This window comes from Microcebus murinus, unplaced genomic scaffold (assembly GCF_040939455.1).
Source record: "Microcebus murinus isolate Inina unplaced genomic scaffold, M.murinus_Inina_mat1.0 scaf002_hap2_Mmur4.0, whole genome shotgun sequence".
NCBI lineage: Eukaryota > Metazoa > Chordata > Mammalia > Primates > Cheirogaleidae > Microcebus > Microcebus murinus.
The window spans coordinates 1,102,263-1,216,922 of record NW_027438948.1 but is presented as its reverse complement, the minus strand read 5'-3'; the positions used below and the strand labels follow the sequence as shown (position 1 = coordinate 1,216,922).

Here is a 114,660-nt window from a genome sequence, read left to right as displayed (position 1 = left end):
AGATCCACACTGAGCCCTCACTGCCCGTGACCCGTGGGTGAGTAGACACAGCCAGATCCACACTGAGCTCTCACTGCTCGTCTCCCGTGAGTGAGTGGAGACAGCCAGATCCACACTGAGCCCTCACTGCCCGTCACCCGTGGGTGAGTAGACACAGACAGATCCACACTGAGCCCTCACTGCCTGTCTCCCGTGGGTGAGTGGACACAGACAGATCCGCAATGCGCACTGCCTGCCCGTATGCCGTGGGTGAGTGGACACAGCCAGATCCGCACTGCGCCCTGCCGGCCCATCTGCCGTTGATGAGTGGACACAGCCAGATCCGCAATGCGCACTGCCTGCCTGTCTGCTGTGGGTGAGTGGACAGAGCCAGATCCGCACTGCGCCCTGCTTACCCGTCTGCTGTGGGTCAGTGGACATAGCCAGATCCACACAGCACCCTCTGTGCCCGTCTCCCGTGGGTGAGTGGACACAGCCAGATCCACACTGCGCCTTGCCTGCCGGTCTGCCGTGGGTGAGTGGACACAGCCTGATCCGCACTGCGCCTTGCCTGCCCGTCTGCTGTGGGTCAGTGGACATAGCCAGATCCACACAGCACCCTCTCTGCCCGTCTCCCGTGGGTGAGTGGACACAGCCAGATCCGCACTGCGCCATGCCTACCCGTCTGCCGTGGGTCAGTGGACATAGCCAGATCCACACAGCACCCTCTCTGCCCGTCTCCTGTGGGTGAGTGGACACAGCCAGATCCACACTGCACCTTGCCTGGCCGTCTGCCGTGGGTGAGTGGACACAGCCAGATCCGCACTGCGCCCTTCCCGCCCGTCTGCCTTGGGTCAGTGGACATAGCCAGATCCGTACTGCGCCCTGCCTACCCGTCTGCCGTGGGTCAGTGGACATAGCCAGATCCACACAGCACCCTCTCTGCCCGTCTCCCGTGAGTGAGTGGACACAGCCAGATCCACACTGCGCCTTGCCTACCCGTCTGCCGTGGGTGAGTGGACACAGCCAGATCCGCACTGCGCCCTGCCTGCCCGTCTGCCGTGGGTCAGTGGACATAGCCAGATCCACACAGCACCCTCTCTGCCCGTCTCCCGTGGGTGAGTGGACACAGCCAGATCCGCACTGCGCCTTGCCTGCCCATCTCCCGTGGATGAGTGGACTCAGCGAGATCCGCACTGCGCCCTGCCTGACCGTCTGCCGTGGGTGAGTGGACACAGCCAGATGCGCACTGCGCCCTGCCTGCCCGTCTGCCGTGGGTCAGTGGACATACCCAGATCCACAGAGCACCCTCTCTGCCGGTCTCCCGTGGGTGAGTGGACACAGCCAGATCCACACTGCGCCTTGCCTGCCCTTCTCCCTTGGGTGAGTGGACACATCCAGATCCAAACTGCGCCCTGCCTGCCCGTCTCCCGTGGGTGAGTGGACACAGCCAGATCCGCACTGCGCCCTGCCTGCCAGTCTGCAGTGGGTGAGTGGACACAGCCAGATCCGCACTGCGCCCTGCCTGACCGTCTGCCGTGGGTGAGTGGACACAGCCAGATCCGCACTGCGCCCTGCCTGACCGTCTGCCGTGGGTGAGTGGACACAGCCAGATCCCCACTGCGCCCTGCCTGCCCGTCTGCCGTGGGTCCGTGGACACAGCTATATTCACACAGCACCCTCTCTGCCCGTCTCCCGTGGGTGAGTGGACATAGCCAGATCCACACTGCTCACTCACTGCCCGTCTCCCATGGGAGTGTGAACACAGCCAATTCCACACTGTGCCCTGCCTGCTTGTCACCCGTGGATGAGTGGACACAGCCAGATCCACACTGTGCACTCACTGTCCGTCTCCCGTGAGTGAGTAGACACAGCCAGATCCACACTGAGCCCTCACTGCCCGTGACCCGTGGGTGAGTAGACACAGCCAGATCCACACTGAGCTCTCACTGCTCGTCTCCCGTGAGTGAGTGGATAGGGCCAGATCCACACTGAGCCCTCACTGCCCGTCACCCGTGGGTGAGTAGACACAGACAGATCCACACTGAGCCCTCACTGCCCGTCTCCCGTGGGTGAGTGGACACAGACAGATCCGCAATGCGCACTGCCTGCCCGTATGCCGTGGGTGAGTGGACACAGCCAGATCCGCACTGCGCCCTGCCGGCCCATCTGCCGTTGATGAGTGGACACAGCCAGATCCGCAATGCGCACTGCCTGCCTGTCTGCTGTGGGTGAGTGGACAGAGCCAGATCCGCACTGCGCCCTGCTTACCCGTCTGCTGTGGGTCAGTGGACATAGCCAGATCCACACAGCACCCTCTCTGCCCGTCTCCCGTGGGTGAGTGGACACAGCCAGATCCACACTGCGCCTTGCCTGCCGGTCTGCCGTGGGTGAGTGGACACAGCCAGATCCGCACTGCGCCTTACCTGCCCGTCTGCTGTGGGTCAGTGGACATAGCCAGATCCACACAGCACCCGCTCTGCCCGTCTCCCGTGGGTGAGTGGACACAGCCAGATCCGCACTGCGCCATGCCTACCCGTCTGCCGTGGGTCAGTGGACATAGGCAGATACACACAGCACCCTCTCTGCCCATCTGCCGTGGGTGAGCGGACACAGCCAGATTCACACTGAGCTCTCACTGCTCGTCTCCCGTGGGTGAGTGGACACAGACAGATCCGCACTCCGCCCTGCCTGCCCGTCTGCCGTGGGTCAGTGGACATAGCCAGATCCACACAGCACCCTCTCTGCCCGTCTCCCGTGGGTGAGTGGACACAGCCAGATCCACACTGCGCCTTGCCTACCCGTCTGCCGTGGGTGGGTGGACACAGCCAGATCCGCAATGCGCCCTGCCTGCCCGTCTGCTGTGGGTGAGTGGACACAGCCAGATCCACACTGCGCCTTGCCAGCCCGCCTCCCGTGGGTGAGTGGACACAGCCAGATCCGCACAGCGCCCTGCCTGCCCGTCTCCCGTGGGTGAGTGGAAACAGCCAGATCCGCACTGCACCCTGCCTGCCCGTCTCCCGTGGGTTACTGGACACAGCCAGATCCTCACTGCACCTTGCCTGCCCATCTCCCATGGGTGAGTGGTCACAGCCAGATCCGCACTGCGCCCTGACTGACCGTCTGCCGTGGGTGAGTGGACACAGCCAGATCCGCACTGCGCCCTGCCTGCCCGTTTGCCGTGGGTCAGTGGACATAGCCAGATCCACACAGCATTCTTTCTATCCGTCTCCTTTGGGTGAGTGGACACAGCCAGATCCACACTGCGCCTTGCCTGCCCTTCTCCCTTGGGTGAGTGGACACATCCAGATCCAAACTGCGCCCTGCCTGCCCGTCTCCCGTGGGTGAGTGGACACAGCCAGATCCGCACTGCGCCCTGCCTGCCAGTCTGCAGTGGGTGAGTGGACACAGCCAGATCCGCACTGCGCCCTGCCTGACCGTCTGCCGTGGGTGAGTGGACACAGCCAGATCCGCACTGCGCCCTGCCTGACCGTCTGCCGTGGGTGAGTGGACACAGCCAGATCCCCACTGCGCCCTGCCTGCCCGTCTGCCGTGGGTCCGTGGACACAGCTATATTCACAAATCACCCTCTCTGCCCGTCTCCCGTGGGTGAGTGGACATAGCCAGATCCACACTGCTCACTCACTGCCCGTCTCCCATGGGAGTGTGAACACAGCCAATTCCACACTGTGCCCTGCCTGCTTGTCACCCGTGGATGAGTGGACACAGCCAGATCCACACTGTGCACTCACTGTCCGTCTCCCGTGAGTGAGTAGACACAGCCAGATCCACACTGAGCCCTCACTGCCCGTGACCCGTGGGTCAGTAGACACAGCGAGATCCACACTGAGCTCTCACTGCTCGTCTCCCGTGAGTGAGTGGATACAGCCAGATCCACACTGAGCCCTCACTGCCCGTCACCCGTGGGTGAGTAGACACAGACAGATCCACACTGAGCCCTCACTGCCCGTCTCCCGTGGGTGAGTGGACACAGACAGATCCGCAATGCGCACTGCCTGTCCGTATGCCGTGGGTGAGTGGACACAGCCAGATCCGCACTGCGCCCTGCCGGCCCATCTGCCGTTGATGAGTGGACACAGCCAGATCCGCAATGCGCACTGCCTGCCTGTCTGCTGTGGGTGAGTGGACAGAGCCAGATCCGCACTGCGCCCTGCTTACCCGTCTGCTGTGGGTCAGTGGACATAGCCAGATCCACACAGCACCCTCTGTGCCCGTCTCCCGTGGGTGAGTGGACACAGCCAGATCCACACTGCGCCTTGCCTCCCGGTCTGCCGTGGGTGAGTGGACACAGCCTGATCCGCACTGCGCCTTGCCTGCCCGTCTGCTGTGGGTCAGTGGACATAGCCAGATCCACACAGCACCCTATCTGCCCGTCTCCCTTGGGTGAGTGGACACAGCCAGATCCGCACTGCGCCATGCCTACCCGTCTGCCGTGGGTCAGTGGACATAGGCAGATCCACACAGCACCCTCTCTGCCCATCTGCCGTGGGTGAGCGGACACAGCCAAATTCACACTGAGCTCTCACTGCTCGTCTCCCGTGGGTGAGTGGACACAGACAGATCCGCACTGCGCCCTGCCTGCCCGTCTGCCGTGGGTCAGTGGACATAGCCAGATCCACACAGCACCCTCTCTGCCCGTCTCCCGTGGGTGAGTGGACACAGCCAGATCCACACTGCGCCTTGCCTGCCCGCCTCCCGTGGGTGAGTGGACACAGCCAGATCCACACTGCGCCCTGCCTGCCCGTCTCCCGTGTGTGAGTGGACACAGCCAGGTCCGCACTGCGCCCTGCCTTCCCGTCTCCCGTGGGTGAGTGGACACAGCCAGATCCGCAGTGCACCCTACCTGCTTGTCTCCCGTGGGTGAGTGGACACAGCCAGATCCGCACTGCGCCTTGCTTGCCCATCTCCCGTGGATGAGTGGACACAGCCAGATCCACACTGCGCCTTGCCTACCCGTCTGCCGTGGGTGAGTGGACACAGCCAGATCCGCACTGCGCCCTGCCTGCCCGTCTGCCGTGGGTCAGTGGACATAGCCAGATCCACACAGCACCCTCTCTGCCCGTCTCCCGTGGGTGAGTGGACACAGCCAGATCCACACTGCGCCTTGCCTGCCCGCCTCCCGTGGGTGAGTGGACACAGCCAGATCCACACTGCGCCCTGCCTGCCCGTCTCCCGTGTGTGAGTGGACACAGCCAGGTCCGCACTGCGCCCTGCCTTCCCGTCTCCCGTGGGTGAGTGGACACAGCCAGATCCGCAGTGCACCCTACCTGCTTGTCTCCCGTGGGTGAGTGGACACAGCCAGATCCGCACTGCGCCTTGCTTGCCCATCTCCCGTGGATGAGTGGACACAGCCAGATCCGCACTGCGCCCTGCCTGACCGTCTGCCGTGGGTGAGTGGACACAGCCAGATGCGCACTGCGCCCTGCCTGACCGTCTGCCGTGGGTGAGTGGACACAGCCAGATGCGCACTGCGCCCTGCCTGCCCATCTGCCGTCGGTCAGTGGACATACCCAGATCCACACAGCACCCTCTCTGCCCTTCTCCTGTGGGTGAGTGGACACATCCAGATCCAAACTGCGCCCTGCCTGCCCGTCTCCCGTGGGTGAGTGGACACAGCCAGATCCGCACTGCGCCCTGCCTGCCAGTCTGCAGTGGGTGAGTGGACACAGCCAGGTCCGCACTGCGCCCTGCCTGACCGTCTGCCGTGGGTGAGTGGACACAGCCAGATCCGCACTGCGCCCTGCCTGCCCGTCTCCCGTGGGTGAGTGGAAACAGCCAGATCCGCACTGCCCCCTGCCTGCCCGTCTCCCGTGGGTTAGTGGACACAGCCAGATCCGCACTGCACCTTGCCTGCCCATCTCCCGTGGGTGAGTGGTCACAGCCAGATCCGCACTGCGCCCTGACTGACCGTCTCCCATTGGTGAGTGGACACAGCCAGATCCGCACTGCGCCCTGCCTGCCCGTTTGCCGTGGGTCAGTGGACATAGCCAGATCCACACTGTGCCTTGCCTGGCCATCTCCCGTGGGTGAGTGGACATAGCCAGATCCACACTGCGCACTCACTGCCGGTCTCCCGTGGGAATGTGGACACAGCCAAATCCAAACTGTTCCCTGCCTGCCCCTCACCCGTGGATGAGTGGACACAGCCAGATCCACACTGTGCACTCACTGCCCGTCTCCCGTGAGTGAGTGGATACAGCCAGATCCACACTGAGCCCTCACTGCCCGTCTCCCGTGAGTGAGTGGACACAGCCAGATCCACACTGAGCTCTCACTGCTCGTCTCCCGTGAGTGAGTGGACACAGCCAGATCCACACTGAGCCCTCACTGCCCGTCCCCGGTGGGTGAGTGGACACACACAGATCCACACTGCACCCTCACTGCCCATCTACCCCGGGTGTGTGGAAACAGCCAGATCCGCACTGCGCCCTGCCTGCCCGTTTGCCGTGGGTCAGTGGACATAGCCAGATCCACACAGCACCCTCTCTGCCCGTCTCCCGTGGGTGAGTGTATACAGCTAGATCCACACTGCGCCCTGCCTGCCGGTCTCCCGTGGGTGAGTGGACTCAGCCAGATCCGCACTGTGCCCTGCCTGCCCGTCTGCCGTGGGTGAGTGGACACAGCCAGATCCGCACTGCGCCCTGCCTGCCCATCTGCCGTGGGTCAGTGGACATAGCCAGATCCACACAGCACCCTCTCTGCCCATCTCCTGTGGGTGAGTGGACACAGCCAGATCCACACTGCGCCTTGCCTGGCCGTCTGCCGTGGGTGAGTGGACACAGCCAGGTGCGCACTGCGCCCTGCCCGCCCGTCTGCCTTGGGTCAGTGGACATAGCCAGATGCACACAGCACCCTCTCTGCCCGTCTGCCATGGGTGAGCGGACACAGCCAGATCCACACTGAGCTCTCACTGCTCGTCTCCCGTGAGTGAGTGGATACATCCAGATCCACACTGAGACCTCACTGCCCGTCTCTTGTGGGTGAGTGGACACAGACATATCCGCACTGAGCCCTGCCTGCCCGTGTGCCGTTGGTGAGTGGACACAGCCAGATCCGCACTGCGCCCTGCCTGCCCGTCTGCCGTGGGTCTGTGGACATAGCCAGATACACACAGCACACTCTCTGCCCGTCTCCCGAGGGTGAGTGGACACAGCCAGATACACACAGCACCCTCTCTGCACGTCTCCCATCGGTGAGTTGACACAGCCAGATCCGCACTGCGCCCTGCATGACCGTCTGCCGTGGGTGAGTGGACACAGCCAGATCCGCACTGCGCCCTGCCTGCCCGTCTGCCGTGGGTCAGTGGACATAGCCAGATCAACACAGCACACTCTCTGCCCGTCTCCCGTGGGTGAGTGGACACAGCCAGATCCACACTGCGCCTTGCCTACCCGTCTCCCGTGGGTGAGTGGACACAGCCAGATCCACAGTGCACCCTGCATGCCCGTCTCCCGTGGGTGAGTGGACACAGCCAGATCCGCACTGCGCCTTGCCTGCCGGTCTCCCGTGGGTGAGTCGACATAGCCAGATCCGCACTGCGCCCTTCCAGCCCGTCTGCCGTGTGTGAGTGGACACAGCCAGTTCCGCACTGCGCCCTGCCTGACCGTCTGCCGTGGGTGAGTGGACACAGCCAGATCCGCACTGCGCCCTGCCTGCCCGTCTGCCGTGGGTCAGTGGATATAGCCAGATCCACATAGCACCCTCTCTGCCCGTCTCCCGTGGGTGAGTGGACACAGCCAGATCCACACTGCGCCTTGCCTGCCCTTCTCCCGTGGGTGAGTGGACACAGCCAGATCCAAACTGCGCCCTGCCTGCCCGTCTCCCGTGCGTGAGTGGACACAGCCAGATCCGCACTGCGCCCTGCCTGCCAGTCTGCCGTGGGTGAGTGGACACAGCCAGATCCGCACTGCGCCTTGCCAGCCCGTCTCCCGTGGGTGAGTGGACACATCCAGATCCGCACTGCACCTTGCCTGCCCATCTCCCGTTGGTGAGTGGTCACAGCCAGATCCCCACTGCGCCCTGACTGACCGTCTGCCGTGGGTGAGTGGACACAGCCAGATCCGCACTGCGCCCTGCCTGCCCGTCTGCCGCGGGTCAGTGGACATAGCCAGATCCACACAGCATTCTCTATATCCGTCTCCTTTGGTTGAGTGGACACAGCCAGATCCACACTGTGCCTTGCCTGGCCATCTCCCGTGGGTGAGTGGACATAGCCAGATCCACACTGCGCACTCACTGCCGGTCTCCCGTGGGAATGTGGACACAGCCAAATCCAAACTGTTTCCTGCCTGCCCCTCACCCGTGGATGAGTGGATACAGCCAGATCCACACTGTGCACTCACTGCCCGTCTCCCGTGAGTGAGTGGATACAGCCAGATCCACACTGAGCCCTCACTGCCCGTCTCCCGTGAGTGAGTGGACACAGCCAGATCCACACTGAGCTCTCACTGCTCGTCTCCCGTGAGTGAGTGGTCACAGCCAGATCCACACTGAGCCCTCACTGCCCGTCCCCGGTGGGTGAGTGGACACAGACAGATCCACACTGCACCCTCACTGCCCGTCTACACCGGGTGTGTGGAAACAGCCAGATCCGCACTGCGCCCTGCCTGCCCGCTTGCCGTGGGTCAGTGGACATAGCCAGATCCACACAGCATTCTCTATATCCGTCTCCTTTGGGTGAGTGGACACAGCCAGATCCACACTGTGCCTTGCCTGGCTATCTCCCGTGGGTGAGTGGACATAGCCAGATCCACACAGCATTCTCTATATCCGTCTCCTTTGGGTGAGTGGACACAGCCAGATCCGCACTGCGCCCTGCCTGCCCATCTCCCGTGGGTGAGTGACACAGCCAGATCCACACTGCACCCTGCCTGCCCGTCTCCCATGGGTGAGTGGACACAGACAGATCCACACTGCGCCTTGCTTGCCCGTCTCCCGTGGGTGAGTGGACACAGCCAGATCCGCAATGCGCCCTACCTGCCCGTCTGCCGTGGCTGAGTGGACACAGCCGGATCCGCACTGCGCCCTGCTTGCCCGTCTGCCGTGGGTCTGTGGACATAGCAAGATCCACACAGCACCCTCACTGCCGTCTCCCATGGGTGAGTGGACACAGCCAGACCCACACTGTGCCCTCACTGCCCGTCTCCCATTGGTGAGTGGACACAGCCAGATCCGCACTGCGCCCTGCCTGCCCGTCTGCCGTGGGTCAGTGGATACAGCCAGATCCACACAGCACCCTCTCTGCCCGTCTCCCGTGGGTGAGTGGACACAGCCAGATCCACACTGTGCCTTTCCTGCCCGTCTCCCGTGGGTGAGTTTACACAGCCAGATCCGCACTGCGCCCTGCCTGCCCATCTCCCGTGGGTAGTGGACACAGCCAGATGCGCACAGGCCCTGCCTGCCCGTCTGCCGTGGGTGAGTGGACACAGCCAGATCCGCACTGCGCCCTGCCTGCCCGTCTGCCGTGGGTCAGTGGACACAGCCAGATCCACACAGCACCCTCTCTGCCCGTCTCCCGTGGGTGAGTGGACACAGCCAGATCCACACTGTGCCTTTCCTGCCCGTCTCCCGTGGGTGAGTTTACACAGCCAGATCCGCACTGCGCCCTGCCTGCCCATCTCCCGTGGGTAGTGGACACAGCCAGATGCGCACAGGCCCTGCCTGCCCGTCTGCCGTGGGTCAGTGGACACAGCCAGATCCGCACTGCGCCCTGCCTGCCCGTCTGCCGTGAGTCAGTGGACATAGCCAGATCCACACAACACCCTCTCTGCCTGTCTCCCGTGGGTGAGGGGACACAGCCAGATCAGCACTGCGCCCTGCCTGCCCGTCTGCCGTGGGTGAGTGGACACTGCCAGATCCGCACTGCACCTTGCCTGCCCGTCTCCCGTGGGTGAGTGGACACATCCAGATCCGCACTGCGCCCTGCATGACCATCTGCCGTGGGTCAGTGGACATAGCCAGATCCGTACTGCGCCCTGCCTACCCGTCTGCCGTGGGTGAGTGGACACAGCCAGATGCGCACTGCGCCCTGCCTGCCCGTCTGCCGTGGGTCAGTGGACATAGCCAGATCCACACAGCACCCTCTCTGCCCGTCTCCCGTGGGTGAGTGGACACAGCCAGATCCACACTGCGCCTTGCCTACCCGTCTGCCGTGGGTGAGTGGACACAGCCAGATCCGCACTGCGCCCTGCCTGCCCGTCTGCCGTGGGTCAGTGGACATAGCCAGATCCACAAGGCACCCTCTCTGCCCGTCTCCCGTGGGTGAGTGGACACAGCCAGATCCACACTGCGCCTTGCCTACCCGTCTGCCATGGGTGAGTGGACACAGCCAGATCCACACTGCGCCCTGCCTGACCGTCTGCCTTGGGTGAGTGGACATAGCCAGATCCGTACTGCGCCCTGCCTGCCCGTCTGCCGTGGGTCAGTGGACATAGCCAGATCCACACAGCACCCTCTCTGCCCGTCTCCCGTTGGTGAGTGGACACAGCCAGATCTACACTGCGCCTTGCCTGCCCGTCTCCCCTGGGTGAGTGGACACAGCCAGATCCGCACTGCGCCTTGCCTGCCCGTCTCCCGTGGGTGAGTGGACACAGTCAGATCCGCACTGCGCCCTGCCTGCCTGTCTGCCGTGAGTGATTGGACAATCCAGATCTGCACTGCGCCCTGCCTGCCCGTCTGCCGTGGGTCAGAGGACATAGCCAGATACACAGCACCCTCTCTGCCCGTCTCCCGTGGGTGAGTGGACACAGCCAGATCCATACTGCGCCTTGCTTGCCCGCCTCCCGTGGGTGAGTGGACACAGCCAGATCCGCACTGCGCCCTGCCTGCCCTTCTCCCGTGTGTGAGTGGACACAGCCAGATCCGCACTGCGCCCTGCCTGCCCGTCTGCCGTGGGTGAGTGGACACAGCCAGATCCGCACTGCGCCCTGCCTGCCCGTCTGCCGTGGGTCAGTGGACATAGCCAGATCCACACAGCACCCTCTCTGTCATCTCCCGTGGGTGAGTGGACACAGCCAGATCCACACTGCGCCCTGCCTGCACGTCTGCCGTGGGTCAGTGGACATAGCCAGATCCGCACTGCACCCAGCCTGCCCGTCTCCCATGGGTGAGTGGACACAGTCAGATCCGCACTGCGCCCTGCCTGCCTGTCTCTCGTGGGTGAGTGGACACAGCCAGATCCGCACTGCGCCTTGCCTGCCCGTCTGCCGTGGGTCAGTAACATAGCCAGATCCACACAGCACTCTCTCTGCCCGTCTCCCATGGGTGAGTGGACACAGCCAGATCCGCACTGCGCCATGCCTGCCCGTCTGACGTGGGTCAGTGGATATGGCCAGATCCACACAGCACCCTCTCTGCCCGTCTGCCATGGGTGAGCGGACACAGCCAGATCCACACTGAGCTCTCACTGCTCGTCTCCCGTGAGTGAGTGGATACAGCCAGATCCACACTGAGCCCTCACTGCCCGTCTCTTGTGGGTGAGTGGACACAGACAGATCCGCACTGTGCCTTGCCTGGCCATCTCCCGTGGGTGAGTGGACATAGCCAGATCCACACTGCGCACTCACTGCCGGTCTCCCGTGGGAATGTGGACACAGCCAAATCCAAACAGTTCCCTGCTTGCCCCTCACCCGTGGATGAGTGGACACAGCCAGATCCACATTGAGCCCTCACTGCCCGTCTCCCGTGAGTGAGTGGACACAGACAGATCTGCACTGCGCCCTGCCTGCCCGTCTCCCGTGGGTGAGTGGAAACAGCCAGATCCGCACTGCGCCCTGCCTGCCCGTTTGCCGTGGGTCAGTGGACATAGCCAGATCCACACAGCACCCTCTCTGCCCGTCTCCCGTGGGTGAGTGTATACAGCTAGATCCACACTGCGCCCTGCCTGCCGGTCTCCCGTGGGTGAGTGGACTCAGCCAGATCCGCACTGTGCCCTGCCTGCCCGTCTGCCGTGGGTGAGTGGACACAGCCAGATCCGCACTGCGCCCTGCCTGCCCATCTGCCGTGGGTCAGTGGACATAGCCAGATCCACACAGCACCCTCTCTGCCCATCTCCTGTGGGTGAGTGGACACAGCCAGATCCACACTGCGCCTTGCCTGGCCGTCTGCCGTGGGTGAGTGGACACAGCCAGGTGCGCACTGCGCCCTGCCCGCCCGTCTGCCTTGGGTCAGTGGACATAGCCAGATGCACACAGCACCCTCTCTGCCCGTCTGCCATGGGTGAGCGGACACAGCCAGATCCACACTGAGCTCTCACTGCTCGTCTCCCGTGAGTGAGTGGATACATCCAGATCCACACTGAGACCTCACTGCCCGTCTCTTGTGGGTGAGTGGACACAGACATATCCGCACTGAGCCCTGCCTGCCCGTGTGCCGTTGGTGAGTGGACACAGCCAGATCCGCACTGCGCCCTGCCTGCCCGTCTGCCGTGGGTCTGTGGACATAGCCAGATCCACACAGCACACTCTCTGCCCGTCTCCCGAGGGTGAGTGGACACAGCCAGATACACACAGCACCCTCTCTGCACGTCTCCCATCGGTGAGTTGACACAGCCAGATCCGCACTGCGCCCTGCATGACCGTCTGCCGTGGGTGAGTGGACACAGCCAGATCCGCACTGCGCCCTGCCTGCCCGTCTGCCGTGGGTCAGTGGACATAGCCAGATCAACACAGCACACTCTCTGCCCGTCTCCCGTGGGTGAGTGGACACAGCCAGATCCACACTGCGCCTTGCCTACCCGTCTCCCGTGGGTGAGTGGACACAGCCAGATCCACAGTGCACCCTGCATGCCCGTCTCCCGTGGGTGAGTGGACACAGCCAGATCCGCACTGCGCCTTGCCTGCCGGTCTCCCGTGGGTGAGTCGACATAGCCAGATCCGCACTGCGCCCTTCCAGCCCGTCTGCCGTGTGTGAGTGGACACAGCCAGATCCGCACTGCGCCCTGCCTGACCGTCTGCCGTGGGTGAGTGGACACAGCCAGATCCGCACTGCGCCCTGCCTGCCCGTCTGCCGTGGGTCAGTGGACATAGCCAGATCCACATAGCACCCTCTCTGCCCGTCTCCCGTGGGTGAGTGGACACAGCCAGATCCACACTGCGCCTTGCCTGCCCTTCTCCCGTGGGTGAGTGGACACAGCCAGATCCAAACTGCGCCCTGCCTGCCCGTCTCCCGTGCGTGAGTGGACACAGCCAGATCCGCACTGCGCCCTGCCTGCCAGTCTGCCGTGGGTGAGTGGACACAGCCAGATCCGCACTGCGCCTTGCCAGCCCGTCTCCCGTGGGTGAGTGGACACATCCAGATCCGCACTGCACCTTGCCTGCCCATCTCCCGTTGGTGAGTGGTCACAGCCAGATCCCCACTGCGCCCTGACTGACCGTCTGCCGTGGGTGAGTGGACACAGCCAGATCCGCACTGCGCCCTGCCTGCCCGTCTGCCGCGGGTCAGTGGACATAGCCAGATCCACACAGCATTCTCTATATCCGTCTCCTTTGGTTGAGTGGACACAGCCAGATCCACACTGTGCCTTGCCTGGCCATCTCCCGTGGGTGAGTGGACATAGCCAGATCCACACTGCGCACTCACTGCCGGTCTCCCGTGGGAATGTGGACACAGCCAAATCCAAACTGTTTCCTGCCTGCCCCTCACCCGTGGATGAGTGGATACAGCCAGATCCACACTGTGCACTCACTGCCCGTCTCCCGTGAGTGAGTGGATACAGCCAGATCCACACTGAGCCCTCACTGCCCGTCTCCCGTGAGTGAGTGGACACAGCCAGATCCACACTGAGCTCTCACTGCTCGTCTCCCGTGAGTGAGTGGTCACAGCCAGATCCACACTGAGCCCTCACTGCCCGTCCCCGGTGGGTGAGTGGACACAGACAGATCCACACTGCACCCTCACTGCCCGTCTACACCGGGTGTGTGGAAACAGCCAGATCCGCACTGCGCCCTGCCTGCCCGCTTGCCGTGGGTCAGTGGACATAGCCAGATCCACACAGCATTCTCTATATCCGTCTCCTTTGGGTGAGTGGACACAGCCAGATCCACACTGTGCCTTGCCTGGCTATCTCCCGTGGGTGAGTGGACATAGCCAGATCCACACAGCATTCTCTATATCCGTCTCCTTTGGGTGAGTGGACACAGCCAGATCCGCACTGCGCCCTGCCTGCCCATCTCCCGTGGGTGAGTGACACAGCCAGATCCACACTGCACCCTGCCTGCCCGTCTCCCATGGGTGAGTGGACACAGACAGATCCACACTGCGCCTTGCTTGCCCGTCTCCCGTGGGTGAGTGGACACAGCCAGATCCGCAATGCGCCCTACCTGCCCGTCTGCCGTGGCTGAGTGGACACAGCCGGATCCGCACTGCGCCCTGCTTGCCCGTCTGCCGTGGGTCTGTGGACATAGCAAGATCCACACAGCACCCTCACTGCCGTCTCCCATGGGTGAGTGGACACAGCCAGACCCACACTGTGCCCTCACTGCCCGTCTCCCATTGGTGAGTGGACACAGCCAGATCCGCACTGCGCCCTGCCTGCCCGTCTGCCGTGGGTCAGTGGATACAGCCAGATCCACACAGCACCCTCTCTGCCCGTCTCCCGTGGGTGAGTGGACACAGCCAGATCCACACTGTGCCTTTCCTGCCCGTCTCCCGTGGGTGAGTTTACACAGCCAGATCCGCACTGCGCCCTGCCTGCCCATCTCCCGTGGGTAGTGGACACAGCCAGATGCGCACAGGCCCTGCCTGCCCGTCTGCCGTGGGTGAGTGGACACAGCCAGATCCGCACTGCGCCCTGCCTGCCCGTCTGCCGTGGGTCAGTGGACACAGCCAGATCCACACAGCACCCTCTCTGCCCGTCTCCCGTGGGTGAGTGGACACAGCCAGATCCACACTGTGCCTTTCCTGCCCGTCTCCCGTGGGTGAGTTTACACAGCCAGATCCGCACTGCGCCCTGCCTGCCCATCTCCCGTGGGTAGTGGACACAGCCAGATGCGCACAGGCCCTGCCTGCCCGTCTGCCGTGGGTCAGTGGACACAGCCAGATCCGCACTGCGCCCTGCCTGCCCGTCTGCCGTGAGTCAGTGGACATAGCCAGATCCACACAACACCCTCTCTGCCTGTCTCCCGTGGGTGAGGGGACACAGCCAGATCAGCACTGCGCCCTGCCTGCCCGTCTGCCGTGGGTGAGTGGACACTGCCAGATCCGCACTGCACCTTGCCTGCCCGTCTCCCGTGGGTGAGTGGACACATCCAGATCCGCACTGCGCCCTGCATGACCATCTGCCGTGGGTCAGTGGACATAGCCAGATCCGTACTGCGCCCTGCCTACCCGTCTGCCGTGGGTGAGTGGACACAGCCAGATGCGCACTGCGCCCTGCCTGCCCGTCTGCCGTGGGTCAGTGGACATAGCCAGATCCACACAGCACCCTCTCTGCCCGTCTCCCGTGGGTGAGTGGACACAGCCAGATCCACACTGCGCCTTGCCTACCCGTCTGCCGTGGGTGAGTGGACACAGCCAGATCCGCACTGCGCCCTGCCTGCCCGTCTGCCGTGGGTCAGTGGACATAGCCAGATCCACAAGGCACCCTCTCTGCCCGTCTCCCGTGGGTGAGTGGACACAGCCAGATCCACACTGCGCCTTGCCTACCCGTCTGCCATGGGTGAGTGGACACAGCCAGATCCACACTGCGCCCTGCCTGACCGTCTGCCTTGGGTGAGTGGACATAGCCAGATCCGTACTGCGCCCTGCCTGCCCGTCTGCCGTGGGTCAGTGGACATAGCCAGATCCACACAGCACCCTCTCTGCCCGTCTCCCGTTGGTGAGTGGACACAGCCAGATCTACACTGCGCCTTGCCTGCCCGTCTCCCCTGGGTGAGTGGACACAGCCAGATCCGCACTGCGCCTTGCCTGCCCGTCTCCCGTGGGTGAGTGGACACAGTCAGATCCGCACTGCGCCCTGCCTGCCTGTCTGCCGTGAGTGATTGGACAATCCAGATCTGCACTGCGCCCTGCCTGCCCGTCTGCCGTGGGTCAGAGGACATAGCCAGATACACAGCACCCTCTCTGCCCGTCTCCCGTGGGTGAGTGGACACAGCCAGATCCATACTGCGCCTTGCTTGCCCGCCTCCCGTGGGTGAGTGGACACAGCCAGATCCGCACTGCGCCCTGCCTGCCCTTCTCCCGTGTGTGAGTGGACACAGCCAGATCCGCACTGCGCCCTGCCTGCCCGTCTGCCGTGGGTGAGTGGACACAGCCAGATCCGCACTGCGCCCTGCCTGCCCGTCTGCCGTGGGTCAGTGGACATAGCCAGATCCACACAGCACCCTCTCTGTCATCTCCCGTGGGTGAGTGGACACAGCCAGATCCACACTGCGCCCTGCCTGCACGTCTGCCGTGGGTCAGTGGACATAGCCAGATCCGCACTGCACCCAGCCTGCCCGTCTCCCATGGGTGAGTGGACACAGTCAGATCCGCACTGCGCCCTGCCTGCCTGTCTCTCGTGGGTGAGTGGACACAGCCAGATCCGCACTGCGCCTTGCCTGCCCGTCTGCCGTGGGTCAGTAACATAGCCAGATCCACACAGCACTCTCTCTGCCCGTCTCCCATGGGTGAGTGGACACAGCCAGATCCGCACTGCGCCATGCCTGCCCGTCTGACGTGGGTCAGTGGATATGGCCAGATCCACACAGCACCCTCTCTGCCCGTCTGCCATGGGTGAGCGGACACAGCCAGATCCACACTGAGCTCTCACTGCTCGTCTCCCGTGAGTGAGTGGATACAGCCAGATCCACACTGAGCCCTCACTGCCCGTCTCTTGTGGGTGAGTGGACACAGACAGATCCGCACTGTGCCTTGCCTGGCCATCTCCCGTGGGTGAGTGGACATAGCCAGATCCACACTGCGCACTCACTGCCGGTCTCCCGTGGGAATGTGGACACAGCCAAATCCAAACAGTTCCCTGCTTGCCCCTCACCCGTGGATGAGTGGACACAGCCAGATCCACATTGAGCCCTCACTGCCCGTCTCCCGTGAGTGAGTGGACACAGACAGATCTGCACTGCGCCCTGCCTGCCCGTCTCCCGTGGGTGAGTGGAAACAGCCAGATCCGCACTGCGCCCTGCCTGCCCGTTTGCCGTGGGTCAGTGGACATAGCCAGATCCACACAGCACCCTCTCTGCCCGTCTCCCGTGGGTGAGTGTATACAGCTAGATCCACACTGCGCCCTGCCTGCCGGTCTCCCGTGGGTGAGTGGACTCAGCCAGATCCGCACTGTGCCCTGCCTGCCCGTCTGCCGTGGGTGAGTGGACACAGCCAGATCCGCACTGCGCCCTGCCTGCCCATCTGCCGTGGGTCAGTGGACATAGCCAGATCCACACAGCACCCTCTCTGCCCATCTCCTGTGGGTGAGTGGACACAGCCAGATCCACACTGCGCCTTGCCTGGCCGTCTGCCGTGGGTGAGTGGACACAGCCAGGTGCGCACTGCGCCCTGCCCGCCCGTCTGCCTTGGGTCAGTGGACATAGCCAGATGCACACAGCACCCTCTCTGCCCGTCTGCCATGGGTGAGCGGACACAGCCAGATCCACACTGAGCTCTCACTGCTCGTCTCCCGTGAGTGAGTGGATACATCCAGATCCACACTGAGACCTCACTGCCCGTCTCTTGTGGGTGAGTGGACACAGACATATCCGCACTGAGCCCTGCCTGCCCGTGTGCCGTTGGTGAGTGGACACAGCCAGATCCGCACTGCGCCCTGCCTGCCCGTCTGCCGTGGGTCTGTGGACATAGCCAGATCCACACAGCACACTCTCTGCCCGTCTCCCGAGGGTGAGTGGACACAGCCAGATACACACAGCACCCTCTCTGCACGTCTCCCATCGGTGAGTTGACACAGCCAGATCCGCACTGCGCCCTGCATGACCGTCTGCCGTGGGTGAGTGGACACAGCCAGATCCGCACTGCGCCCTGCCTGCCCGTCTGCCGTGGGTCAGTGGACATAGCCAGATCAACACAGCACACTCTCTGCCCGTCTCCCGTGGGTGAGTGGACACAGCCAGATCCACACTGCGCCTTGCCTACCCGTCTCCCGTGGGTGAGTGGACACAGCCAGATCCACAGTGCACCCTGCATGCCCGTCTCCCGTGGGTGAGTGGACACAGCCAGATCCGCACTGCGCCTTGCCTGCCGGTCTCCCGTGGGTGAGTCGACATAGCCAGATCCGCACTGCGCCCTTCCAGCCCGTCTGCCGTGTGTGGTCGCTAAGTGGCCTGCGGGGGACGTGCCCCCACTGTGGGGCGGGCGCCCAGCCTGGTGTCTTCTCTGAGGCCCCGTGGCTGCTTTTCCCCCCCCCCCGCAAGGGGAGAGCCGCGGAGGTGGGGACCGCCTCCTCGTGGGGACGTACACCCAGCTCTCCACGTCGGATTCCGGGGCTCTCTGTCCTGCCAGAAGGCCCAGCTGGCCTGCGGGTCCTTAGAGTGGCAAAAACATCCGAAAACTGAGATTGAGGGTCCGGTGGTTGTCTGCACTTTTGTGCTGGGCACCCCAGGGAGGCCCGGGGGCTGGCTGGACAACGCGGTCTGCTGGGCGGGGGGGGGGTTTGGAGGAGCAACTGATGCCCTTTGCACTTTGGGTAGCAAGTGTCTGAGGTGTCTCTGAGCCCTGCGCCATGTCGGGGGTGGGGGTGGGAGGTCGGGGGGGGGGTGGAGGAGCAGGAGGAGGAGGAGGAGGAGGAGGTGGGAAGGGCCGTGGCCTGCAGTCGTGTTCCCGGGGTGGCTTCTTCCACAGGCTGCTTGGCCTGGGCTCCCTGCACCTGGGCCTTTGGAGGACTGGCCCTGTGCTTGCCAACGCTTCCCCTGCAGGGACCCAGAGCTGGGAGGTTGCATCTCTCAGCCCTGGGTCGGGCAGAGCCCCAGCGGGCCATGCCCACAACCTCTCTCAGCACGGGTCCCCCAGAAGGCTCCTTTGGGACCAGGATTCTCTTGCGGGTGACTCTTTAAGGTCTGGCCCCTGGATGGAGGGGCACCAGGAGTAGAGGAGCAGGAAGGGGAAGGGGGTGGCCGTGCGAGGGGACACTTTCAGGCCAAGTCCCAGCTTCAGCCTGATCCTCCTGGGAACCCCGGGGTGTACGTCACACCTCCTGGTTGTCCCGCTCTGAGACAAGGAGCCGGGCTTCGCATTCCCCCAGCAGCCAGTCGTGGGCTGAGGACACCTGGGGCGTTGGGAACTCCCTGGCTTCTCCTTGGCTTAACATCTGGAGCTGCTTGTGAATCGTGCCGCCACACACACCCGAGTGCAGGTGTCTTCTGCACAGACTGCGGGCCTCGCTCTTCTGAATGCCGCTAGCTCGCCACCCACCCACGGGTGAACCTGGTCAGGGTACTTTCTCTCGGGGGCAGACTCTGATCCTGGCGGGCTACCGGTGTCTCTGTTTGCTCGTTTCTTTCTTCCATTTCGGGAAAGGCTTCCTTACTGGGTGTGGAAATCTCCTATGCCTTTCCTCGCCTATTCTGTCAGCTTTAAAATTCTCTTTCAGTTGCCACCCTCACAGATGGATTAGGAAACTCTTTCCGGTGCACTCATTAGTGAAATGACCTCAATGAAGCTGGAATCCAATATCTAATCGCCGATTTTTAGCGAGTCCACACGCCAGGGTGGTCGGGGTCCAATGCAGCCCCGGCCAGGCCCAGGCCCCTTGGACTGGGCCACAGGAGGACACAGAGGAGGGTCCCGGCCCCCACGGTCGCGTTGCCGGCAGTTCTCCAAGGGCTTGGGCGTTTTCCAGAGGTAGGAGATGGAGGGGACTGATTTCTTCAGCGCCCCACTAACCACGCCACCCCACCCATGGGACACATCCCTAGAGAGAGAGAGAGACGCCCCATACACTCGCTCCCCTCCCCCATGCGCTGTGCCCCAGCCCGGGCCCGGGGGAATAGGCGGCAGCCCACCCACAGGGTGGGGGGCGCAGCTGAAAGGGGTTGTCAGGGAGGGCGGCCCCTGCCTGGGGTCAAAGGGCGGGCGACCCGCGCGTGCGCAATCGGCGGCGGCGGCGGCGGCGGCGGCGGCGGCGGCGGCGGCGGCGGCAGGGGCGGCCACGAGCTGGGGGTGGGCCAGGCGAGGAGAGGAAGGGGGCTGGAAGGTCTCCACCTTGGCGAGTCCAGCCGTGGAGGCGCATCTTGTGTGAGTGTGAGTGAGTGAGTGTGAGTGTGAGTGTGTGTGTGTGTGTGTGTGTATAGAGAGACAGCCCCCCACCCCGGCCCGCCGCTCCCTGCCCGCCCCGCCCCACCCCGCCTGTCACCCCCGTCCCTCGGAGCCCGCCGGACCCGGCCGGTGAACTCAACAGGCCCGCCCGGTGCGGGTCAGCGCCGGCGCGGGGCCTGGGGCGGGAGGAGGCGGCGGGGAAGCGCAGAGAGGCTCGGCTTCTTGAGCGGGGCAGGGGCGCCCTCCGCCGTCTAGGGCCACACCACCCTGAACGCGCCCGATCTCGTCTGGTCTCAGAAGCTAAGCAGGGTCGGGCCTGGTTAGTACTTGGATGGGAGACCGCCTGGGAATACCGGGTGCCGTAGGCTTCTTTTTTTTTTTTTTTTTTTTTTGTTTTGCCTCTTGTTCTGTCCCCTCTCTGGGAGCGAGGCGGCGGCCCGGGGCGGGGGTCACCCCCACCCTCAGCGCCCGCCGCGGTGCCTGGCGCCCCAGCCCGCACCGTGGGGCCTCCTCTTGTCCCAAGCCGCGACACCGCCGTCACGCGGCAGCATGCGTGGCTTCTGGACTGTCAGGTCTCAGACCAAAGGTCTGCTCTGTGGGAACCGACACGCTGGAGGAAACCTTGAGAGTCTGAGAGGGGAGGGAGTTCCAGAAGAAGGCCAGGATGTCATTTTGAGGGAGTATGTGACCAGAACTCGTCCCGTTGCTTTTGGGGTTCTATGGGCTACACGTAGGAATCTTTGGTGGTGGCACCTGATGTTGGGGGATCCGGAGTCACACCCAGACCTGCCCCACAGGCCTCCTTTTACTTTTCTCTTCGGATTCATTATGTTTAAAAAGTGTCTCTTATCTCTATGATTGCATTTTCTTTTCTCTCTCTTTTCAAGCAGATGATGGGAGTCCAAGTATTAAGGTGACATGTGTTGCCCGTGCCCCCCTCCCCCCTGTGTTCTTATTCATTAACCTCTGATGTTGTTCCAGCGTATTGTGGGGGTACCAATGTTAAGGTCGGGTACGTTGCCCTCTCCCAGCCTCCCCCCTCGGGTCAGAGCCTCAAGTGCGCCCATCCCCCAGTCGGTGCGCACCCACCCCATTCCTAATGGAGGTGTATGCCCATCCCCTCCCCCCACCCGCCCGACACCCACCCGATGAAGGTGATTCCTCTGTGTCCACTTGGGTGTCCGTCGGTTCGTACCCATTTGCTGGTGAGCGCGAGCACGTGGTGCTCGTGTGTCCATTCTTGGGCTACCTGGCTTACTGGAACGGGTTCCAGCTCTGGCCAGGAGAACCACGAGAGGTGCCCTCTCACCGCTGCTCCTCCTAGCTGAATAGCACTCCGTGGTGTCCACGCGCCACATTTCATTTACGCACTGGTGGGTCGATGGGCACTCGGGTCGCTTCCAGGTCTTTGCGATTGTGACTTGTGCCCTGACTCTAACCCTAACCCTTACCCAGCCCCGTCTCCTCCTCGGCCCCTGCCTGAATGACTCCTTCCCGCCCGGCCTGTCACCTGTCACCGTCCTCTGCCCCTGCCTGACACGCTCCTCCCCGCCCGGGCCGTCACCGTCCTCGGCCCCTGCCTGACGGGGCTCCTCCGTCGCCTGGGCCTTCCAAGGGCTTGGTGTGGACGCTGGTTCCAGGACGCCCTCCCAGGAACCCGGTAGCAGGGCGGCCGCAGCGTCTCGCGCCACCCAACCGTCCGCCGGCCGGCGGCCGTCGCTAAGTGGCCTGCGGGGGACGTGCCCCCACTGTGGGGCGGGCGCCCAGCCTGGTGTCTTCTCTGAGGCCCCGTGGCTGCTTTTCCCCCCCCCCCGCAAGGGGAGAGCCGCGGAGGTGGGGACCGCCTCCTCGTGGGGACGTACACCCAGCTCTCCACGTCGGATTCCGGGGCTCTCTGTCCTGCCAGAAGGCCCAGCTGGCCTGCGGGTCCTTAGAGTGGCAAAAACATCCGAAAACTGAGATTGAGGGTCCGGTGGTTGTCTGCACTTTTGTGCTGGGCACCCCAGGGAGGCCCGGGGGCTGGCTGGACAACGCGGTCTGCTGGGCGGGGGGGGGGTTTGGAGGAGCAACTGATGCCCTTTGCACTTTGGGTAGCAAGTGTCTGAGGTGTCTCTGAGCCCTGCGCCATGTCGGGGGTGGGGGTGGGAGGTCGGGGGGGGGGTGGAGGAGCAGGAGGAGGAGGAGGAGGAGGAGGTGGGAAGGGCCGTGGCCTGCAGTCGTGTTCCCGGGGTGGCTTCTTCCACAGGCTGCTTGGCCTGGGCTCCCTGCACCTGGGCCTTTGGAGGACTGGCCCTGTGCTTGCCAACGCTTCCCCTGCAGGGACCCAGAGCTGGGAGGTTGCATCTCTCAGCCCTGGGTCGGGCAGAGCCCCAGCGGGCCATGCCCACAACCTCTCTCAGCACGGGTCCCCCAGAAGGCTCCTTTGGGACCAGGATTCTCTTGCGGGTGACTCTTTAAGGTCTGGCCCCTGGATGGAGGGGCACCAGGAGTAGAGGAGCAGGAAGGGGAAGGGGGTGGCCGTGCGAGGGGACACTTTCAGGCCAAGTCCCAGCTTCAGCCTGATCCTCCTGGGAACCCCGGGGTGTACGTCACACCTCCTGGTTGTCCCGCTCTGAGACAAGGAGCCGGGCTTCGCATTCCCCCAGCAGCCAGTCGTGGGCTGAGGACACCTGGGGCGTTGGGAACTCCCTGGCTTCTCCTTGGCTTAACATCTGGAGCTGCTTGTGAATCGTGCCGCCACACACACCCGAGTGCAGGTGTCTTCTGCACAGACTGCGGGCCTCGCTCTTCTGAATGCCGCTAGCTCGCCACCCACCCACGGGTGAACCTGGTCAGGGTACTTTCTCTCGGGGGCAGACTCTGATCCTGGCGGGCTACCGGTGTCTCTGTTTGCTCGTTTCTTTCTTCCATTTCGGGAAAGGCTTCCTTACTGGGTGTGGAAATCTCCTATGCCTTTCCTCGCCTATTCTGTCAGCTTTAAAATTCTCTTTCAGTTGCCACCCTCACAGATGGATTAGGAAACTCTTTCCGGTGCACTCATTAGTGAAATGACCTCAATGAAGCTGGAATCCAATATCTAATCGCCGATTTTTAGCGAGTCCACACGCCAGGGTGGTCGGGGTCCAATGCAGCCCCGGCCAGGCCCAGGCCCCTTGGACTGGGCCACAGGAGGACACAGAGGAGGGTCCCGGCCCCCACGGTCGCGTTGCCGGCAGTTCTCCAAGGGCTTGGGCGTTTTCCAGAGGTAGGAGATGGAGGGGACTGATTTCTTCAGCGCCCCACTAACCACGCCACCCCACCCATGGGACACATCCCTAGAGAGACAGAGAGACGCCCCATACACTCGCTCCCCTCCCCCATGCGCTGTGCCCCAGCCCGGGCCCGGGGGAATAGGCGGCAGCCCACCCACAGGGTGGGGGGCGCAGCTGAAAGGGGTTGTCGGGGAGGGCGGCCCCTGCCTGGGGTCAAAGGGCGGGCGACCCGCGCGTGCGCAATCGGCGGGGGCGGCCACGAGCTGGGGGTGGGCCAGGCGAGGAGAGGAAGGGGGCTGGAAGGTCTCCACCTTGGCGAGTCCAGCCGTGGAGGCGCATCTTGTGTGAGTGTGAGTGTGTGTGTGTGTGTGTGTGTGTGTGTGTGTGTGTGTATAGAGAGACAGCCCCCCACCCCGGCCCGCCGCTCCCTGCCCGCCCCGCCCCACCCCGCCTGTCACCCCCGTCCCTCGGAGCCCGCCGGACCCGGCCGGTGAACTCAACAGGCCCGCCCGGTGCGGGTCAGCGCCGGCGCGGGGCCTGGGGCGGGAGGAGGCGGCGGGGAAGCGCAGAGAGGCTCGGCTTCTTGAGCGGGGCAGGGGCGCCCTCCGCCGTCTAGGGCCACACCACCCTGAACGCGCCCGATCTCGTCTGGTCTCAGAAGCTAAGCAGGGTCGGGCCTGGTTAGTACTTGGATGGGAGACCGCCTGGGAATACCGGGTGCCGTAGGCTTCTTTTTTTTTTTTTTTTTTTTTTTTGTTTTGCCTCTTGTTCTGTCCCCTCTCTGGGAGCGAGGCGGCGGCCCGGGGCGGGGGTCACCCCCACCCTCAGCGCCCGCCGCGGTGCCTGGCGCCCCAGCCCGCACCGTGGGGCCTCCTCTTGTCCCAAGCCGCGACACCGCCGTCACGCGGCAGCATGCGTGGCTTCTGGACTGTCAGGTCTCAGACCAAAGGTCTGCTCTGTGGGAACCGACACGCTGGAGGAAACCTTGAGAGTCTGAGAGGGGAGGGAGTTCCAGAAGAAGGCCAGGATGTCATTTTGAGGGAGTATGTGACCAGAACTCGTCCCGTTGCTTTTGGGGTTCTATGGGCTACACGTAGGAATCTTTGGTGGTGGCACCTGATGTTGGGGGATCCGGAGTCACACCCAGACCTGCCCCACAGGCCTCCTTTTACTTTTCTCTTCGGATTCATTATGTTTAAAAAGTGTCTCTTATCTCTATGATTGCATTTTCTTTTCTCTCTCTTTTCAAGCAGATGATGGGAGTCCAAGTATTAAGGTGACATGTGTTGCCCGTGCCCCCCTCCCCCCTGTGTTCTTATTCATTAACCTCTGATGTTGTTCCAGCGTATTGTGGGGGTACCAATGTTAAGGTCGGGTACGTTGCCCTCTCCCAGCCTCCCCCCTCGGGTCAGAGCCTCAAGTGCGCCCATCCCCCAGTCGGTGCGCACCCACCCCATTCCTAATGGAGGTGTATGCCCATCCCCTCCCCCCACCCGCCCGACACCCACCCGATGAAGGTGATTCCTCTGTGTCCACTTGGGTGTCCGTCGGTTCGTACCCATTTGCTGGTGAGCGCGAGCACGTGGTGCTCGTGTGTCCATTCTTGGGCTACCTGGCTTACTGGAACGGGTTCCAGCTCTGGCCAGGAGAACCACGAGAGGTGCCCTCTCACCGCTGCTCCTCCTAGCTGAATAGCACTCCGTGGTGTCCACGCGCCACATTTCATTTACGCACTGGTGGGTCGATGGGCACTCGGGTCGCTTCCAGGTCTTTGCGATTGTGACTTGTGCCCTGACTCTAACCCTAACCCTTACCCAGCCCCGTCTCCTCCTCGGCCCCTGCCTGAATGACTCCTTCCCGCCCGGCCTGTCACCTGTCACCGTCCTCTGCCCCTGCCTGACACGCTCCTCCCCGCCCGGGCCGTCACCGTCCTCGGCCCCTGCCTGACGGGGCTCCTCCGTCGCCTGGGCCTTCCAAGGGCTTGGTGTGGACGCTGGTTCCAGGACGCCCTCCCAGGAACCCGGTAGCAGGGCGGCCGCAGCGTCTCGCGCCACCCAACCGTCCGCCGGCCGGCGGCCGTCGCTAAGTGGCCTGCGGGGGACGTGCCCCCACTGTGGGGCGGGCGCCCAGCCTGGTGTCTTCTCTGAGGCCCCGTGGCTGCTTTTCCCCCCCCCCGCAAGGGGAGAGCCGCGGAGGTGGGGACCGCCTCCTCGTGGGGACGTACACCCAGCTCTCCACGTCGGATTCCGGGGCTCTCTGTCCTGCCAGAAGGCCCAGCTGGCCTGCGGGTCCTTAGAGTGGCAAAAACATCCGAAAACTGAGATTGAGGGTCCGGTGGTTGTCTGCACTTTTGTGCTGGGCACCCCAGGGAGGCCCGGGGGCTGGCTGGACAACGCGGTCTGCTGGGCGGGGGGGGGGTTTGGAGGAGCAACTGATGCCCTTTGCACTTTGGGTAGCAAGTGTCTGAGGTGTCTCTGAGCCCTGCGCCATGTCGGGGGTGGGGGTGGGAGGTCGGGGGGGGGGTGGAGGAGCAGGAGGAGGAGGAGGAGGAGGAGGTGGGAAGGGCCGTGGCCTGCAGTCGTGTTCCCGGGGTGGCTTCTTCCACAGGCTGCTTGGCCTGGGCTCCCTGCACCTGGGCCTTTGGAGGACTGGCCCTGTGCTTGCCAACGCTTCCCCTGCAGGGACCCAGAGCTGGGAGGTTGCATCTCTCAGCCCTGGGTCGGGCAGAGCCCCAGCGGGCCATGCCCACAACCTCTCTCAGCACGGGTCCCCCAGAAGGCTCCTTTGGGACCAGGATTCTCTTGCGGGTGACTCTTTAAGGTCTGGCCCCTGGATGGAGGGGCACCAGGAGTAGAGGAGCAGGAAGGGGAAGGGGGTGGCCGTGCGAGGGGACACTTTCAGGCCAAGTCCCAGCTTCAGCCTGATCCTCCTGGGAACCCCGGGGTGTACGTCACACCTCCTGGTTGTCCCGCTCTGAGACAAGGAGCCGGGCTTCGCATTCCCCCAGCAGCCAGTCGTGGGCTGAGGACACCTGGGGCGTTGGGAACTCCCTGGCTTCTCCTTGGCTTAACATCTGGAGCTGCTTGTGAATCGTGCCGCCACACACACCCGAGTGCAGGTGTCTTCTGCACAGACTGCGGGCCTCGCTCTTCTGAATGCCGCTAGCTCGCCACCCACCCACGGGTGAACCTGGTCAGGGTACTTTCTCTCGGGGGCAGACTCTGATCCTGGCGGGCTACCGGTGTCTCTGTTTGCTCGTTTCTTTCTTCCATTTCGGGAAAGGCTTCCTTACTGGGTGTGGAAATCTCCTATGCCTTTCCTCGCCTATTCTGTCAGCTTTAAAATTCTCTTTCAGTTGCCACCCTCACAGATGGATTAGGAAACTCTTTCCGGTGCACTCATTAGTGAAATGACCTCAATGAAGCTGGAATCCAATATCTAATCGCCGATTTTTAGCGAGTCCACACGCCAGGGTGGTCGGGGTCCAATGCAGCCCCGGCCAGGCCCAGGCCCCTTGGACTGGGCCACAGGAGGACACAGAGGAGGGTCCCGGCCCCCACGGTCGCGTTGCCGGCAGTTCTCCAAGGGCTTGGGCGTTTTCCAGAGGTAGGAGATGGAGGGGACTGATTTCTTCAGCGCCCCACTAACCACGCCACCCCACCCATGGGACACATCCCTAGAGAGACAGAGAGACGCCCCATACACTCGCTCCCCTCCCCCATGCGCTGTGCCCCAGCCCGGGCCCGGGGGAATAGGCGGCAGCCCACCCACAGGGTGGGGGGCGCAGCTGAAAGGGGTTGTCGGGGAGGGCGGCCCCTGCCTGGGGTCAAAGGGCGGGCGACCCGCGCGTGCGCAATCGGCGGCGGCGGCGGCGGCGGCGGCGGCGGCGGCGACGGCGGGGGCGGCCACGAGCTGGGGGTGGGCCAGGCGAGGAGAGGAAGGGGGCTGGAAGGTCTCCACCTTGGCGAGTCCAGCCGTGGAGGCGCATCTTGTGTGAGTGTGAGTGAGTGAGTGTGAGTGTGAGTGTGTGTGTGTGTGTGTGTGTATAGAGAGACAGCCCCCCACCCCGGCCCGCCGCTCCCTGCCCGCCCCGCCCCACCCCACCTGTCACCCCCGTCCCTCGGAGCCCGCCGGACCCGGCCGGTGAACTCAACAGGCCCGCCCGGTGCGGGTCAGCGCCGGCGCGGGGCCTGGGGCGGGAGGAGGCGGCGGGGAAGCGCAGAGAGGCTCGGCTTCTTGAGCGGGGCAGGGGCGCCCTCCGCCGTCTAGGGCCACACCACCCTGAACGCGCCCGATCTCGTCTGGTCTCAGAAGCTAAGCAGGGTCGGGCCTGGTTAGTACTTGGATGGGAGACCGCCTGGGAATACCGGGTGCCGTAGGCTTCTTTTTTTTTTTTTTTTTTTTTTTTTGTTTTGCCTCTTGTTCTGTCCCCTCTCTGGGAGCGAGGCGGCGGCCCGGGGCGGGGGTCACCCCCACCCTCAGCGCCCGCCGCGGTGCCTGGCGCCCCAGCCCGCACCGTGGGGCCTCCTCTTGTCCCAAGCCGCGACACCGCCGTCACGCGGCAGCATGCGTGGCTTCTGGACTGTCAGGTCTCAGACCAAAGGTCTGCTCTGTGGGAACCGACACGCTGGAGGAAACCTTGAGAGTCTGAGAGGGGAGGGAGTTCCAGAAGAAGGCCAGGATGTCATTTTCAGGGAGTATGTGACCAGAACTCGTCCCGTTGCTTTTGGGGTTCTATGGGCTACACGTAGGAATCTTTGGTGGTGGCACCTGATGTTGGGGGATCCGGAGTCACACCCAGACCTGCCCCACAGGCCTCCTTTTACTTTTCTCTTCGGATTCATTATGTTTAAAAAGTGTCTCTTATCTCTATGATTGCATTTTCTTTTCTCTCTCTTTTCAAGCAGATGATGGGAGTCCAAGTATTAAGGTGACATGTGTTGCCCGTGCCCCCCTCCCCCCTGTGTTCTTATTCATTAACCTCTGATGTTGTTCCAGCGTATTGTGGGGGTACCAATGTTAAGGTCGGGTACGTTGCCCTCTCCCAGCCTCCCCCCTCGGGTCAGAGCCTCAAGTGCGCCCATCCCCCAGTCGGTGCGCACCCACCCCATTCCTAATGGAGGTGTATGCCCATCCCCTCCCCCCACCCGCCCGACACCCACCCGATGAAGGTGATTCCTCTGTGTCCACTTGGGTGTCCGTCGGTTCGTACCCATTTGCTGGTGAGCGCGAGCACGTGGTGCTCGTGTGTCCATTCTTGGGCTACCTGGCTTACTGGAACGGGTTCCAGCTCTGGCCAGGAGAACCACGAGAGGTGCCCTCTCACCGCTGCTCCTCCTAGCTGAATAGCACTCCGTGGTGTCCACGCGCCACATTTCATTTACGCACTGGTGGGTCGATGGGCACTCGGGTCGCTTCCAGGTCTTTGCGATTGTGACTTGTGCCCTGACTCTAACCCTAACCCTTACCCAGCCCCGTCTCCTCCTCGGCCCCTGCCTGAATGACTCCTTCCCGCCCGGCCTGTCACCTGTCACCGTCCTCTGCCCCTGCCTGACACGCTCCTCCCCGCCCGGGCCGTCACCGTCCTCGGCCCCTGCCTGACGGGGCTCCTCCGTCGCCTGGGCCTTCCAAGGGCTTGGTGTGGACGCTGGTTCCAGGACGCCCTCCCAGGAACCCGGTAGCAGGGCGGCCGCAGCGTCTCGCGCCACCCAACCGTCCGCCGGCCGGCGGCCGTCGCTAAGTGGCCTGCGGGGGACGTGCCCCCACTGTGGGGCGGGCGCCCAGCCTGGTGTCTTCTCTGAGGCCCCGTGGCTGCTTTTCCCCCCCCCCGCAAGGGGAGAGCCGCGGAGGTGGGGACCGCCTCCTCGTGGGGACGTACACCCAGCTCTCCACGTCGGATTCCGGGGCTCTCTGTCCTGCCAGAAGGCCCAGCTGGCCTGCGGGTCCTTAGAGTGGCAAAAACATCCGAAAACTGAGATTGAGGGTCCGGTGGTTGTCTGCACTTTTGTGCTGGGCACCCCAGGGAGGCCCGGGGGCTGGCTGGACAACGCGGTCTGCTGGGCGGGGGGGGGGGTTTGGAGGAGCAACTGATGCCCTTTGCACTTTGGGTAGCAAGTGTCTGAGGTGTCTCTGAGCCCTGCGCCATGTCGGGGGTGGGGGTGGGAGGTCGGGGGGGGGTGGAGGAGCAGGAGGAGGAGGAGGAGGAGGAGGTGGGAAGGGCCGTGGCCTGCAGTCGTGTTCCCGGGGTGGCTTCTTCCACAGGCTGCTTGGCCTGGGCTCCCTGCACCTGGGCCTTTGGAGGACTGGCCCTGTGCTTGCCAACGCTTCCCCTGCAGGGACCCAGAGCTGGGAGGTTGCATCTCTCAGCCCTGGGTCGGGCAGAGCCCCAGCGGGCCATGCCCACAACCTCTCTCAGCACGGGTCCCCCAGAAGGCTCCTTTGGGACCAGGATTCTCTTGCGGGTGACTCTTTAAGGTCTGGCCCCTGGATGGAGGGGCACCAGGAGTAGAGGAGCAGGAAGGGGAAGGGGGTGGCCGTGCGAGGGGACACTTTCAGGCCAAGTCCCAGCTTCAGCCTGATCCTCCTGGGAACCCCGGGGTGTACGTCACACCTCCTGGTTGTCCCGCTCTGAGACAAGGAGCCGGGCTTCGCATTCCCCCAGCAGCCAGTCGTGGGCTGAGGACACCTGGGGCGTTGGGAACTCCCTGGCTTCTCCTTGGCTTAACATCTGGAGCTGCTTGTGAATCGTGCCGCCACACACACCCGAGTGCAGGTGTCTTCTGCACAGACTGCGGGCCTCGCTCTTCTGAATGCCGCTAGCTCGCCACCCACCCACGGGTGAACCTGGTCAGGGTACTTTCTCTCGGGGGCAGACTCTGATCCTGGCGGGCTACCGGTGTCTCTGTTTGCTCGTTTCTTTCTTCCATTTCGGGAAAGGCTTCCTTACTGGGTGTGGAAATCTCCTATGCCTTTCCTCGCCTATTCTGTCAGCTTTAAAATTCTCTTTCAGTTGCCACCCTCACAGATGGATTAGGAAACTCTTTCCGGTGCACTCATTAGTGAAATGACCTCAATGAAGCTGGAATCCAATATCTAATCGCCGATTTTTAGCGAGTCCACACGCCAGGGTGGTCGGGGTCCAATGCAGCCCCGGCCAGGCCCAGGCCCCTTGGACTGGGCCACAGGAGGACACAGAGGAGGGTCCCGGCCCCCACGGTCGCGTTGCCGGCAGTTCTCCAAGGGCTTGGGCGTTTTCCAGAGGTAGGAGATGGAGGGGACTGATTTCTTCAGCGCCCCACTAACCACGCCACCCCACCCATGGGACACATCCCTAGAGAGACAGAGAGACGCCCCATACACTCGCTCCCCTCCCCCATGCGCTGTGCCCCAGCCCGGGCCCGGGGGAATAGGCGGCAGCCCACCCACAGGGTGGGGGGCGCAGCTGAAAGGGGTTGTCGGGGAGGGCGGCCCCTGCCTGGGGTCAAAGGGCGGGCGACCCGCGCGTGCGCAATCGGCGGCGGCGGCGGCGGCGGCGGCGGCGGGGGCGGCCACGAGCTGGGGGTGGGCCAGGCGAGGAGAGGAAGGGGGCTGGAAGGTCTCCACCTTGGCGAGTCCAGCCGTGGAGGCGCATCTTGTGTGAGTGTGAGTGAGTGAGTGTGAGTGTGAGTGTGTGTGTGTGTGTGTGTGTATAGAGAGACAGCCCCCCACCCCGGCCCGCCGCTCCCTGCCCGCCCCGCCCCACCCCGCCTGTCACCCCCGTCCCTCGGAGCCCGCCGGACCCGGCCGGTGAACTCAACAGGCCCGCCCGGTGCGGGTCAGCGCCGGCGCGGGGCCTGGGGCGGGAGGAGGCGGCGGGGAAGCGCAGAGAGGCTCGGCTTCTTGAGCGGGGCAGGGGCGCCCTCCGCCGTCTAGGGCCACACCACCCTGAACGCGCCCGATCTCGTCTGGTCTCAGAAGCTAAGCAGGGTCGGGCCTGGTTAGTACTTGGATGGGAGACCGCCTGGGAATACCGGGTGCCGTAGGCTTCTTTTTTTTTTTTTTGTTTTGCCTCTTGTTCTGTCCCCTCTCTGGGAGCGAGGCGGCGGCCCGGGGCGGGGGTCACCCCCACCCTCAGCGCCCGCCGCGGTGCCTGGCGCCCCAGCCCGCACCGTGGGGCCTCCTCTTGTCCCAAGCCGCGACACCGCCGTCACGCGGCAGCATGCGTGGCTTCTGGACTGTCAGGTCTCAGACCAAAGGTCTGCTCTGTGGGAACCGACACGCTGGAGGAAACCTTGAGAGTCTGAGAGGGGAGGGAGTTCCAGAAGAAGGCCAGGATGTCATTTTGAGGGAGTATGTGACCAGAACTCGTCCCGTTGCTTTTGGGGTTCTATGGGCTACACGTAGGAATCTTTGGTGGTGGCACCTGATGTTGGGGGATCCGGAGTCACACCCAGACCTGCCCCACAGGCCTCCTTTTACTTTTCTCTTCGGATTCATTATGTTTAAAAAGTGTCTCTTATCTCTATGATTGCATTTTCTTTTCTCTCTCTTTTCAAGCAGATGATGGGAGTCCAAGTATTAAGGTGACATGTGTTGCCCGTGCCCCCCTCCCCCCTGTGTTCTTATTCATTAACCTCTGATGTTGTTCCAGCGTATTGTGGGGGTACCAATGTTAAGGTCGGGTACGTTGCCCTCTCCCAGCCTCCCCCCTCGGGTCAGAGCCTCAAGTGCGCCCATCCCCCAGTCGGTGCGCACCCACCCCATTCCTAATGGAGGTGTATGCCCATCCCCTCCCCCCACCCGCCCGACACCCACCCGATGAAGGTGATTCCTCTGTGTCCACTTGGGTGTCCGTCGGTTCGTACCCATTTGCTGGTGAGCGCGAGCACGTGGTGCTCGTGTGTCCATTCTTGGGCTACCTGGCTTACTGGAACGGGTTCCAGCTCTGGCCAGGAGAACCACGAGAGGTGCCCTCTCACCGCTGCTCCTCCTAGCTGAATAGCACTCCGTGGTGTCCACGCGCCACATTTCATTTACGCACTGGTGGGTCGATGGGCACTCGGGTCGCTTCCAGGTCTTTGCGATTGTGACTTGTGCCCTGACTCTAACCCTAACCCTTACCCAGCCCCGTCTCCTCCTCGGCCCCTGCCTGAATGACTCCTTCCCGCCCGGCCTGTCACCTGTCACCGTCCTCTGCCCCTGCCTGACACGCTCCTCCCCGCCCGGGCCGTCACCGTCCTCGGCCCCTGCCTGACGGGGCTCCTCCGTCGCCTGGGCCTTCCAAGGGCTTGGTGTGGACGCTGGTTCCAGGACGCCCTCCCAGGAACCCGGTAGCAGGGCGGCCGCAGCGTCTCGCGCCACCCAACCGTCCGCCGGCCGGCGGCCGTCGCTAAGTGGCCTGCGGGGGACGTGCCCCCACTGTGGGGCGGGCGCCCAGCCTGGTGTCTTCTCTGAGGCCCCGTGGCTGCTTTTCCCCCCCCCCGCAAGGGGAGAGCCGCGGAGGTGGGGACCGCCTCCTCGTGGGGACGTACACCCAGCTCTCCACGTCGGATTCCGGGGCTCTCTGTCCTGCCAGAAGGCCCAGCTGGCCTGCGGGTCCTTAGAGTGGCAAAAACATCCGAAAACTGAGATTGAGGGTCCGGTGGTTGTCTGCACTTTTGTGCTGGGCACCCCAGGGAGGCCCGGGGGCTGGCTGGACAACGCGGTCTGCTGGGCGGGGGGGGGGTTTGGAGGAGCAACTGATGCCCTTTGCACTTTGGGTAGCAAGTGTCTGAGGTGTCTCTGAGCCCTGCGCCATGTCGGGGGTGGGGGTGGGAGGTCGGGGGGGGGGTGGAGGAGCAGGAGGAGGAGGAGGAGGAGGAGGTGGGAAGGGCCGTGGCCTGCAGTCGTGTTCCCGGGGTGGCTTCTTCCACAGGCTGCTTGGCCTGGGCTCCCTGCACCTGGGCCTTTGGAGGACTGGCCCTGTGCTTGCCAACGCTTCCCCTGCAGGGACCCAGAGCTGGGAGGTTGCATCTCTCAGCCCTGGGTCGGGCAGAGCCCCAGCGGGCCATGCCCACAACCTCTCTCAGCACGGGTCCCCCAGAAGGCTCCTTTGGGACCAGGATTCTCTTGCGGGTGACTCTTTAAGGTCTGGCCCCTGGATGGAGGGGCACCAGGAGTAGAGGAGCAGGAAGGGGAAGGGGGTGGCCGTGCGAGGGGACACTTTCAGGCCAAGTCCCAGCTTCAGCCTGATCCTCCTGGGAACCCCGGGGTGTACGTCACACCTCCTGGTTGTCCCGCTCTGAGACAAGGAGCCGGGCTTCGCATTCCCCCAGCAGCCAGTCGTGGGCTGAGGACACCTGGGGCGTTGGGAACTCCCTGGCTTCTCCTTGGCTTAACATCTGGAGCTGCTTGTGAATCGTGCCGCCACACACACCCGAGTGCAGGTGTCTTCTGCACAGACTGCGGGCCTCGCTCTTCTGAATGCCGCTAGCTCGCCACCCACCCACGGGTGAACCTGGTCAGGGTACTTTCTCTCGGGGGCAGACTCTGATCCTGGCGGGCTACCGGTGTCTCTGTTTGCTCGTTTCTTTCTTCCATTTCGGGAAAGGCTTCCTTACTGGGTGTGGAAATCTCCTATGCCTTTCCTCGCCTATTCTGTCAGCTTTAAAATTCTCTTTCAGTTGCCACCCTCACAGATGGATTAGGAAACTCTTTCCGGTGCACTCATTAGTGAAATGACCTCAATGAAGCTGGAATCCAATATCTAATCGCCGATTTTTAGCGAGTCCACACGCCAGGGTGGTCGGGGTCCAATGCAGCCCCGGCCAGGCCCAGGCCCCTTGGACTGGGCCACAGGAGGACACAGAGGAGGGTCCCGGCCCCCACGGTCGCGTTGCCGGCAGTTCTCCAAGGGCTTGGGCGTTTTCCAGAGGTAGGAGATGGAGGGGACTGATTTCTTCAGCGCCCCACTAACCACGCCACCCCACCCATGGGACACATCCCTAGAGAGACAGAGAGACGCCCCATACACTCGCTCCCCTCCCCCATGCGCTGTGCCCCAGCCCGGGCCCGGGGGAATAGGCGGCAGCCCACCCACAGGGTGGGGGGCGCAGCTGAAAGGGGTTGTCGGGGAGGGCGGCCCCTGCCTGGGGTCAAAGGGCGGGCGACCCGCGCGTGCGCAATCGGCGGCGGCGGCGGCGGCGGCGGCGGCGGCGGCGGCGACGGCGGGGGCGGCCACGAGCTGGGGGTGGGCCAGGCGAGGAGAGGAAGGGGGCTGGAAGGTCTCCACCTTGGCGAGTCCAGCCGTGGAGGCGCATCTTGTGTGAGTGTGAGTGAGTGAGTGTGAGTGTGAGTGTGTGTGTGTGTGTGTGTGTATAGAGAGACAGCCCCCCACCCCGGCCCGCCGCTCCCTGCCCGCCCCGCCCCACCCCACCTGTCACCCCCGTCCCTCGGAGCCCGCCGGACCCGGCCGGTGAACTCAACAGGCCCGCCCGGTGCGGGTCAGCGCCGGCGCGGGGCCTGGGGCGGGAGGAGGCGGCGGGGAAGCGCAGAGAGGCTCGGCTTCTTGAGCGGGGCAGGGGCGCCCTCCGCCGTCTAGGGCCACACCACCCTGAACGCGCCCGATCTCGTCTGGTCTCAGAAGCTAAGCAGGGTCGGGCCTGGTTAGTACTTGGATGGGAGACCGCCTGGGAATACCGGGTGCCGTAGGCTTCTTTTTTTTTTTTTTTTTTTTTTTTTGTTTTGCCTCTTGTTCTGTCCCCTCTCTGGGAGCGAGGCGGCGGCCCGGGGCGGGGGTCACCCCCACCCTCAGCGCCCGCCGCGGTGCCTGGCGCCCCAGCCCGCACCGTGGGGCCTCCTCTTGTCCCAAGCCGCGACACCGCCGTCACGCGGCAGCATGCGTGGCTTCTGGACTGTCAGGTCTCAGACCAAAGGTCTGCTCTGTGGGAACCGACACGCTGGAGGAAACCTTGAGAGTCTGAGAGGGGAGGGAGTTCCAGAAGAAGGCCAGGATGTCATTTTGAGGGAGTATGTGACCAGAACTCGTCCCGTTGCTTTTGGGGTTCTATGGGCTACACGTAGGAATCTTTGGTGGTGGCACCTGATGTTGGGGGATCCGGAGTCACACCCAGACCTGCCCCACAGGCCTCCTTTTACTTTTCTCTTCGGATTCATTATGTTTAAAAAGTGTCTCTTATCTCTATGATTGCATTTTCTTTTCTCTCTCTTTTCAAGCAGATGATGGGAGTCCAAGTATTAAGGTGACATGTGTTGCCCGTGCCCCCCTCCCCCCTGTGTTCTTATTCATTAACCTCTGATGTTGTTCCAGCGTATTGTGGGGGTACCAATGTTAAGGTCGGGTACGTTGCCCTCTCCCAGCCTCCCCCCTCGGGTCAGAGCCTCAAGTGCGCCCATCCCCCAGTCGGTGCGCACCCACCCCATTCCTAATGGAGGTGTATGCCCATCCCCTCCCCCCACCCGCCCGACACCCACCCGATGAAGGTGATTCCTCTGTGTCCACTTGGGTGTCCGTCGGTTCGTACCCATTTGCTGGTGAGCGCGAGCACGTGGTGCTCGTGTGTCCATTCTTGGGCTACCTGGCTTACTGGAACGGGTTCCAGCTCTGGCCAGGAGAACCACGAGAGGTGCCCTCTCACCGCTGCTCCTCCTAGCTGAATAGCACTCCGTGGTGTCCACGCGCCACATTTCATTTACGCACTGGTGGGTCGATGGGCACTCGGGTCGCTTCCAGGTCTTTGCGATTGTGACTTGTGCCCTGACTCTAACCCTAACCCTTACCCAGCCCCGTCTCCTCCTCGGCCCCTGCCTGAATGACTCCTTCCCGCCCGGCCTGTCACCTGTCACCGTCCTCTGCCCCTGCCTGACACGCTCCTCCCCGCCCGGGCCGTCACCGTCCTCGGCCCCTGCCTGACGGGGCTCCTCCGTCGCCTGGGCCTTCCAAGGGCTTGGTGTGGACGCTGGTTCCAGGACGCCCTCCCAGGAACCCGGTAGCAGGGCGGCCGCAGCGTCTCGCGCCACCCAACCGTCCGCCGGCCGGCGGCCGTCGCTAAGTGGCCTGCGGGGGACGTGCCCCCACTGTGGGGCGGGCGCCCAGCCTGGTGTCTTCTCTGAGGCCCCGTGGCTGCTTTTCCCCCCCCCCGCAAGGGGAGAGCCGCGGAGGTGGGGACCGCCTCCTCGTGGGGACGTACACCCAGCTCTCCACGTCGGATTCCGGGGCTCTCTGTCCTGCCAGAAGGCCCAGCTGGCCTGCGGGTCCTTAGAGTGGCAAAAACATCCGAAAACTGAGATTGAGGGTCCGGTGGTTGTCTGCACTTTTGTGCTGGGCACCCCAGGGAGGCCCGGGGGCTGGCTGGACAACGCGGTCTGCTGGGCGGGGGGGGGGTTTGGAGGAGCAACTGATGCCCTTTGCACTTTGGGTAGCAAGTGTCTGAGGTGTCTCTGAGCCCTGCGCCATGTCGGGGGTGGGGGTGGGAGGTCGGGGGGGGGGTGGAGGAGCAGGAGGAGGAGGAGGAGGAGGAGGTGGGAAGGGCCGTGGCCTGCAGTCGTGTTCCCGGGGTGGCTTCTTCCACAGGCTGCTTGGCCTGGGCTCCCTGCACCTGGGCCTTTGGAGGACTGGCCCTGTGCTTGCCAACGCTTCCCCTGCAGGGACCCAGAGCTGGGAGGTTGCATCTCTCAGCCCTGGGTCGGGCAGAGCCCCAGCGGGCCATGCCCACAACCTCTCTCAGCACGGGTCCCCCAGAAGGCTCCTTTGGGACCAGGATTCTCTTGCGGGTGACTCTTTAAGGTCTGGCCCCTGGATGGAGGGGCACCAGGAGTAGAGGAGCAGGAAGGGGAAGGGGGTGGCCGTGCGAGGGGACACTTTCAGGCCAAGTCCCAGCTTCAGCCTGATCCTCCTGGGAACCCCGGGGTGTACGTCACACCTCCTGGTTGTCCCGCTCTGAGACAAGGAGCCGGGCTTCGCATTCCCCCAGCAGCCAGTCGTGGGCTGAGGACACCTGGGGCGTTGGGAACTCCCTGGCTTCTCCTTGGCTTAACATCTGGAGCTGCTTGTGAATCGTGCCGCCACACACACCCGAGTGCAGGTGTCTTCTGCACAGACTGCGGGCCTCGCTCTTCTGAATGCCGCTAGCTCGCCACCCACCCACGGGTGAACCTGGTCAGGGTACTTTCTCTCGGGGGCAGACTCTGATCCTGGCGGGCTACCGGTGTCTCTGTTTGCTCGTTTCTTTCTTCCATTTCGGGAAAGGCTTCCTTACTGGGTGTGGAAATCTCCTATGCCTTTCCTCGCCTATTCTGTCAGCTTTAAAATTCTCTTTCAGTTGCCACCCTCACAGATGGATTAGGAAACTCTTTCCGGTGCACTCATTAGTGAAATGACCTCAATGAAGCTGGAATCCAATATCTAATCGCCGATTTTTAGCGAGTCCACACGCCAGGGTGGTCGGGGTCCAATGCAGCCCCGGCCAGGCCCAGGCCCCTTGGACTGGGCCACAGGAGGACACAGAGGAGGGTCCCGGCCCCCACGGTCGCGTTGCCGGCAGTTCTCCAAGGGCTTGGGCGTTTTCCAGAGGTAGGAGATGGAGGGGACTGATTTCTTCAGCGCCCCACTAACCACGCCACCCCACCCATGGGACACATCCCTAGAGAGACAGAGAGACGCCCCATACACTCGCTCCCCTCCCCCATGCGCTGTGCCCCAGCCCGGGCCCGGGGGAATAGGCGGCAGCCCACCCACAGGGTGGGGGGCGCAGCTGAAAGGGGTTGTCGGGGAGGGCGGCCCCTGCCTGGGGTCAAAGGGCGGGCGACCCGCGCGTGCGCAATCGGCGGCGGCGGCGGCGGCGGCGGCGGCGGCGGCGGCGGCGACGGCGGGGGCGGCCACGAGCTGGGGGTGGGCCAGGCGAGGAGAGGAAGGGGGCTGGAAGGTCTCCACCTTGGCGAGTCCAGCCGTGGAGGCGCATCTTGTGTGAGTGTGAGTGAGTGAGTGTGAGTGTGAGTGTGTGTGTGTGTGTGTGTGTATAGAGAGACAGCCCCCCACCCCGGCCCGCCGCTCCCTGCCCGCCCCGCCCCACCCCACCTGTCACCCCCGTCCCTCGGAGCCCGCCGGACCCGGCCGGTGAACTCAACAGGCCCGCCCGGTGCGGGTCAGCGCCGGCGCGGGGCCTGGGGCGGGAGGAGGCGGCGGGGAAGCGCAGAGAGGCTCGGCTTCTTGAGCGGGGCAGGGGCGCCCTCCGCCGTCTAGGGCCACACCACCCTGAACGCGCCCGATCTCGTCTGGTCTCAGAAGCTAAGCAGGGTCGGGCCTGGTTAGTACTTGGATGGGAGACCGCCTGGGAATACCGGGTGCCGTAGGCTTCTTTTTTTTTTTTTTTTTTTTTTTTTGTTTTGCCTCTTGTTCTGTCCCCTCTCTGGGAGCGAGGCGGCGGCCCGGGGCGGGGGTCACCCCCACCCTCAGCGCCCGCCGCGGTGCCTGGCGCCCCAGCCCGCACCGTGGGGCCTCCTCTTGTCCCAAGCCGCGACACCGCCGTCACGCGGCAGCATGCGTGGCTTCTGGACTGTCAGGTCTCAGACCAAAGGTCTGCTCTGTGGGAACCGACACGCTGGAGGAAACCTTGAGAGTCTGAGAGGGGAGGGAGTTCCAGAAGAAGGCCAGGATGTCATTTTGAGGGAGTATGTGACCAGAACTCGTCCCGTTGCTTTTGGGGTTCTATGGGCTACACGTAGGAATCTTTGGTGGTGGCACCTGATGTTGGGGGATCCGGAGTCACACCCAGACCTGCCCCACAGGCCTCCTTTTACTTTTCTCTTCGGATTCATTATGTTTAAAAAGTGTCTCTTATCTCTATGATTGCATTTTCTTTTCTCTCTCTTTTCAAGCAGATGATGGGAGTCCAAGTATTAAGGTGACATGTGTTGCCCGTGCCCCCCTCCCCCCTGTGTTCTTATTCATTAACCTCTGATGTTGTTCCAGCGTATTGTGGGGGTACCAATGTTAAGGTCGGGTACGTTGCCCTCTCCCAGCCTCCCCCCTCGGGTCAGAGCCTCAAGTGCGCCCATCCCCCAGTCGGTGCGCACCCACCCCATTCCTAATGGAGGTGTATGCCCATCCCCTCCCCCCACCCGCCCGACACCCACCCGATGAAGGTGATTCCTCTGTGTCCACTTGGGTGTCCGTCGGTTCGTACCCATTTGCTGGTGAGCGCGAGCACGTGGTGCTCGTGTGTCCATTCTTGGGCTACCTGGCTTACTGGAACGGGTTCCAGCTCTGGCCAGGAGAACCACGAGAGGTGCCCTCTCACCGCTGCTCCTCCTAGCTGAATAGCACTCCGTGGTGTCCACGCGCCACATTTCATTTACGCACTGGTGGGTCGATGGGCACTCGGGTCGCTTCCAGGTCTTTGCGATTGTGACTTGTGCCCTGACTCTAACCCTAACCCTTACCCAGCCCCGTCTCCTCCTCGGCCCCTGCCTGAATGACTCCTTCCCGCCCGGCCTGTCACCTGTCACCGTCCTCTGCCCCTGCCTGACACGCTCCTCCCCGCCCGGGCCGTCACCGTCCTCGGCCCCTGCCTGACGGGGCTCCTCCGTCGCCTGGGCCTTCCAAGGGCTTGGTGTGGACGCTGGTTCCAGGACGCCCTCCCAGGAACCCGGTAGCAGGGCGGCCGCAGCGTCTCGCGCCACCCAACCGTCCGCCGGCCGGCGGCCGTCGCTAAGTGGCCTGCGGGGGACGTGCCCCCACTGTGGGGCGGGCGCCCAGCCTGGTGTCTTCTCTGAGGCCCCGTGGCTGCTTTTCCCCCCCCCCGCAAGGGGAGAGCCGCGGAGGTGGGGACCGCCTCCTCGTGGGGACGTACACCCAGCTCTCCACGTCGGATTCCGGGGCTCTCTGTCCTGCCAGAAGGCCCAGCTGGCCTGCGGGTCCTTAGAGTGGCAAAAACATCCGAAAACTGAGATTGAGGGTCCGGTGGTTGTCTGCACTTTTGTGCTGGGCACCCCAGGGAGGCCCGGGGGCTGGCTGGACAACGCGGTCTGCTGGGCGGGGGGGGGGTTTGGAGGAGCAACTGATGCCCTTTGCACTTTGGGTAGCAAGTGTCTGAGGTGTCTCTGAGCCCTGCGCCATGTCGGGGGTGGGGGTGGGAGGTCGGGGGGGGGGTGGAGGAGCAGGAGGAGGAGGAGGAGGAGGAGGTGGGAAGGGCCGTGGCCTGCAGTCGTGTTCCCGGGGTGGCTTCTTCCACAGGCTGCTTGGCCTGGGCTCCCTGCACCTGGGCCTTTGGAGGACTGGCCCTGTGCTTGCCAACGCTTCCCCTGCAGGGACCCAGAGCTGGGAGGTTGCATCTCTCAGCCCTGGGTCGGGCAGAGCCCCAGCGGGCCATGCCCACAACCTCTCTCAGCACGGGTCCCCCAGAAGGCTCCTTTGGGACCAGGATTCTCTTGCGGGTGACTCTTTAAGGTCTGGCCCCTGGATGGAGGGGCACCAGGAGTAGAGGAGCAGGAAGGGGAAGGGGGTGGCCGTGCGAGGGGACACTTTCAGGCCAAGTCCCAGCTTCAGCCTGATCCTCCTGGGAACCCCGGGGTGTACGTCACACCTCCTGGTTGTCCCGCTCTGAGACAAGGAGCCGGGCTTCGCATTCCCCCAGCAGCCAGTCGTGGGCTGAGGACACCTGGGGCGTTGGGAACTCCCTGGCTTCTCCTTGGCTTAACATCTGGAGCTGCTTGTGAATCGTGCCGCCACACACACCCGAGTGCAGGTGTCTTCTGCACAGACTGCGGGCCTCGCTCTTCTGAATGCCGCTAGCTCGCCACCCACCCACGGGTGAACCTGGTCAGGGTACTTTCTCTCGGGGGCAGACTCTGATCCTGGCGGGCTACCGGTGTCTCTGTTTGCTCGTTTCTTTCTTCCATTTCGGGAAAGGCTTCCTTACTGGGTGTGGAAATCTCCTATGCCTTTCCTCGCCTATTCTGTCAGCTTTAAAATTCTCTTTCAGTTGCCACCCTCACAGATGGATTAGGAAACTCTTTCCGGTGCACTCATTAGTGAAATGACCTCAATGAAGCTGGAATCCAATATCTAATCGCCGATTTTTAGCGAGTCCACACGCCAGGGTGGTCGGGGTCCAATGCAGCCCCGGCCAGGCCCAGGCCCCTTGGACTGGGCCACAGGAGGACACAGAGGAGGGTCCCGGCCCCCACGGTCGCGTTGCCGGCAGTTCTCCAAGGGCTTGGGCGTTTTCCAGAGGTAGGAGATGGAGGGGACTGATTTCTTCAGCGCCCCACTAACCACGCCACCCCACCCATGGGACACATCCCTAGAGAGACAGAGAGACGCCCCATACACTCGCTCCCCTCCCCCATGCGCTGTGCCCCAGCCCGGGCCCGGGGGAATAGGCGGCAGCCCACCCACAGGGTGGGGGGCGCAGCTGAAAGGGGTTGTCGGGGAGGGCGGCCCCTGCCTGGGGTCAAAGGGCGGGCGACCCGCGCGTGTGCAATCGGCGGCGGCGGCGGCGGCGGCGGCGGCGGGGGCGGCCACGAGCTGGGGGTGGGCCAGGCGAGGAGAGGAAGGGGGCTGGAAGGTCTCCACCTTGGCGAGTCCAGCCGTGGAGGCGCATCTTGTGTGAGTGTGAGTGAGTGAGTGTGAGTGTGAGTGTGTGTGTGTGTGTGTGTGTATAGAGAGACAGCCCCCCACCCCGGCCCGCCGCTCCCTGCCCGCCCCGCCCCACCCCACCTGTCACCCCCGTCCCTCGGAGCCCGCCGGACCCGGCCGGTGAACTCAACAGGCCCGCCCGGTGCGGGTCAGCGCCGGCGCGGGGCCTGGGGCGGGAGGAGGCGGCGGGGAAGCGCAGAGAGGCTCGGCTTCTTGAGCGGGGCAGGGGCGCCCTCCGCCGTCTAGGGCCACACCACCCTGAACGCGCCCGATCTCGTCTGGTCTCAGAAGCTAAGCAGGGTCGGGCCTGGTTAGTACTTGGATGGGAGACCGCCTGGGAATACCGGGTGCCGTAGGCTTCTTTTTTTTTTTTTTTTTTTTTTTTTGTTTTGCCTCTTGTTCTGTCCCCTCTCTGGGAGCGAGGCGGCGGCCCGGGGCGGGGGTCACCCCCACCCTCAGCGCCCGCCGCGGTGCCTGGCGCCCCAGCCCGCACCGTGGGGCCTCCTCTTGTCCCAAGCCGCGACACCGCCGTCACGCGGCAGCATGCGTGGCTTCTGGACTGTCAGGTCTCAGACCAAAGGTCTGCTCTGTGGGAACCGACACGCTGGAGGAAACCTTGAGAGTCTGAGAGGGGAGGGAGTTCCAGAAGAAGGCCAGGATGTCATTTTGAGGGAGTATGTGACCAGAACTCGTCCCGTTGCTTTTGGGGTTCTATGGGCTACACGTAGGAATCTTTGGTGGTGGCACCTGATGTTGGGGGATCCGGAGTCACACCCAGACCTGCCCCACAGGCCTCCTTTTACTTTTCTCTTCGGATTCATTATGTTTAAAAAGTGTCTCTTATCTCTATGATTGCATTTTCTTTTCTCTCTCTTTTCAAGCAGATGATGGGAGTCCAAGTATTAAGGTGACATGTGTTGCCCGTGCCCCCCTCCCCCCTGTGTTCTTATTCATTAACCTCTGATGTTGTTCCAGCGTATTGTGGGGGTACCAATGTTAAGGTCGGGTACGTTGCCCTCTCCCAGCCTCCCCCCTCGGGTCAGAGCCTCAAGTGCGCCCATCCCCCAGTCGGTGCGCACCCACCCCATTCCTAATGGAGGTGTATGCCCATCCCCTCCCCCCACCCGCCCGACACCCACCCGATGAAGGTGATTCCTCTGTGTCCACTTGGGTGTCCGTCGGTTCGTACCCATTTGCTGGTGAGCGCGAGCACGTGGTGCTCGTGTGTCCATTCTTGGGCTACCTGGCTTACTGGAACGGGTTCCAGCTCTGGCCAGGAGAACCACGAGAGGTGCCCTCTCACCGCTGCTCCTCCTAGCTGAATAGCACTCCGTGGTGTCCACGCGCCACATTTCATTTACGCACTGGTGGGTCGATGGGCACTCGGGTCGCTTCCAGGTCTTTGCGATTGTGACTTGTGCCCTGACTCTAACCCTAACCCTTACCCAGCCCCGTCTCCTCCTCGGCCCCTGCCTGAATGACTCCTTCCCGCCCGGCCTGTCACCTGTCACCGTCCTCTGCCCCTGCCTGACACGCTCCTCCCCGCCCGGGCCGTCACCGTCCTCGGCCCCTGCCTGACGGGGCTCCTCCGTCGCCTGGGCCTTCCAAGGGCTTGGTGTGGACGCTGGTTCCAGGACGCCCTCCCAGGAACCCGGTAGCAGGGCGGCCGCAGCGTCTCGCGCCACCCAACCGTCCGCCGGCCGGCGGCCGTCGCTAAGTGGCCTGCGGGGGACGTGCCCCCACTGTGGGGCGGGCGCCCAGCCTGGTGTCTTCTCTGAGGCCCCGTGGCTGCTTTTCCCCCCCCCCGCAAGGGGAGAGCCGCGGAGGTGGGGACCGCCTCCTCGTGGGGACGTACACCCAGCTCTCCACGTCGGATTCCGGGGCTCTCTGTCCTGCCAGAAGGCCCAGCTGGCCTGCGGGTCCTTAGAGTGGCAAAAACATCCGAAAACTGAGATTGAGGGTCCGGTGGTTGTCTGCACTTTTGTGCTGGGCACCCCAGGGAGGCCCGGGGGCTGGCTGGACAACGCGGTCTGCTGGGCGGGGGGGGGGGTTTGGAGGAGCAACTGATGCCCTTTGCACTTTGGGTAGCAAGTGTCTGAGGTGTCTCTGAGCCCTGCGCCATGTCGGGGGTGGGGGTGGGAGGTCGGGGGTGGGTGGAGGAGCAGGAGGAGGAGGAGGAGGAGGAGGTGGGAAGGGCCGTGGCCTGCAGTCGTGTTCCCGGGGTGGCTTCTTCCACAGGCTGCTTGGCCTGGGCTCCCTGCACCTGGGCCTTTGGAGGACTGGCCCTGTGCTTGCCAACGCTTCCCCTGCAGGGACCCAGAGCTGGGAGGTTGCATCTCTCAGCCCTGGGTCGGGCAGAGCCCCAGCGGGCCATGCCCACAACCTCTCTCAGCACGGGTCCCCCAGAAGGCTCCTTTGGGACCAGGATTCTCTTGCGGGTGACTCTTTAAGGTCTGGCCCCTGGATGGAGGGGCACCAGGAGTAGAGGAGCAGGAAGGGGAAGGGGGTGGCCGTGCGAGGGGACACTTTCAGGCCAAGTCCCAGCTTCAGCCTGATCCTCCTGGGAACCCCGGGGTGTACGTCACACCTCCTGGTTGTCCCGCTCTGAGACAAGGAGCCGGGCTTCGCATTCCCCCAGCAGCCAGTCGTGGGCTGAGGACACCTGGGGCGTTGGGAACTCCCTGGCTTCTCCTTGGCTTAACATCTGGAGCTGCTTGTGAATCGTGCCGCCACACACACCCGAGTGCAGGTGTCTTCTGCACAGACTGCGGGCCTCGCTCTTCTGAATGCCGCTAGCTCGCCACCCACCCACGGGTGAACCTGGTCAGGGTACTTTCTCTCGGGGGCAGACTCTGATCCTGGCGGGCTACCGGTGTCTCTGTTTGCTCGTTTCTTTCTTCCATTTCGGGAAAGGCTTCCTTACTGGGTGTGGAAATCTCCTATGCCTTTCCTCGCCTATTCTGTCAGCTTTAAAATTCTCTTTCAGTTGCCACCCTCACAGATGGATTAGGAAACTCTTTCCGGTGCACTCATTAGTGAAATGACCTCAATGAAGCTGGAATCCAATATCTAATCGCCGATTTTTAGCGAGTCCACACGCCAGGGTGGTCGGGGTCCAATGCAGCCCCGGCCAGGCCCAGGCCCCTTGGACTGGGCCACAGGAGGACACAGAGGAGGGTCCCGGCCCCCACGGTCGCGTTGCCGGCAGTTCTCCAAGGGCTTGGGCGTTTTCCAGAGGTAGGAGATGGAGGGGACTGATTTCTTCAGCGCCCCACTAACCACGCCACCCCACCCATGGGACACATCCCTAGAGAGACAGAGAGACGCCCCATACACTCGCTCCCCTCCCCCATGCGCTGTGCCCCAGCCCGGGCCCGGGGGAATAGGCGGCAGCCCACCCACAGGGTGGGGGGCGCAGCTGAAAGGGGTTGTCGGGGAGGGCGGCCCCTGCCTGGGGTCAAAGGGCGGGCGACCCGCGCGTGCGCAATCGGCGGGGGCGGCCACGAGCTGGGGGTGGGCCAGGCGAGGAGAGGAAGGGGGCTGGAAGGTCTCCACCTTGGCGAGTCCAGCCGTGGAGGCGCATCTTGTGTGAGTGTGAGTGTGTGTGTGTGTGTGTGTGTGTGTGTGTGTGTGTGTATAGAGAGACAGCCCCCCACCCCGGCCCGCCGCTCCCTGCCCGCCCCGCCCCACCCCGCCTGTCACCCCCGTCCCTCGGAGCCCGCCGGACCCGGCCGGTGAACTCAACAGGCCCGCCCGGTGCGGGTCAGCGCCGGCGCGGGGCCTGGGGCGGGAGGAGGCGGCGGGGAAGCGCAGAGAGGCTCGGCTTCTTGAGCGGGGCAGGGGCGCCCTCCGCCGTCTAGGGCCACACCACCCTGAACGCGCCCGATCTCGTCTGGTCTCAGAAGCTAAGCAGGGTCGGGCCTGGTTAGTACTTGGATGGGAGACCGCCTGGGAATACCGGGTGCCGTAGGCTTCTTTTTTTTTTTTTTTTTTTTTTTTGTTTTGCCTCTTGTTCTGTCCCCTCTCTGGGAGCGAGGCGGCGGCCCGGGGCGGGGGTCACCCCCACCCTCAGCGCCCGCCGCGGTGCCTGGCGCCCCAGCCCGCACCGTGGGGCCTCCTCTTGTCCCAAGCCGCGACACCGCCGTCACGCGGCAGCATGCGTGGCTTCTGGACTGTCAGGTCTCAGACCAAAGGTCTGCTCTGTGGGAACCGACACGCTGGAGGAAACCTTGAGAGTCTGAGAGGGGAGGGAGTTCCAGAAGAAGGCCAGGATGTCATTTTGAGGGAGTATGTGACCAGAACTCGTCCCGTTGCTTTTGGGGTTCTATGGGCTACACGTAGGAATCTTTGGTGGTGGCACCTGATGTTGGGGGATCCGGAGTCACACCCAGACCTGCCCCACAGGCCTCCTTTTACTTTTCTCTTCGGATTCATTATGTTTAAAAAGTGTCTCTTATCTCTATGATTGCATTTTCTTTTCTCTCTCTTTTCAAGCAGATGATGGGAGTCCAAGTATTAAGGTGACATGTGTTGCCCGTGCCCCCCTCCCCCCTGTGTTCTTATTCATTAACCTCTGATGTTGTTCCAGCGTATTGTGGGGGTACCAATGTTAAGGTCGGGTACGTTGCCCTCTCCCAGCCTCCCCCCTCGGGTCAGAGCCTCAAGTGCGCCCATCCCCCAGTCGGTGCGCACCCACCCCATTCCTAATGGAGGTGTATGCCCATCCCCTCCCCCCACCCGCCCGACACCCACCCGATGAAGGTGATTCCTCTGTGTCCACTTGGGTGTCCGTCGGTTCGTACCCATTTGCTGGTGAGCGCGAGCACGTGGTGCTCGTGTGTCCATTCTTGGGCTACCTGGCTTACTGGAACGGGTTCCAGCTCTGGCCAGGAGAACCACGAGAGGTGCCCTCTCACCGCTGCTCCTCCTAGCTGAATAGCACTCCGTGGTGTCCACGCGCCACATTTCATTTACGCACTGGTGGGTCGATGGGCACTCGGGTCGCTTCCAGGTCTTTGCGATTGTGACTTGTGCCCTGACTCTAACCCTAACCCTTACCCAGCCCCGTCTCCTCCTCGGCCCCTGCCTGAATGACTCCTTCCCGCCCGGCCTGTCACCTGTCACCGTCCTCTGCCCCTGCCTGACACGCTCCTCCCCGCCCGGGCCGTCACCGTCCTCGGCCCCTGCCTGACGGGGCTCCTCCGTCGCCTGGGCCTTCCAAGGGCTTGGTGTGGACGCTGGTTCCAGGACGCCCTCCCAGGAACCCGGTAGCAGGGCGGCCGCAGCGTCTCGCGCCACCCAACCGTCCGCCGGCCGGCGGCCGTCGCTAAGTGGCCTGCGGGGGACGTGCCCCCACTGTGGGGCGGGCGCCCAGCCTGGTGTCTTCTCTGAGGCCCCGTGGCTGCTTTTCCCCCCCCCCGCAAGGGGAGAGCCGCGGAGGTGGGGACCGCCTCCTCGTGGGGACGTACACCCAGCTCTCCACGTCGGATTCCGGGGCTCTCTGTCCTGCCAGAAGGCCCAGCTGGCCTGCGGGTCCTTAGAGTGGCAAAAACATCCGAAAACTGAGATTGAGGGTCCGGTGGTTGTCTGCACTTTTGTGCTGGGCACCCCAGGGAGGCCCGGGGGCTGGCTGGACAACGCGGTCTGCTGGGCGGGGGGGGGGTTTGGAGGAGCAACTGATGCCCTTTGCACTTTGGGTAGCAAGTGTCTGAGGTGTCTCTGAGCCCTGGGCCATGTCGGGGGTGGGGGTGGGAGGTCGGGGGGGGGTGGAGGAGCAGGAGGAGGAGGAGGAGGAGGAGGTGGGAAGGGCCGTGGCCTGCAGTCGTGTTCCCGGGGTGGCTTCTTCCACAGGCTGCTTGGCCTGGGCTCCCTGCACCTGGGCCTTTGGAGGACTGGCCCTGTGCTTGCCAACGCTTCCCCTGCAGGGACCCAGAGCTGGGAGGTTGCATCTCTCAGCCCTGGGTCGGGCAGAGCCCCAGCGGGCCATGCCCACAACCTCTCTCAGCACGGGTCCCCCAGAAGGCTCCTTTGGGACCAGGATTCTCTTGCGGGTGACTCTTTAAGGTCTGGCCCCTGGATGGAGGGGCACCAGGAGTAGAGGAGCAGGAAGGGGAAGGGGGTGGCCGTGCGAGGGGACACTTTCAGGCCAAGTCCCAGCTTCAGCCTGATCCTCCTGGGAACCCCGGGGTGTACGTCACACCTCCTGGTTGTCCCGCTCTGAGACAAGGAGCCGGGCTTCGCATTCCCCCAGCAGCCAGTCGTGGGCTGAGGACACCTGGGGCGTTGGGAACTCCCTGGCTTCTCCTTGGCTTAACATCTGGAGCTGCTTGTGAATCGTGCCGCCACACACACCCGAGTGCAGGTGTCTTCTGCACAGACTGCGGGCCTCGCTCTTCTGAATGCCGCTAGCTCGCCACCCACCCACGGGTGAACCTGGTCAGGGTACTTTCTCTCGGGGGCAGACTCTGATCCTGGCGGGCTACCGGTGTCTCTGTTTGCTCGTTTCTTTCTTCCATTTCGGGAAAGGCTTCCTTACTGGGTGTGGAAATCTCCTATGCCTTTCCTCGCCTATTCTGTCAGCTTTAAAATTCTCTTTCAGTTGCCACCCTCACAGATGGATTAGGAAACTCTTTCCGGTGCACTCATTAGTGAAATGACCTCAATGAAGCTGGAATCCAATATCTAATCGCCGATTTTTAGCGAGTCCACACGCCAGGGTGGTCGGGGTCCAATGCAGCCCCGGCCAGGCCCAGGCCCCTTGGACTGGGCCACAGGAGGACACAGAGGAGGGTCCCGGCCCCCACGGTCGCGTTGCCGGCAGTTCTCCAAGGGCTTGGGCGTTTTCCAGAGGTAGGAGATGGAGGGGACTGATTTCTTCAGCGCCCCACTAACCACGCCACCCCACCCATGGGACACATCCCTAGAGAGACAGAGAGACGCCCCATACACTCGCTCCCCTCCCCCATGCGCTGTGCCCCAGCCCGGGCCCGGGGGAATAGGCGGCAGCCCACCCACAGGGTGGGGGGCGCAGCTGAAAGGGGTTGTCGGGGAGGGCGGCCCCTGCCTGGGGTCAAAGGGCGGGCGACCCGCGCGTGCGCAATCGGCGGCGGCGGCGGCGGCGGCGGCGGCGGCGGCGGCGGCGGCGGCGGCGGCGGGGGCGGCCACGAGCTGGGGGTGGGCCAGGCGAGGAGAGGAAGGGGGCTGGAAGGTCTCCACCTTGGCGAGTCCAGCCGTGGAGGCGCATCTTGTGTGAGTGTGAGTGAGTGAGTGTGAGTGTGAGTGTGTGTGTGTGTGTGTGTGTATAGAGAGACAGCCCCCCACCCCGGCCCGCCGCTCCCTGCCCGCCCCGCCCCACCCCGCCTGTCACCCCCGTCCCTCGGAGCCCGCCGGACCCGGCCGGTGAACTCAACAGGCCCGCCCGGTGCGGGTCAGCGCCGGCGCGGGGCCTGGGGCGGGAGGAGGCGGCGGGGAAGCGCAGAGAGGCTCGGCTTCTTGAGCGGGGCAGGGGCGCCCTCCGCTGTCTAGGGCCACACCACCCTGAACGCGCCCGATCTCGTCTGGTCTCAGAAGCTAAGCAGGGTCGGGCCTGGTTAGTACTTGGATGGGAGACCGCCTGGGAATACCGGGTGCCGTAGGCTTCTTTTTTTTTTTTTTTTTTTTTTTTTGTTTTGCCTCTTGTTCTGTCCCCTCTCTGGGAGCGAGGCGGCGGCCCGGGGCGGGGGTCACCCCCACCCTCAGCGCCCGCCGCGGTGCCTGGCGCCCCAGCCCGCACCGTGGGGCCTCCTCTTGTCCCAAGCCGCGACACCGCCGTCACGCGGCAGCATGCGTGGCTTCTGGACTGTCAGGTCTCAGACCAAAGGTCTGCTCTGTGGGAACCGACACGCTGGAGGAAACCTTGAGAGTCTGAGAGGGGAGGGAGTTCCAGAAGAAGGCCAGGATGTCATTTTGAGGGAGTATGTGACCAGAACTCGTCCCGTTGCTTTTGGGGTTCTATGGGCTACACGTAGGAATCTTTGGTGGTGGCACCTGATGTTGGGGGATCCGGAGTCACACCCAGACCTGCCCCACAGGCCTCCTTTTACTTTTCTCTTCGGATTCATTATGTTTAAAAAGTGTCTCTTATCTCTATGATTGCATTTTCTTTTCTCTCTCTTTTCAAGCAGATGATGGGAGTCCAAGTATTAAGGTGACATGTGTTGCCCGTGCCCCCCTCCCCCCTGTGTTCTTATTCATTAACCTCTGATGTTGTTCCAGCGTATTGTGGGGGTACCAATGTTAAGGTCGGGTACGTTGCCCTCTCCCAGCCTCCCCCCTCGGGTCAGAGCCTCAAGTGCGCCCATCCCCCAGTCGGTGCGCACCCACCCCATTCCTAATGGAGGTGTATGCCCATCCCCTCCCCCCACCCGCCCGACACCCACCCGATGAAGGTGATTCCTCTGTGTCCACTTGGGTGTCCGTCGGTTCGTACCCATTTGCTGGTGAGCGCGAGCACGTGGTGCTCGTGTGTCCATTCTTGGGCTACCTGGCTTACTGGAACGGGTTCCAGCTCTGGCCAGGAGAACCACGAGAGGTGCCCTCTCACCGCTGCTCCTCCTAGCTGAATAGCACTCCGTGGTGTCCACGCGCCACATTTCATTTACGCACTGGTGGGTCGATGGGCACTCGGGTCGCTTCCAGGTCTTTGCGATTGTGACTTGTGCCCTGACTCTAACCCTAACCCTTACCCAGCCCCGTCTCCTCCTCGGCCCCTGCCTGAATGACTCCTTCCCGCCCGGCCTGTCACCTGTCACCGTCCTCTGCCCCTGCCTGACACGCTCCTCCCCGCCCGGGCCGTCACCGTCCTCGGCCCCTGCCTGACGGGGCTCCTCCGTCGCCTGGGCCTTCCAAGGGCTTGGTGTGGACGCTGGTTCCAGGACGCCCTCCCAGGAACCCGGTAGCAGGGCGGCCGCAGCGTCTCGCGCCACCCAACCGTCCGCCGGCCGGCGGCCGTCGCTAAGTGGCCTGCGGGGGACGTGCCCCCACTGTGGGGCGGGCGCCCAGCCTGGTGTCTTCTCTGAGGCCCCGTGGCTGCTTTTCCCCCCCCCCGCAAGGGGAGAGCCGCGGAGGTGGGGACCGCCTCCTCGTGGGGACGTACACCCAGCTCTCCACGTCGGATTCCGGGGCTCTCTGTCCTGCCAGAAGGCCCAGCTGGCCTGCGGGTCCTTAGAGTGGCAAAAACATCCGAAAACTGAGATTGAGGGTCCGGTGGTTGTCTGCACTTTTGTGCTGGGCACCCCAGGGAGGCCCGGGGGCTGGCTGGACAACGCGGTCTGCTGGGCGGGGGGGGGGGTTTGGAGGAGCAACTGATGCCCTTTGCACTTTGGGTAGCAAGTGTCTGAGGTGTCTCTGAGCCCTGCGCCATGTCGGGGGTGGGGGTGGGAGGTCGGGGGTGGGTGGAGGAGCAGGAGGAGGAGGAGGAGGAGGAGGTGGGAAGGGCCGTGGCCTGCAGTCGTGTTCCCGGGGTGGCTTCTTCCACAGGCTGCTTGGCCTGGGCTCCCTGCACCTGGGCCTTTGGAGGACTGGCCCTGTGCTTGCCAACGCTTCCCCTGCAGGGACCCAGAGCTGGGAGGTTGCATCTCTCAGCCCTGGGTCGGGCAGAGCCCCAGCGGGCCATGCCCACAACCTCTCTCAGCACGGGTCCCCCAGAAGGCTCCTTTGGGACCAGGATTCTCTTGCGGGTGACTCTTTAAGGTCTGGCCCCTGGATGGAGGGGCACCAGGAGTAGAGGAGCAGGAAGGGGAAGGGGGTGGCCGTGCGAGGGGACACTTTCAGGCCAAGTCCCAGCTTCAGCCTGATCCTCCTGGGAACCCCGGGGTGTACGTCACACCTCCTGGTTGTCCCGCTCTGAGACAAGGAGCCGGGCTTCGCATTCCCCCAGCAGCCAGTCGTGGGCTGAGGACACCTGGGGCGTTGGGAACTCCCTGGCTTCTCCTTGGCTTAACATCTGGAGCTGCTTGTGAATCGTGCCGCCACACACACCCGAGTGCAGGTGTCTTCTGCACAGACTGCGGGCCTCGCTCTTCTGAATGCCGCTAGCTCGCCACCCACCCACGGGTGAACCTGGTCAGGGTACTTTCTCTCGGGGGCAGACTCTGATCCTGGCGGGCTACCGGTGTCTCTGTTTGCTCGTTTCTTTCTTCCATTTCGGGAAAGGCTTCCTTACTGGGTGTGGAAATCTCCTATGCCTTTCCTCGCCTATTCTGTCAGCTTTAAAATTCTCTTTCAGTTGCCACCCTCACAGATGGATTAGGAAACTCTTTCCGGTGCACTCATTAGTGAAATGACCTCAATGAAGCTGGAATCCAATATCTAATCGCCGATTTTTAGCGAGTCCACACGCCAGGGTGGTCGGGGTCCAATGCAGCCCCGGCCAGGCCCAGGCCCCTTGGACTGGGCCACAGGAGGACACAGAGGAGGGTCCCGGCCCCCACGGTCGCGTTGCCGGCAGTTCTCCAAGGGCTTGGGCGTTTTCCAGAGGTAGGAGATGGAGGGGACTGATTTCTTCAGCGCCCCACTAACCACGCCACCCCACCCATGGGACACATCCCTAGAGAGACAGAGAGACGCCCCATACACTCGCTCCCCTCCCCCATGCGCTGTGCCCCAGCCCGGGCCCGGGGGAATAGGCGGCAGCCCACCCACAGGGTGGGGGGCGCAGCTGAAAGGGGTTGTCGGGGAGGGCGGCCCCTGCCTGGGGTCAAAGGGCGGGCGACCCGCGCGTGCGCAATCGGCGGCGGCGGCGGCGGCGGCGGCGGCGGCGGCGGCGGCGGCGGCGGCGGCGGGGGCGGCCACGAGCTGGGGGTGGGCCAGGCGAGGAGAGGAAGGGGGCTGGAAGGTCTCCACCTTGGCGAGTCCAGCCGTGGAGGCGCATCTTGTGTGAGTGTGAGTGAGTGAGTGTGAGTGTGAGTGTGTGTGTGTGTGTGTGTGTATAGAGAGACAGCCCCCCACCCCGGCCCGCCGCTCCCTGCCCGCCCCGCCCCACCCCGCCTGTCACCCCCGTCCCTCGGAGCCCGCCGGACCCGGCCGGTGAACTCAACAGGCCCGCCCGGTGCGGGTCAGCGCCGGCGCGGGGCCTGGGGCGGGAGGAGGCGGCGGGGAAGCGCAGAGAGGCTCGGCTTCTTGAGCGGGGCAGGGGCGCCCTCCGCTGTCTAGGGCCACACCACCCTGAACGCGCCCGATCTCGTCTGGTCTCAGAAGCTAAGCAGGGTCGGGCCTGGTTAGTACTTGGATGGGAGACCGCCTGGGAATACCGGGTGCCGTAGGCTTCTTTTTTTTTTTTTTTTTTTTTTTTTGTTTTGCCTCTTGTTCTGTCCCCTCTCTGGGAGCGAGGCGGCGGCCCGGGGCGGGGGTCACCCCCACCCTCAGCGCCCGCCGCGGTGCCTGGCGCCCCAGCCCGCACCGTGGGGCCTCCTCTTGTCCCAAGCCGCGACACCGCCGTCACGCGGCAGCATGCGTGGCTTCTGGACTGTCAGGTCTCAGACCAAAGGTCTGCTCTGTGGGAACCGACACGCTGGAGGAAACCTTGAGAGTCTGAGAGGGGAGGGAGTTCCAGAAGAAGGCCAGGATGTCATTTTCAGGGAGTATGTGACCAGAACTCGTCCCGTTGCTTTTGGGGTTCTATGGGCTACACGTAGGAATCTTTGGTGGTGGCACCTGATGTTGGGGGATCCGGAGTCACACCCAGACCTGCCCCACAGGCCTCCTTTTACTTTTCTCTTCGGATTCATTATGTTTAAAAAGTGTCTCTTATCTCTATGATTGCATTTTCTTTTCTCTCTCTTTTCAAGCAGATGATGGGAGTCCAAGTATTAAGGTGACATGTGTTGCCCGTGCCCCCCTCCCCCCTGTGTTCTTATTCATTAACCTCTGATGTTGTTCCAGCGTATTGTGGGGGTACCAATGTTAAGGTCGGGTACGTTGCCCTCTCCCAGCCTCCCCCCTCGGGTCAGAGCCTCAAGTGCGCCCATCCCCCAGTCGGTGCGCACCCACCCCATTCCTAATGGAGGTGTATGCCCATCCCCTCCCCCCACCCGCCCGACACCCACCCGATGAAGGTGATTCCTCTGTGTCCACTTGGGTGTCCGTCGGTTCGTACCCATTTGCTGGTGAGCGCGAGCACGTGGTGCTCGTGTGTCCATTCTTGGGCTACCTGGCTTACTGGAACGGGTTCCAGCTCTGGCCAGGAGAACCACGAGAGGTGCCCTCTCACCGCTGCTCCTCCTAGCTGAATAGCACTCCGTGGTGTCCACGCGCCACATTTCATTTACGCACTGGTGGGTCGATGGGCACTCGGGTCGCTTCCAGGTCTTTGCGATTGTGACTTGTGCCCTGACTCTAACCCTAACCCTTACCCAGCCCCGTCTCCTCCTCGGCCCCTGCCTGACTGACTCCTTCCCGCCCGGCCTGTCACCTGTCACCGTCCTCTGCCCCTGCCTGACACGCTCCTCCCCGCCCGGGCCGTCACCGTCCTCGGCCCCTGCCTGACGGGGCTCCTCCGTCGCCTGGGCCTTCCAAGGGCTTGGTGTGGACGCTGGTTCCAGGACGCCCTCCCAGGAACCCGGTAGCAGGGCGGCCGCAGCGTCTCGCGCCACCCAACCGTCCGCCGGCCGGCGGCCGTCGCTAAGTGGCCTGCGGGGGACGTGCCCCCACTGTGGGGCGGGCGCCCAGCCTGGTGTCTTCTCTGAGGCCCCGTGGCTGCTTTTCCCCCCCCCCGCAAGGGGAGAGCCGCGGAGGTGGGGACCGCCTCCTCGTGGGGACGTACACCCAGCTCTCCACGTCGGATTCCGGGGCTCTCTGTCCTGCCAGAAGGCCCAGCTGGCCTGCGGGTCCTTAGAGTGGCAAAAACATCCGAAAACTGAGATTGAGGGTCCGGTGGTTGTCTGCACTTTTGTGCTGGGCACCCCAGGGAGGCCCGGGGGCTGGCTGGACAATGCGGTCTGCTGGGCGGGGGGGGGGGTTTGGAGGAGCAACTGATGCCCTTTGCACTTTGGGTAGCAAGTGTCTGAGGTGTCTCTGAGCCCTGCGCCATGTCGGGGGTGGGGGTGGGAGGTCGGGGGGGGGGTGGAGGAGCAGGAGGAGGAGGAGGAGGAGGAGGTGGGAAGGGCCGTGGCCTGCAGTCGTGTTCCCGGGGTGGCTTCTTCCACAGGCTGCTTGGCCTGGGCTCCCTGCACCTGGGCCTTTGGAGGACTGGCCCTGTGCTTGCCAACGCTTCCCCTGCAGGGACCCAGAGCTGGGAGGTTGCATCTCTCAGCCCTGGGTCGGGCAGAGCCCCAGCGGGCCATGCCCACAACCTCTCTCAGCACGGGTCCCCCAGAAGGCTCCTTTGGGACCAGGATTCTCTTGCGGGTGACTCTTTAAGGTCTGGCCCCTGGATGGAGGGGCACCAGGAGTAGAGGAGCAGGAAGGGGAAGGGGGTGGCCGTGCGAGGGGACACTTTCAGGCCAAGTCCCAGCTTCAGCCTGATCCTCCTGGGAACCCCGGGGTGTACGTCACACCTCCTGGTTGTCCCGCTCTGAGACAAGGAGCCGGGCTTCGCATTCCCCCAGCAGCCAGTCGTGGGCTGAGGACACCTGGGGCGTTGGGAACTCCCTGGCTTCTCCTTGGCTTAACATCTGGAGCTGCTTGTGAATCGTGCCGCCACACACACCCGAGTGCAGGTGTCTTCTGCACAGACTGCGGGCCTCGCTCTTCTGAATGCCGCTAGCTCGCCACCCACCCACGGGTGAACCTGGTCAGGGTACTTTCTCTCGGGGGCAGACTCTGATCCTGGCGGGCTACCGGTGTCTCTGTTTGCTCGTTTCTTTCTTCCATTTCGGGAAAGGCTTCCTTACTGGGTGTGGAAATCTCCTATGCCTTTCCTCGCCTATTCTGTCAGCTTTAAAATTCTCTTTCAGTTGCCACCCTCACAGATGGATTAGGAAACTCTTTCCGGTGCACTCATTAGTGAAATGACCTCAATGAAGCTGGAATCCAATATCTAATCGCCGATTTTTAGCGAGTCCACACGCCAGGGTGGTCGGGGTCCAATGCAGCCCCGGCCAGGCCCAGGCCCCTTGGACTGGGCCACAGGAGGACACAGAGGAGGGTCCCGGCCCCCACGGTCGCGTTGCCGGCAGTTCTCCAAGGGCTTGGGCGTTTTCCAGAGGTAGGAGATGGAGGGGACTGATTTCTTCAGCGCCCCACTAACCACGCCACCCCACCCATGGGACACATCCCTAGAGAGACAGAGAGACGCCCCATACACTCGCTCCCCTCCCCCATGCGCTGTGCCCCAGCCCGGGCCCGGGGGAATAGGCGGCAGCCCACCCACAGGGTGGGGGGCGCAGCTGAAAGGGGTTGTCGGGGAGGGCGGCCCCTGCCTGGGGTCAAAGGGCGGGCGACCCGCGCGTGCGCAATCGGCGGCGGCGGCGGCGGCGGCGGCGGCGGCGGCGGCGGCGGCGGCGGCGGCGGCGGGGGCGGCCACGAGCTGGGGGTGGGCCAGGCGAGGAGAGGAAGGGGGCTGGAAGGTCTCCACCTTGGCGAGTCCAGCCGTGGAGGCGCATCTTGTGTGAGTGTGAGTGAGTGAGTGTGAGTGTGAGTGTGTGTGTGTGTGTGTGTGTATAGAGAGACAGCCCCCCACCCCGGCCCGCCGCTCCCTGCCCGCCCCGCCCCACCCCGCCTGTCACCCCCGTCCCTCGGAGCCCGCCGGACCCGGCCGGTGAACTCAACAGGCCCGCCCGGTGCGGGTCAGCGCCGGCGCGGGGCCTGGGGCGGGAGGAGGCGGCGGGGAAGCGCAGAGAGGCTCGGCTTCTTGAGCGGGGCAGGGGCGCCCTCCGCTGTCTAGGGCCACACCACCCTGAACGCGCCCGATCTCGTCTGGTCTCAGAAGCTAAGCAGGGTCGGGCCTGGTTAGTACTTGGATGGGAGACCGCCTGGGAATACCGGGTGCCGTAGGCTTCTTTTTTTTTTTTTTTTTTTTTTTTTGTTTTGCCTCTTGTTCTGTCCCCTCTCTGGGAGCGAGGCGGCGGCCCGGGGCGGGGGTCACCCCCACCCTCAGCGCCCGCCGCGGTGCCTGGCGCCCCAGCCCGCACCGTGGGGCCTCCTCTTGTCCCAAGCCGCGACACCGCCGTCACGCGGCAGCATGCGTGGCTTCTGGACTGTCAGGTCTCAGACCAAAGGTCTGCTCTGTGGGAACCGACACGCTGGAGGAAACCTTGAGAGTCTGAGAGGGGAGGGAGTTCCAGAAGAAGGCCAGGATGTCATTTTCAGGGAGTATGTGACCAGAACTCGTCCCGTTGCTTTTGGGGTTCTATGGGCTACACGTAGGAATCTTTGGTGGTGGCACCTGATGTTGGGGGATCCGGAGTCACACCCAGACCTGCCCCACAGGCCTCCTTTTACTTTTCTCTTCGGATTCATTATGTTTAAAAAGTGTCTCTTATCTCTATGATTGCATTTTCTTTTCTCTCTCTTTTCAAGCAGATGATGGGAGTCCAAGTATTAAGGTGACATGTGTTGCCCGTGCCCCCCTCCCCCCTGTGTTCTTATTCATTAACCTCTGATGTTGTTCCAGCGTATTGTGGGGGTACCAATGTTAAGGTCGGGTACGTTGCCCTCTCCCAGCCTCCCCCCTCGGGTCAGAGCCTCAAGTGCGCCCATCCCCCAGTCGGTGCGCACCCACCCCATTCCTAATGGAGGTGTATGCCCATCCCCTCCCCCCACCCGCCCGACACCCACCCGATGAAGGTGATTCCTCTGTGTCCACTTGGGTGTCCGTCGGTTCGTACCCATTTGCTGGTGAGCGCGAGCACGTGGTGCTCGTGTGTCCATTCTTGGGCTACCTGGCTTACTGGAACGGGTTCCAGCTCTGGCCAGGAGAACCACGAGAGGTGCCCTCTCACCGCTGCTCCTCCTAGCTGAATAGCACTCCGTGGTGTCCACGCGCCACATTTCATTTACGCACTGGTGGGTCGATGGGCACTCGGGTCGCTTCCAGGTCTTTGCGATTGTGACTTGTGCCCTGACTCTAACCCTAACCCTTACCCAGCCCCGTCTCCTCCTCGGCCCCTGCCTGACTGACTCCTTCCCGCCCGGCCTGTCACCTGTCACCGTCCTCTGCCCCTGCCTGACACGCTCCTCCCCGCCCGGGCCGTCACCGTCCTCGGCCCCTGCCTGACGGGGCTCCTCCGTCGCCTGGGCCTTCCAAGGGCTTGGTGTGGACGCTGGTTCCAGGACGCCCTCCCAGGAACCCGGTAGCAGGGCGGCCGCAGCGTCTCGCGCCACCCAACCGTCCGCCGGCCGGCGGCCGTCGCTAAGTGGCCTGCGGGGGACGTGCCCCCACTGTGGGGCGGGCGCCCAGCCTGGTGTCTTCTCTGAGGCCCCGTGGCTGCTTTTCCCCCCCCCCGCAAGGGGAGAGCCGCGGAGGTGGGGACCGCCTCCTCGTCGGGACGTACACCCAGCTCTCCACGTCGGATTCCGGGGCTCTCTGTCCTGCCAGAAGGCCCAGCTGGCCTGCGGGTCCTTAGAGTGGCAAAAACATCCGAAAACTGAGATTGAGGGTCCGGTGGTTGTCTGCACTTTTGTGCTGGGCACCCCAGGGAGGCCCGGGGGCTGGCTGGACAATGCGGTCTGCTGGGCGGGGGGGGGGGTTTGGAGGAGCAACTGATGCCCTTTGCACTTTGGGTAGCAAGTGTCTGAGGTGTCTCTGAGCCCTGCGCCATGTCGGGGGTGGGGGTGGGAGGTCGGGGGGGGGGTGGAGGAGCAGGAGGAGGAGGAGGAGGAGGAGGTGGGAAGGGCCGTGGCCTGCAGTCGTGTTCCCGGGGTGGCTTCTTCCACAGGCTGCTTGGCCTGGGCTCCCTGCACCTGGGCCTTTGGAGGACTGGCCCTGTGCTTGCCAACGCTTCCCCTGCAGGGACCCAGAGCTGGGAGGTTGCATCTCTCAGCCCTGGGTCGGGCAGAGCCCCAGCGGGCCATGCCCACAACCTCTCTCAGCACGGGTCCCCCAGAAGGCTCCTTTGGGACCAGGATTCTCTTGCGGGTGACTCTTTAAGGTCTGGCCCCTGGATGGAGGGGCACCAGGAGTAGAGGAGCAGGAAGGGGAAGGGGGTGGCCGTGCGAGGGGACACTTTCAGGCCAAGTCCCAGCTTCAGCCTGATCCTCCTGGGAACCCCGGGGTGTACGTCACACCTCCTGGTTGTCCCGCTCTGAGACAAGGAGCCGGGCTTCGCATTCCCCCAGCAGCCAGTCGTGGGCTGAGGACACCTGGGGCGTTGGGAACTCCCTGGCTTCTCCTTGGCTTAACATCTGGAGCTGCTTGTGAATCGTGCCGCCACACACACCCGAGTGCAGGTGTCTTCTGCACAGACTGCGGGCCTCGCTCTTCTGAATGCCGCTAGCTCGCCACCCACCCACGGGTGAACCTGGTCAGGGTACTTTCTCTCGGGGGCAGACTCTGATCCTGGCGGGCTACCGGTGTCTCTGTTTGCTCGTTTCTTTCTTCCATTTCGGGAAAGGCTTCCTTACTGGGTGTGGAAATCTCCTATGCCTTTCCTCGCCTATTCTGTCAGCTTTAAAATTCTCTTTCAGTTGCCACCCTCACAGATGGATTAGGAAACTCTTTCCGGTGCACTCATTAGTGAAATGACCTCAATGAAGCTGGAATCCAATATCTAATCGCCGATTTTTAGCGAGTCCACACGCCAGGGTGGTCGGGGTCCAATGCAGCCCCGGCCAGGCCCAGGCCCCTTGGACTGGGCCACAGGAGGACACAGAGGAGGGTCCCGGCCCCCACGGTCGCGTTGCCGGCAGTTCTCCAAGGGCTTGGGCGTTTTCCAGAGGTAGGAGATGGAGGGGACTGATTTCTTCAGCGCCCCACTAACCACGCCACCCCACCCATGGGACACATCCCTAGAGAGAGAGAGAGACGCCCCATACACTCGCTCCCCTCCCCCATGCGCTGTGCCCCAGCCCGGGCCCGGGGGAATAGGCGGCAGCCCACCCACAGGGTGGGGGGCGCAGCTGAAAGGGGTTGTCGGGGAGGGCGGCCCCTGCCTGGGGTCAAAGGGCGGGCGACCCGCGCGTGCGCAATCGGCGGCGGCGGCGGCGGCGGCGGCGGCGGCCACGAGCTGGGGGTGGGCCAGGCGAGGAGAGGAAGGGGGCTGGAAGGTCTCCACCTTGGCGAGTCCAGCCGTGGAGGCGCATCTTGTGTGAGTGTGAGTGAGTGAGTGTGAGTGTGAGTGTGTGTGTGTGTGTGTGTGTGTATAGAGAGACAGCCCCCCACCCCGGCCCGCCGCTCCCTGCCCGCCCCGCCCCACCCCGCCTGTCACCCCCGTCCCTCGGAGCCCGCCGGACCCGGCCGGTGAACTCAACAGGCCCGCCCGGTGCGGGTCAGCGCCGGCGCGGGGCCTGGGGCGGGAGGAGGCGGCGGGGAAGCGCAGAGAGGCTCGGCTTCTTGAGCGGGGCAGGGGCGCCCTCCGCCGTCTAGGGCCACACCACCCTGAACGCGCCCGATCTCGTCTGGTCTCAGAAGCTAAGCAGGGTCGGGCCTGGTTAGTACTTGGATGGGAGACCGCCTGGGAATACCGGGTGCCGTAGGCTTCTTTTTTTTTTTTTTTTTTTTTTTTTGTTTTGCCTCTTGTTCTGTCCCCTCTCTGGGAGCGAGGCGGCGGCCCGGGGCGGGGGTCACCCCCACCCTCAGCGCCCGCCGCGGTGCCTGGCGCCCCAGCCCGCACCGTGGGGCCTCCTCTTGTCCCAAGCCGCGACACCGCCGTCACGCGGCAGCATGCGTGGCTTCTGGACTGTCAGGTCTCAGACCAAAGGTCTGCTCTGTGGGAACCGACACGCTGGAGGAAACCTTGAGAGTCTGAGAGGGGAGGGAGTTCCAGAAGAAGGCCAGGATGTCATTTTCAGGGAGTATGTGACCAGAACTCGTCCCGTTGCTTTTGGGGTTCTATGGGCTACACGTAGGAATCTTTGGTGGTGGCACCTGATGTTGGGGGATCCGGAGTCACACCCAGACCTGCCCCACAGGCCTCCTTTTACTTTTCTCTTCGGATTCATTATGTTTAAAAAGTGTCTCTTATCTCTATGATTGCATTTTCTTTTCTCTCTCTTTTCAAGCAGATGATGGGAGTCCAAGTATTAAGGTGACATGTGTTGCCCGTGCCCCCCTCCCCCCTGTGTTCTTATTCATTAACCTCTGATGTTGTTCCAGCGTATTGTGGGGGTACCAATGTTAAGGTCGGGTACGTTGCCCTCTCCCAGCCTCCCCCCTCGGGTCAGAGCCTCAAGTGCGCCCATCCCCCAGTCGGTGCGCACCCACCCCATTCCTAATGGAGGTGTATGCCCATCCCCTCCCCCCACCCGCCCGACACCCACCCGATGAAGGTGATTCCTCTGTGTCCACTTGGGTGTCCGTCGGTTCGTACCCATTTGCTGGTGAGCGCGAGCACGTGGTGCTCGTGTGTCCATTCTTGGGCTACCTGGCTTACTGGAACGGGTTCCAGCTCTGGCCAGGAGAACCACGAGAGGTGCCCTCTCACCGCTGCTCCTCCTAGCTGAATAGCACTCCGTGGTGTCCACGCGCCACATTTCATTTACGCACTGGTGGGTCGATGGGCACTCGGGTCGCTTCCAGGTCTTTGCGATTGTGACTTGTGCCCTGACTCTAACCCTAACCCTTACCCAGCCCCGTCTCCTCCTCGGCCCCTGCCTGAATGACTCCTTCCCGCCCGGCCTGTCACCTGTCACCGTCCTCTGCCCCTGCCTGACACGCTCCTCCCCGCCCGGGCCGTCACCGTCCTCGGCCCCTGCCTGACGGGGCTCCTCCGTCGCCTGGGCCTTCCAAGGGCTTGGTGTGGACGCTGGTTCCAGGACGCCCTCCCAGGAACCCGGTAGCAGGGCGGCCGCAGCGTCTCGCGCCACCCAACCGTCCGCCGGCCGGCGGCCGTCGCTAAGTGGCCTGCGGGGGACGTGCCCCCACTGTGGGGCGGGCGCCCAGCCTGGTGTCTTCTCTGAGGCCCCGTGGCTGCTTTTCCCCCCCCCCGCAAGGGGAGAGCCGCGGAGGTGGGGACCGCCTCCTCGTGGGGACGTACACCCAGCTCTCCACGTCGGATTCCGGGGCTCTCTGTCCTGCCAGAAGGCCCAGCTGGCCTGCGGGTCCTTAGAGTGGCAAAAACATCCGAAAACTGAGATTGAGGGTCCGGTGGTTGTCTGCACTTTTGTGCTGGGCACCCCAGGGAGGCCCGGGGGCTGGCTGGACAACGCGGTCTGCTGGGCGGGGGGGGGGTTTGGAGGAGCAACTGATGCCCTTTGCACTTTGGGTAGCAAGTGTCTGAGGTGTCTCTGAGCCCTGCGCCATGTCGGGGGTGGGGGTGGGAGGTCGGGGGGGGGTGGAGGAGCAGGAGGAGGAGGAGGAGGAGGAGGTGGGAAGGGCCGTGGCCTGCAGTCGTGTTCCCGGGGTGGCTTCTTCCACAGGCTGCTTGGCCTGGGCTCCCTGCACCTGGGCCTTTGGAGGACTGGCCCTGTGCTTGCCAACGCTTCCCCTGCAGGGACCCAGAGCTGGGAGGTTGCATCTCTCAGCCCTGGGTCGGGCAGAGCCCCAGCGGGCCATGCCCACAACCTCTCTCAGCACGGGTCCCCTAGAAGGCTCCTTTGGGACCAGGATTCTCTTGCGGGTGACTCTTTAAGGTCTGGCCCCTGGATGGAGGGGCACCAGGAGTAGAGGAGCAGGAAGGGGAAGGGGGTGGCCGTGCGAGGGGACACTTTCAGGCCAAGTCCCAGCTTCAGCCTGATCCTCCTGGGAACCCCGGGGTGTACGTCACACCTCCTGGTTGTCCCGCTCTGAGACAAGGAGCCGGGCTTCGCATTCCCCCAGCAGCCAGTCGTGGGCTGAGGACACCTGGGGCGTTGGGAACTCCCTGGCTTCTCCTTGGCTTAACATCTGGAGCTGCTTGTGAATCGTGCCGCCACACACACCCGAGTGCAGGTGTCTTCTGCACAGACTGCGGGCCTCGCTCTTCTGAATGCCGCTAGCTCGCCACCCACCCACGGGTGAACCTGGTCAGGGTACTTTCTCTCGGGGGCAGACTCTGATCCTGGCGGGCTACCGGTGTCTCTGTTTGCTCGTTTCTTTCTTCCATTTCGGGAAAGGCTTCCTTACTGGGTGTGGAAATCTCCTATGCCTTTCCTCGCCTATTCTGTCAGCTTTAAAATTCTCTTTCAGTTGCCACCCTCACAGATGGATTAGGAAACTCTTTCCGGTGCACTCATTAGTGAAATGACCTCAATGAAGCTGGAATCCAATATCTAATCGCCGATTTTTAGCGAGTCCACACGCCAGGGTGGTCGGGGTCCAATGCAGCCCCGGCCAGGCCCAGGCCCCTTGGACTGGGCCACAGGAGGACACAGAGGAGGGTCCCGGCCCCCACGGTCGCGTTGCCGGCAGTTCTCCAAGGGCTTGGGCGTTTTCCAGAGGTAGGAGATGGAGGGGACTGATTTCTTCAGCGCCCCACTAACCACGCCACCCCACCCATGGGACACATCCCTAGAGAGAGAGAGAGACGCCCCATACACTCGCTCCCCTCCCCCATGCGCTGTGCCCCAGCCCGGGCCCGGGGGAATAGGCGGCAGCCCACCCACAGGGTGGGGGGCGCAGCTGAAAGGGGTTGTCGGGGAGGGCGGCCCCTGCCTGGGGTCAAAGGGCGGGCGACCCGCGCGTGCGCAATCGGCGGCGGCGGCGGCGGCGGCGGCGGCGGCGGCGGGGGCGGCCACGAGCTGGGGGTGGGCCAGGCGAGGAGAGGAAGGGGGCTGGAAGGTCTCCACCTTGGCGAGTCCAGCCGTGGAGGCGCATCTTGTGTGAGTGTGAGTGAGTGAGTGTGAGTGTGAGTGTGTGTGTGTGTGTGTGTGTGTATAGAGAGACAGCCCCCCACCCCGGCCCGCCGCTCCCTGCCCGCCCCGCCCCACCCCGCCTGTCACCCCCGTCCCTCGGAGCCCGCCGGACCCGGCCGGTGAACTCAACAGGCCCGCCCGGTGCGGGTCAGCGCCGGCGCGGGGCCTGGGGCGGGAGGAGGCGGCGGGGAAGCGCAGAGAGGCTCGGCTTCTTGAGCGGGGCAGGGGCGCCCTCCGCCGTCTAGGGCCACACCACCCTGAACGCGCCCGATCTCGTCTGGTCTCAGAAGCTAAGCAGGGTCGGGCCTGGTTAGTACTTGGATGGGAGACCGCCTGGGAATACCGGGTGCCGTAGGCTTCTTTTTTTTTTTTTTTTTTTTTTTTTGTTTTGCCTCTTGTTCTGTCCCCTCTCTGGGAGCGAGGCGGCGGCCCGGGGCGGGGGTCACCCCCACCCTCAGCGCCCGCCGCGGTGCCTGGCGCCCCAGCCCGCACCGTGGGGCCTCCTCTTGTCCCAAGCCGCGACACCGCCGTCACGCGGCAGCATGCGTGGCTTCTGGACTGTCAGGTCTCAGACCAAAGGTCTGCTCTGTGGGAACCGACACGCTGGAGGAAACCTTGAGAGTCTGAGAGGGGAGGGAGTTCCAGAAGAAGGCCAGGATGTCATTTTGAGGGAGTATGTGACCAGAACTCGTCCCGTTGCTTTTGGGGTTCTATGGGCTACACGTAGGAATCTTTGGTGGTGGCACCTGATGTTGGGGGATCCGGAGTCACACCCAGACCTGCCCCACAGGCCTCCTTTTACTTTTCTCTTCGGATTCATTATGTTTAAAAAGTGTCTCTTATCTCTATGATTGCATTTTCTTTTCTCTCTCTTTTCAAGCAGATGATGGGAGTCCAAGTATTAAGGTGACATGTGTTGCCCGTGCCCCCCTCCCCCCTGTGTTCTTATTCATTAACCTCTGATGTTGTTCCAGCGTATTGTGGGGGTACCAATGTTAAGGTCGGGTACGTTGCCCTCTCCCAGCCTCCCCCCTCGGGTCAGAGCCTCAAGTGCGCCCATCCCCCAGTCGGTGCGCACCCACCCCATTCCTAATGGAGGTGTATGCCCATCCCCTCCCCCCACCCGCCCGACACCCACCCGATGAAGGTGATTCCTCTGTGTCCACTTGGGTGTCCGTCGGTTCGTACCCATTTGCTGGTGAGCGCGAGCACGTGGTGCTCGTGTGTCCATTCTTGGGCTACCTGGCTTACTGGAACGGGTTCCAGCTCTGGCCAGGAGAACCACGAGAGGTGCCCTCTCACCGCTGCTCCTCCTAGCTGAATAGCACTCCGTGGTGTCCACGCGCCACATTTCATTTACGCACTGGTGGGTCGATGGGCACTCGGGTCGCTTCCAGGTCTTTGCGATTGTGACTTGTGCCCTGACTCTAACCCTAACCCTTACCCAGCCCCGTCTCCTCCTCGGCCCCTGCCTGAATGACTCCTTCCCGCCCGGCCTGTCACCTGTCACCGTCCTCTGCCCCTGCCTGACACGCTCCTCCCCGCCCGGGCCGTCACCGTCCTCGGCCCCTGCCTGACGGGGCTCCTCCGTCGCCTGGGCCTTCCAAGGGCTTGGTGTGGACGCTGGTTCCAGGACGCCCTCCCAGGAACCCGGTAGCAGGGCGGCCGCAGCGTCTCGCGCCACCCAACCGTCCGCCGGCCGGCGGCCGTCGCTAAGTGGCCTGCGGGGGACGTGCCCCCACTGTGGGGCGGGCGCCCAGCCTGGTGTCTTCTCTGAGGCCCCGTGGCTGCTTTTCCCCCCCCCCGCAAGGGGAGAGCCGCGGAGGTGGGGACCGCCTCCTCGTGGGGACGTACACCCAGCTCTCCACGTCGGATTCCGGGGCTCTCTGTCCTGCCAGAAGGCCCAGCTGGCCTGCGGGTCCTTAGAGTGGCAAAAACATCCGAAAACTGAGATTGAGGGTCCGGTGGTTGTCTGCACTTTTGTGCTGGGCACCCCAGGGAGGCCCGGGGGCTGGCTGGACAACGCGGTCTGCTGGGCGGGGGGGGGGTTTGGAGGAGCAACTGATGCCCTTTGCACTTTGGGTAGCAAGTGTCTGAGGTGTCTCTGAGCCCTGCGCCATGTCGGGGGTGGGGGTGGGAGGTCGGGGGGGGGTGGAGGAGCAGGAGGAGGAGGAGGAGGAGGAGGTGGGAAGGGCCGTGGCCTGCAGTCGTGTTCCCGGGGTGGCTTCTTCCACAGGCTGCTTGGCCTGGGCTCCCTGCACCTGGGCCTTTGGAGGACTGGCCCTGTGCTTGCCAACGCTTCCCCTGCAGGGACCCAGAGCTGGGAGGTTGCATCTCTCAGCCCTGGGTCGGGCAGAGCCCCAGCGGGCCATGCCCACAACCTCTCTCAGCACGGGTCCCCCAGAAGGCTCCTTTGGGACCAGGATTCTCTTGCGGGTGACTCTTTAAGGTCTGGCCCCTGGATGGAGGGGCACCAGGAGTAGAGGAGCAGGAAGGGGAAGGGGGTGGCCGTGCGAGGGGACACTTTCAGGCCAAGTCCCAGCTTCAGCCTGATCCTCCTGGGAACCCCGGGGTGTACGTCACACCTCCTGGTTGTCCCGCTCTGAGACAAGGAGCCGGGCTTCGCATTCCCCCAGCAGCCAGTCGTGGGCTGAGGACACCTGGGGCGTTGGGAACTCCCTGGCTTCTCCTTGGCTTAACATCTGGAGCTGCTTGTGAATCGTGCCGCCACACACACCCGAGTGCAGGTGTCTTCTGCACAGACTGCGGGCCTCGCTCTTCTGAATGCCGCTAGCTCGCCACCCACCCACGGGTGAACCTGGTCAGGGTACTTTCTCTCGGGGGCAGACTCTGATCCTGGCGGGCTACCGGTGTCTCTGTTTGCTCGTTTCTTTCTTCCATTTCGGGAAAGGCTTCCTTACTGGGTGTGGAAATCTCCTATGCCTTTCCTCGCCTATTCTGTCAGCTTTAAAATTCTCTTTCAGTTGCCACCCTCACAGATGGATTAGGAAACTCTTTCCGGTGCACTCATTAGTGAAATGACCTCAATGAAGCTGGAATCCAATATCTAATCGCCGATTTTTAGCGAGTCCACACGCCAGGGTGGTCGGGGTCCAATGCAGCCCCGGCCAGGCCCAGGCCCCTTGGACTGGGCCACAGGAGGACACAGAGGAGGGTCCCGGCCCCCACGGTCGCGTTGCCGGCAGTTCTCCAAGGGCTTGGGCGTTTTCCAGAGGTAGGAGATGGAGGGGACTGATTTCTTCAGCGCCCCACTAACCACGCCACCCCACCCATGGGACACATCCCTAGAGAGACAGAGAGACGCCCCATACACTCGCTCCCCTCCCCCATGCGCTGTGCCCCAGCCCGGGCCCGGGGGAATAGGCGGCAGCCCACCCACAGGGTGGGGGGCGCAGCTGAAAGGGGTTGTCGGGGAGGGCGGCCCCTGCCTGGGGTCAAAGGGCGGGCGACCCGCGCGTGCGCAATCGGCGGCGGCGGCGGCGGCGGCGGCGGCGGCGGCGGCGGCGGCGGCGGCGGCGGCGGCGGCGGCGGCGGCGGCGGCGGGGGCGGCCACGAGCTGGGGGTGGGCCAGGCGAGGAGAGGAAGGGGGCTGGAAGGTCTCCACCTTGGCGAGTCCAGCCGTGGAGGCGCATCTTGTGTGAGTGTGAGTGAGTGAGTGTGAGTGTGAGTGTGTGTGTGTGTGTGTGTATAGAGAGACAGCCCCCCACCCCGGCCCGCCGCTCCCTGCCCGCCCCGCCCCACCCCGCCTGTCACCCCCGTCCCTCGGAGCCCGCCGGACCCGGCCGGTGAACTCAACAGGCCCGCCCGGTGCGGGTCAGCGCCGGCGCGGGGCCTGGGGCGGGAGGAGGCGGCGGGGAAGCGCAGAGAGGCTCGGCTTCTTGAGCGGGGCAGGGGCGCCCTCCGCCGTCTAGGGCCACACCACCCTGAACGCGCCCGATCTCGTCTGGTCTCAGAAGCTAAGCAGGGTCGGGCCTGGTTAGTACTTGGATGGGAGACCGCCTGGGAATACCGGGTGCCGTAGGCTTCTTTTTTTTTTTTTTTTTTTTTTTTTGTTTTGCCTCTTGTTCTGTCCCCTCTCTGGGAGCGAGGCGGCGGCCCGGGGCGGGGGTCACCCCCACCCTCAGCGCCCGCCGCGGTGCCTGGCGCCCCAGCCCGCACCGTGGGGCCTCCTCTTGTCCCAAGCCGCGACACCGCCGTCACGCGGCAGCATGCGTGGCTTCTGGACTGTCAGGTCTCAGACCAAAGGTCTGCTCTGTGGGAACCGACACGCTGGAGGAAACCTTGAGAGTCTGAGAGGGGAGGGAGTTCCAGAAGAAGGCCAGGATGTCATTTTGAGGGAGTATGTGACCAGAACTCGTCCCGTTGCTTTTGGGGTTCTATGGGCTACACGTAGGAATCTTTGGTGGTGGCACCTGATGTTGGGGGATCCGGAGTCACACCCAGACCTGCCCCACAGGCCTCCTTTTACTTTTCTCTTCGGATTCATTATGTTTAAAAAGTGTCTCTTATCTCTATGATTGCATTTTCTTTTCTCTCTCTTTTCAAGCAGATGATGGGAGTCCAAGTATTAAGGTGACATGTGTTGCCCGTGCCCCCCTCCCCCCTGTGTTCTTATTCATTAACCTCTGATGTTGTTCCAGCGTATTGTGGGGGTACCAATGTTAAGGTCGGGTACGTTGCCCTCTCCCAGCCTCCCCCCTCGGGTCAGAGCCTCAAGTGCGCCCATCCCCCAGTCGGTGCGCACCCACCCCATTCCTAATGGAGGTGTATGCCCATCCCCTCCCCCCACCCGCCCGACACCCACCCGATGAAGGTGATTCCTCTGTGTCCACTTGGGTGTCCGTCGGTTCGTACCCATTTGCTGGTGAGCGCGAGCACGTGGTGCTCGTGTGTCCATTCTTGGGCTACCTGGCTTACTGGAACGGGTTCCAGCTCTGGCCAGGAGAACCACGAGAGGTGCCCTCTCACCGCTGCTCCTCCTAGCTGAATAGCACTCCGTGGTGTCCACGCGCCACATTTCATTTACGCACTGGTGGGTCGATGGGCACTCGGGTCGCTTCCAGGTCTTTGCGATTGTGACTTGTGCCCTGACTCTAACCCTAACCCTTACCCAGCCCCGTCTCCTCCTCGGCCCCTGCCTGAATGACTCCTTCCCGCCCGGCCTGTCACCTGTCACCGTCCTCTGCCCCTGCCTGACACGCTCCTCCCCGCCCGGGCCGTCACCGTCCTCGGCCCCTGCCTGACGGGGCTCCTCCGTCGCCTGGGCCTTCCAAGGGCTTGGTGTGGACGCTGGTTCCAGGACGCCCTCCCAGGAACCCGGTAGCAGGGCGGCCGCAGCGTCTCGCGCCACCCAACCGTCCGCCGGCCGGCGGCCGTCGCTAAGTGGCCTGCGGGGGACGTGCCCCCACTGTGGGGCGGGCGCCCAGCCTGGTGTCTTCTCTGAGGCCCCGTGGCTGCTTTTCCCCCCCCCCGCAAGGGGAGAGCCGCGGAGGTGGGGACCGCCTCCTCGTGGGGACGTACACCCAGCTCTCCACGTCGGATTCCGGGGCTCTCTGTCCTGCCAGAAGGCCCAGCTGGCCTGCGGGTCCTTAGAGTGGCAAAAACATCCGAAAACTGAGATTGAGGGTCCGGTGGTTGTCTGCACTTTTGTGCTGGGCACCCCAGGGAGGCCCGGGGGCTGGCTGGACAACGCGGTCTGCTGGGCGGGGGGGGGGGTTTGGAGGAGCAACTGATGCCCTTTGCACTTTGGGTAGCAAGTGTCTGAGGTGTCTCTGAGCCCTGCGCCATGTCGGGGGTGGGGGTGGGAGGTCGGGGGGGGGTGGAGGAGCAGGAGGAGGAGGAGGTGGGAAGGGCCGTGGCCTGCAGTCGTGTTCCCGGGGTGGCTTCTTCCACAGGCTGCTTGGCCTGGGCTCCCTGCACCTGGGCCTTTGGAGGACTGGCCCTGTGCTTGCCAACGCTTCCCCTGCAGGGACCCAGAGCTGGGAGGTTGCATCTCTCAGCCCTGGGTCGGGCAGAGCCCCAGCGGGCCATGCCCACAACCTCTCTCAGCACGGGTCCCCCAGAAGGCTCCTTTGGGACCAGGATTCTCTTGCGGGTGACTCTTTAAGGTCTGGCCCCTGGATGGAGGGGCACCAGGAGTAGAGGAGCAGGAAGGGGAAGGGGGTGGCCGTGCGAGGGGACACTTTCAGGCCAAGTCCCAGCTTCAGCCTGATCCTCCTGGGAACCCCGGGGTGTACGTCACACCTCCTGGTTGTCCCGCTCTGAGACAAGGAGCCGGGCTTCGCATTCCCCCAGCAGCCAGTCGTGGGCTGAGGACACCTGGGGCGTTGGGAACTCCCTGGCTTCTCCTTGGCTTAACATCTGGAGCTGCTTGTGAATCGTGCCGCCACACACACCCGAGTGCAGGTGTCTTCTGCACAGACTGCGGGCCTCGCTCTTCTGAATGCCGCTAGCTCGCCACCCACCCACGGGTGAACCTGGTCAGGGTACTTTCTCTCGGGGGCAGACTCTGATCCTGGCGGGCTACCGGTGTCTCTGTTTGCTCGTTTCTTTCTTCCATTTCGGGAAAGGCTTCCTTACTGGGTGTGGAAATCTCCTATGCCTTTCCTCGCCTATTCTGTCAGCTTTAAAATTCTCTTTCAGTTGCCACCCTCACAGATGGATTAGGAAACTCTTTCCGGTGCACTCATTAGTGAAATGACCTCAATGAAGCTGGAATCCAATATCTAATCGCCGATTTTTAGCGAGTCCACACGCCAGGGTGGTCGGGGTCCAATGCAGCCCCGGCCAGGCCCAGGCCCCTTGGACTGGGCCACAGGAGGACACAGAGGAGGGTCCCGGCCCCCACGGTCGCGTTGCCGGCAGTTCTCCAAGGGCTTGGGCGTTTTCCAGAGGTAGGAGATGGAGGGGACTGATTTCTTCAGCGCCCCACTAACCACGCCACCCCACCCATGGGACACATCCCTAGAGAGACAGAGAGACGCCCCATACACTCGCTCCCCTCCCCCATGCGCTGTGCCCCAGCCCGGGCCCGGGGGAATAGGCGGCAGCCCACCCACAGGGTGGGGGGCGCAGCTGAAAGGGGTTGTCGGGGAGGGCGGCCCCTGCCTGGGGTCAAAGGGCGGGCGACCCGCGCGTGCGCAATCGGCGGCGGCGGCGGCGGCGGCGGCGGCGGCGGCGGCGGCGGCGGCGGCGGCGGCGGCGGCGGCGGCGGCGGCGGGGGCGGCCACGAGCTGGGGGTGGGCCAGGCGAGGAGAGGAAGGGGGCTGGAAGGTCTCCACCTTGGCGAGTCCAGCCGTGGAGGCGCATCTTGTGTGAGTGTGAGTGAGTGAGTGTGAGTGTGAGTGTGTGTGTGTGTGTGTGTATAGAGAGACAGCCCCCCACCCCGGCCCGCCGCTCCCTGCCCGCCCCGCCCCACCCCGCCTGTCACCCCCGTCCCTCGGAGCCCGCCGGACCCGGCCGGTGAACTCAACAGGCCCGCCCGGTGCGGGTCAGCGCCGGCGCGGGGCCTGGGGCGGGAGGAGGCGGCGGGGAAGCGCAGAGAGGCTCGGCTTCTTGAGCGGGGCAGGGGCGCCCTCCGCCGTCTAGGGCCACACCACCCTGAACGCGCCCGATCTCGTCTGGTCTCAGAAGCTAAGCAGGGTCGGGCCTGGTTAGTACTTGGATGGGAGACCGCCTGGGAATACCGGGTGCCGTAGGCTTCTTTTTTTTTTTTTTTTTTTTTTTTTGTTTTGCCTCTTGTTCTGTCCCCTCTCTGGGAGCGAGGCGGCGGCCCGGGGCGGGGGTCACCCCCACCCTCAGCGCCCGCCGCGGTGCCTGGCGCCCCAGCCCGCACCGTGGGGCCTCCTCTTGTCCCAAGCCGCGACACCGCCGTCACGCGGCAGCATGCGTGGCTTCTGGACTGTCAGGTCTCAGACCAAAGGTCTGCTCTGTGGGAACCGACACGCTGGAGGAAACCTTGAGAGTCTGAGAGGGGAGGGAGTTCCAGAAGAAGGCCAGGATGTCATTTTGAGGGAGTATGTGACCAGAACTCGTCCCGTTGCTTTTGGGGTTCTATGGGCTACACGTAGGAATCTTTGGTGGTGGCACCTGATGTTGGGGGATCCGGAGTCACACCCAGACCTGCCCCACAGGCCTCCTTTTACTTTTCTCTTCGGATTCATTATGTTTAAAAAGTGTCTCTTATCTCTATGATTGCATTTTCTTTTCTCTCTCTTTTCAAGCAGATGATGGGAGTCCAAGTATTAAGGTGACATGTGTTGCCCGTGCCCCCCTCCCCCCTGTGTTCTTATTCATTAACCTCTGATGTTGTTCCAGCGTATTGTGGGGGTACCAATGTTAAGGTCGGGTACGTTGCCCTCTCCCAGCCTCCCCCCTCGGGTCAGAGCCTCAAGTGCGCCCATCCCCCAGTCGGTGCGCACCCACCCCATTCCTAATGGAGGTGTATGCCCATCCCCTCCCCCCACCCGCCCGACACCCACCCGATGAAGGTGATTCCTCTGTGTCCACTTGGGTGTCCGTCGGTTCGTACCCATTTGCTGGTGAGCGCGAGCACGTGGTGCTCGTGTGTCCATTCTTGGGCTACCTGGCTTACTGGAACGGGTTCCAGCTCTGGCCAGGAGAACCACGAGAGGTGCCCTCTCACCGCTGCTCCTCCTAGCTGAATAGCACTCCGTGGTGTCCACGCGCCACATTTCATTTACGCACTGGTGGGTCGATGGGCACTCGGGTCGCTTCCAGGTCTTTGCGATTGTGACTTGTGCCCTGACTCTAACCCTAACCCTTACCCAGCCCCGTCTCCTCCTCGGCCCCTGCCTGAATGACTCCTTCCCGCCCGGCCTGTCACCTGTCACCGTCCTCTGCCCCTGCCTGACACGCTCCTCCCCGCCCGGGCCGTCACCGTCCTCGGCCCCTGCCTGACGGGGCTCCTCCGTCGCCTGGGCCTTCCAAGGGCTTGGTGTGGACGCTGGTTCCAGGACGCCCTCCCAGGAACCCGGTAGCAGGGCGGCCGCAGCGTCTCGCGCCACCCAACCGTCCGCCGGCCGGCGGCCGTCGCTAAGTGGCCTGCGGGGGACGTGCCCCCACTGTGGGGCGGGCGCCCAGCCTGGTGTCTTCTCTGAGGCCCCGTGGCTGCTTTTCCCCCCCCCCGCAAGGGGAGAGCCGCGGAGGTGGGGACCGCCTCCTCGTGGGGACGTACACCCAGCTCTCCACGTCGGATTCCGGGGCTCTCTGTCCTGCCAGAAGGCCCAGCTGGCCTGCGGGTCCTTAGAGTGGCAAAAACATCCGAAAACTGAGATTGAGGGTCCGGTGGTTGTCTGCACTTTTGTGCTGGGCACCCCAGGGAGGCCCGGGGGCTGGCTGGACAACGCGGTCTGCTGGGCGGGGGGGGGGGTTTGGAGGAGCAACTGATGCCCTTTGCACTTTGGGTAGCAAGTGTCTGAGGTGTCTCTGAGCCCTGCGCCATGTCGGGGGTGGGGGTGGGAGGTCGGGGGGGGGTGGAGGAGCAGGAGGAGGAGGAGGTGGGAAGGGCCGTGGCCTGCAGTCGTGTTCCCGGGGTGGCTTCTTCCACAGGCTGCTTGGCCTGGGCTCCCTGCACCTGGGCCTTTGGAGGACTGGCCCTGTGCTTGCCAACGCTTCCCCTGCAGGGACCCAGAGCTGGGAGGTTGCATCTCTCAGCCCTGGGTCGGGCAGAGCCCCAGCGGGCCATGCCCACAACCTCTCTCAGCACGGGTCCCCCAGAAGGCTCCTTTGGGACCAGGATTCTCTTGCGGGTGACTCTTTAAGGTCTGGCCCCTGGATGGAGGGGCACCAGGAGTAGAGGAGCAGGAAGGGGAAGGGGGTGGCCGTGCGAGGGGACACTTTCAGGCCAAGTCCCAGCTTCAGCCTGATCCTCCTGGGAACCCCGGGGTGTACGTCACACCTCCTGGTTGTCCCGCTCTGAGACAAGGAGCCGGGCTTCGCATTCCCCCAGCAGCCAGTCGTGGGCTGAGGACACCTGGGGCGTTGGGAACTCCCTGGCTTCTCCTTGGCTTAACATCTGGAGCTGCTTGTGAATCGTGCCGCCACACACACCCGAGTGCAGGTGTCTTCTGCACAGACTGCGGGCCTCGCTCTTCTGAATGCCGCTAGCTCGCCACCCACCCACGGGTGAACCTGGTCAGGGTACTTTCTCTCGGGGGCAGACTCTGATCCTGGCGGGCTACCGGTGTCTCTGTTTGCTCGTTTCTTTCTTCCATTTCGGGAAAGGCTTCCTTACTGGGTGTGGAAATCTCCTATGCCTTTCCTCGCCTATTCTGTCAGCTTTAAAATTCTCTTTCAGTTGCCACCCTCACAGATGGATTAGGAAACTCTTTCCGGTGCACTCATTAGTGAAATGACCTCAATGAAGCTGGAATCCAATATCTAATCGCCGATTTTTAGCGAGTCCACACGCCAGGGTGGTCGGGGTCCAATGCAGCCCCGGCCAGGCCCAGGCCCCTTGGACTGGGCCACAGGAGGACACAGAGGAGGGTCCCGGCCCCCACGGTCGCGTTGCCGGCAGTTCTCCAAGGGCTTGGGCGTTTTCCAGAGGTAGGAGATGGAGGGGACTGATTTCTTCAGCGCCCCACTAACCACGCCACCCCACCCATGGGACACATCCCTAGAGAGAGAGAGAGACGCCCCATACACTCGCTCCCCTCCCCCATGCGCTGTGCCCCAGCCTGGGCCCGGGGGAATAGGCGGCAGCCCACCCACAGGGTGGGGGGCGCAGCTGAAAGGGGTTGTCGGGGAGGGCGGCCCCTGCCTGGGGTCAAAGGGCGGGCGACCCGCGCGTGCGCAATCGGCGGCGGCGGCGGCGGCGGCGGCGGCGGGGGCGGCCACGAGCTGGGGGTGGGCCAGGCGAGGAGAGGAAGGGGGCTGGAAGGTCTCCACCTTGGCGAGTCCAGCCGTGGAGGCGCATCTTGTGTGAGTGTGAGTGAGTGAGTGTGAGTGTGAGTGTGTGTGTGTGTGTGTGTGTATAGAGAGACAGCCCCCCACCCCGGCCCGCCGCTCCCTGCCCGCCCCGCCCCACCCCGCCTGTCACCCCCGTCCCTCGGAGCCCGCCGGACCCGGCCGGTGAACTCAACAGGCCCGCCCGGTGCGGGTCAGCGCCGGCGCGGGGCCTGGGGCGGGAGGAGGCGGCGGGGAAGCGCAGAGAGGCTCGGCTTCTTGAGCGGGGCAGGGGCGCCCTCCGCCGTCTAGGGCCACACCACCCTGAACGCGCCCGATCTCGTCTGGTCTCAGAAGCTAAGCAGGGTCGGGCCTGGTTAGTACTTGGATGGGAGACCGCCTGGGAATACCGGGTGCCGTAGGCTTCTTTTTTTTTTTTTTTTTTTTTTTTTGTTTTGCCTCTTGTTCTGTCCCCTCTCTGGGAGCGAGGCGGCGGCCCGGGGCGGGGGTCACCCCCACCCTCAGCGCCCGCCGCGGTGCCTGGCGCCCCAGCCCGCACCGTGGGGCCTCCTCTTGTCCCAAGCCGCGACACCGCCGTCACGCGGCAGCATGCGTGGCTTCTGGACTGTCAGGTCTCAGACCAAAGGTCTGCTCTGTGGGAACCGACACGCTGGAGGAAACCTTGAGAGTCTGAGAGGGGAGGGAGTTCCAGAAGAAGGCCAGGATGTCATTTTCAGGGAGTATGTGACCAGAACTCGTCCCGTTGCTTTTGGGGTTCTATGGGCTACACGTAGGAATCTTTGGTGGTGGCACCTGATGTTGGGGGATCCGGAGTCACACCCAGACCTGCCCCACAGGCCTCCTTTTACTTTTCTCTTCGGATTCATTATGTTTAAAAAGTGTCTCTTATCTCTATGATTGCATTTTCTTTTCTCTCTCTTTTCAAGCAGATGATGGGAGTCCAAGTATTAAGGTGACATGTGTTGCCCGTGCCCCCCTCCCCCCTGTGTTCTTATTCATTAACCTCTGATGTTGTTCCAGCGTATTGTGGGGGTACCAATGTTAAGGTCGGGTACGTTGCCCTCTCCCAGCCTCCCCCCTCGGGTCAGAGCCTCAAGTGCGCCCATCCCCCAGTCGGTGCGCACCCACCCCATTCCTAATGGAGGTGTATGCCCATCCCCTCCCCCCACCCGCCCGACACCCACCCGATGAAGGTGATTCCTCTGTGTCCACTTGGGTGTCCGTCGGTTCGTACCCATTTGCTGGTGAGCGCGAGCACGTGGTGCTCGTGTGTCCATTCTTGGGCTACCTGGCTTACTGGAACGGGTTCCAGCTCTGGCCAGGAGAACCACGAGAGGTGCCCTCTCACCGCTGCTCCTCCTAGCTGAATAGCACTCCGTGGTGTCCACGCGCCACATTTCATTTACGCACTGGTGGGTCGATGGGCACTCGGGTCGCTTCCAGGTCTTTGCGATTGTGACTTGTGCCCTGACTCTAACCCTAACCCTTACCCAGCCCCGTCTCCTCCTCGGCCCCTGCCTGAATGACTCCTTCCCGCCCGGCCTGTCACCTGTCACCGTCCTCTGCCCCTGCCTGACACGCTCCTCCCCGCCCGGGCCGTCACCGTCCTCGGCCCCTGCCTGACGGGGCTCCTCCGTCGCCTGGGCCTTCCAAGGGCTTGGTGTGGACGCTGGTTCCAGGACGCCCTCCCAGGAACCCGGTAGCAGGGCGGCCGCAGCGTCTCGCGCCACCCAACCGTCCGCCGGCCGGCGGCCGTCGCTAAGTGGCCTGCGGGGGACGTGCCCCCACTGTGGGGCGGGCGCCCAGCCTGGTGTCTTCTCTGAGGCCCCGTGGCTGCTTTTCCCCCCCCCTGCAAGGGGAGAGCCGCGGAGGTGGGGACCGCCTCCTCGTGGGGACGTACACCCAGCTCTCCACGTCGGATTCCGGGGCTCTCTGTCCTGCCAGAAGGCCCAGCTGGCCTGCGGGTCCTTAGAGTGGCAAAAACATCCGAAAACTGAGATTGAGGGTCCGGTGGTTGTCTGCACTTTTGTGCTGGGCACCCCAGGGAGGCCCGGGGGCTGGCTGGACAACGCGGTCTGCTGGGGGGGGGGGTTTGGAGGAGCAACTGATGCCCTTTGCACTTTGGGTAGCAAGTGTCTGAGGTGTCTCTGAGCCCTGCGCCATGTCGGGGGTGGGGGTGGGAGGTCGGGGGGGGGGTGGAGGAGCAGGAGGAGGAGGAGGAGGAGGAGGTGGGAAGGGCCGTGGCCTGCAGTCGTGTTCCCGGGGTGGCTTCTTCCACAGGCTGCTTGGCCTGGGCTCCCTGCACCTGGGCCTTTGGAGGACTGGCCCTGTGCTTGCCAACGCTTCCCCTGCAGGGACCCAGAGCTGGGAGGTTGCATCTCTCAGCCCTGGGTCGGGCAGAGCCCCAGCGGGCCATGCCCACAACCTCTCTCAGCACGGGTCCCCCAGAAGGCTCCTTTGGGACCAGGATTCTCTTGCGGGTGACTCTTTAAGGTCTGGCCCCTGGATGGAGGGGCACCAGGAGTAGAGGAGCAGGAAGGGGAAGGGGGTGGCCGTGCGAGGGGACACTTTCAGGCCAAGTCCCAGCTTCAGCCTGATCCTCCTGGGAACCCCGGGGTGTACGTCACACCTCCTGGTTGTCCCGCTCTGAGACAAGGAGCCGGGCTTCGCATTCCCCCAGCAGCCAGTCGTGGGCTGAGGACACCTGGGGCGTTGGGAACTCCCTGGCTTCTCCTTGGCTTAACATCTGGAGCTGCTTGTGAATCGTGCCGCCACACACACCCGAGTGCAGGTGTCTTCTGCACAGACTGCGGGCCTCGCTCTTCTGAATGCCGCTAGCTCGCCACCCACCCACGGGTGAACCTGGTCAGGGTACTTTCTCTCGGGGGCAGACTCTGATCCTGGCGGGCTACCGGTGTCTCTGTTTGCTCGTTTCTTTCTTCCATTTCGGGAAAGGCTTCCTTACTGGGTGTGGAAATCTCCTATGCCTTTCCTCGCCTATTCTGTCAGCTTTAAAATTCTCTTTCAGTTGCCACCCTCACAGATGGATTAGGAAACTCTTTCCGGTGCACTCATTAGTGAAATGACCTCAATGAAGCTGGAATCCAATATCTAATCGCCGATTTTTAGCGAGTCCACACGCCAGGGTGGTCGGGGTCCAATGCAGCCCCGGCCAGGCCCAGGCCCCTTGGACTGGGCCACAGGAGGACACAGAGGAGGGTCCCGGCCCCCACGGTCGCGTTGCCGGCAGTTCTCCAAGGGCTTGGGCGTTTTCCAGAGGTAGGAGATGGAGGGGACTGATTTCTTCAGCGCCCCACTAACCACGCCACCCCACCCATGGGACACATCCCTAGAGAGACAGAGAGACGCCCCATACACTCGCTCCCCTCCCCCATGCGCTGTGCCCCAGCCCGGGCCCGGGGGAATAGGCGGCAGCCCACCCACAGGGTGGGGGGCGCAGCTGAAAGGGGTTGTCGGGGAGGGCGGCCCCTGCCTGGGGTCAAAGGGCGGGCGACCCGCGCGTGCGCAATCGGCGGCGGCGGCGGCGGCGGCGGCGGCGGCGGCGGCGGCGGCGGCGGCGGCGGCGGGGGCGGCCACGAGCTGGGGGTGGGCCAGGCGAGGAGAGGAAGGGGGCTGGAAGGTCTCCACCTTGGCGAGTCCAGCCGTGGAGGCGCATCTTGTGTGAGTGTGAGTGTGTGTGTGTGTGTGTGTGTGTGTGTGTGTGTGTGTATAGAGAGACAGCCCCCCACCCCGGCCCGCCGCTCCCTGCCCGCCCCGCCCCACCCCGCCTGTCACCCCCGTCCCTCGGAGCCCGCCGGACCCGGCCGGTGAACTCAACAGGCCCGCCCGGTGCGGGTCAGCGCCGGCGCGGGGCCTGGGGCGGGAGGAGGCGGCGGGGAAGCGCAGAGAGGCTCGGCTTCTTGAGCGGGGCAGGGGCGCCCTCCGCCGTCTAGGGCCACACCACCCTGAACGCGCCCGATCTCGTCTGGTCTCAGAAGCTAAGCAGGGTCGGGCCTGGTTAGTACTTGGATGGGAGACCGCCTGGGAATACCGGGTGCCGTAGGCTTCTTTTTTTTTTTTTTTTTTTTTTTTGTTTTGCCTCTTGTTCTGTCCCCTCTCTGGGAGCGAGGCGGCGGCCCGGGGCGGGGGTCACCCCCACCCTCAGCGCCCGCCGCGGTGCCTGGCGCCCCAGCCCGCACCGTGGGGCCTCCTCTTGTCCCAAGCCGCGACACCGCCGTCACGCGGCAGCATGCGTGGCTTCTGGACTGTCAGGTCTCAGACCAAAGGTCTGCTCTGTGGGAACCGACACGCTGGAGGAAACCTTGAGAGTCTGAGAGGGGAGGGAGTTCCAGAAGAAGGCCAGGATGTCATTTTGAGGGAGTATGTGACCAGAACTCGTCCCGTTGCTTTTGGGGTTCTATGGGCTACACGTAGGAATCTTTGGTGGTGGCACCTGATGTTGGGGGATCCGGAGTCACACCCAGACCTGCCCCACAGGCCTCCTTTTACTTTTCTCTTCGGATTCATTATGTTTAAAAAGTGTCTCTTATCTCTATGATTGCATTTTCTTTTCTCTCTCTTTTCAAGCAGATGATGGGAGTCCAAGTATTAAGGTGACATGTGTTGCCCGTGCCCCCCTCCCCCCTGTGTTCTTATTCATTAACCTCTGATGTTGTTCCAGCGTATTGTGGGGGTACCAATGTTAAGGTCGGGTACGTTGCCCTCTCCCAGCCTCCCCCCTCGGGTCAGAGCCTCAAGTGCGCCCATCCCCCAGTCGGTGCGCACCCACCCCATTCCTAATGGAGGTGTATGCCCATCCCCTCCCCCCACCCGCCCGACACCCACCCGATGAAGGTGATTCCTCTGTGTCCACTTGGGTGTCCGTCGGTTCGTACCCATTTGCTGGTGAGCGCGAGCACGTGGTGCTCGTGTGTCCATTCTTGGGCTACCTGGCTTACTGGAACGGGTTCCAGCTCTGGCCAGGAGAACCACGAGAGGTGCCCTCTCACCGCTGCTCCTCCTAGCTGAATAGCACTCCGTGGTGTCCACGCGCCACATTTCATTTACGCACTGGTGGGTCGATGGGCACTCGGGTCGCTTCCAGGTCTTTGCGATTGTGACTTGTGCCCTGACTCTAACCCTAACCCTTACCCAGCCCCGTCTCCTCCTCGGCCCCTGCCTGAATGACTCCTTCCCGCCCGGCCTGTCACCTGTCACCGTCCTCTGCCCCTGCCTGACACGCTCCTCCCCGCCCGGGCCGTCACCGTCCTCGGCCCCTGCCTGACGGGGCTCCTCCGTCGCCTGGGCCTTCCAAGGGCTTGGTGTGGACGCTGGTTCCAGGACGCCCTCCCAGGAACCCGGTAGCAGGGCGGCCGCAGCGTCTCGCGCCACCCAACCGTCCGCCGGCCGGCGGCCGTCGCTAAGTGGCCTGCGGGGGACGTGCCCCCACTGTGGGGCGGGCGCCCAGCCTGGTGTCTTCTCTGAGGCCCCGTGGCTGCTTTTCCCCCCCCCCGCAAGGGGAGAGCCGCGGAGGTGGGGACCGCCTCCTCGTGGGGACGTACACCCAGCTCTCCACGTCGGATTCCGGGGCTCTCTGTCCTGCCAGAAGGCCCAGCTGGCCTGCGGGTCCTTAGAGTGGCAAAAACATCCGAAAACTGAGATTGAGGGTCCGGTGGTTGTCTGCACTTTTGTGCTGGGCACCCCAGGGAGGCCCGGGGGCTGGCTGGACAACGCGGTCTGCTGGGCGGGGGGGGGGTTTGGAGGAGCAACTGATGCCCTTTGCACTTTGGGTAGCAAGTGTCTGAGGTGTCTCTGAGCCCTGCGCCATGTCGGGGGTGGGGGTGGGAGGTCGGGGGGGGGGTGGAGGAGCAGGAGGAGGAGGAGGAGGAGGAGGTGGGAAGGGCCGTGGCCTGCAGTCGTGTTCCCGGGGTGGCTTCTTCCACAGGCTGCTTGGCCTGGGCTCCCTGCACCTGGGCCTTTGGAGGACTGGCCCTGTGCTTGCCAACGCTTCCCCTGCAGGGACCCAGAGCTGGGAGGTTGCATCTCTCAGCCCTGGGTCGGGCAGAGCCCCAGCGGGCCATGCCCACAACCTCTCTCAGCACGGGTCCCCCAGAAGGCTCCTTTGGGACCAGGATTCTCTTGCGGGTGACTCTTTAAGGTCTGGCCCCTGGATGGAGGGGCACCAGGAGTAGAGGAGCAGGAAGGGGAAGGGGGTGGCCGTGCGAGGGGACACTTTCAGGCCAAGTCCCAGCTTCAGCCTGATCCTCCTGGGAACCCCGGGGTGTACGTCACACCTCCTGGTTGTCCCGCTCTGAGACAAGGAGCCGGGCTTCGCATTCCCCCAGCAGCCAGTCGTGGGCTGAGGACACCTGGGGCGTTGGGAACTCCCTGGCTTCTCCTTGGCTTAACATCTGGAGCTGCTTGTGAATCGTGCCGCCACACACACCCGAGTGCAGGTGTCTTCTGCACAGACTGCGGGCCTCGCTCTTCTGAATGCCGCTAGCTCGCCACCCACCCACGGGTGAACCTGGTCAGGGTACTTTCTCTCGGGGGCAGACTCTGATCCTGGCGGGCTACCGGTGTCTCTGTTTGCTCGTTTCTTTCTTCCATTTCGGGAAAGGCTTCCTTACTGGGTGTGGAAATCTCCTATGCCTTTCCTCGCCTATTCTGTCAGCTTTAAAATTCTCTTTCAGTTGCCACCCTCACAGATGGATTAGGAAACTCTTTCCGGTGCACTCATTAGTGAAATGACCTCAATGAAGCTGGAATCCAATATCTAATCGCCGATTTTTAGCGAGTCCACACGCCAGGGTGGTCGGGGTCCAATGCAGCCCCGGCCAGGCCCAGGCCCCTTGGACTGGGCCACAGGAGGACACAGAGGAGGGTCCCGGCCCCCACGGTCGCGTTGCCGGCAGTTCTCCAAGGGCTTGGGCGTTTTCCAGAGGTAGGAGATGGAGGGGACTGATTTCTTCAGCGCCCCACTAACCACGCCACCCCACCCATGGGACACATCCCTAGAGAGACAGAGAGACGCCCCATACACTCGCTCCCCTCCCCCATGCGCTGTGCCCCAGCCCGGGCCCGGGGGAATAGGCGGCAGCCCACCCACAGGGTGGGGGGCGCAGCTGAAAGGGGTTGTCGGGGAGGGCGGCCCCTGCCTGGGGTCAAAGGGCGGGCGACCCGCGCGTGCGCAATCGGCGGCGGCGGCGGCGGCGGCGGCGGCGGCGGCGGCGGCGGCGGGGGCGGCCACGAGCTGGGGGTGGGCCAGGCGAGGAGAGGAAGGGGGCTGGAAGGTCTCCACCTTGGCGAGTCCAGCCGTGGAGGCGCATCTTGTGTGAGTGTGAGTGAGTGAGTGTGAGTGTGAGTGTGTGTGTGTGTGTGTGTGTATAGAGAGACAGCCCCCCACCCCGGCCCGCCGCTCCCTGCCCGCCCCGCCCCACCCCACCTGTCACCCCCGTCCCTCGGAGCCCGCCGGACCCGGCCGGTGAACTCAACAGGCCCGCCCGGTGCGGGTCAGCGCCGGCGCGGGGCCTGGGGCGGGAGGAGGCGGCGGGGAAGCGCAGAGAGGCTCGGCTTCTTGAGCGGGGCAGGGGCGCCCTCCGCCGTCTAGGGCCACACCACCCTGAACGCGCCCGATCTCGTCTGGTCTCAGAAGCTAAGCAGGGTCGGGCCTGGTTAGTACTTGGATGGGAGACCGCCTGGGAATACCGGGTGCCGTAGGCTTCTTTTTTTTTTTTTTTTTTTTTTTTTGTTTTGCCTCTTGTTCTGTCCCCTCTCTGGGAGCGAGGCGGCGGCCCGGGGCGGGGGTCACCCCCACCCTCAGCGCCCGCCGCGGTGCCTGGCGCCCCAGCCCGCACTGTGGGGCCTCCTCTTGTCCCAAGCCGCGACACCGCCGTCACGCGGCAGCATGCGTGGCTTCTGGACTGTCAGGTCTCAGACCAAAGGTCTGCTCTGTGGGAACCGACACGCTGGAGGAAACCTTGAGAGTCTGAGAGGGGAGGGAGTTCCAGAAGAAGGCCAGGATGTCATTTTCAGGGAGTATGTGACCAGAACTCGTCCCGTTGCTTTTGGGGTTCTATGGGCTACACGTAGGAATCTTTGGTGGTGGCACCTGATGTTGGGGGATCCGGAGTCACACCCAGACCTGCCCCACAGGCCTCCTTTTACTTTTCTCTTCGGATTCATTATGTTTAAAAAGTGTCTCTTATCTCTATGATTGCATTTTCTTTTCTCTCTCTTTTCAAGCAGATGATGGGAGTCCAAGTATTAAGGTGACATGTGTTGCCCGTGCCCCCCTCCCCCCTGTGTTCTTATTCATTAACCTCTGATGTTGTTCCAGCGTATTGTGGGGGTACCAATGTTAAGGTCGGGTACGTTGCCCTCTCCCAGCCTCCCCCCTCGGGTCAGAGCCTCAAGTGCGCCCATCCCCCAGTCGGTGCGCACCCACCCCATTCCTAATGGAGGTGTATGCCCATCCCCTCCCCCCACCCGCCCGACACCCACCCGATGAAGGTGATTCCTCTGTGTCCACTTGGGTGTCCGTCGGTTCGTACCCATTTGCTGGTGAGCGCGAGCACGTGGTGCTCGTGTGTCCATTCTTGGGCTACCTGGCTTACTGGAACGGGTTCCAGCTCTGGCCAGGAGAACCACGAGAGGTGCCCTCTCACCGCTGCTCCTCCTAGCTCAATAGCACTCCGTGGTGTCCACGCGCCACATTTCATTTACGCACTGGTGGGTCGATGGGCACTCGGGTCGCTTCCAGGTCTTTGCGATTGTGACTTGTGCCCTGACTCTAACCCTAACCCTTACCCAGCCCCGTCTCCTCCTCGGCCCCTGCCTGAATGACTCCTTCCCGCCCGGCCTGTCACCTGTCACCGTCCTCTGCCCCTGCCTGACACGCTCCTCCCCGCCCGGGCCGTCACCGTCCTCGGCCCCTGCCTGACGGGGCTCCTCCGTCGCCTGGGCCTTCCAAGGGCTTGGTGTGGACGCTGGTTCCAGGACGCCCTCCCAGGAACCCGGTAGCAGGGCGGCCGCAGCGTCTCGCGCCACCCAACCGTCCGCCGGCCGGCGGCCGTCGCTAAGTGGCCTGCGGGGGACGTGCCCCCACTGTGGGGCGGGCGCCCAGCCTGGTGTCTTCTCTGAGGCCCCGTGGCTGCTTTTCCCCCCCCCCGCAAGGGGAGAGCCGCGGAGGTGGGGACCGCCTCCTCGTGGGGACGTACACCCAGCTCTCCACGTCGGATTCCGGGGCTCTCTGTCCTGCCAGAAGGCCCAGCTGGCCTGCGGGTCCTTAGAGTGGCAAAAACATCCGAAAACTGAGATTGAGGGTCCGGTGGTTGTCTGCACTTTTGTGCTGGGCACCCCAGGGAGGCCCGGGGGCTGGCTGGACAACGCGGTCTGCTGGGCGGGGGGGGGGGTTTGGAGGAGCAACTGATGCCCTTTGCACTTTGGGTAGCAAGTGTCTGAGGTGTCTCTGAGCCCTGCGCCATGTCGGGGGTGGGGGTGGGAGGTCGGGGGGGGGTGGAGGAGCAGGAGGAGGAGGAGGAGGAGGAGGTGGGAAGGGCCGTGGCCTGCAGTCGTGTTCCCGGGGTGGCTTCTTCCACAGGCTGCTTGGCCTGGGCTCCCTGCACCTGGGCCTTTGGAGGACTGGCCCTGTGCTTGCCAACGCTTCCCCTGCAGGGACCCAGAGCTGGGAGGTTGCATCTCTCAGCCCTGGGTCGGGCAGAGCCCCAGCGGGCCATGCCCACAACCTCTCTCAGCACGGGTCCCCCAGAAGGCTCCTTTGGGACCAGGATTCTCTTGCGGGTGACTCTTTAAGGTCTGGCCCCTGGATGGAGGGGCACCAGGAGTAGAGGAGCAGGAAGGGGAAGGGGGTGGCCGTGCGAGGGGACACTTTCAGGCCAAGTCCCAGCTTCAGCCTGATCCTCCTGGGAACCCCGGGGTGTACGTCACACCTCCTGGTTGTCCCGCTCTGAGACAAGGAGCCGGGCTTCGCATTCCCCCAGCAGCCAGTCGTGGGCTGAGGACACCTGGGGCGTTGGGAACTCCCTGGCTTCTCCTTGGCTTAACATCTGGAGCTGCTTGTGAATCGTGCCGCCACACACACCCGAGTGCAGGTGTCTTCTGCACAGACTGCGGGCCTCGCTCTTCTGAATGCCGCTAGCTCGCCACCCACCCACGGGTGAACCTGGTCAGGGTACTTTCTCTCGGGGGCAGACTCTGATCCTGGCGGGCTACCGGTGTCTCTGTTTGCTCGTTTCTTTCTTCCATTTCGGGAAAGGCTTCCTTACTGGGTGTGGAAATCTCCTATGCCTTTCCTCGCCTATTCTGTCAGCTTTAAAATTCTCTTTCAGTTGCCACCCTCACAGATGGATTAGGAAACTCTTTCCGGTGCACTCATTAGTGAAATGACCTCAATGAAGCTGGAATCCAATATCTAATCGCCGATTTTTAGCGAGTCCACACGCCAGGGTGGTCGGGGTCCAATGCAGCCCCGGCCAGGCCCAGGCCCCTTGGACTGGGCCACAGGAGGACACAGAGGAGGGTCCCGGCCCCCACGGTCGCGTTGCCGGCAGTTCTCCAAGGGCTTGGGCGTTTTCCAGAGGTAGGAGATGGAGGGGACTGATTTCTTCAGCGCCCCACTAACCACGCCACCCCACCCATGGGACACATCCCTAGAGAGACAGAGAGACGCCCCATACACTCGCTCCCCTCCCCCATGCGCTGTGCCCCAGCCCGGGCCCGGGGGAATAGGCGGCAGCCCACCCACAGGGTGGGGGGCGCAGCTGAAAGGGGTTGTCGGGGAGGGCGGCCCCTGCCTGGGGTCAAAGGGCGGGCGACCCGCGCGTGCGCAATCGGCGGCGGCGGCGGCGGCGGCGGCGGCGGGGGCGGCCACGAGCTGGGGGTGGGCCAGGCGAGGAGAGGAAGGGGGCTGGAAGGTCTCCACCTTGGCGAGTCCAGCCGTGGAGGCGCATCTTGTGTGAGTGTGAGTGAGTGAGTGTGAGTGTGAGTGTGTGTGTGTGTGTGTGTGTATAGAGAGACAGCCCCCCACCCCGGCCCGCCGCTCCCTGCCCGCCCCGCCCCACCCCGCCTGTCACCCCCGTCCCTCGGAGCCCGCCGGACCCGGCCGGTGAACTCAACAGGCCCGCCCGGTGCGGGTCAGCGCCGGCGCGGGGCCTGGGGCGGGAGGAGGCGGCGGGGAAGCGCAGAGAGGCTCGGCTTCTTGAGCGGGGCAGGGGCGCCCTCCGCCGTCTAGGGCCACACCACCCTGAACGCGCCCGATCTCGTCTGGTCTCAGAAGCTAAGCAGGGTCGGGCCTGGTTAGTACTTGGATGGGAGACCGCCTGGGAATACCGGGTGCCGTAGGCTTCTTTTTTTTTTTTTTTTTTTTTTTTTGTTTTGCCTCTTGTTCTGTCCCCTCTCTGGGAGCGAGGCGGCGGCCCGGGGCGGGGGTCACCCCCACCCTCAGCGCCCGCCGCGGTGCCTGGCGCCCCAGCCCGCACCGTGGGGCCTCCTCTTGTCCCAAGCCGCGACACCGCCGTCACGCGGCAGCATGCGTGGCTTCTGGACTGTCAGGTCTCAGACCAAAGGTCTGCTCTGTGGGAACCGACACGCTGGAGGAAACCTTGAGAGTCTGAGAGGGGAGGGAGTTCCAGAAGAAGGCCAGGATGTCATTTTGAGGGAGTATGTGACCAGAACTCGTCCCGTTGCTTTTGGGGTTCTATGGGCTACACGTAGGAATCTTTGGTGGTGGCACCTGATGTTGGGGGATCCGGAGTCACACCCAGACCTGCCCCACAGGCCTCCTTTTACTTTTCTCTTCGGATTCATTAGGTTTAAAAAGTGTCTCTTATCTCTATGATTGCATTTTCTTTTCTCTCTCTTTTCAAGCAGATGATGGGAGTCCAAGTATTAAGGTGACATGTGTTGCCCGTGCCCCCCTCCCCCCTGTGTTCTTATTCATTAACCTCTGATGTTGTTCCAGCGTATTGTGGGGGTACCAATGTTAAGGTCGGGTACGTTGCCCTCTCCCAGCCTCCCCCCTCGGGTCAGAGCCTCAAGTGCGCCCATCCCCCAGTCGGTGCGCACCCACCCCATTCCTAATGGAGGTGTATGCCCATCCCCTCCCCCCACCCGCCCGACACCCACCCGATGAAGGTGATTCCTCTGTGTCCACTTGGGTGTCCGTCGGTTCGTACCCATTTGCTGGTGAGCGCGAGCACGTGGTGCTCGTGTGTCCATTCTTGGGCTACCTGGCTTACTGGAACGGGTTCCAGCTCTGGCCAGGAGAACCACGAGAGGTGCCCTCTCACCGCTGCTCCTCCTAGCTGAATAGCACTCCGTGGTGTCCACGCGCCACATTTCATTTACGCACTGGTGGGTCGATGGGCACTCGGGTCGCTTCCAGGTCTTTGCGATTGTGACTTGTGCCCTGACTCTAACCCTAACCCTTACCCAGCCCCGTCTCCTCCTCGGCCCCTGCCTGAATGACTCCTTCCCGCCCGGCCTGTCACCTGTCACCGTCCTCTGCCCCTGCCTGACACGCTCCTCCCCGCCCGGGCCGTCACCGTCCTCGGCCCCTGCCTGACGGGGCTCCTCCGTCGCCTGGGCCTTCCAAGGGCTTGGTGTGGACGCTGGTTCCAGGACGCCCTCCCAGGAACCCGGTAGCAGGGCGGCCGCAGCGTCTCGCGCCACCCAACCGTCCGCCGGCCGGCGGCCGTCGCTAAGTGGCCTGCGGGGGACGTGCCCCCACTGTGGGGCGGGCGCCCAGCCTGGTGTCTTCTCTGAGGCCCCGTGGCTGCTTTTCCCCCCCCCCGCAAGGGGAGAGCCGCGGAGGTGGGGACCGCCTCCTCGTGGGGACGTACACCCAGCTCTCCACGTCGGATTCCGGGGCTCTCTGTCCTGCCAGAAGGCCCAGCTGGCCTGCGGGTCCTTAGAGTGGCAAAAACATCCGAAAACTGAGATTGAGGGTCCGGTGGTTGTCTGCACTTTTGTGCTGGGCACCCCAGGGAGGCCCGGGGGCTGGCTGGACAACGCGGTCTGCTGGGCGGGGGGGGGGGTTTGGAGGAGCAACTGATGCCCTTTGCACTTTGGGTAGCAAGTGTCTGAGGTGTCTCTGAGCCCTGCGCCATGTCGGGGGTGGGGGTGGGAGGTCGGGGGGGGGTGGAGGAGCAGGAGGAGGAGGAGGAGGAGGAGGTGGGAAGGGCCGTGGCCTGCAGTCGTGTTCCCGGGGTGGCTTCTTCCACAGGCTGCTTGGCCTGGGCTCCCTGCACCTGGGCCTTTGGAGGACTGGCCCTGTGCTTGCCAACGCTTCCCCTGCAGGGACCCAGAGCTGGGAGGTTGCATCTCTCAGCCCTGGGTCGGGCAGAGCCCCAGCGGGCCATGCCCACAACCTCTCTCAGCACGGGTCCCCCAGAAGGCTCCTTTGGGACCAGGATTCTCTTGCGGGTGACTCTTTAAGGTCTGGCCCCTGGATGGAGGGGCACCAGGAGTAGAGGAGCAGGAAGGGGAAGGGGGTGGCCGTGCGAGGGGACACTTTCAGGCCAAGTCCCAGCTTCAGCCTGATCCTCCTGGGAACCCCGGGGTGTACGTCACACCTCCTGGTTGTCCCGCTCTGAGACAAGGAGCCGGGCTTCGCATTCCCCCAGCAGCCAGTCGTGGGCTGAGGACACCTGGGGCGTTGGGAACTCCCTGGCTTCTCCTTGGCTTAACATCTGGAGCTGCTTGTGAATCGTGCCGCCACACACACCCGAGTGCAGGTGTCTTCTGCACAGACTGCGGGCCTCGCTCTTCTGAATGCCGCTAGCTCGCCACCCACCCACGGGTGAACCTGGTCAGGGTACTTTCTCTCGGGGGCAGACTCTGATCCTGGCGGGCTACCGGTGTCTCTGTTTGCTCGTTTCTTTCTTCCATTTCGGGAAAGGCTTCCTTACTGGGTGTGGAAATCTCCTATGCCTTTCCTCGCCTATTCTGTCAGCTTTAAAATTCTCTTTCAGTTGCCACCCTCACAGATGGATTAGGAAACTCTTTCCGGTGCACTCATTAGTGAAATGACCTCAATGAAGCTGGAATCCAATATCTAATCGCCGATTTTTAGCGAGTCCACACGCCAGGGTGGTCGGGGTCCAATGCAGCCCCGGCCAGGCCCAGGCCCCTTGGACTGGGCCACAGGAGGACACAGAGGAGGGTCCCGGCCCCCACGGTCGCGTTGCCGGCAGTTCTCCAAGGGCTTGGGCGTTTTCCAGAGGTAGGAGATGGAGGGGACTGATTTCTTCAGCGCCCCACTAACCACGCCACCCCACCCATGGGACACATCCCTAGAGAGAGAGAGAGACGCCCCATACACTCGCTCCCCTCCCCCATGCGCTGTGCCCCAGCCCGGGCCCGGGGGAATAGGCGGCAGCCCACCCACAGGGTGGGGGGCGCAGCTGAAAGGGGTTGTCGGGGAGGGCGGCCCCTGCCTGGGGTCAAAGGGCGGGCGACCCGCGCGTGCGCAATCGGCGGCGGCGGCGGCGGCGGCGGCGGCGGGGGCGGCCACGAGCTGGGGGTGGGCCAGGCGAGGAGAGGAAGGGGGCTGGAAGGTCTCCACCTTGGCGAGTCCAGCCGTGGAGGCGCATCTTGTGTGAGTGTGAGTGAGTGAGTGTGAGTGTGAGTGTGTGTGTGTGTGTGTGTGTATAGAGAGACAGCCCCCCACCCCGGCCCGCCGCTCCCTGCCCGCCCCGCCCCACCCCGCCTGTCACCCCCGTCCCTCGGAGCCCGCCGGACCCGGCCGGTGAACTCAACAGGCCCGCCCGGTGCGGGTCAGCGCCGGCGCGGGGCCTGGGGCGGGAGGAGGCGGCGGGGAAGCGCAGAGAGGCTCGGCTTCTTGAGCGGGGCAGGGGCGCCCTCCGCCGTCTAGGGCCACACCACCCTGAACGCGCCCGATCTCGTCTGGTCTCAGAAGCTAAGCAGGGTCGGGCCTGGTTAGTACTTGGATGGGAGACCGCCTGGGAATACCGGGTGCCGTAGGCTTCTTTTTTTTTTTTTTTTTTTTTTGTTTTGCCTCTTGTTCTGTCCCCTCTCTGGGAGCGAGGCGGCGGCCCGGGGCGGGGGTCACCCCCACCCTCAGCGCCCGCCGCGGTGCCTGGCGCCCCAGCCCGCACCGTGGGGCCTCCTCTTGTCCCAAGCCGCGACACCGCCGTCACGCGGCAGCATGCGTGGCTTCTGGACTGTCAGGTCTCAGACCAAAGGTCTGCTCTGTGGGAACCGACACGCTGGAGGAAACCTTGAGAGTCTGAGAGGGGAGGGAGTTCCAGAAGAAGGCCAGGATGTCATTTTGAGGGAGTATGTGACCAGAACTCGTCCCGTTGCTTTTGGGGTTCTATGGGCTACACGTAGGAATCTTTGGTGGTGGCACCTGATGTTGGGGGATCCGGAGTCACACCCAGACCTGCCCCACAGGCCTCCTTTTACTTTTCTCTTCGGATTCATTAGGTTTAAAAAGTGTCTCTTATCTCTATGATTGCATTTTCTTTTCTCTCTCTTTTCAAGCAGATGATGGGAGTCCAAGTATTAAGGTGACATGTGTTGCCCGTGCCCCCCTCCCCCCTGTGTTCTTATTCATTAACCTCTGATGTTGTTCCAGCGTATTGTGGGGGTACCAATGTTAAGGTCGGGTACGTTGCCCTCTCCCAGCCTCCCCCCTCGGGTCAGAGCCTCAAGTGCGCCCATCCCCCAGTCGGTGCGCACCCACCCCATTCCTAATGGAGGTGTATGCCCATCCCCTCCCCCCACCCGCCCGACACCCACCCGATGAAGGTGATTCCTCTGTGTCCACTTGGGTGTCCGTCGGTTCGTACCCATTTGCTGGTGAGCGCGAGCACGTGGTGCTCGTGTGTCCATTCTTGGGCTACCTGGCTTACTGGAACGGGTTCCAGCTCTGGCCAGGAGAACCACGAGAGGTGCCCTCTCACCGCTGCTCCTCCTAGCTGAATAGCACTCCGTGGTGTCCACGCGCCACATTTCATTTACGCACTGGTGGGTCGATGGGCACTCGGGTCGCTTCCAGGTCTTTGCGATTGTGACTTGTGCCCTGACTCTAACCCTAACCCTTACCCAGCCCCGTCTCCTCCTCGGCCCCTGCCTGAATGACTCCTTCCCGCCCGGCCTGTCACCTGTCACCGTCCTCTGCCCCTGCCTGACACGCTCCTCCCCGCCCGGGCCGTCACCGTCCTCGGCCCCTGCCTGACGGGGCTCCTCCGTCGCCTGGGCCTTCCAAGGGCTTGGTGTGGACGCTGGTTCCAGGACGCCCTCCCAGGAACCCGGTAGCAGGGCGGCCGCAGCGTCTCGCGCCACCCAACCGTCCGCCGGCCGGCGGCCGTCGCTAAGTGGCCTGCGGGGGACGTGCCCCCACTGTGGGGCGGGCGCCCAGCCTGGTGTCTTCTCTGAGGCCCCGTGGCTGCTTTTCCCCCCCCCCGCAAGGGGAGAGCCGCGGAGGTGGGGACCGCCTCCTCGTGGGGACGTACACCCAGCTCTCCACGTCGGATTCCGGGGCTCTCTGTCCTGCCAGAAGGCCCAGCTGGCCTGCGGGTCCTTAGAGTGGCAAAAACATCCGAAAACTGAGATTGAGGGTCCGGTGGTTGTCTGCACTTTTGTGCTGGGCACCCCAGGGAGGCCCGGGGGCTGGCTGGACAACGCGGTCTGCTGGGCGGGGGGGGGGGTTTGGAGGAGCAACTGATGCCCTTTGCACTTTGGGTAGCAAGTGTCTGAGGTGTCTCTGAGCCCTGCGCCATGTCGGGGGTGGGGGTGGGAGGTCGGGGGGGGGTGGAGGAGCAGGAGGAGGAGGAGGAGGAGGAGGTGGGAAGGGCCGTGGCCTGCAGTCGTGTTCCCGGGGTGGCTTCTTCCACAGGCTGCTTGGCCTGGGCTCCCTGCACCTGGGCCTTTGGAGGACTGGCCCTGTGCTTGCCAACGCTTCCCCTGCAGGGACCCAGAGCTGGGAGGTTGCATCTCTCAGCCCTGGGTCGGGCAGAGCCCCAGCGGGCCATGCCCACAACCTCTCTCAGCACGGGTCCCCCAGAAGGCTCCTTTGGGACCAGGATTCTCTTGCGGGTGACTCTTTAAGGTCTGGCCCCTGGATGGAGGGGCACCAGGAGTAGAGGAGCAGGAAGGGGAAGGGGGTGGCCGTGCGAGGGGACACTTTCAGGCCAAGTCCCAGCTTCAGCCTGATCCTCCTGGGAACCCCGGGGTGTACGTCACACCTCCTGGTTGTCCCGCTCTGAGACAAGGAGCCGGGCTTCGCATTCCCCCAGCAGCCAGTCGTGGGCTGAGGACACCTGGGGCGTTGGGAACTCCCTGGCTTCTCCTTGGCTTAACATCTGGAGCTGCTTGTGAATCGTGCCGCCACACACACCCGAGTGCAGGTGTCTTCTGCACAGACTGCGGGCCTCGCTCTTCTGAATGCCGCTAGCTCGCCACCCACCCACGGGTGAACCTGGTCAGGGTACTTTCTCTCGGGGGCAGACTCTGATCCTGGCGGGCTACCGGTGTCTCTGTTTGCTCGTTTCTTTCTTCCATTTCGGGAAAGGCTTCCTTACTGGGTGTGGAAATCTCCTATGCCTTTCCTCGCCTATTCTGTCAGCTTTAAAATTCTCTTTCAGTTGCCACCCTCACAGATGGATTAGGAAACTCTTTCCGGTGCACTCATTAGTGAAATGACCTCAATGAAGCTGGAATCCAATATCTAATCGCCGATTTTTAGCGAGTCCACACGCCAGGGTGGTCGGGGTCCAATGCAGCCCCGGCCAGGCCCAGGCCCCTTGGACTGGGCCACAGGAGGACACAGAGGAGGGTCCCGGCCCCCACGGTCGCGTTGCCGGCAGTTCTCCAAGGGCTTGGGCGTTTTCCAGAGGTAGGAGATGGAGGGGACTGATTTCTTCAGCGCCCCACTAACCACGCCACCCCACCCATGGGACACATCCCTAGAGAGACAGAGAGACGCCCCATACACTCGCTCCCCTCCCCCATGCGCTGTGCCCCAGCCCGGGCCCGGGGGAATAGGCGGCAGCCCACCCACAGGGTGGGGGGCGCAGCTGAAAGGGGTTGTCGGGGAGGGCGGCCCCTGCCTGGGGTCAAAGGGCGGGCGACCCGCGCGTGCGCAATCGGCGGGGGCGGCCACGAGCTGGGGGTGGGCCAGGCGAGGAGAGGAAGGGGGCTGGAAGGTCTCCACCTTGGCGAGTCCAGCCGTGGAGGCGCATCTTGTGTGAGTGTGAGTGTGTGTGTGTGTGTGTGTGTGTGTGTGTGTGTGTGTATAGAGAGACAGCCCCCCACCCCGGCCCGCCGCTCCCTGCCCGCCCCGCCCCACCCCGCCTGTCACCCCCGTCCCTCGGAGCCCGCCGGACCCGGCCGGTGAACTCAACAGGCCCGCCCGGTGCGGGTCAGCGCCGGCGCGGGGCCTGGGGCGGGAGGAGGCGGCGGGGAAGCGCAGAGAGGCTCGGCTTCTTGAGCGGGGCAGGGGCGCCCTCCGCCGTCTAGGGCCACACCACCCTGAACGCGCCCGATCTCGTCTGGTCTCAGAAGCTAAGCAGGGTCGGGCCTGGTTAGTACTTGGATGGGAGACCGCCTGGGAATACCGGGTGCCGTAGGCTTCTTTTTTTTTTTTTTTTTTTTTTTTGTTTTGCCTCTTGTTCTGTCCCCTCTCTGGGAGCGAGGCGGCGGCCCGGGGCGGGGGTCACCCCCACCCTCAGCGCCCGCCGCGGTGCCTGGCGCCCCAGCCTGCACCGTGGGGCCTCCTCTTGTCCCAAGCCGCGACACCGCCGTCACGCGGCAGCATGCGTGGCTTCTGGACTGTCAGGTCTCAGACCAAAGGTCTGCTCTGTGGGAACCGACACGCTGGAGGAAACCTTGAGAGTCTGAGAGGGGAGGGAGTTCCAGAAGAAGGCCAGGATGTCATTTTGAGGGAGTATGTGACCAGAACTCGTCCCGTTGCTTTTGGGGTTCTATGGGCTACACGTAGGAATCTTTGGTGGTGGCACCTGATGTTGGGGGATCCGGAGTCACACCCAGACCTGCCCCACAGGCCTCCTTTTACTTTTCTCTTCGGATTCATTATGTTTAAAAAGTGTCTCTTATCTCTATGATTGCATTTTCTTTTCTCTCTCTTTTCAAGCAGATGATGGGAGTCCAAGTATTAAGGTGACATGTGTTGCCCGTGCCCCCCTCCCCCCTGTGTTCTTATTCATTAACCTCTGATGTTGTTCCAGCGTATTGTGGGGGTACCAATGTTAAGGTCGGGTACGTTGCCCTCTCCCAGCCTCCCCCCTCGGGTCAGAGCCTCAAGTGCGCCCATCCCCCAGTCGGTGCGCACCCACCCCATTCCTAATGGAGGTGTATGCCCATCCCCTCCCCCCACCCGCCCGACACCCACCCGATGAAGGTGATTCCTCTGTGTCCACTTGGGTGTCCGTCGGTTCGTACCCATTTGCTGGTGAGCGCGAGCACGTGGTGCTCGTGTGTCCATTCTTGGGCTACCTGGCTTACTGGAACGGGTTCCAGCTCTGGCCAGGAGAACCACGAGAGGTGCCCTCTCACCGCTGCTCCTCCTAGCTGAATAGCACTCCGTGGTGTCCACGCGCCACATTTCATTTACGCACTGGTGGGTCGATGGGCACTCGGGTCGCTTCCAGGTCTTTGCGATTGTGACTTGTGCCCTGACTCTAACCCTAACCCTTACCCAGCCCCGTCTCCTCCTCGGCCCCTGCCTGAATGACTCCTTCCCGCCCGGCCTGTCACCTGTCACCGTCCTCTGCCCCTGCCTGACACGCTCCTCCCCGCCCGGGCCGTCACCGTCCTCGGCCCCTGCCTGACGGGGCTCCTCCGTCGCCTGGGCCTTCCAAGGGCTTGGTGTGGACGCTGGTTCCAGGACGCCCTCCCAGGAACCCGGTAGCAGGGCGGCCGCAGCGTCTCGCGCCACCCAACCGTCCGCCGGCCGGCGGCCGTCGCTAAGTGGCCTGCGGGGGACGTGCCCCCACTGTGGGGCGGGCGCCCAGCCTGGTGTCTTCTCTGAGGCCCCGTGGCTGCTTTTCCCCCCCCCCGCAAGGGGAGAGCCGCGGAGGTGGGGACCGCCTCCTCGTGGGGACGTACACCCAGCTCTCCACGTCGGATTCCGGGGCTCTCTGTCCTGCCAGAAGGCCCAGCTGGCCTGCGGGTCCTTAGAGTGGCAAAAACATCCGAAAACTGAGATTGAGGGTCCGGTGGTTGTCTGCACTTTTGTGCTGGGCACCCCAGGGAGGCCCGGGGGCTGGCTGGACAACGCGGTCTGCTGGGCGGGGGGGGGGTTTGGAGGAGCAACTGATGCCCTTTGCACTTTGGGTAGCAAGTGTCTGAGGTGTCTCTGAGCCCTGCGCCATGTCGGGGGTGGGGGTGGGAGGTCGGGGGGGGGTGGAGGAGCAGGAGGAGGAGGAGGAGGAGGAGGTGGGAAGGGCCGTGGCCTGCAGTCGTGTTCCCGGGGTGGCTTCTTCCACAGGCTGCTTGGCCTGGGCTCCCTGCACCTGGGCCTTTGGAGGACTGGCCCTGTGCTTGCCAACGCTTCCCCTGCAGGGACCCAGAGCTGGGAGGTTGCATCTCTCAGCCCTGGGTCGGGCAGAGCCCCAGCGGGCCATGCCCACAACCTCTCTCAGCACGGGTCCCCCAGAAGGCTCCTTTGGGACCAGGATTCTCTTGCGGGTGACTCTTTAAGGTCTGGCCCCTGGATGGAGGGGCACCAGGAGTAGAGGAGCAGGAAGGGGAAGGGGGTGGCCGTGCGAGGGGACACTTTCAGGCCAAGTCCCAGCTTCAGCCTGATCCTCCTGGGAACCCCGGGGTGTACGTCACACCTCCTGGTTGTCCCGCTCTGAGACAAGGAGCCGGGCTTCGCATTCCCCCAGCAGCCAGTCGTGGGCTGAGGACACCTGGGGCGTTGGGAACTCCCTGGCTTCTCCTTGGCTTAACATCTGGAGCTGCTTGTGAATCGTGCCGCCACACACACCCGAGTGCAGGTGTCTTCTGCACAGACTGCGGGCCTCGCTCTTCTGAATGCCGCTAGCTCGCCACCCACCCACGGGTGAACCTGGTCAGGGTACTTTCTCTCGGGGGCAGACTCTGATCCTGGCGGGCTACCGGTGTCTCTGTTTGCTCGTTTCTTTCTTCCATTTCGGGAAAGGCTTCCTTACTGGGTGTGGAAATCTCCTATGCCTTTCCTCGCCTATTCTGTCAGCTTTAAAATTCTCTTTCAGTTGCCACCCTCACAGATGGATTAGGAAACTCTTTCCGGTGCACTCATTAGTGAAATGACCTCAATGAAGCTGGAATCCAATATCTAATCGCCGATTTTTAGCGAGTCCACACGCCAGGGTGGTCGGGGTCCAATGCAGCCCCGGCCAGGCCCAGGCCCCTTGGACTGGGCCACAGGAGGACACAGAGGAGGGTCCCGGCCCCCACGGTCGCGTTGCCGGCAGTTCTCCAAGGGCTTGGGCGTTTTCCAGAGGTAGGAGATGGAGGGGACTGATTTCTTCAGCGCCCCACTAACCACGCCACCCCACCCATGGGACACATCCCTAGAGAGACAGAGAGACGCCCCATACACTCGCTCCCCTCCCCCATGCGCTGTGCCCCAGCCCGGGCCCGGGGGAATAGGCGGCAGCCCACCCACAGGGTGGGGGGCGCAGCTGAAAGGGGTTGTCGGGGAGGGCGGCCCCTGCCTGGGGTCAAAGGGCGGGCGACCCGCGCGTGCGCAATCGGCGGGGGCGGCCACGAGCTGGGGGTGGGCCAGGCGAGGAGAGGAAGGGGGCTGGAAGGTCTCCACCTTGGCGAGTCCAGCCGTGGAGGCGCATCTTGTGTGAGTGTGAGTGTGTGTGTGTGTGTGTGTGTGTGTGTGTGTGTGTGTATAGAGAGACAGCCCCCCACCCCGGCCCGCCGCTCCCTGCCCGCCCCGCCCCACCCCGCCTGTCACCCCCGTCCCTCGGAGCCCGCCGGACCCGGCCGGTGAACTCAACAGGCCCGCCCGGTGCGGGTCAGCGCCGGCGCGGGGCCTGGGGCGGGAGGAGGCGGCGGGGAAGCGCAGAGAGGCTCGGCTTCTTGAGCGGGGCAGGGGCGCCCTCCGCCGTCTAGGGCCACACCACCCTGAACGCGCCCGATCTCGTCTGGTCTCAGAAGCTAAGCAGGGTCGGGCCTGGTTAGTACTTGGATGGGAGACCGCCTGGGAATACCGGGTGCCGTAGGCTTCTTTTTTTTTTTTTTTTTTTTTTTTTGTTTTGCCTCTTGTTCTGTCCCCTCTCTGGGAGCGAGGCGGCGGCCCGGGGCGGGGGTCACCCCCACCCTCAGCGCCCGCCGCGGTGCCTGGCGCCCCAGCCCGCACCGTGGGGCCTCCTCTTGTCCCAAGCCGCGACACCGCCGTCACGCGGCAGCATGCGTGGCTTCTGGACTGTCAGGTCTCAGACCAAAGGTCTGCTCTGTGGGAACCGACACGCTGGAGGAAACCTTGAGAGTCTGAGAGGGGAGGGAGTTCCAGAAGAAGGCCAGGATGTCATTTTCAGGGAGTATGTGACCAGAACTCGTCCCGTTGCTTTTGGGGTTCTATGGGCTACACGTAGGAATCTTTGGTGGTGGCACCTGATGTTGGGGGATCCGGAGTCACACCCAGACCTGCCCCACAGGCCTCCTTTTACTTTTCTCTTCGGATTCATTATGTTTAAAAAGTGTCTCTTATCTCTATGATTGCATTTTCTTTTCTCTCTCTTTTCAAGCAGATGATGGGAGTCCAAGTATTAAGGTGACATGTGTTGCCCGTGCCCCCCTCCCCCCTGTGTTCTTATTCATTAACCTCTGATGTTGTTCCAGCGTATTGTGGGGGTACCAATGTTAAGGTCGGGTACGTTGCCCTCTCCCAGCCTCCCCCCTCGGGTCAGAGCCTCAAGTGCGCCCATCCCCCAGTCGGTGCGCACCCACCCCATTCCTAATGGAGGTGTATGCCCATCCCCTCCCCCCACCCGCCCGACACCCACCCGATGAAGGTGATTCCTCTGTGTCCACTTGGGTGTCCGTCGGTTCGTACCCATTTGCTGGTGAGCGCGAGCACGTGGTGCTCGTGTGTCCATTCTTGGGCTACCTGGCTTACTGGAACGGGTTCCAGCTCTGGCCAGGAGAACCACGAGAGGTGCCCTCTCACCGCTGCTCCTCCTAGCTGAATAGCACTCCGTGGTGTCCACGCGCCACATTTCATTTACGCACTGGTGGGTCGATGGGCACTCGGGTCGCTTCCAGGTCTTTGCGATTGTGACTTGTGCCCTGACTCTAACCCTAACCCTTACCCAGCCCCGTCTCCTCCTCGGCCCCTGCCTGAATGACTCCTTCCCGCCCGGCCTGTCACCTGTCACCGTCCTCTGCCCCTGCCTGACACGCTCCTCCCCGCCCGGGCCGTCACCGTCCTCGGCCCCTGCCTGACGGGGCTCCTCCGTCGCCTGGGCCTTCCAAGGGCTTGGTGTGGACGCTGGTTCCAGGACGCCCTCCCAGGAACCCGGTAGCAGGGCGGCCGCAGCGTCTCGCGCCACCCAACCGTCCGCCGGCCGGCGGCCGTCGCTAAGTGGCCTGCGGGGGACGTGCCCCCACTGTGGGGCGGGCGCCCAGCCTGGTGTCTTCTCTGAGGCCCCGTGGCTGCTTTTCCCCCCCCCTGCAAGGGGAGAGCCGCGGAGGTGGGGACCGCCTCCTCGTGGGGACGTACACCCAGCTCTCCACGTCGGATTCCGGGGCTCTCTGTCCTGCCAGAAGGCCCAGCTGGCCTGCGGGTCCTTAGAGTGGCAAAAACATCCGAAAACTGAGATTGAGGGTCCGGTGGTTGTCTGCACTTTTGTGCTGGGCACCCCAGGGAGGCCCGGGGGCTGGCTGGACAACGCGGTCTGCTGGGCGGGGGGGGGGGTTTGGAGGAGCAACTGATGCCCTTTGCACTTTGGGTAGCAAGTGTCTGAGGTGTCTCTGAGCCCTGCGCCATGTCGGGGGTGGGGGTGGGAGGTCGGGGGGGGGTGGAGGAGCAGGAGGAGGAGGAGGAGGAGGAGGTGGGAAGGGCCGTGGCCTGCAGTCGTGTTCCCGGGGTGGCTTCTTCCACAGGCTGCTTGGCCTGGGCTCCCTGCACCTGGGCCTTTGGAGGACTGGCCCTGTGCTTGCCAACGCTTCCCCTGCAGGGACCCAGAGCTGGGAGGTTGCATCTCTCAGCCCTGGGTCGGGCAGAGCCCCAGCGGGCCATGCCCACAACCTCTCTCAGCACGGGTCCCCCAGAAGGCTCCTTTGGGACCAGGATTCTCTTGCGGGTGACTCTTTAAGGTCTGGCCCCTGGATGGAGGGGCACCAGGAGTAGAGGAGCAGGAAGGGGAAGGGGGTGGCCGTGCGAGGGGACACTTTCAGGCCAAGTCCCAGCTTCAGCCTGATCCTCCTGGGAACCCCGGGGTGTACGTCACACCTCCTGGTTGTCCCGCTCTGAGACAAGGAGCCGGGCTTCGCATTCCCCCAGCAGCCAGTCGTGGGCTGAGGACACCTGGGGCGTTGGGAACTCCCTGGCTTCTCCTTGGCTTAACATCTGGAGCTGCTTGTGAATCGTGCCGCCACACACACCCGAGTGCAGGTGTCTTCTGCACAGACTGCGGGCCTCGCTCTTCTGAATGCCGCTAGCTCGCCACCCACCCACGGGTGAACCTGGTCAGGGTACTTTCTCTCGGGGGCAGACTCTGATCCTGGCGGGCTACCGGTGTCTCTGTTTGCTCGTTTCTTTCTTCCATTTCGGGAAAGGCTTCCTTACTGGGTGTGGAAATCTCCTATGCCTTTCCTCGCCTATTCTGTCAGCTTTAAAATTCTCTTTCAGTTGCCACCCTCACAGATGGATTAGGAAACTCTTTCCGGTGCACTCATTAGTGAAATGACCTCAATGAAGCTGGAATCCAATATCTAATCGCCGATTTTTAGCGAGTCCACACGCCAGGGTGGTCGGGGTCCAATGCAGCCCCGGCCAGGCCCAGGCCCCTTGGACTGGGCCACAGGAGGACACAGAGGAGGGTCCCGGCCCCCACGGTCGCGTTGCCGGCAGTTCTCCAAGGGCTTGGGCGTTTTCCAGAGGTAGGAGATGGAGGGGACTGATTTCTTCAGCGCCCCACTAACCACGCCACCCCACCCATGGGACACATCCCTAGAGAGAGAGAGAGACGCCCCATACACTCGCTCCCCTCCCCCATGCGCTGTGCCCCAGCCCGGGCCCGGGGGAATAGGCGGCAGCCCACCCACAGGGTGGGGGGCGCAGCTGAAAGGGGTTGTCGGGGAGGGCGGCCCCTGCCTGGGGTCAAAGGGCGGGCGACCCGCGCGTGCGCAATCGGCGGCGGCGGCGGCGGCGGCGGCGGCGGCGGGGGCGGCCACGAGCTGGGGGTGGGCCAGGCGAGGAGAGGAAGGGGGCTGGAAGGTCTCCACCTTGGCGAGTCCAGCCGTGGAGGCGCATCTTGTGTGAGTGTGAGTGAGTGAGTGTGAGTGTGAGTGTGTGTGTGTGTGTGTGTATAGAGAGACAGCCCCCCACCCCGGCCCGCCGCTCCCTGCCCGCCCCGCCCCACCCCGCCTGTCACCCCCGTCCCTCGGAGCCCGCCGGACCCGGCCGGTGAACTCAACAGGCCCGCCCGGTGCGGGTCAGCGCCGGCGCGGGGCCTGGGGCGGGAGGAGGCGGCGGGGAAGTGCAGAGAGGCTCGGCTTCTTGAGCGGGGCAGGGGCGCCCTCCGCCGTCTAGGGCCACACCACCCTGAACGCGCCCGATCTCGTCTGGTCTCAGAAGCTAAGCAGGGTCGGGCCTGGTTAGTACTTGGATGGGAGACCGCCTGGGAATACCGGGTGCCGTAGGCTTCTTTTTTTTTTTTTTTTTTTTTTTTTGTTTTGCCTCTTGTTCTGTCCCCTCTCTGGGAGCGAGGCGGCGGCCCGGGGCGGGGGTCACCCCCACCCTCAGCGCCCGCCGCGGTGCCTGGCGCCCCAGCCCGCACCGTGGGGCCTCCTCTTGTCCCAAGCCGCGACACCGCCGTCACGCGGCAGCATGCGTGGCTTCTGGACTGTCAGGTCTCAGACCAAAGGTCTGCTCTGTGGGAACCGACACGCTGGAGGAAACCTTGAGAGTCTGAGAGGGGAGGGAGTTCCAGAAGAAGGCCAGGATGTCATTTTGAGGGAGTATGTGACCAGAACTCGTCCCGTTGCTTTTGGGGTTCTATGGGCTACACGTAGGAATCTTTGGTGGTGGCACCTGATGTTGGGGGATCCGGAGTCACACCCAGACCTGCCCCACAGGCCTCCTTTTACTTTTCTCTTCGGATTCATTATGTTTAAAAAGTGTCTCTTATCTCTATGATTGCATTTTCTTTTCTCTCTCTTTTCAAGCAGATGATGGGAGTCCAAGTATTAAGGTGACATGTGTTGCCCGTGCCCCCCTCCCCCCTGTGTTCTTATTCATTAACCTCTGATGTTGTTCCAGCGTATTGTGGGGGTACCAATGTTAAGGTCGGGTACGTTGCCCTCTCCCAGCCTCCCCCCTCGGGTCAGAGCCTCAAGTGCGCCCATCCCCCAGTCGGTGCGCACCCACCCCATTCCTAATGGAGGTGTATGCCCATCCCCTCCCCCCACCCGCCCGACACCCACCCGATGAAGGTGATTCCTCTGTGTCCACTTGGGTGTCCGTCGGTTCGTACCCATTTGCTGGTGAGCGCGAGCACGTGGTGCTCGTGTGTCCATTCTTGGGCTACCTGGCTTACTGGAACGGGTTCCAGCTCTGGCCAGGAGAACCACGAGAGGTGCCCTCTCACCGCTGCTCCTCCTAGCTGAATAGCACTCCGTGGTGTCCACGCGCCACATTTCATTTACGCACTGGTGGGTCGATGGGCACTCGGGTCGCTTCCAGGTCTTTGCGATTGTGACTTGTGCCCTGACTCTAACCCTAACCCTTACCCAGCCCCGTCTCCTCCTCGGCCCCTGCCTGAATGACTCCTTCCCGCCCGGCCTGTCACCTGTCACCGTCCTCTGCCCCTGCCTGACACGCTCCTCCCCGCCCGGGCCGTCACCGTCCTCGGCCCCTGCCTGACGGGGCTCCTCCGTCGCCTGGGCCTTCCAAGGGCTTGGTGTGGACGCTGGTTCCAGGACGCCCTCCCAGGAACCCGGTAGCAGGGCGGCCGCAGCGTCTCGCGCCACCCAACCGTCCGCCGGCCGGCGGCCGTCGCTAAGTGGCCTGCGGGGGACGTGCCCCCACTGTGGGGCGGGCGCCCAGCCTGGTGTCTTCTCTGAGGCCCCGTGGCTGCTTTTCCCCCCCCCTGCAAGGGGAGAGCCGCGGAGGTGGGGACCGCCTCCTCGTGGGGACGTACACCCAGCTCTCCACGTCGGATTCCGGGGCTCTCTGTCCTGCCAGAAGGCCCAGCTGGCCTGCGGGTCCTTAGAGTGGCAAAAACATCCGAAAACTGAGATTGAGGGTCCGGTGGTTGTCTGCACTTTTGTGCTGGGCACCCCAGGGAGGCCCGGGGGCTGGCTGGACAACGCGGTCTGCTGGGCGGGGGGGGGGGTTTGGAGGAGCAACTGATGCCCTTTGCACTTTGGGTAGCAAGTGTCTGAGGTGTCTCTGAGCCCTGCGCCATGTCGGGGGTGGGGGTGGGAGGTCGGGGGGGGGTGGAGGAGCAGGAGGAGGAGGAGGAGGAGGAGGTGGGAAGGGCCGTGGCCTGCAGTCGTGTTCCCGGGGTGGCTTCTTCCACAGGCTGCTTGGCCTGGGCTCCCTGCACCTGGGCCTTTGGAGGACTGGCCCTGTGCTTGCCAACGCTTCCCCTGCAGGGACCCAGAGCTGGGAGGTTGCATCTCTCAGCCCTGGGTCGGGCAGAGCCCCAGCGGGCCATGCCCACAACCTCTCTCAGCACGGGTCCCCCAGAAGGCTCCTTTGGGACCAGGATTCTCTTGCGGGTGACTCTTTAAGGTCTGGCCCCTGGATGGAGGGGCACCAGGAGTAGAGGAGCAGGAAGGGGAAGGGGGTGGCCGTGCGAGGGGACACTTTCAGGCCAAGTCCCAGCTTCAGCCTGATCCTCCTGGGAACCCCGGGGTGTACGTCACACCTCCTGGTTGTCCCGCTCTGAGACAAGGAGCCGGGCTTCGCATTCCCCCAGCAGCCAGTCGTGGGCTGAGGACACCTGGGGCGTTGGGAACTCCCTGGCTTCTCCTTGGCTTAACATCTGGAGCTGCTTGTGAATCGTGCCGCCACACACACCCGAGTGCAGGTGTCTTCTGCACAGACTGCGGGCCTCGCTCTTCTGAATGCCGCTAGCTCGCCACCCACCCACGGGTGAACCTGGTCAGGGTACTTTCTCTCGGGGGCAGACTCTGATCCTGGCGGGCTACCGGTGTCTCTGTTTGCTCGTTTCTTTCTTCCATTTCGGGAAAGGCTTCCTTACTGGGTGTGGAAATCTCCTATGCCTTTCCTCGCCTATTCTGTCAGCTTTAAAATTCTCTTTCAGTTGCCACCCTCACAGATGGATTAGGAAACTCTTTCCGGTGCACTCATTAGTGAAATGACCTCAATGAAGCTGGAATCCAATATCTAATCGCCGATTTTTAGCGAGTCCACACGCCAGGGTGGTCGGGGTCCAATGCAGCCCCGGCCAGGCCCAGGCCCCTTGGACTGGGCCACAGGAGGACACAGAGGAGGGTCCCGGCCCCCACGGTCGCGTTGCCGGCAGTTCTCCAAGGGCTTGGGCGTTTTCCAGAGGTAGGAGATGGAGGGGACTGATTTCTTCAGCGCCCCACTAACCACGCCACCCCACCCATGGGACACATCCCTAGAGAGAGAGAGAGACGCCCCATACACTCGCTCCCCTCCCCCATGCGCTGTGCCCCAGCCCGGGCCCGGGGGAATAGGCGGCAGCCCACCCACAGGGTGGGGGGCGCAGCTGAAAGAGGTTGTCAGGGAGGGCGGCCCCTGCCTGGGGTCAAAGGGCGGGCGACCCGCGCGTGCGCAATCGGCGGCGGCGGCGGCGGCGGCGGCGGCGGCGGCGGCGGCGGCGGCAGGGGCGGCCACGAGCTGGGGGTGGGCCAGGCGAGGAGAGGAAGGGGGCTGGAAGGTCTCCACCTTGGCGAGTCCAGCCGTGGAGGCGCATCTTGTGTGAGTGTGAGTGAGTGAGTGTGAGTGTGAGTGTGTGTGTGTGTGTGTGTATAGAGAGACAGCCCCCCACCCCGGCCCGCCGCTCCCTGCCCGCCCCGCCCCACCCCGCCTGTCACCCCCGTCCCTCGGAGCCCGCCGGACCCGGCCGGTGAACTCAACAGGCCCGCCCGGTGCGGGTCAGCGCCGGCGCGGGGCCTGGGGCGGGAGGAGGCGGCGGGGAAGCGCAGAGAGGCTCGGCTTCTTGAGCGGGGCAGGGGCGCCCTCCGCCGTCTAGGGCCACACCACCCTGAACGCGCCCGATCTCGTCTGGTCTCAGAAGCTAAGCAGGGTCGGGCCTGGTTAGTACTTGGATGGGAGACCGCCTGGGAATACCGGGTGCCGTAGGCTTCTTTTTTTTTTTTTTTTTTTTTTGTTTTGCCTCTTGTTCTGTCCCCTCTCTGGGAGCGAGGCGGCGGCCCGGGGCGGGGGTCACCCCCACCCTCAGCGCCCGCCGCGGTGCCTGGCGCCCCAGCCCGCACCGTGGGGCCTCCTCTTGTCCCAAGCCGCGACACCGCCGTCACGCGGCAGCATGCGTGGCTTCTGGACTGTCAGGTCTCAGACCAAAGGTCTGCTCTGTGGGAACCGACACGCTGGAGGAAACCTTGAGAGTCTGAGAGGGGAGGGAGTTCCAGAAGAAGGCCAGGATGTCATTTTCAGGGAGTATGTGACCAGAACTCGTCCCGTTGCTTTTGGGGTTCTATGGGCTACACGTAGGAATCTTTGGTGGTGGCACCTGATGTTGGGGGATCCGGAGTCACACCCAGACCTGCCCCACAGGCCTCCTTTTACTTTTCTCTTCGGATTCATTATGTTTAAAAAGTGTCTCTTATCTCTATGATTGCATTTTCTTTTCTCTCTCTTTTCAAGCAGATGATGGGAGTCCAAGTATTAAGGTGACATGTGTTGCCCGTGCCCCCCTCCCCCCTGTGTTCTTATTCATTAACCTCTGATGTTGTTCCAGCGTATTGTGGGGGTACCAATGTTAAGGTCGGGTACGTTGCCCTCTCCCAGCCTCCCCCCTCGGGTCAGAGCCTCAAGTGCGCCCATCCCCCAGTCGGTGCGCACCCACCCCATTCCTAATGGAGGTGTATGCCCATCCCCTCCCCCCACCCGCCCGACACCCACCCGATGAAGGTGATTCCTCTGTGTCCACTTGGGTGTCCGTCGGTTCGTACCCATTTGCTGGTGAGCGCGAGCACGTGGTGCTCGTGTGTCCATTCTTGGGCTACCTGGCTTACTGGAACGGGTTCCAGCTCTGGCCAGGAGAACCACGAGAGGTGCCCTCTCACCGCTGCTCCTCCTAGCTGAATAGCACTCCGTGGTGTCCACGCGCCACATTTCATTTACGCACTGGTGGGTCGATGGGCACTCGGGTCGCTTCCAGGTCTTTGCGATTGTGACTTGTGCCCTGACTCTAACCCTAACCCTTACCCAGCCCCGTCTCCTCCTCGGCCCCTGCCTGAATGACTCCTTCCCGCCCGGCCTGTCACCTGTCACCGTCCTCTGCCCCTGCCTGACACGCTCCTCCCCGCCCGGGCCGTCACCGTCCTCGGCCCCTGCCTGACGGGGCTCCTCCGTCGCCTGGGCCTTCCAAGGGCTTGGTGTGGACGCTGGTTCCAGGACGCCCTCCCAGGAACCCGGTAGCAGGGCGGCCGCAGCGTCTCGCGCCACCCAACCGTCCGCCGGCCGGCGGCCGTCGCTAAGTGGCCTGCGGGGGACGTGCCCCCACTGTGGGGCGGGCGCCCAGCCTGGTGTCTTCTCTGAGGCCCCGTGGCTGCTTTTCCCCCCCCCCCGCAAGGGGAGAGCCGCGGAGGTGGGGACCGCCTCCTCGTGGGGACGTACACCCAGCTCTCCACGTCGGATTCCGGGGCTCTCTGTCCTGCCAGAAGGCCCAGCTGGCCTGCGGGTCCTTAGAGTGGCAAAAACATCCGAAAACTGAGATTGAGGGTCCGGTGGTTGTCTGCACTTTTGTGCTGGGCACCCCAGGGAGGCCCGGGGGCTGGCTGGACAACGCGGTCTGCTGGGCGGGGGGGGGGTTTGGAGGAGCAACTGATGCCCTTTGCACTTTGGGTAGCAAGTGTCTGAGGTGTCTCTGAGCCCTGCGCCATGTCGGGGGTGGGGGTGGGAGGTCGGGGGGGGGGGGTGGAGGAGCAGGAGGAGGAGGAGGAGGAGGAGGTGGGAAGGGCCGTGGCCTGCAGTCGTGTTCCCGGGGTGGCTTCTTCCACAGGCTGCTTGGCCTGGGCTCCCTGCACCTGGGCCTTTGGAGGACTGGCCCTGTGCTTGCCAACGCTTCCCCTGCAGGGACCCAGAGCTGGGAGGTTGCATCTCTCAGCCCTGGGTCGGGCAGAGCCCCAGCGGGCCATGCCCACAACCTCTCTCAGCACGGGTCCCCCAGAAGGCTCCTTTGGGACCAGGATTCTCTTGCGGGTGACTCTTTAAGGTCTGGCCCCTGGATGGAGGGGCACCAGGAGTAGAGGAGCAGGAAGGGGAAGGGGGTGGCCGTGCGAGGGGACACTTTCAGGCCAAGTCCCAGCTTCAGCCTGATCCTCCTGGGAACCCCGGGGTGTACGTCACACCTCCTGGTTGTCCCGCTCTGAGACAAGGAGCCGGGCTTCGCATTCCCCCAGCAGCCAGTCGTGGGCTGAGGACACCTGGGGCGTTGGGAACTCCCTGGCTTCTCCTTGGCTTAACATCTGGAGCTGCTTGTGAATCGTGCCGCCACACACACCCGAGTGCAGGTGTCTTCTGCACAGACTGCGGGCCTCGCTCTTCTGAATGCCGCTAGCTCGCCACCCACCCACGGGTGAACCTGGTCAGGGTACTTTCTCTCGGGGGCAGACTCTGATCCTGGCGGGCTACCGGTGTCTCTGTTTGCTCGTTTCTTTCTTCCATTTCGGGAAAGGCTTCCTTACTGGGTGTGGAAATCTCCTATGCCTTTCCTCGCCTATTCTGTCAGCTTTAAAATTCTCTTTCAGTTGCCACCCTCACAGATGGATTAGGAAACTCTTTCCGGTGCACTCATTAGTGAAATGACCTCAATGAAGCTGGAATCCAATATCTAATCGCCGATTTTTAGCGAGTCCACACGCCAGGGTGGTCGGGGTCCAATGCAGCCCCGGCCAGGCCCAGGCCCCTTGGACTGGGCCACAGGAGGACACAGAGGAGGGTCCCGGCCCCCACGGTCGCGTTGCCGGCAGTTCTCCAAGGGCTTGGGCGTTTTCCAGAGGTAGGAGATGGAGGGGACTGATTTCTTCAGCGCCCCACTAACCACGCCACCCCACCCATGGGACACATCCCTAGAGAGAGAGAGAGACGCCCCATACACTCGCTCCCCTCCCCCATGCGCTGTGCCCCAGCCCGGGCCCGGGGGAATAGGCGGCAGCCCACCCACAGGGTGGGGGGCGCAGCTGAAAGGGGTTGTCGGGGAGGGCGGCCCCTGCCTGGGGTCAAAGGGCGGGCGACCCGCGCGTGCGCAATCGGCGGCGGCGGCGGCGGCGGCGGCGGCGGCGGGGGCGGCCACGAGCTGGGGGTGGGCCAGGCGAGGAGAGGAAGGGGGCTGGAAGGTCTCCACCTTGGCGAGTCCAGCCGTGGAGGCGCATCTTGTGTGAGTGTGAGTGAGTGAGTGTGAGTGTGAGTGTGTGTGTGTGTGTGTGTGTATAGAGAGACAGCCCCCCACCCCGGCCCGCCGCTCCCTGCCCGCCCCGCCCCACCCCGCCTGTCACCCCCGTCCCTCGGAGCCCGCCGGACCCGGCCGGTGAACTCAACAGGCCCGCCCGGTGCGGGTCAGCGCCGGCGCGGGGCCTGGGGCGGGAGGAGGCGGCGGGGAAGTGCAGAGAGGCTCGGCTTCTTGAGCGGGGCAGGGGCGCCCTCCGCCGTCTAGGGCCACACCACCCTGAACGCGCCCGATCTCGTCTGGTCTCAGAAGCTAAGCAGGGTCGGGCCTGGTTAGTACTTGGATGGGAGACCGCCTGGGAATACCGGGTGCCGTAGGCTTCTTTTTTTTTTTTTTTTTTTTTTTTTGTTTTGCCTCTTGTTCTGTCCCCTCTCTGGGAGCGAGGCGGCGGCCCGGGGCGGGGGTCACCCCCACCCTCAGCGCCCGCCGCGGTGCCTGGCGCCCCAGCCCGCACCGTGGGGCCTCCTCTTGTCCCAAGCCGCGACACCGCCGTCACGCGGCAGCATGCGTGGCTTCTGGACTGTCAGGTCTCAGACCAAAGGTCTGCTCTGTGGGAACCGACACGCTGGAGGAAACCTTGAGAGTCTGAGAGGGGAGGGAGTTCCAGAAGAAGGCCAGGATGTCATTTTGAGGGAGTATGTGACCAGAACTCGTCCCGTTGCTTTTGGGGTTCTATGGGCTACACGTAGGAATCTTTGGTGGTGGCACCTGATGTTGGGGGATCCGGAGTCACACCCAGACCTGCCCCACAGGCCTCCTTTTACTTTTCTCTTCGGATTCATTATGTTTAAAAAGTGTCTCTTATCTCTATGATTGCATTTTCTTTTCTCTCTCTTTTCAAGCAGATGATGGGAGTCCAAGTATTAAGGTGACATGTGTTGCCCGTGCCCCCCTCCCCCCTGTGTTCTTATTCATTAACCTCTGATGTTGTTCCAGCGTATTGTGGGGGTACCAATGTTAAGGTCGGGTACGTTGCCCTCTCCCAGCCTCCCCCCTCGGGTCAGAGCCTCAAGTGCGCCCATCCCCCAGTCGGTGCGCACCCACCCCATTCCTAATGGAGGTGTATGCCCATCCCCTCCCCCCACCCGCCCGACACCCACCCGATGAAGGTGATTCCTCTGTGTCCACTTGGGTGTCCGTCGGTTCGTACCCATTTGCTGGTGAGCGCGAGCACGTGGTGCTCGTGTGTCCATTCTTGGGCTACCTGGCTTACTGGAACGGGTTCCAGCTCTGGCCAGGAGAACCACGAGAGGTGCCCTCTCACCGCTGCTCCTCCTAGCTGAATAGCACTCCGTGGTGTCCACGCGCCACATTTCATTTACGCACTGGTGGGTCGATGGGCACTCGGGTCGCTTCCAGGTCTTTGCGATTGTGACTTGTGCCCTGACTCTAACCCTAACCCTTACCCAGCCCCGTCTCCTCCTCGGCCCCTGCCTGAATGACTCCTTCCCGCCCGGCCTGTCACCTGTCACCGTCCTCTGCCCCTGCCTGACACGCTCCTCCCCGCCCGGGCCGTCACCGTCCTCGGCCCCTGCCTGACGGGGCTCCTCCGTCGCCTGGGCCTTCCAAGGGCTTGGTGTGGACGCTGGTTCCAGGACGCCCTCCCAGGAACCCGGTAGCAGGGCGGCCGCAGCGTCTCGCGCCACCCAACCGTCCGCCGGCCGGCGGCCGTCGCTAAGTGGCCTGCGGGGGACGTGCCCCCACTGTGGGGCGGGCGCCCAGCCTGGTGTCTTCTCTGAGGCCCCGTGGCTGCTTTTCCCCCCCCCTGCAAGGGGAGAGCCGCGGAGGTGGGGACCGCCTCCTCGTGGGGACGTACACCCAGCTCTCCACGTCGGATTCCGGGGCTCTCTGTCCTGCCAGAAGGCCCAGCTGGCCTGCGGGTCCTTAGAGTGGCAAAAACATCCGAAAACTGAGATTGAGGGTCCGGTGGTTGTCTGCACTTTTGTGCTGGGCACCCCAGGGAGGCCCGGGGGCTGGCTGGACAACGCGGTCTGCTGGGGGGGGGGGTTTGGAGGAGCAACTGATGCCCTTTGCACTTTGGGTAGCAAGTGTCTGAGGTGTCTCTGAGCCCTGCGCCATGTCGGGGGTGGGGGTGGGAGGTCGGGGGGGGGGTGGAGGAGCAGGAGGAGGAGGAGGAGGAGGAGGTGGGAAGGGCCGTGGCCTGCAGTCGTGTTCCCGGGGTGGCTTCTTCCACAGGCTGCTTGGCCTGGGCTCCCTGCACCTGGGCCTTTGGAGGACTGGCCCTGTGCTTGCCAACGCTTCCCCTGCAGGGACCCAGAGCTGGGAGGTTGCATCTCTCAGCCCTGGGTCGGGCAGAGCCCCAGCGGGCCATGCCCACAACCTCTCTCAGCACGGGTCCCCCAGAAGGCTCCTTTGGGACCAGGATTCTCTTGCGGGTGACTCTTTAAGGTCTGGCCCCTGGATGGAGGGGCACCAGGAGTAGAGGAGCAGGAAGGGGAAGGGGGTGGCCGTGCGAGGGGACACTTTCAGGCCAAGTCCCAGCTTCAGCCTGATCCTCCTGGGAACCCCGGGGTGTACGTCACACCTCCTGGTTGTCCCGCTCTGAGACAAGGAGCCGGGCTTCGCATTCCCCCAGCAGCCAGTCGTGGGCTGAGGACACCTGGGGCGTTGGGAACTCCCTGGCTTCTCCTTGGCTTAACATCTGGAGCTGCTTGTGAATCGTGCCGCCACACACACCCGAGTGCAGGTGTCTTCTGCACAGACTGCGGGCCTCGCTCTTCTGAATGCCGCTAGCTCGCCACCCACCCACGGGTGAACCTGGTCAGGGTACTTTCTCTCGGGGGCAGACTCTGATCCTGGCGGGCTACCGGTGTCTCTGTTTGCTCGTTTCTTTCTTCCATTTCGGGAAAGGCTTCCTTACTGGGTGTGGAAATCTCCTATGCCTTTCCTCGCCTATTCTGTCAGCTTTAAAATTCTCTTTCAGTTGCCACCCTCACAGATGGATTAGGAAACTCTTTCCGGTGCACTCATTAGTGAAATGACCTCAATGAAGCTGGAATCCAATATCTAATCGCCGATTTTTAGCGAGTCCACACGCCAGGGTGGTCGGGGTCCAATGCAGCCCCGGCCAGGCCCAGGCCCCTTGGACTGGGCCACAGGAGGACACAGAGGAGGGTCCCGGCCCCCACGGTCGCGTTGCCGGCAGTTCTCCAAGGGCTTGGGCGTTTTCCAGAGGTAGGAGATGGAGGGGACTGATTTCTTCAGCGCCCCACTAACCACGCCACCCCACCCATGGGACACATCCCTAGAGAGAGAGAGAGACGCCCCATACACTCGCTCCCCTCCCCCATGCGCTGTGCCCCAGCCCGGGCCCGGGGGAATAGGCGGCAGCCCACCCACAGGGTGGGGGGCGCAGCTGAAAGGGGTTGTCAGGGAGGGCGGCCCCTGCCTGGGGTCAAAGGGCGGGCGACCCGCGCGTGCGCAATCGGCGGCGGCGGCGGCGGCGGCGGCGGCGGCGGCGGCGGCGGCGGCGGCGGCGGCAGGGGCGGCCACGAGCTGGGGGTGGGCCAGGCGAGGAGAGGAAGGGGGCTGGAAGGTCTCCACCTTGGCGAGTCCAGCCGTGGAGGCGCATCTTGTGTGAGTGTGAGTGAGTGAGTGTGAGTGTGAGTGTGTGTGTGTGTGTGTGTGTATAGAGAGACAGCCCCCCACCCCGGCCCGCCGCTCCCTGCCCGCCCCGCCCCACCCCGCCTGTCACCCCCGTCCCTCGGAGCCCGCCGGACCCGGCCGGTGAACTCAACAGGCCCGCCCGGTGCGGGTCAGCGCCGGCGCGGGGCCTGGGGCGGGAGGAGGCGGCGGGGAAGCGCAGAGAGGCTCGGCTTCTTGAGCGGGGCAGGGGCGCCCTCCGCCGTCTAGGGCCACACCACCCTGAACGCGCCCGATCTCGTCTGGTCTCAGAAGCTAAGCAGGGTCGGGCCTGGTTAGTACTTGGATGGGAGACCGCCTGGGAATACCGGGTGCCGTAGGCTTCTTTTTTTTTTTTTTTTTTTTTTGTTTTGCCTCTTGTTCTGTCCCCTCTCTGGGAGCGAGGCGGCGGCCCGGGGCGGGGGTCACCCCCACCCTCAGCGCCCGCCGCGGTGCCTGGCGCCCCAGCCCGCACCGTGGGGCCTCCTCTTGTCCCAAGCCGCGACACCGCCGTCACGCGGCAGCATGCGTGGCTTCTGGACTGTCAGGTCTCAGACCAAAGGTCTGCTCTGTGGGAACCGACACGCTGGAGGAAACCTTGAGAGTCTGAGAGGGGAGGGAGTTCCAGAAGAAGGCCAGGATGTCATTTTGAGGGAGTATGTGACCAGAACTCGTCCCGTTGCTTTTGGGGTTCTATGGGCTACACGTAGGAATCTTTGGTGGTGGCACCTGATGTTGGGGGATCCGGAGTCACACCCAGACCTGCCCCACAGGCCTCCTTTTACTTTTCTCTTCGGATTCATTATGTTTAAAAAGTGTCTCTTATCTCTATGATTGCATTTTCTTTTCTCTCTCTTTTCAAGCAGATGATGGGAGTCCAAGTATTAAGGTGACATGTGTTGCCCGTGCCCCCCTCCCCCCTGTGTTCTTATTCATTAACCTCTGATGTTGTTCCAGCGTATTGTGGGGGTACCAATGTTAAGGTCGGGTACGTTGCCCTCTCCCAGCCTCCCCCCTCGGGTCAGAGCCTCAAGTGCGCCCATCCCCCAGTCGGTGCGCACCCACCCCATTCCTAATGGAGGTGTATGCCCATCCCCTCCCCCCACCCGCCCGACACCCACCCGATGAAGGTGATTCCTCTGTGTCCACTTGGGTGTCCGTCGGTTCGTACCCATTTGCTGGTGAGCGCGAGCACGTGGTGCTCGTGTGTCCATTCTTGGGCTACCTGGCTTACTGGAACGGGTTCCAGCTCTGGCCAGGAGAACCACGAGAGGTGCCCTCTCACCGCTGCTCCTCCTAGCTGAATAGCACTCCGTGGTGTCCACGCGCCACATTTCATTTACGCACTGGTGGGTCGATGGGCACTCGGGTCGCTTCCAGGTCTTTGCGATTGTGACTTGTGCCCTGACTCTAACCCTAACCCTTACCCAGCCCCGTCTCCTCCTCGGCCCCTGCCTGAATGACTCCTTCCCGCCCGGCCTGTCACCTGTCACCGTCCTCTGCCCCTGCCTGACACGCTCCTCCCCGCCCGGGCCGTCACCGTCCTCGGCCCCTGCCTGACGGGGCTCCTCCGTCGCCTGGGCCTTCCAAGGGCTTGGTGTGGACGCTGGTTCCAGGACGCCCTCCCAGGAACCCGGTAGCAGGGCGGCCGCAGCGTCTCGCGCCACCCAACCGTCCGCCGGCCGGCGGCCGTCGCTAAGTGGCCTGCGGGGGACGTGCCCCCACTGTGGGGCGGGCGCCCAGCCTGGTGTCTTCTCTGAGGCCCCGTGGCTGCTTTTCCCCCCCCCCGCAAGGGGAGAGCCGCGGAGGTGGGGACCGCCTCCTCGTGGGGACGTACACCCAGCTCTCCACGTCGGATTCCGGGGCTCTCTGTCCTGCCAGAAGGCCCAGCTGGCCTGCGGGTCCTTAGAGTGGCAAAAACATCCGAAAACTGAGATTGAGGGTCCGGTGGTTGTCTGCACTTTTGTGCTGGGCACCCCAGGGAGGCCCGGGGGCTGGCTGGACAACGCGGTCTGCTGGGCGGGGGGGGGGTTTGGAGGAGCAACTGATGCCCTTTGCACTTTGGGTAGCAAGTGTCTGAGGTGTCTCTGAGCCCTGCGCCATGTCGGGGGTGGGGGTGGGAGGTCGGGGGGGGGGTGGAGGAGCAGGAGGAGGAGGAGGAGGAGGAGGTGGGAAGGGCCGTGGCCTGCAGTCGTGTTCCCGGGGTGGCTTCTTCCACAGGCTGCTTGGCCTGGGCTCCCTGCACCTGGGCCTTTGGAGGACTGGCCCTGTGCTTGCCAACGCTTCCCCTGCAGGGACCCAGAGCTGGGAGGTTGCATCTCTCAGCCCTGGGTCGGGCAGAGCCCCAGCGGGCCATGCCCACAACCTCTCTCAGCACGGGTCCCCCAGAAGGCTCCTTTGGGACCAGGATTCTCTTGCGGGTGACTCTTTAAGGTCTGGCCCCTGGATGGAGGGGCACCAGGAGTAGAGGAGCAGGAAGGGGAAGGGGGTGGCCGTGCGAGGGGACACTTTCAGGCCAAGTCCCAGCTTCAGCCTGATCCTCCTGGGAACCCCAGGGTGTACGTCACACCTCCTGGTTGTCCCGCTCTGAGACAAGGAGCCGGGCTTCGCATTCCCCCAGCAGCCAGTCGTGGGCTGAGGACACCTGGGGCGTTGGGAACTCCCTGGCTTCTCCTTGGCTTAACATCTGGAGCTGCTTGTGAATCGTGCCGCCACACACACCCGAGTGCAGGTGTCTTCTGCACAGACTGCGGGCCTCGCTCTTCTGAATGCCGCTAGCTCGCCACCCACCCACGGGTGAACCTGGTCAGGGTACTTTCTCTCGGGGGCAGACTCTGATCCTGGCGGGCTACCGGTGTCTCTGTTTGCTCGTTTCTTTCTTCCATTTCGGGAAAGGCTTCCTTACTGGGTGTGGAAATCTCCTATGCCTTTCCTCGCCTATTCTGTCAGCTTTAAAATTCTCTTTCAGTTGCCACCCTCACAGATGGATTAGGAAACTCTTTCCGGTGCACTCATTAGTGAAATGACCTCAATGAAGCTGGAATCCAATATCTAATCGCCGATTTTTAGCGAGTCCACACGCCAGGGTGGTCGGGGTCCAATGCAGCCCCGGCCAGGCCCAGGCCCCTTGGACTGGGCCACAGGAGGACACAGAGGAGGGTCCCGGCCCCCACGGTCGCGTTGCCGGCAGTTCTCCAAGGGCTTGGGCGTTTTCCAGAGGTAGGAGATGGAGGGGACTGATTTCTTCAGCGCC

At 63.7% G+C, this 114,660-nt stretch overlaps 26 non-coding genes across 26 annotated transcripts; all 26 read left to right on the top strand.

Moving 5' to 3' along the window:
- Positions 1-20,442: 20,442 nt before the first annotated feature.
- On the top strand, positions 20,443-20,561 carry LOC142866236 (5S ribosomal RNA). Its single transcript, XR_012916277.1, has one exon. It is a non-coding gene; the product is annotated as a 5S ribosomal RNA (ribosomal RNA).
- Positions 20,562-24,054: 3,493 nt separating this feature from the next.
- LOC142866235 (5S ribosomal RNA) lies at positions 24,055-24,173 on the top strand. Its single transcript, XR_012916276.1, has one exon. It is a non-coding gene; the product is annotated as a 5S ribosomal RNA (ribosomal RNA).
- Positions 24,174-27,707: 3,534 nt separating this feature from the next.
- On the top strand, positions 27,708-27,826 carry LOC142866234 (5S ribosomal RNA). Its single transcript, XR_012916275.1, has one exon. It is a non-coding gene; the product is annotated as a 5S ribosomal RNA (ribosomal RNA).
- A 3,523-nt stretch (positions 27,827-31,349) lies between these two features.
- LOC142866233 (5S ribosomal RNA) lies at positions 31,350-31,468 on the top strand. Its single transcript, XR_012916274.1, has one exon. It is a non-coding gene; the product is annotated as a 5S ribosomal RNA (ribosomal RNA).
- A 3,527-nt stretch (positions 31,469-34,995) lies between these two features.
- LOC142866232 (5S ribosomal RNA) lies at positions 34,996-35,114 on the top strand. Its single transcript, XR_012916273.1, has one exon. It is a non-coding gene; the product is annotated as a 5S ribosomal RNA (ribosomal RNA).
- A 3,541-nt stretch (positions 35,115-38,655) lies between these two features.
- LOC142866231 (5S ribosomal RNA) lies at positions 38,656-38,774 on the top strand. The gene has a single exon (XR_012916272.1). It is a non-coding gene; the product is annotated as a 5S ribosomal RNA (ribosomal RNA).
- A 3,523-nt stretch (positions 38,775-42,297) lies between these two features.
- LOC142866230 (5S ribosomal RNA) lies at positions 42,298-42,416 on the top strand. The gene has a single exon (XR_012916271.1). It is a non-coding gene; the product is annotated as a 5S ribosomal RNA (ribosomal RNA).
- A 3,495-nt stretch (positions 42,417-45,911) lies between these two features.
- LOC142866228 (5S ribosomal RNA) lies at positions 45,912-46,030 on the top strand. Its single transcript, XR_012916269.1, has one exon. It is a non-coding gene; the product is annotated as a 5S ribosomal RNA (ribosomal RNA).
- Positions 46,031-49,575: 3,545 nt separating this feature from the next.
- On the top strand, positions 49,576-49,694 carry LOC142866227 (5S ribosomal RNA). The gene has a single exon (XR_012916268.1). It is a non-coding gene; the product is annotated as a 5S ribosomal RNA (ribosomal RNA).
- Positions 49,695-53,241: 3,547 nt separating this feature from the next.
- LOC142866226 (5S ribosomal RNA) lies at positions 53,242-53,360 on the top strand. The gene has a single exon (XR_012916267.1). It is a non-coding gene; the product is annotated as a 5S ribosomal RNA (ribosomal RNA).
- Positions 53,361-56,911: 3,551 nt separating this feature from the next.
- Positions 56,912-57,030, top strand: LOC142866225 (5S ribosomal RNA). The gene has a single exon (XR_012916266.1). It is a non-coding gene; the product is annotated as a 5S ribosomal RNA (ribosomal RNA).
- Positions 57,031-60,550: 3,520 nt separating this feature from the next.
- LOC142866224 (5S ribosomal RNA) lies at positions 60,551-60,669 on the top strand. The gene has a single exon (XR_012916265.1). It is a non-coding gene; the product is annotated as a 5S ribosomal RNA (ribosomal RNA).
- Positions 60,670-64,199: 3,530 nt separating this feature from the next.
- On the top strand, positions 64,200-64,318 carry LOC142866223 (5S ribosomal RNA). The gene has a single exon (XR_012916264.1). It is a non-coding gene; the product is annotated as a 5S ribosomal RNA (ribosomal RNA).
- A 3,568-nt stretch (positions 64,319-67,886) lies between these two features.
- LOC142866222 (5S ribosomal RNA) lies at positions 67,887-68,005 on the top strand. Its single transcript, XR_012916263.1, has one exon. It is a non-coding gene; the product is annotated as a 5S ribosomal RNA (ribosomal RNA).
- Positions 68,006-71,562: 3,557 nt separating this feature from the next.
- LOC142866221 (5S ribosomal RNA) lies at positions 71,563-71,681 on the top strand. Its single transcript, XR_012916262.1, has one exon. It is a non-coding gene; the product is annotated as a 5S ribosomal RNA (ribosomal RNA).
- A 3,514-nt stretch (positions 71,682-75,195) lies between these two features.
- Positions 75,196-75,314, top strand: LOC142866220 (5S ribosomal RNA). The gene has a single exon (XR_012916261.1). It is a non-coding gene; the product is annotated as a 5S ribosomal RNA (ribosomal RNA).
- A 3,543-nt stretch (positions 75,315-78,857) lies between these two features.
- LOC142866219 (5S ribosomal RNA) lies at positions 78,858-78,976 on the top strand. The gene has a single exon (XR_012916260.1). It is a non-coding gene; the product is annotated as a 5S ribosomal RNA (ribosomal RNA).
- Positions 78,977-82,513: 3,537 nt separating this feature from the next.
- LOC142866217 (5S ribosomal RNA) lies at positions 82,514-82,632 on the top strand. Its single transcript, XR_012916258.1, has one exon. It is a non-coding gene; the product is annotated as a 5S ribosomal RNA (ribosomal RNA).
- A 3,523-nt stretch (positions 82,633-86,155) lies between these two features.
- Positions 86,156-86,274, top strand: LOC142866216 (5S ribosomal RNA). Its single transcript, XR_012916257.1, has one exon. It is a non-coding gene; the product is annotated as a 5S ribosomal RNA (ribosomal RNA).
- Positions 86,275-89,797: 3,523 nt separating this feature from the next.
- On the top strand, positions 89,798-89,916 carry LOC142866215 (5S ribosomal RNA). Its single transcript, XR_012916256.1, has one exon. It is a non-coding gene; the product is annotated as a 5S ribosomal RNA (ribosomal RNA).
- Positions 89,917-93,408: 3,492 nt separating this feature from the next.
- On the top strand, positions 93,409-93,527 carry LOC142866214 (5S ribosomal RNA). The gene has a single exon (XR_012916255.1). It is a non-coding gene; the product is annotated as a 5S ribosomal RNA (ribosomal RNA).
- Positions 93,528-97,020: 3,493 nt separating this feature from the next.
- On the top strand, positions 97,021-97,139 carry LOC142866213 (5S ribosomal RNA). Its single transcript, XR_012916254.1, has one exon. It is a non-coding gene; the product is annotated as a 5S ribosomal RNA (ribosomal RNA).
- Positions 97,140-100,663: 3,524 nt separating this feature from the next.
- On the top strand, positions 100,664-100,782 carry LOC142866212 (5S ribosomal RNA). Its single transcript, XR_012916253.1, has one exon. It is a non-coding gene; the product is annotated as a 5S ribosomal RNA (ribosomal RNA).
- Positions 100,783-104,321: 3,539 nt separating this feature from the next.
- On the top strand, positions 104,322-104,440 carry LOC142866211 (5S ribosomal RNA). The gene has a single exon (XR_012916252.1). It is a non-coding gene; the product is annotated as a 5S ribosomal RNA (ribosomal RNA).
- A 3,526-nt stretch (positions 104,441-107,966) lies between these two features.
- LOC142866210 (5S ribosomal RNA) lies at positions 107,967-108,085 on the top strand. The gene has a single exon (XR_012916251.1). It is a non-coding gene; the product is annotated as a 5S ribosomal RNA (ribosomal RNA).
- Positions 108,086-111,632: 3,547 nt separating this feature from the next.
- LOC142866209 (5S ribosomal RNA) lies at positions 111,633-111,751 on the top strand. The gene has a single exon (XR_012916250.1). It is a non-coding gene; the product is annotated as a 5S ribosomal RNA (ribosomal RNA).
- Positions 111,752-114,660: the final 2,909 nt, after the last annotated feature.